This window comes from Aegilops tauschii, chromosome 3, assembly GCF_002575655.3.
Source record: "Aegilops tauschii subsp. strangulata cultivar AL8/78 chromosome 3, Aet v6.0, whole genome shotgun sequence".
Classification (NCBI taxonomy): domain Eukaryota; kingdom Viridiplantae; phylum Streptophyta; class Magnoliopsida; order Poales; family Poaceae; genus Aegilops; species Aegilops tauschii.
The window spans coordinates 375,557,659-375,701,837 of record NC_053037.3 but is presented as its reverse complement, the minus strand read 5'-3'; the positions used below and the strand labels follow the sequence as shown (position 1 = coordinate 375,701,837).

The 144,179-nt window shown below is 46.5% G+C and overlaps 4 protein-coding genes and 1 long non-coding RNA gene across 8 annotated transcripts; 1 reads left to right on the top strand and 4 right to left on the bottom strand.

Annotated features, from left to right (window-relative positions):
* Positions 1 to 50,516: 50,516 nt before the first annotated feature.
* On the bottom strand, positions 50,517 to 69,022 carry LOC141042419 (uncharacterized). 3 transcript variants are annotated; one of them, XR_012205116.1, is made up of 7 exons: positions 68,654 to 69,001; positions 67,150 to 67,220; positions 53,238 to 57,205; positions 52,757 to 53,156; positions 52,160 to 52,675; positions 51,900 to 52,014; positions 50,517 to 51,827 (listed from the first exon to the last, which is right to left on the bottom strand). XR_012205116.1 is itself a non-coding variant. In XM_073510629.1 (6 exons), exons 4-6 carry the CDS (start codon positions 52,238 to 52,240, stop codon positions 51,355 to 51,357), a joined length of 669 nt encoding a protein of 222 aa, XP_073366730.1. In that variant the 5' UTR covers positions 52,241 to 52,675; positions 52,757 to 57,205; positions 67,150 to 67,220; positions 68,654 to 69,005; the 3' UTR covers positions 50,517 to 51,354. The 3 variants fall into 3 exon arrangements, 1 of the variants encoding a protein (XP_073366730.1); XM_073510629.1 differs by having other exon boundaries at positions 52,757 to 57,205; positions 68,654 to 69,005; XR_012205117.1 differs by lacking the exon at positions 67,150 to 67,220 and having other exon boundaries at positions 52,757 to 57,205; positions 68,654 to 69,022.
* Positions 69,023 to 73,876: 4,854 nt separating this feature from the next.
* Positions 73,877 to 77,289, bottom strand: LOC141042420 (uncharacterized). The gene is made up of 3 exons (XR_012205118.1): positions 76,986 to 77,289; positions 75,497 to 75,566; positions 73,877 to 74,167 (listed from the first exon to the last, which is right to left on the bottom strand). It is a non-coding gene; the product is annotated as an uncharacterized lncRNA (long non-coding RNA).
* A 988-nt stretch (positions 77,290 to 78,277) lies between these two features.
* LOC109743456 (uncharacterized) lies at positions 78,278 to 82,096 on the top strand. Of its 2 annotated transcripts, none has more exons than XM_020302548.3 (10): positions 78,278 to 78,482; positions 78,551 to 78,748; positions 78,834 to 78,936; positions 79,632 to 79,702; positions 79,779 to 79,883; positions 80,380 to 80,413; positions 80,636 to 80,736; positions 81,264 to 81,323; positions 81,382 to 81,579; positions 81,667 to 82,096. In XM_020302548.3, exons 1-10 carry the CDS (start codon positions 78,291 to 78,293, stop codon positions 81,757 to 81,759), a joined length of 1,155 nt encoding a protein of 384 aa, XP_020158137.2. In that variant the 5' UTR covers positions 78,278 to 78,290; the 3' UTR covers positions 81,760 to 82,096. The 2 variants fall into 2 exon arrangements, with proteins under 2 accessions (XP_020158137.2, XP_020158136.2); XM_020302547.3 differs by having other exon boundaries at positions 79,629 to 79,702.
* Positions 82,097 to 82,225: 129 nt separating this feature from the next.
* LOC109743452 (uncharacterized) lies at positions 82,226 to 89,164 on the bottom strand. The gene is made up of 6 exons (XM_020302544.4): positions 87,589 to 89,164; positions 87,434 to 87,485; positions 87,029 to 87,127; positions 82,882 to 82,946; positions 82,605 to 82,775; positions 82,226 to 82,525 (listed from the first exon to the last, which is right to left on the bottom strand). Exons 1-6 carry the CDS (start codon positions 88,933 to 88,935, stop codon positions 82,457 to 82,459), a joined length of 1,803 nt encoding a protein of 600 aa, XP_020158133.2. The 5' UTR covers positions 88,936 to 89,164; the 3' UTR covers positions 82,226 to 82,456.
* Positions 89,165 to 92,927: 3,763 nt separating this feature from the next.
* Positions 92,928 to 96,284, bottom strand: LOC109743455 (uncharacterized). The gene is made up of 6 exons (XM_020302546.4): positions 96,125 to 96,284; positions 95,258 to 95,390; positions 95,068 to 95,171; positions 94,775 to 94,946; positions 94,531 to 94,671; positions 92,928 to 93,572 (listed from the first exon to the last, which is right to left on the bottom strand). The coding sequence occupies exons 1-6, from the start codon at positions 96,175 to 96,177 to the stop codon at positions 93,216 to 93,218; spliced, it is 960 nt and encodes a 319-aa protein (XP_020158135.1). The 5' UTR covers positions 96,178 to 96,284; the 3' UTR covers positions 92,928 to 93,215.
* Between the last annotated feature and the right edge of the window lie 47,895 nt (positions 96,285 to 144,179).

Below are 144,179 nucleotides of genomic sequence, written 5' to 3'. Positions count from 1 at the left end.
AAATTATAGTTGGCACATACAAATTTGCTTAGAACGACACGGAAATACCGCATATAGGTAGGTATGGTGGACTCATATGGCAAAACTGGGTTTAAGGAGTTTGGATGCACAATTAGTATTTCTACTTAGTACAAGTGGAGGCTAGCAAAAAGATTGAGAAGCAATGAACCAAGAAACAAAAATTCTCATAAACGGGCATTAAGCATAACTAACACCGAATAATGCACCACAAGTAGGATGTAATTTCATTGCATAACTATTTACTTTCGTGCTTGCATAGCGAATCACAAACCTTAACACCAATATTCTCACTAAAGCATGAGTACTCACCAACGTGACTCACATATTACTATCATCATGTCTCAAAACTATTACAAAGAATCAAATTTATTTTGTCCAATGATCTTCATGAAAGTTTGTATTATATCCCTCTTGAATATCTATCACTTTGGGACTAATTTCATGTATGGCCATTGCTTATAACAAGCTCTCAAACAAATTTAAGTGAAGAAAATGAGCATAAAGATTTTCATCTCTCAAAATAATATAGGTGAAGCATGAGAGAATTTCTTCAAAAATTTACTAACTCTCAAATAAATCTAAGTGAAGCATGAGAGTATTTCTTCAAAAATAATAAAGCCCACCGTGCTCAGAAAGATATAAGTGAAGTACTAGAGCAATTCCGTAGCTCAAAAAATTTAAGTGAAGCATATAGAGCAATTCTAACAAATCATAGCATAATTTTGGCTCTCTCAAATAGGTGTGTCCAGCAAGGATACTTGTGACAAACTAAAAGGCAGAACAAGCAAAGAGTCATATAATACAAGACGCTCCAAGCAAAACTCATGATATTGACGAATAAAAATATAGCTCCAAGTAAAATTACCGGGTGTCGTTAGAAGAAAGAGGGGATGCCTTCTGGGGCATCCCCAAGCTTAGTTGCTTGGTTCTCTTTGGATATTAACTTGGGGTGCCATGGGTCATCCCCAAGCTTAGGCTCTTGATACTCCTTATTCCTTCATCCATCGCGATCTCACCCAAAACTTGAAAATTTCAATCACACAAAACTTAACAAAACTTTTGTGAGATCCGTTAGTATAAGAAAACCAATCTTTACTTTAAGTACTGTTGTAAACCCATTCATATTTTGTTATTGAATTATAACTATTTTGTTCTAACTTTACCATGGCTTATACCCTCCAATGCAAACCATAGATTCATCAAAATAAGCACACAATGCAAAGAAAACAGAATCCCTCAAAAACAGAACAGTCTGTAAAGATGCGAATTGATCTTATACTTATGTAACTCAAAAATTCTGAAAAATGGTTAGGGGTGAAATGCCACTCGAACCCAGAGCTAGCTGGTTCTCCCTAAAATGAACGTAGGCAATTTGTATATCAATCTTGTGAAGAAAATTCAGAAGTTTTCGTGGCTTCAGTGAATTTTCAAAATTCTGCTACAGGACGCGAAAGTTTCTGTTTTTTAACAAGATCAAATCAACTATCACCAAACATGATCCCAAAGGCCTGGCTTGGCACACAAACTAGTTAAAACATAAAAACACAATTAAAACAGCAGCATAATTGTGAAAACACTCAAGAATAGAAAGAAAAAGGCAAAAAAAATTATTCATTGGGTTGCCTCCCAACAAGCGCTATCGTTTTATGCCCCTAGCTAGGCATAATGCATAGATTCAAGTACTGTCATCTTTGGATTTTGATCCATGGGTTGCCTTCATGATTGATTCATATGGTGGCTTACTTCTTGTTCTAGGGAAATGTTCCATACCCTTTCTTAGTGGAAATTGAAATTTAATATTGCCTTCTTTCATATCAATCACGGCACCTATAGTGCGTAAAAACGGTCTACCAAGTATGATGCGACAAGACGGATTGCAATCAGTGTCAAGAGCAATAAAATCTATGGGCACATAATTCCTATTTGCAAGAATAAGAACATCATTAATTTTTCCCAAAGGCTTTTTAATAGTAGAATATTCCAAGTGCAAATTAAGAGAACATTCTTCAATATTGGTAAGACCAAGCACATCAGAAAGAGATGTCGGAATTGTGGAAACACTAGCACCCAAATCACATAAAGCAAAGCAATCATAATTTTTAGTCTTGACTTTAATGGTAGGTTCCCATTCATCATGTAATTTTCTAGGAATTGAAATCTCTAATTTCAATTTTTCTTCAAAATCTTTCATCATGGCATCAACAATATGTTTAGTAAAAGCTTTATTTTGTTCATAAGCATGGGGTGAATTTATCATGGATTGCAACAAAGAAATATACTCAATCAAAGAGCAACTATCATAATTAAAGTCTTTGCAATCCAAAAGAGTGGGCACATCACCAGTTAAATTTTTTACCTCTCCAAACCCATTTTTATCAAAATTTTCATTAAGATTTTCACCCTCCGAATCATTGGGACGCCCTCTAGCTAAAGTTGACTCTTCTTCAGTTCCTTTATCATCAATTTTAATTTTACTAAACAAGGAATCAATAGAAGAAACACCAACCACTTTAAGATCTTCATCATTTTCATGAAATCAATCGGTAGAAAATGCTCTTTCTAAAAATTCTCTTTTAGCTCTAAGCATAGCGGTTCTTTTCTTACTTTCATCCATCTAAACATATAAGGCTTAATTGCTTCATCAACCTTGGGTGAAAAAGTTTTCGTCTTGAGATTTTCTACATCATGAGAAATTCCATCAATGCTTCTAGACATATCATCAATCGTATTCAACGTTTCTTCTATTGTAGCATTAAAAAGATTTTGAGCATGGTTCGAGAGGTTGAGCGAGCCAACCAATTCGATGTTTTGAATGGTAACTTCTTTAATATTATTCTCAAGATCAGAGGGGTTCCTATTATTGTTGTAAGAAGAATTACCATAGGAATTACCATAATTATTAGAGGAATTTCCAGGGAAAGGCCTAGGATTAAAGTTACCTGTGTAAGCATTGTTGTTAAAATTATTTCGTGAGATAAAATTCACATCTATGGGGTCACTATTTTGCTCAATCAAAGTAGACTAAGGCACATCAATAATATCAATAGGAGCATTTTTACTAGCAACCAATTTCATAAGAGCATCAACTTTTTCACTCAAAGTACTAATTTCTTCAACTGAATTAACCTTTTTACTAGTAGGTGCTCTTTCGGTATGCCATTGTGAATATATTATCTAGCAATTTAGTAGCTTCCCCTAAAGTAATTTCCATAAAAGTACCACCCGCGACGGAATCTAAAAGATTTCTAGAGACAAAATTCAATCCCGCATAACTTTTTTTATGATCATCCAAAGATTTAAACCATGAGTAGGACAATTTCTTAGCATCAATTTCATTCTTTCCCAAGATTGTGCAACATGTTCATGCTCAGGTTGCTTAAAATTCATGATTTGAGTTCTAAGGGAAATAATTTTCGTGGGCGGAAAATACTTAGTAATAAAAGCGTCCTTGCGCTTATCCCAAGAATCGATACTATTACGAGGCAAAGATGAAAACCAAATTTTTACACGATCCCTCAAAGAGAAAGGAAATAATTTCAACTTCACAATATCATTGTCCACATATTTTTTCTTTTGCATATCACACAATTCTACGAATGTGTTTAGATCGGACGCGACATCCTCGTTAGGAGTACCAGAAAATTGCTCTTTCATAACAAGATTCAATAAAGTGGCATTGATATCACAAGACTCCGCACTAGTGGCGGGAGGAGCAATCGGAGTACTAATAAAATCATTGTTATTAGTATTGGAAAAATCACACAACTTAGTGTTTTCTTGAGTCATTGTGACTACGCAAACAAGATCGCAAACAAAGAAGATCTGACGAAAAAAAGGCGAACGGAAAAGAAGGCAAATTTTTGTGAAGTGGGGGAGATGAAAATGAGAGGCAAATGGCAAATAATGTAAATTGCAAGGAGATGAGATTTGTGATTAGGAACCTTGTAGATGTTGATGATCTTTCCCCGGCAACGGCGCCAGAAATTCCTTTTGATTGCTTGTATCCGCGTCGTTATTTCCCAAAGGAGGAAGAGATGCTGCAATATAGCTACATGTAACACCCCGGATGTAACTTTCCATATTTGTAACTCCAACTCTTGCCATTTTCGGCTATGTGTTATGATATTCCCTCCGTGGTTGGGTTTTGTCTCTTGTTTTGCATTTTGTTCATGTCATGCATCTCATATCATGTCATCATGCGCATCTCATTTGCATACGTGTTCGTCTCATGCATCCGAGCATTTTCCACGTTGTTCGTTTTGCAATCCGACACTCCCACATGCACCGGCGCACCCCTCTTGTTTCTTTTCCTGAGCGGGTGTTAAACATTCTCGGAATGGACCGAGGTTTGCCAAGTGGCCTTGGTATACCACCGGTAGACCACCTGTCAAGTTTCGTTCCATTTGGAGGTCGTTTGATGCTCCAACGGTTAACCGGGTAACTGCAAAGGCCTTTTGTGTGTTGCAACAAAACACCCTTCCAAACAGCCCAATAACCCACCTAAGTCACTTCCATGCTCTCGGTCGTTCGATCACGATCGTGTGGGCGAAAACCGCACTCCATTTGGAGTCTCCTAGCTCCCTCTACCTATATATATGTCTTCCCCTTCCAAATTCGCAGTGCAACCCTAGCCTTCTTCCCCTTCGCGCCGCCGGACGAAAAATCCCGCCGACGGACGTGTCCGCCGCCCTCTCCGCCACCACGTGTCGCCTCCGGATTCGCCCGCCGCCCGCGCCCACTTCCCCCGCGCCGCCGCGCGCCGGCCCGCCGGGGCCCAGGCGGGGCCCTCCCGGCCCGCCCGCGCCCGAGCTCCTCTTCTTGTGCCCGTGCGCGCACCGCCCTGCGCCCCGGGTCGCCTCCGCCGTCCGCCGCCTCGCCGTCCTCCCCCGCCGCCCGAGCGCGCGCCCCGCCGCGCGCCGGTCGCCGCCGTTCGCCGCGCCCGCCGCCGACCGCCGGCACTCCTCCGCCGAAGCCCTCCGCCGGATCCAGCGTTCCCCTCCTCCGGCCTCGTCCCCTCCGTCCTCTCCGGCAAGTTCTCCGGTGAGCTCGCGCCGCACCTCGACATCCGTGCCTGCCACCGATCCAGATCTGGAGAGGTTGACCCCATATTTTCCTCCAAGTCCCGAAGATATTGCAATATGTTGCTCTGTTCATCATGGTATATCTCATCACATACTGCTCCATTTTACGTGCATGATATATCAAAATGTTCATCACGAGATGCTCTGCATTTTGTTCCATTGTGCCGTGCTCGTTTGAGTCCATATTGATGCCCAAATCTCTGGTGCAAGAGTGCTATATGATGTTTATTGTTGTTACTTATCAGAACTTGGTGTTTTGTTATTTTTGCTTCATTTGATGTGTGCATCTTATGGGCATGAGCTCTACAGGTGTTTTGACCTATGACATGCCATCTTTACAGAGGTATATGCCATGTATTTTTGTGATCTATGTGGTGACTAGCACAAGCATGCAAACTAGGCTTCGTGATGTTTCTGTTTTCAGGGACAGAATTTTGCTAAGTCTTTACCTGCTGTTATTTTGTTGCCATGTATCCATGTGTCTACAGTGAGACCCATGCTTCTTTTGAGTATGTTCAGTAAGGATGTTTTGTAGATATAGTTGTGCTCTATCCATCCATGCCCCTGTTTGCATTTATGGAGTGCCCGAACATGATATTCAATTTTGCCGAGGTTGTTGTAGTTGATCCATACATGCTATGTATTTGCTCTTGCCATGGATAGCTTCATAAACATGCCATATTGCTGTAGGTATGCTTGTTTTGTCATGCATTGCTTTGTGATGAGTGAATCAAGCTCACCAAGATGCCTTCATAATTCTGTTTACTGCCGTGCTCTGTTTTCTGCTAAGTCTGAAACCTGTTAACGAAACTTGCTATGTTTACATGAGTGCCATCATATCTTCTGATCCTTTTTGGCTCATGGTCAGTAAGGGACTTTTGTTCTATGCATTTATTAGATTCATGCCATGCCTTGTTTTGCTATTTTAGGTTCCTTTAGCATGTGTTTTGCTTGCTCTGAACATTGCTACCTGATGTTGTTTCAGCCATGTCCAGTATTTTCTCCAAGTCTGTTAAACTGATATCTTTTGCCCTTTTGCCATGCTTGTTTGAACCTGTTATTTTGTGATCTAGCCGTAGCTCAGTGTTCATATTTTGTCAAGCATCTCCTGTAGATTACTTCCATATGCTTTGTTGCGATGTTGGGGTGCCGTAGTATAGTTTCTTGATGTATTCTAAGTGCTATCATGCTGATAATCGCAGAATCGTGTCATTCTTGTTTTGCTCGCCATTTGCAAACCGTGCATCCGTTTCCAGTGATCTTTATATCGATTTCGACCGAAATCATCTCATCTTTCCAGTGGCATACTTGGTTTGCCAAGTTACTGCCTTGTTCATTCTTTTTCTTCCGGAGCACGCATATGCATCGCATATCATATCTCGCATATCATGCATGTTTTGCATCATGTTGCTTGTGCATTTCCCGTGATTGATTGTGGTTCCATTGCTTGTGTTCTTGCTGTGGGTAGAGCTGGGAGACGAGTTCGTGAACGAGGAACCTGTTGAGTACGCTTACGAGGATCAAGCTTTCGACAACTCTGAGAACCTTGCAGGCAAGATGACCATACCCTCGAAATCACTTCTATCTTTGCTTTGCTAGTTGTTCGTTCTATTGCTATGTTGCGCTACCTACCACTTGCTATATCATGCCTCCCATATTGCCTTCTCAAGCCTCTAACCACCCTTCCTAGCAACCATTGTTTGGCTAAGTTACCGCTTTTGCTCAACCCTTCTTATAGCGTTGCTAGTTGCAGGTGAAGTTGAAGTTGGTTCCAAGTTGGAACATGGATATTTTGGAATATCACAATATCTCTTATTTAATTAATGCATCTATATATTTGGTAAAGGGTGGAAGGCTCGGCCTTATGTCTGGTGTTTTGTTCCACTCTTGCCGCCCTAGTTTCCGTCATACCGGTATTATGTTCCTTGAGTTTGCGTTCCTTACGCGGTTGGGTGATTTATGGGACCCCCTTGACAGTTCGCCTTGAATAAAACTCCTCCAGCAAGGCCCAACCTTGGTTTTACCATTTGCCACCTAAGCCTTTTTCCCTTGGGTTTTCGCGAGCCCGAGGGTCATCTTTATTTAACCCCCCCCCCCCCCCCGGGCCAGTGCTCCTTCGAGTGTTGGTCTGAACCGAGCAGCCTGCGGGGCCACCTTGGGGAAACTCGAGGCCTGGTTTTACTCGTAGCTTGACTTATCCGGTGTGCCCTGAGAACAAGATATGTGCAGCTCCTATCGGGATTTGTCGGAGCATCGGGCGGCTTTGCTGGTCTTGTTTTACCATTGTCGAAATGTCTTGTAAACCGGGATTCCGAGACTGATCGGGTCTTCCCGGGAGAAGGTTTATCCTTCGTTGACCGTGAGAGCTTATAATGGGCTAAGTTGGGACACCCCTACAGGGTATTATCTTTCGAAAGCCGTGCCCGCGGTTATGAGGCAGATGGGAATTTGTTAATGTCAGGTTGTAGAGAACTTGTCACTTGACTTAATTAAAATACATCAACCGTGTTGAGGACATAAACCTTAGAGTCACCCGCCCGGTGGGGCCGGGTTACTCATAAGGGTCATCACCTGAAGCCTGGCGCCAAGCTTGAAGACGGTGGGCCAAAGATGGGCTTAAGACCCGGAGATGGCTTAAGGCCCATAGTTACAACCATCATTATGGTAGAACTTGTAGTGTAAGGCAAGAATAGTTGAGAGTCCGAGCCGGACACTCTTATGAGCCGGCCGGGACTCTCAGAGTTGCTGGGCGTCAACCTCTCTATATAAAGGGACGACCCGGCAGCGGTTTAGGGGTAAGAAAGATCTCGTCGAGAGCCAGGCATAGCAGTTAAGCTCCCTGGTCATCGAAACCCTAATCAATACCACCTCAACTGGACGTAGGCTTTTACCTTCACCGTAAGGGGCCGAACCAGTATAAACCCTCGTGTTCCTTGTCCCGTTTAACCCCTTCAAGCTTCCTAGCGGCGATGGCTCCACGACTAAGTCCTAGCTTGAGGACATCTGCCGTGACAATTCCACGACAGTTGGTGCCCACCGTGGGGCCAGCGCACGGTGGATTTGAGTTCTTGAAGGGCAGCTTCGAAGGGCTCAAGGGATACGCGGTGGGCCGGATGACCAAGAGTCGTCGCGGCAAGCTCTACATTGATGATGCAAACTGGGGCCCCGACGCCGGCTCAATTGAGTACGGATACCGGGTCCCCTTTGGCGGAATTCATGTTTTCATTGGCAAGATTGGTGAGCCGGGCCCGGAGCCGGATCTCTACGCCGATCTCATCGAGACGGCTCAGCGCGCACGACCCGCCCGGGCCCTGCCTGCTTTGAAGCATGCTTTTGTGGGATGTATCCATGGAGGGCTCTCTGATGGATCTGGATCTGGTGATGAGACGGCCGCCGGCTCTGACGGCGATTCGTCCACAGATGAGTCAAACTCGTTGTATCAACTTCAAGATGGCAGGCTCATGGGTTGTTCCGATGGTGACAGTATTCCGGACCCGTTTGAGCCGCCGAGCCGGGTTGGAATCTTCATGGCCGGTGCGCAGCCTGTTCAGAACCCTGCTGCTGGGGCGGGAAACCCGGTGCCCTCGCCGGCTCAGGTGCTGATGGATCTCACGGACAGGATGACGGCCCTGTTGACCGCCGCGGTTGACCTGGCGGATCAAGCTCAGCATGACGCGGAGGTGGCGCAGTTAAAGTTAGATCTAGTGAAAGCCAAGGAGGATCTGGCAGCGGAAGGGATCGGGATGGCTGTGGAGAGGGCGGCTCTCGATGCCCAAACTCAGTTGATTCAGGCGCAGTCCTTCCGGCTCACGATGGATCAGAACGCGTCCAATGAGGTCATGAGAAGGAGGCATCAAAAGGCCCAATCTCGACTCCCTCCGGTCTACAATCCTCGAAACCTCTTCAACACGCCAGGTGCAGGGTCTAGTAACCCGCCAGGGATCATAGTGCCCGGGTCTGGGACCCCTGTTCAGCCACAAGTGATGGGGCCTCCCCGGGTGCACCCTGCCCCGCCTCAGTATGTGCCAATACCACCGGGTTATTATGCTAACCCGCTGGAGAACATGGTCGTCGCAGCAGCACGGCTGGCGGCCCTCCCAATTGACGGCGACTCTCCAACGGCTATTGAAACCCGCCGGGTCAGAGAACTCCTTCAGACAGCGCTGGCGCAGCAAGAGGCGTACTCTTACAGCCGGGACAGGATCCACTCGACCCCTCGTCCAGGCCGGAGCCCGAGTTATAGCAGACACATGGTCTCAGCGACCGCCTCATGTAATGTCCGACGCCATGACCCGCCCCTGGCCATGGCCCGGCTCATAACGGAGCCTTTCACGCAGCAGACCAAGACAGAGCGCGGCAAGAGGCGGAGCAGGTGCCTCAGTTGACGGCTTACCAGACTCCCCCGGCTTATCCGACGACTTCCGTCGACATGAGTATCCCTACGAGGACTGGAGGTGTCCCTTGTCTAGTGCCAGCTCTCCGCAATGAACGTCTACCCAAGGACTTCAAAGGCCCTAGGAAGGTGCCTAATTACACGGCTGACTTACAACCCGGAGCCTGGATCAAAAGTTACGAGATGGCCATGGAACTGCTGGAGGTCAGTGAAGCGGCGATGGCCAAGTACTTCACCATGATGCTAGATGGGACTGCTTGCACTTGGTTGAAAGGGCTACCGCTGAATTCCATCAGATCTTGGGCTGAGCTGAAGGCCCGGTTCATACAAAACTTCAAAGACACCTGTAGGCAGTCTATGTCAATAGTGGATTTGACTAACTGTAAACAACAGGAGGGTGAGTCTATGACACATTGGGTTCGCCGGGTCAAAGAGATCATACATTCATCGGATAAGATGGATGCCGGCTCTGCAGTCTTAATGTTGGAGCAAAATTGTCGTTTTCTGCCCCTGAAGATGAAACTCGGGCGGCTTAAGCGCGACTGCAATGATATGGGTACGCTGATGGCGGCTCTCGTCAAGTACGCCGATTCTGATAGTACCAAGGACCCCGCTTCAGATGATGAAAGGACAGGGAAGGGAAAGAAGAACGGCAATGGCAAGGGTCCTCAGCATAACCCGGGGAACCAAGGAGGTGGCAAGCGTAAAGCCGACGGCAGCATAGAGTTCGTGGCCAACGCCAGTTCACAGGGTAATAGCCAGAGACGCAAGGGGAGGCCCCCTCCCCGAGCCGGCGGGTCAGGCCCGACGCTGGAGCAGCTGTTGAATGAGCCATGTCCAAGGCATGGCTCTAGAGAGAAGCCAGCTACTCATCTATGGAAGGATTGTGCAATCATGAAGGCCTTTAAGAATTCCAACGCCCTTAACGGCAACAATGGCCCGGGCGGTGGCTCAGGCGCCGGCGGCTTTCATGGCCTGGGCGGCGGTTCAAATTCTAATCCTCAGAACGGTCAAGGGGGCTTTAATCAGCAGTCTGGCCAGGGTCATCAACAGCAGCAGGGGGGTTATCAGACCAATCCAAAGCAGCTTAGCGGTGGACAGTATCATGTGTTTACCACCAGTCTGTGTAAGCGAGATCAGAAGCTTCATAAGAGGGCTGTGAATGCTGTTGAGCCGGCGGTTCCACGCTATTTATGATGGTCTAAGCAGCCTATAGTGTGGAGTAGGGAGGATCACCCTCCCCGGGTGGATAATCCGGGTCACTTGGCCTTGGTGGTGGCTCCTCGGGTGGGAGGATATAAGTTCACTAAGGTGCTCATGGATGGAGGCAGCAGCATCAACATCCTCTATTATGAGACTTTCCGTCGTATGGGGTTGATTGATAAGAACCTCAGCCAGTCAAACACTATTTTCCATGGTGTGGTACCTGGTAAGTCGGCTTATCCAGTCGGCAAGATCGAATTAGAAGTGGCCTTTGGAGACGAGCACAACTACAGGGTGGAAAAATTGACCTTTGAGGTGGTCAAGATAAGAAGCCCGTATCATGCCATATTCGGGCAGCCGGCTTACGCCAAGTTCATGGCACGGCCGTGTTACGTGTATCTACAGCTCAAGATGCCGGGTCTCAATGGGACCATTACGGTTCATGGCAGCCGGAAGGTGGCCTTGGAGTGTGAGGAAGGCGATGCAGCTTATGCAGAATCTGTTTGTGCAACAGAGGAGTTAAAATTTTACAAGGACAATGTTGACCCAACAGATATGACCTCCCTGAAAAAGCCGACTACGGAGCATGAGCCGGCAATGAACTTTAAGTCGGCTGATGAGACTAAACTTGTTGATTTCATTCCAGGTGATTCATCTCAGCAGTTTAGCATCAGTGCCAATCTGGATCCAAAATAGGAAAGCGCGCTCATCGAGTTCATCCGTGAGAATAGGGACATTTTTGCATGGAAACCTTCTGACATGCCAGGTGTACCTAGAGAACTCGCTAAGCACACTCTCAATGTTGATCCGAAATTTAAGCCGGTCAGGCAATTCCTTCGGCGGTTTAATGAAGAGAGGCGGAAAGCTATTGGTGAAGAGGTGGCCCGGCTCTTGGCGGCCGGGTTTATTGTTGAAGTCTTTCACCCAAAGTGGTTAGCTAACCCGGTGCTCGTGCTCAAGAAGAACGGCACCTGGCGGATGTGTGTGGACTACACGGACCTAAACAAGGCGTGTCCAGCTGATCCTTTTGCCCTTCCCCGTATTGATCAAATCATTGATGTTACGGCGGGTTGTGAGCGCTTAAGTTTCTTGGATGCTTATTCTGGATATCATCAGATTAAAATGGCAGTTAAGGACCAGGAGAAGACGGCGTTCATCACTCCCTTTGGAGCCTGCTGCTATGTGTCTATGCCCTTTGGACTCAAGAGTGCACAGGTGACTTATCAGCGTTGCGTGCAGAACTGTCTTTATAACCAGATTGGGCGCAATGTTCATGCTTATGTGGATGATATTGTGGTTAAATCCAGGAAGGAGGAAACCTTGATAGATGATCTGAGGGAAACCTTTGATAATCTCCGGGTCTACAAGATGATGCTTAACCCGGCCAAGTGTGTTTTTGGTGTTCCTGCAGGCAAGCTCTTGGGTTTTTTGGTTTCTAACAGAGGCATTGAAGCTAACCCGGAGAAGATCAAGGCCATCACCTCCCTGGCTAAGCCGGCGTGTATAAACGACGTCCAGCGCTTGGCGGGTCGTATCGCTGCTTTAAGCCGTTTTATAAGCCATTTGGGTGAGAAGGCCATGCCGTTATATCAGTTGATGAAGAAAACTGATGACTTTGTCTGGAATGATGCAGCTAATACTGCTTTTGAGGATTTGAAGAGGCAGCTGGCAGAGCCCCCAGTCCTTGCTGCTCCGGTTGACAAGGAGCCTTTATTGCTGTATGTGGCTGCTAATACACGAGCCGTCAGTGTGGCTGTGGTGGTGGAGCGCAAGGAAGAGGGTAAGGAGCATCCGGTTCAGCGGCCGGTTTATTATGTCAGTGAAGTGCTCATCGAGTCCAAACAGCGGTATCCACATTGGCAGAAGCTTGTTTATGGTGTGTTCATGGCAAGCCGGAAGCTTAAGCATTATTTCCAGGGTCACCCCATCACTGTGGTCAGTTCTGCCCCCCTTGGAGATATCATTCAAAACAGAGAGGCCACAGGGAGAGTGGCTAAGTGGGCTATAGAGCTCGGACCTCATGGTCTGAAATACGAACCACGCACTGTTGTTAAATCTCAAGCCTTGGTGGATTTCATCAACGATTGGACAGAGTTACAAGTGCCCGAACAAAAGCCGGATAACACATATTGGACTATTCACTTCGATGGGTCCAGGCAATTGGAGGGCTCGGGGGCTGGAGTCGTGTTGGCTTCCCCTAAGGGTGACAAGTTCCATTATGTGCTACAGTTGATGTTTCCTTGCACTAACAATGCGGCTGAGTACGAGGCCTTGCTCCATGGTCTTCGGATGGCTAAGGAGATGAGCTTGAGCCGGGTAAGGTGCTTCGGCGACTCAGACTTGGTGGCTCAACAAGTATCAGGAAAGTGGGACTCCAAGGACCCTCTCATGGCGGCTTATCGCCGTGAAGTTGATGCCATTGCTGGGCACTTTCAGGGTTATCAGGTAGAGCACATCGATCACAGGAAGAACGAGGCGGCTGATGCTTTAAGCCGGCTGGGCTCTCAGCGAAAACCGGTGCCGCCTAATATTTTCCTGGACGTCCTGCATAACCCTTCTGTTAAGTTGCCTACAGAGGAAGACTTGGCTGTCCCTGACCCGGAGGCACGACTGGTGGCGGCTCTCCACATCATCCCAGACTGGACAGTGCCCTATCTGGCTTACATGACCCGGGGAGATTTGCCTGAGGATGAAACTTTGGCCAGACAAATAACCCGGCGGTCTAAGTCAATGGTTGTTATCAATGGTGAGCTGCATCGCCGCAGTGTTACGGGAGCGTTCCAGCGTTGTGTCTCCCCTGAGGAAGGTCAGGAGATCTTGCGTGAGATTCATGAAGGGGACTGTGGCCATCATGCCGGCTCAAAATCCCTTGTGGCCAAGGCTTTTCGTCATGGTTTTTACTGGCTAACGGCTCATGCTGATGCGGAGGACTTGGTCAGTAAATGTGATGGTTGCCAAAGGTTCTCGCGACGGGCTCATGTGCCGGCTCAGGAGCTGAGGATGATCCCAATTACTTGGCCCTTTGCGGTCTGGGGGCTTGATATGGTTGGGCCTTTTAAAAGGTCCAAGGATAAGAAGACCCACCTCTTGGTGGCAGTTGAAAAATTCACAAAGTGGGTTGAAGCAGAGCCAGTTAGCAAGTGTGACGCAGCCACGGCGGTTCAATTCATGAAAAGGGTGATCTTTCGCTTTGGTTTTCCACACAGCATTATAACTGACAATGGTACCAATCTATCCAAAGGCGCCATGGAGGAGTTTTGTCAACGAGAGCATAATCGACTTGATGTTTGATCAGTGGCTCACCCTCAATCCAATGGTCAAGCTGAGAGGCCTAATCAGGAGATTCTGAAAGGCATCAAGCCCCGGCTTTTGGTCCCTTTACAACGGACGCCGGGTTGTTGGGTGGAGGAGTTACCCTCCGTGTTGTGGAGCATCAACACTACTCCTAACAGGTCTACAGGTTTCACGCCTTTCTTCATGGTTTATGGAGCGGAAGCAGTCCTCCCCAGTGACATCCATCATGACTCGCCTCGAGTGGCGGCTTATGTTGAGGCGGATAATGAACAGGCGCGCCAAGATGCTCTTGACTTGTTGGACGAACAGCGTGATGTGGCAGCAGCTCGCTCAGCGATTTACCAACAAGACCTGCGCCGTTATCACAGTCGCCGGGTTAAATCCCGGGTCTTCCAGGAAGGCGATCTGGTGCTCCGGCTCATCCAAGATCAAGCAGATGCGCACAAGCTATCCCCGCCTTGGGAAGGGCCCTTTGTGGTCAGCAAGAATTTGCACAACGGGTCATATTACCTCATTGACATTCCGGAGCACAAAGATTCACGTAAGTCGGAGGAAGAGACCTGTCGGCCGTGGAACATAGCTCAGCTTCGGCCTTATTACACTTAAGCCACCGGCTCTCATAATGTACATATTTCTCTAAAGCCATGTATATATTATGATAAGCAATAAAGCAGGACCTCTGTCCTTTTTTCTCCTCCAAAGGTGAACGTGTTGTTTTCATTGCAAGATCACATGATAACTTGAAGGAGGATGCGGCTTATGATCGTATTCGAATCTAGCCATACGCAATATAATCACTTGGGGGCTTCCTGTTCAAACATAGGTCATATTCGAACCAAAGAGAACATAGCTGTCAATACCCATTTGATTGGCAAAGTGCCGAGCTCATTGGGGAGTTTTCTTTGATCATATTTGAATCATAGTTTAACCCCTTTGGGAACCGACGTGGATCGTATTCGAATCAGCGTCATTAAACAACTCCTAAGGTCATTTGGGGGCTTCCTGTTCAAACATGGGTCGCATTCGAACCAAAGAGAACATAGCTGTCGGTACCCTCTTGATTGGCATCGCCACACCCACTGGGGGCTATATGATCGCATTCGACTCTTAGCATAACCCCTTTGGGACGGGTCTCTGGTCGTATTCGAACCGGAAGCCCCTCAGCTTTTCTGATTTACAACGAGTTCTTCTGATTGTTTCCATAGTGTGCACGGCGGGTCTCACTTTGCCGGCTTAACTTTGATTCACAGTGCTAGTCGAACACAATCGGCGTTATTAAGACTGGTAAACCAGAATTGAGGTACCAACCTTATTACCCGGGTTATATAAACCGGAAGTGTGCTTGAAGGCCGGTAAGTGTGTTATTATGGTTATATCAAGGACATAATTGAGGATCGGTCTTTTGTGACTTAGATTCATATTCCGGGTTATATGTATGAAACTATGATTCTTAGTGCGGTAAGCCGCCTAGAGACTTGTGATTTGTTTTTCTATGTAGGATAGTTAAAAACAACTATTTGAGCTTAAGGAAAATGAATGATCAATTATGACCCGGAGGAATATAAGGAAGTAACTTCAATGGAATTCAGCATTCAACACGTGCGCGATGGCACGACAAAGTTAAAATGTTGGTCCTATTCTATTACAAGACTCCCCGGGTCCAAAAGGGTGAAGCATTGTTTAATAAGCCGCCTGAAGAGTCAAGATGCTGGCCGGGTCGAAGCTTCCGGCTCATCCCTCTCCGCTCCTCCGGCTGTTCCTATGACCTGGAAGGTTGACGATTTCCAGTCAATGCCGCTCAGAGCTTCAAATTGCGCCTCCTCGTCAATTAACCCGGCCGGGTCAATGTCTGGGGCAAAGGTGTGCTTACGAGTCGGCAGGACTAAGCTGATGGCTTCATAACGCGGAGTGGGGATCCTCTGATTCTCTACGTCATAGCCCGGCTGGTACTTGGTCAGATCGGTGTCGTTCCCAATCAGGGTGGCCACTGGGCGAACGATCTTCACACAGGCAGCAAAGTCCTTTTGGTCGAAGGGGGTGCCGTCTTCCTTCAAGCTGGGATAACCAAGTGCAATGTCCGCCGGGTCTAGCTCTGGAAGGAAAGCCTTGGCCCGGCTCAGAGCAGCTATGGCTCCGGCTCTTGCAGAGGCCCGTCGCAGCTCTTGGACACGCTGAGGAAGAACGGCAAGCCGGCGAAGAACTTCCGCCAGGTGAGTCGGCACCTCATTGGATAGGGCCACCACGGCCAAGGCGCGCTGTGACCCGGTGTAGAGTTGCTCCACCAGAGTGTACACGGCCTTCAACTTGGTCAGCACACTTTGGTTGAGGTTGGCGCTTCTTGGACCTGTTTAACAGAGTAAGATAAGCCGCTAGCAATGATGGGAGTTACGAGACATAAAGATTATAAACTTGATGAAAGCCGGTGGAATAACTTACCGAAGATTGCGGCGACCATCTGTGACACGTGGCGCTTTAAGCCGGAGAGTTCGACGGTTCTCTCCGTCAGAGCCTTTTCCGCCTGTTCGGCCCGGCTCACCAGAGTAGCCTTCTCTTCGGCCCTAGTTTTCCATTCAGCTTCAAAGTCCTTTTTCAGCTTCTCTTGAGCAGCAATACTGGACACAAATTTGGCGTTGGCCTTCCGGGTCTCAGTTTCTTGCGTCCTCAGGCGGGTCTTCAGATCGGAGATGTCAGCCTCAAACTTCTTGCAAGCATCCTGCACAATTTCCGGGTTATAGTATGAACAGTTATTATGCAATTTTAAAGTCCCAAGCACTTTCCAAGCAAAGACACTTGGCACTTGGGGGCTAATGCATGTCGAACATTTCTATTTACAAATTACCGGTTCATGGAAGTAAGCCGGAACTTAAGTCTACAACATATTCAATCATAAGTCGTCGACTTGGGGGCTAGTATGGTAAAGATAAATATGCAGTAAGCAGTAGAGTGGTACCTCAGACTTCTGCTGTATCTGATTCACCATGTTGATCTCCAAATCCCGGCTCTTGTGCACCTGACTCACATAGCCGAAGATGATCTCTCCGACGCTCAAGTTCGTGTAGTTGGTGAGGTCCAGATTGACCCGGCTGCGCTCTAGCAACTCTTCCTTGGCGGAGTGCTTGGCCAGCACAGTGGGTCTCCCAGGCTCAACAAACTCCGTCCGGGTGATTACCACGTCCGGGTCATCGGCTGGCTGAGCCGGGCTGGAGATATCCGGGTTGGTGGAAGTCTCCATGGCTGGCTCGTCGGTGGGAGCGGTGGCTTCAGGAGCAGAGGCGGCTGGCGGCTCTTGAGCGGAAACTTCCGGTTCCGTCACGACCGACTCCTCCGCCGACTTATTCTTCTTTGCTCTTTTACTGAGCTTGGCTTGAGCACTGAAAGGACAAGAGGTTAGTACAAAAGTATGAGTAAAGATAAAGCACAACAAGAGATGATCATCATTACCCGGGTACGGTCTTGAAAGCCGGCAGATTCGACTGCATCGAGTCACCAGAGGAAGGAGACGTTTTCTGATAATTTGAATCAGAAGAATTGAGAGGTTGACGTATAACACCCGCCAGAGGATGAAGAGGATATAAGTTGGAAATAACCTCGGTCCGGCGCTTCCTTGAGGCCTCAGGTAAGCCGGAGGAGAGGTCGGCATCCTTGTTGGTCCGGGTGTGCCGCCGGCTCTCATGAATCTGTTGCTTCAAAAGAAATTGAGGATCTTGATAAGCTAAAGGATGTGAAAATCTTACTTTCCGGGTTACCCTTCGGATTTTCAGCCTTGGCAAGGGCTCCGAGTCGGAGGAAAGTGTCATTACCTCTTCAACCACCGGGTTACTTGCTCCGGTGTCATCCTGTTGATGAACAGTATTGATAAGGTGGACAGAAATAAACAAGAAATACAACAAGAGCTTACAGGTTTAGGGGTTACCTCTGACTCGGAGCTGTCACTCAGTTGAAGCAGCTCTGAGGCAGTGGGCATGCTTCCCTTCTTGCGGGGAGCGGCTCTCTTGGCGGCTTTCTTAGCCTTCCTGGCCTTCTTGGCCGCCTCATGGTCATATTTGACCTTCCAGAATTTGTCATCAGCCTGAAAAATACAATGACGATTTCTTAAGGTTCAGATGAAAGCTATCTACACAAGAAAATAAGATGTTCAGATCAGCGGCTTACCGCTGGGGCCGGGGTGGTCTTGCCGAAAGGGCTTAAGCCGGTCCTCCCGCAGTCTGCCAAGATCTCGTTCAAGAGAGCCTTGGTCATGTCTTCAGCAACATCTTCAGGAAGATCGTTGCGGCTGTGTCTCAGGGGGTCATCTTTCCGGCCCGTGTACTCACACATTAAGCCGGGGCGGCGGCTTAAGGGGATCACCCGCCATGAGATCCAGACTCGGACCAGATCAATGCCATTAAGGCCATTTCCCAGGAGAGCCTTGATTTTGTTGATGGTGGGGATCAGAGGTTGGCGCTCCGCCTGAGATAACTTGTTTGACAGAGGGTGAGTTGGTTCCAGACGCGAAGGACGAAAGCCGGGCAGCGGGCTCTCGTCAGCCGGCGAAGTGTCTTGGCAGTAGAACCACGTCTGGTTCCAGTCCTTTGGGTGGCTTGGCGGCTCGGCGTAAGGAAAAAGGCAGTCTCTCCGTCGCTGAATGGAGATTCCGCCAAGTTCTAAGCTCGGCCCGTTGGCGCACTCGTTCTAGCAGTTCAAATAGAACAGCTCTCTAAAGAGCAGAAGGCTGGGCTCCTCTCCAAGGTAGACCTCGCAGAATACTTGGAAGTTGCATATGTTCGACACCGAATTGGGTCCTATGTCTTGTGGCCGTAGGTCAAAGAAATTCAGTACATCTCTAAAGAACTTTGAGCCGGGCGGTGCGAAGCCCCAACTCATGTGATCCGCAAATATTACCACCTCCCCGTCCTTTGGCTGTGGTCTCTCCTCTGACGGGTCAGGGGCGCGGTAAGACATGACGTCCTTCTTGGGCAGGTAACCCGTCTTCACAAAATCGGCTAAGGTTTCGTCGGTGACGTTGGACCTCATCCAGTTGCAAGTGATGGGTGCTTTGGGAGCTTTGGGAGGCATGGTGAAAGTCGGAAGCCTATGATAAAAGGAAATGTCCGGTTTAATTATAAGCCGGAGGGAATTTACAGTTCAATGTTTAAAGTGGCGGCTTATGAAGGGGCCTAATGACATATGGCTAAATGCATCGGGTTATCTAAGCCGCTGAAGGTAGCGAGAGTAGTTCAAATTGTCTACAGCTTTATCATAAGTGAGCCGGCAAAATTTTTACGGCGCGTGGCTTCTTTTGAGCCGGAAAGTTTTACGGCGCATGGCTTCTTTGAGCCAGAAATATAAGCCGCCATAGCTCAGCAGATGCAATTTTTTACTAAGTGTGGTGAAAACAAGTTTCACAGATCGCGGTGAAAATTTTGGATCAAAATGGTTGAGTAAAAGGAAAGGTTTCTAGACCTAAAACAGACGCAGAGGAAGTTCATAAGCTTGAACGGAGCCTGTACGCAGTAAGAAGGGATCTATGAACATTGGAATGGGCGTGAAACAACTACCGCAGCAGTCCTATGCAGTTAGAGATCAAGAAAGGTGGTAAAAATAAAAACTACCGAGAACTCGCGAGGAACGGCGAAGAACACGGGAAGAACAGCAGGAGCCTAATGTGGATCTACTCTACTGACTGGCGAAAACTTACGGGTGCTGGTGAGTCGCGGGGGTCGCCGCCGTTTTCTCTGGACGCAACAGGTTGATGCAGCGGCCGGAGTTGGTGAGGACGAGAAGACCCGCGGTGGCGACAGCAACGGAGCTCGAGTGGAAGAACAGCGGCGCGAGGAGGAAGACGGGTGGCTGGAGGCTCATCGGGCCGGACTACTTATAAGGGCAAGCTCATAAGTGGGCGCGAGAAACGAGGAGGCCACGGCGCGGTTATCTCACCATAAAAACGCCTCGATTTTCGGGATGGCAGTAAAGATAAGATCCGTTGCGGATATGGTGGAGTAAAAAATGGACTTAATGGAAGATGACGTCACGGCGGATTACCCGGAATCCAGAGGATGACGTCACGCCGGGTTATGGCCTTCACACAATTGTAAGCCGGAGATTTTCAGTCGAAAGGATTGAAGATTGACATGAGCCGGCTCAAATCAATCTGGGGCCTAATGTTGAGGATATAAACCTTAGAGTCACCCGCCCGGTGGGGCCGGGTTACTCATAAGGGTCATCACCTGAAGCCCGGCGCCAAGCTTGAAGACGGTGGGCCAAAGATGGGCTTAAGACCCGGAGATGGCTTAAGGCTCGTAGTTACAACCGTCATTATGGTAGAACTTGTAGTGTAAGGCAAGAATAGTTGAGAGTCCGAGTCGGACACTCTTATGAGCCGGTCGGGACTCTCAGAGCTGTTGGGCGTCAACCTCTCTATATAAAGGGACGACCCGGCAGCGGTTTAGGGGTAAGAAAGATCTCGTCGAGAGCCAGGCATAGCAGTTAAGCTCCCTGGTCATCGAAACCCTAATCAATACCACCTCAGCTGGACGTAGGCTTTTACCTTCACCGTAAGGGGCCGAACCAGTATAAACCCTCGTGTTCCTTGTCCCGTTTAACCCCTTCAAGCTTCCTAGCGGCGATGGCTCCACGACTAAGTCCTAGCTTGAGGACATCTGCCGTGACAATTCCATGACAAACCGTGTGTGTAGCCGTGATGGTCTCTTCTCGGCGGAGTCCGGGAAGTGAACACGGTTGGAGTTATGCATGAACGTAAGTAGTTTCAGGATCACTTCTTGATCATTTCTAGCTTCGCAACCATTGCGTTGCTTCTCTTCTCGCTCTCTTTTGCGTATGTTAGCTACCATATATGCTTAGTGCCTGCTGCAGCTCCACCTCATTAAACGATCATTTCCTATAAGCTTAAATAGTCTTGATCTCACGGGTGTGAGATTGCTGAGTCCTCGTGACTCACAGATTCTACCAAAACAGTTGCAGGTGCCGACGATGCCAGTGCAGGTGACACAACCAAGCTCAAGTGGGAGTTCGACGAGGAACGTGGTCGTTACTATGTTTCGTTTCCTGATGATCAGTAGTGGAGCCCAGTTGGGACGATCGGGGACCTAGCATTTGGGGTTATCTTATTTTCATTTGGATTTGACCGTAGTCGGTCTATGTGTGGATTTTGGATGATGTATGAATTAATTTATGTATTGTGTGAAGTGGCGATTGTAAGCCAACTCTCGTTATCCCATTCTTGTTCATTACATGGGATTGTGTGAAGATGACCCTTCTTGCGACAATACCTACAATGCGGCTATGCCTCTAAGTCGTGCCTCGACACGTGGGAGATATAGCCGCATCGTGGGCGTTACAAGTTGGTATCAGAGCCATCCCCGACTTAGGAGCCCCCTGCTTGATCGAATCGCTGGCGTTGTTGAGTCTAGAACAAAAAAATGTTTTGAGTTTTAGGATTATATATATCGGAGAGTACGATTCTTTTTACTCCTCAGTCCCTTCGTCGCTCTGGTGAGGCCTCCTGACGTAGAAGTTTTGACTCTTCTCTCCCCAAATTTCACTAAAAAAATTTAGGATCACGCGGGTATCTTGGAATCGTTCCGATGGTTTTGTGACGAGAACATTGTTCTTGGTGCCTCCTGACATTTAGGGGTTGTGGCAGTGTCCCGGGGAGTTGAGCTCCGAGGTGTTGTCGTCACAATTTTATCGTTGCAGTTCTGGAATATCTGAGTTTCGCCGACATAGAAAATTTCTTTTATGCAGTTGTTGGTGAGATCACCTCGACGCCACCCAATACTGGGGCGGGAGTTCGGGAGTATTGCCATAACTCGTATAACGGATGCTTTTCGAAGGTTGAGGTACACGATTTCCGAAGGTTTCTTGGTTATGTGTTGACGGATGGATACAGCTGGATCTAGGGATTGCTAGTTTGGGTGATATATTTTGTGTCCCCTGTATCCCCAACACCAGATTGCATAACCAGAAAGTTTCGGGATTTTATAGGTGGGATTCATGTAGCTCTTAGCATTTCTTCCCGCTGATATTTGGTTTGTGATTGGGTAATCCTTACCGTTTATTTGTTCCAGTTGCACCTTGTTATTTTATTCATCAATCTCTTATCAAGTGGCTTCTCACCTTAATGGAAGTGTGATGATTTACTATGGAATTCATTCGTTCATCCTCGTTCGAATGTTTATTGTGAAGACTATATGTTGCAATTTCTATCCGTTGATTCAATTTGACTATCTGTCTATCAAGATGCTAACGGATGTCACCCTCTTCAGGATGGCTCCGCCAACGCGTCAGAATCCGGAACGCAATGAGGGGAGTCAGGCGAACCCTCCGCCACCACCTCCGCCTCCGGAGGCATGGCAAGCTATCATGGCAGCCACCAACGCCAATGCTCAGATGATTTTGCAACTTTTGCAAGAGCGCACCCAAGGGCAAGGCAATCAAGGAAATCAAAGCCAAGGCAACAATCAGCCTCACTTCACTACCCTCAACCAGTTCCTCGCTAATCAGCCGAAGTCTTTCAGCTACTGTGCCGAGGCGACAGACGCCGATGATTGGCTCGTGGACATCAACAAGCATTTTGAATGTAGCAATGTCAGGCCTGAGGACTTTGTCAAGTTCGCTTCTTTTCAACTCAAGGATCAAGCTGCCGAGTGGTATCAACAATACAAAGATTCCAGAGGAGGTCGTGTGATTACCTGGGATGATTTCCGCCGAGACTTCAAAGCTCACCACATTCCACAAAGTGCTGTCGAGAGCAAGCGTGAGGAGTTCCGCAATCTCAAGCAAGGCAGCATGTCCGTGTATCAATACAATACCCAGTTTCAGAAACTCGCTCGCTTTGCTAAGCAAGACGTTCCTGATGAAAAGAGCATGATCTATCAATTCAGAGGTGGCCTCAGAGAAGATCTACAATTACCTCTCGTGCTTTTTGAGCCGACCAAGTATGATGATTTCTACAATATGGCACTGAAGCAAGAGGCTGCTCAGCTCAAGTGTGAGGCTTCTAAGAAAAGAGTCAGGGACGTAGTTTAGTCTTCTTCTTCCTCACTAGTGGCTGCTAAGCAACAGAAGTTCTGGTTGCCTCCTCCTCCTCCGTTTCGTCAGCCTTTCCAGCAGAAGAGCAAAGGTGGCCATGGACCTTCCCACCCACCCAACCCTGGCTATCAGAACAAGTCTCAGAATCAAGCTCCAAAGTCGAATGCTCCTTACCATCGTCCACTCTCAGAGGTGACTTGCAACAAGTGTCAGCAGAAAGGTCACTATGCTAACAAGTGCTTCAACCAAAGGCGTCTTCCGCCTCCTCCTCCTCCTGTGAGATCTTCTAGCAATGCAGTAGTCAAGCATAATCCCAAGTCTGCAAAGGTGAACATGATGAATGCAGCTCAAGCGGAGGAATCTACTGATGTGATAATGGGTAATCTCTCAGTTAATGATATTCCTGCAAAAGTTTTATTTGATACTGGTGCTTCGCTTTGTTTCATGTCAAGACCGTTTTTTTGCCAAGCATGAATTCACTTGTTCACATTTGGGTAAACCCATGGATGTCGTTTCTCCGGGTAAACGTTTGAGCTCTAGTTTGGTGGTTCCGGATGTTTCCATCAAGATGGGAAACTATAAATTTCTGGCCAAACCAATTGTTCTTGGTGACTCGGATATTGATCTAATTCTCGGCATGGACTGGCTTTCTAAGCACAAAGCTCAACTTGATTGTGCGGCCAGGGAAATTCAATTGACACACTCTTCTGAGGATGTTATCATCTATGCCGCTCGTGATGAAACCATTCGGTTGTTTTCTCTCAATGAGAAGGGCGAGTTGGATGCTATTTCTCAAATTCCAGTCGTTTGTGAGTACCAAGATGTCTTTCCAGAAGAGCTTCCGGGTATGCCTCCTCACCGGCCAGTTGAGTTCGTTATCGATCTTGAGCCCGGCACGGAACCCGTTTGCAAGCGTCCATACAAGCTTGGACCCAAGGAGCTGAAGGAATTGAAGAAACAGCTCGATGAACAAGAGCGTTTGGGTCTGATCAGACTGAGTTCATCTGCATGGGGTTGTGGTGTTCTTTTTGTCCAGAAGAAGGATGGCATGGACCGACTTTGTGTCGACTACCGTCCATTGAACAAGAAGACAATCAAGAACAAGTATCCACTTCCCAACATCAATGAGCTATTCGAGCAACTCAAAGGTGCTAAAGTATTCTCCAAGCTTGACCTTCGTGTGGGTTATCATCAGATTCGCATTCGTGAAGAAGATATTCCCAAGACAGCATTCAGAACAAGCTTTGGTTCTTATGAATATACTGTCATGTCTTTCGGCCTTGTCAATGCTCCTCCAACATTCTCTCGGATGATGAATTTCATCTTCAACCCCTATACCAATGAATTCGTCCTGGTGTATCTCGATGATATCTTGGTGTTCTCCAAGAATAAGAAGGATCATGCCAAACATTTGCGATTGGTGCTCGACAAGCTCAGAGAGTATCAATTCTATGCAAAGTTTTCCAATGTGAGTTTTGGCTCGATGAAGTTCTTTACCTTGGGCATATCATCTCTGCCAAGGGCATCGCTGTTAATCCCGAGAAGGTGTCTGCAATTGTGAATTGGGAACCTCCTCAGAATGTCAAGCAGCTCCGCAGTTTCCTTGGTCTTGCAAGCTATTGCCGAAGATTCGTTGAGAATTTCTCTAAGATTGCAAAGCCTCTTTCCAACCTCCTCCAGAAGCATGTGAAGTATGTCTGGACGCCTGAGTGTGACATTGCTTTCAACACTCTCAAAGAGAAACTCGTCACAGCTCCTGTCTTAACTCCTCCTGACGAATCCAAGCCATTCGAAGTTTTCTGTGATGCTTCTCTTCAAGGTCTCGGTGCTGTGTTAATGCAAGAGAAGAAAGTTGTGGCCTATACCTCTCGTCAGTTGAAGCCCAACGAAAAGAACTACCCCACTCACGATCTTGAGTTGGCGGCAGTTGTCCATGCATTAATAACATGGAGACATCTCTTGTTGGGAAGAAAAGTGGACATATTCACCGATCACAAGAGTCTCAAGTACATCTTCACTCAGCCCAACGTCAACCTCAGGCAGACTCGATGGGTCGAGATGATTCAAGAGTACAATCCGAGTATTGAATATACTCCAGGCAAGGCCAATGTCATTGCAGATGCTTTGAGCAGGAAGGCTTATTGCAACAGTTTAATTATCAAGCCATTCCAACCGGATCTTTGTGAAGCTTTCCGCAAGCTGAATCTCCAAGTTGGTCCTCAAGGCTTTCTTGCCAACCTCATAGTCTCTCCTACTTTGGAAGATCAAATTCGTGAGGCACAACTCCTGGATACCATGGTGAAGAAGGTGAAACGTGGTATCAACAAGGGTCTTTCCAAATACAAGTGCTATCGCATTGATGACAGAGACACTTTATTCTTCGAGGACCGGATTGTGGTTCCTAAAGGTGATCTAAGGAAAGTCATAATGAACGAGGCACACAATTCTCTTCTTTCCATCCATCTTGGAAGTACGAAGATGTACCATGACCTCAAGCAGTCGTATTGGTGGACTCGAATGAAGTGGGAAATCGCTCAATTCGTGAATGAATGTGATGTCTGTCGAAGGGTGAAAGCAGAACACCAACGACCAGCTGGTCTCCTCCAACCTCTTGCTATCCCAGAATGGAAGTTTGATCATATCGAAATGGACTTCGTGACTGGATTTCCAAAGTCCAAGCGCGGAAATGATGCTATCTTCGTTGTCATCGACAAGCTTACTAAAGTGGCTCATTTCCTTCCAATCAAAGAATCTATCACAGCAACTCAGTTGGCAGAGCTATACACCTCCAGGATTTTCTCCTTGCACGGCATTCCACAATTGATTTCTTCAGATCGTGGAAGCATCTTCACTTCTAAGTTCTGGGACTCCTTCCAGAAGGCCATGGGCACCAACATTCGTTTCAGCACAGCTTTCCATCCTCAAACTAGTGGCCAAGTCAAGCGAGTCAATCAAATCCTTGAAGATATGCCAGGGCTTGTGTCATTTCCTTTGGCATGAAGTGGGAAGATTGTCTTCCATATGCCGATTTCTCCTACAACAACAGCTTCCAAGCGAGTTCGGGCAAGGCCCCATTCGAAATTCTCTATGGCAGAAAGTGTCGTACTCCTCTCAATTGGTTAGAGACTGGTGAATGCCAACTTCTTGGCAATGACTTAATCACAGAGGCTGAAGAAATGTGTAAAGTCATCCATGAAAATCTCAAAGCTGCGCAATCGCGTCAGAAGAGTTACTATGATAGCAAGCACCGTGACTTGGCTTTCGAGATCGGAGACCATGTCTACCTCCGCGTCTCTCCAATGAAAGGCACTCGTCGCTTCGGTATCAAAGGGAAGCTTGCCCCTAGATACGTGGGTCCTTTCAAGCTCAATGGCAAAAGAGGCGACCTCGCCTATCAACTTGAGCTTCCCTCCAATTTCGCGAACGTGCATGATGTGTTCCACGTGTCACAGCTTCGCAAGTGCTTCAAGACTCCTGATCGCACCATCAACTTCGAAGAGATTGACCTCCAAGAAGATCTGTCTTCTCATGAGCACCCCATTGCTATTCTTGAAGAAACTGAGCGCAAGACTCGCAACAAGTCAATCAAATTCTTGAAAGTGAACTGGTCGCACCATTCCAACCGAGAAGCCACCTGGGAACGCGAGGACCACCTCCGTTCCGAATATCCGGAGTTCTTTCAGTCCTAGATCTCGGGACGAGATCCTCTCGTAGTGGTGGAGTGTTGTAACACCCCGGATGTAACTTTCCATATTTGTAACTCCAACTCTTGCCATTTTTGGCTATGTGTTATGATATTCCCTCCGTGGTTGGGTTTTGTCTCTTGTTTTGCATTTTGTTCATGTCATGCATCTCATATCATGTCTTCATGCGCATCTCATTTGCATACGTGTTTGTCTCATGCATCCGAGCATTTTCCACGTTGTCCGTTTTGCAATCCGACACTCCCACATGCACCGGCGCACCCCTCTTGTTTCTTTTCGTGAGCGGGTGTTAAACGTTCTCGGAATGGACAGAGGTTTGCCAAGTGGCCTTGGTATACCACCGGTAGACCACCTGTCAAGTTTCGTTCCATTTGGAGGTCGTTTGATGCTCCAACGGTTAACCGGGTAACTGCAAAGGCCTTTTGTGTGTTGCAGCAAAACACCCCTCCAAACAGCCCAATAACCCACCTAAGTCACTTCCATGCTCTCGGTCGTTCGATCACGATCGTGGGCGAAAACCGCACTCCATTTGGAGTCTCCTAGCTCCCTCTACCTATATATATGCCTTCCCCTTCCAAATTCGCGGTGCAACCCTAGCCTTCTTCCCCTTCGCGCCGCCGGACGAAAAATCCCGCCGACGGACGTGTCCGCCGCCCTCTCCGCCGCCATGTGTCGCCTCCGGATTCGCCCGCCGCCCGCGCCCACTTCCCCCGCGCCGCCGCACGCCGGCCCGCCGGGGCCCTCCCGGCCCGCCCGCGCCCGAGCTCCTCCTCCCGTGCCCGTGCGCGCACCGCCCTGCGCCCCGGGTCGCCTCCGCCGTCCGCCGCCTCGCCGTCCTCCCCCGCCGCCCGAGCGCGCGCCCCGCCGCCCGCCGGTCGCCGCCGTTCGCCGCGCCCGCCGCCGACCGCCGGCACTCCTCCGCCGAAGCCCTCCGCCGGATCCAGCGTTCCCCTCTTCCGGCCTCGTCCCCTCCGTCCTCTCCGGCAAGTTCTCCGGCGAGCTCGCGCCGCACCTCGACATCCGTGCCTGCCCCCGATCCAGATCTGGAGAGGTTGACCCCATATTTTCCTCCCAAGTCCCGAAGATATTGCAATATGTTTCTCTGTTCATTATGGCATATCTCATCACATACTGCTCCGTTTTGCGTGCATGATATATCAAAATGTTCATCACGAGATGCTCTGCATTTTGTTCCATTGTGCCGTGCTCGTTTGAGTCCATATTGATGCCCAAATCTCTGGTGCAAGAGTGCTATATGATGTTTATTGCTGTTACTTATCAGAACTTGGTGTTTTGTTATTTTTGCTTCATTTGATGTGTGCATCTTATGGGCATGAGCTCTACAGATGTTTTGACCTATGACATGCCATCTTTACAGAGGTATATGCCATGTATTTTTGTGATCTATGTGGTGACTAGCACAAGCATGCAAACTAGGCTTCGTGATGTTTCTGTTTTCAGGGACTTAGAATTTTGCAAAGTCTTTACCTGCTGTTATTTTGTTGCCATGTATCCATGTGTCTACAGTGAGATCCATGCTTCTTTTGAGTATGTTCAGTAAGGATGTTTTGTAGATATAGTTGTGATCTATCCATACATGGCCCTCTTTGCATTTATGGAGTGCCCTAGCATGTCTCAATCTTGCTCTACGTTTGCTATAAAATATTTCTGGCAGAATATTAACATGATATTCAATTTTGCCAAAGTTGTTGTTGTTGATCCATACATGCTATGTATTTCCTCTTGCCCCTGGATAGCTTCATAAACATGCCATGTTGCTGTAGGTATGCTTGTTTTGTCATGCATTGCTTTGTGATGAGTGAATCAAGCTCACCAAGATGCCTTCATAATTATGTTTACTGCCATGCTTTGTTTTCTGCTGTCTGAAACCTGTTAACGAAACTTGCTATGTTTACATGAGTGCCATCATATCTTTTGATCCTTTTTGGCTCATGGTCAGTAAGGGACTTTTGTTCTATGCATTTATTAGATTCATGCCATGCCTTGTTTTGCTATGTTAGGTTCCTTTAGCATGTGTTTTGCTTGCTCTGAACATTGCTACCTGATGTTGTTTCAGCCATGTCCAGTATTTTCTCCAAGTCTGTTAAACTGATATCTTTTGCCCTTTTGCCATGCTTGTTTGAACCTGTTATTCTGTGATCTAGCCGTAGCTCAGTGTTCATCTTTTGTCAAGCATCTCCTATAGATTACTACCATATGCTTTGTTGCGATGTTGGGGTGCCGTAGTATAGTTTCTTGATGTATTCTAAGTGGTATCATGCTGATAATCGCAGAATCGTGTCATTCTTGTTTTGCTCGCCATTTGCAAACCGTGCATCCGTTTCCGGTGATCTTTATATCGATTTCGACCGAAATCATATCATATTTCCAGTGGCATACTTGGTTTGCCAAGTTACTGCCTTGTTCATTCTTTTTCTTCCGGAGCACGCATATGCATCGCATATCATATCTCGCATATCATGCATGTTTTGCATCATGTTGCTTGTGCATTTCCCGTGATTGATTGTGGTTCCATTGCTTGTGTTCTTGCTGTGGGTAGAGCCGGGAGACGAGTTCGTGAACGAGGAACCTGTTGAGTACGCTTACGAGGATCAAGCTTTCGACAACTCTGAGAACCTTGCAGGCAAGATGACCATACCCTCGAAATCACTTCTATCTTTGCTTTGCTAGTTGTTCGTTCTATTTCTATGCTGCGCTACCTACCACTTGCTATATCATGCCTCCCATATTGCCTTGTCAAGCCTCTAACCACCCTTCCTAGCAACCGTTGTTTGGCTAAGTTACCGCTTTTGCTCAGCCCTTCTTATAGCGTTGCTAGTTGCAGGTGAAGTTGAAGTTGGTTCCAAGTTGGAACATGGATATTTTGGAATATCACGATATCTCTTATTTAATTAATGCATCTATATATTTGGTAAAGGGTGGAAGGCTCGGCCTTATGCCTGGTATTTTGTTCCACTCTTCCCGCCCTAGTTTCCGTCATACCGGTATTATGTTCCTTGAGTTTGCGTTCCTTACGCGGTTGGGTGATTTATGGGACCCCCTTGACAGTTCGCCTTGAATAAAACTCCTCCAGCAAGGCCCAACCTTGGTTTTACCATTTGCCACCTAAGCCTTTTTCCCTTGAGTTTTCGTGAGCCCGAGGGTCATCTTTATTTACCCCCCCCCCCGGGCCAGTGCTCCTTCGAGTGTTGGTCCAAACCGAGCAGCCTGCGGGGCCACCTCGGGGAAACTCGAGGCCTAGTTTTACTCGTAGCTTGACTTATCCGGTGTGCCCTGAGAACAAGATATGTGCAGCTCCTATCGGGATTTGTCGGCGCATCGGGCGGCTTTGCTGGTCTTGTTTTACCATTGTTGAAATGTCTTGCAAACCGGGATTCCGAGACTGATCGGGTCTTCCCGGGAGAAGGTTTATCCTTCGTTGACCGTGAGAGCTTATAATGGGCTAAGTTGGGACACCCCTGCAGGGTATTATCTTTCGAAAGCCGTGCCCGCGGTTATGAGGCAGATGGGAATTTGTTAATGTCCGGTTGTAGAGAACTTGTCACTTGACGTAATTAAAATACATCAACCGTGTGTGTAGCCGTGATGGTCTCTTCTCGGCGGAGTCCGGGAAGTGAACACGGTTGGAGTTATGCATGAACGTAAGTAGTTTCAGGATCACTTCTTGATCATTTCTAGCTTCGCGACCGTTTCGTTGCTTCTCTTCTCACTCTCTTTTGCGTATGTTAGCTACCATATATGCTTAGTGCCTGCTGCAGCTCCACCTCATTAAACCATCCTTTCCTATAAGCTTAAATAGTCTTGATCTCACGGGTGTGAGATTGCTGAGTCCTCGTGACTCACAGATTCTACCAAAATAGTTGCAGGTGCCGACGATGCCAGTGCATGTGACACAACCGAGCTCAAGTGGGAGTTCGACGAGGAACATGGTCGTTACTATGTTTCGTTTCCTGATGATCAGTAGTGGAGCCCAGTTGGGACGATCGGGGACCTAGCATTTGGGGTTATCTTATTTTCATTTGGATTTGACCGTAGTCGGTCTATGTGTGGATTTTGGATGATGTATGAATTAATTTATGTATTGTGTGAAGTGGCGATTGTAAGCCAACTCTCGTTATCCCATTCTTGTTCATTACATGGGATTGTGTGAAGATGACCCTTCTTGCGACAATACCGACAATGCGGTTATGCCTCTAAGTCGTGCCTCGACACATGGGAGATATAGCCGCATCGTGGGTGTTACACTACAGTAGGTCTTTCCCTCAGTTATGAAACCAAGGTTATCGAACCAGTAGGATAACCAAGCAACACTATGTAAACGGTACCTGCACACAAAGAACAAAACCTCGCAACCCAACGCGTAAGAGGGGTTGTCAATCCCTCCCCGGTAAAAGATAGATTAAATAGTATGAGTTTGGATAAATAGATCTGAATAAAAAACAAAATAAAAGATGCAAATAAAAAGTGTAGAAAGGTATTTTTGGGTTTTTGGAATAATAGATCTGAAAACAAAAGCGAATAAAAAGTAGATCGGGAAGCAATATGATAAAAGATAGACCCGGGGGTCGTAGATTTCACTAGTGGCTTCTCTCGAAAAAATAGCATAGGGTGGGTAAACAAATTACTGTTGGGAAATTGATAGAAGATCAAATAATCATGACGATATCCAAGGCAATGATCATTATATAGGCATCACTTCCAAGATTAGTAGACCGAAACGATTCTGCACCTACTACTGTTACTCCACACATCGACCGCTATGCAGCATGCATCTAGTGTATTAAGTTCATGGAGAAACGGAGTAATGCAATAAGAACGGTGACATGACATGATGTAGACAAGATTTATTCATGTAGGAATAGACCCCATCTTGTTAACCTTAATAGCAACGATACATACATGCCTCGCTACCCCTTCTGTCACTTGGTGAGGACACCGTAAGATCGAACCCATCACAAAGCACCTCATCCCATGGCAAGAAAAATCGATCTAGTTGGCCTAACTAAACCAAAGTTTCGAAGAATAAATACGAGGCTATAAGTAATCGTGCATATAAAGGTCAAAAGAAGACTCAAATAATATTCATGGATAGAAACTGATCATAAACTCGATCTTCATCGGATCCCAACAAACACACCAGAAAAAGTCATTACATCAAATAGATCTCCAAGAGACCATTGTATTGATAATCAAAAAGAGAGAGAAAGCCATCTAGCTACTGCCTACGGACTCGTAGGTCTATGGTGGATTACTTGTTGGGGAACGTAGCAGAAATTCAAAATTTTCCTACGTGTCACCAAGATCAATCTAGGAGATGCTAGCAACGAGAGGGGAGGAGTGCATCTACATACCCTTGTAGATCGCAAGCGGGAGCGTTCAAGAGAACGGGGTTGATGGAGTCGTACTCGTCGTGATCCAAATCACCGATGATCCTAGCGCCGAACGGACGGCACCTCCGCGTTCAACACACGTACGGAGCGGGGACGTCTCCTCCTTCTTGATCCAGCAAGGGGGGAGGAGAAGTTGATGGAGATCCAGCAGCACGACGGCATGGTGGTGGAAGTAGCGGGATCCCGGCAGGGCTTCGCCAAGCGCAAGCGGGGAGGAAGAGGTGTCACGGGAGGGAGGGAGGCGCCAGGGCTTGGGGTGCTGCTCCCATGCGCCTCCCCACTATATATAGGGGTGGAGGGGGCTGGTTTCTTGCCCTCCAAGTCCATTGGGGCGTTGGCAAAGGTGGGGGAAAGAAATCCCATCATTTCCCTTCCCCACCGATTGTTATCCCCCTTTTTTAGGGATCTTGATCTTATCCCTTCGGGATATGATCTTATTCCTTCTAAGGTGGGATCTTGGTGCGCCTTGACCAGGGGTGTGGGGCCTTGCCCCCACTACCCACGTTGAAAGATCGAGGATGTCGCCTAGAGGGGGGTGAATAGGCGCTTTAAAATAATTACGGTTTAGGCTTGAACAAATGCGGAATAAACCTAGCGGTTAATTTGACAAGCACAAAACCTACAACAACTAGGCTCACCTATGTGCACCAACAACTTATGCTAAGCAAGATAAACAACTAAGTGATAGCAAGATATACGAGAAGAAACAATATGGCTATCACAAAGTAAAGTGCATAAGTAAAGGGTTCGGGTAAGAGATAACCGAGACACGCGGAGACGACGATGTATCCCGAAGTTCACACCCTTGCGGATGCTAATCTCCGTTTGGAGCAGTGTGGAGGCACAATGCTCCCCAAGAAGCCACTAGGGCCACCGTAATCTCCTCACGCCCTCGCACAATGCAAGATGCTGTGATTCCACTAAGGGACCCTTGAGGGCGGTCACCGAACCCGTACAAATGGCAACCCTTCGGGGCGGTCACCGAACCCGTACACTTTGGCAACCCTTGGGGGCGGTCACCGGAACCCGTCAAATTGCTCGGGGCGATCTCCACAACCTAATTGGAGACCCCGACGCTTGCCCGGAGCTTTACACCACAATGATTGAGCTCCGAACACCACCAACCGTCTAGGGCGCCCAAGCACCCAAGAGGAACAAGCTCAAGGGCACCAAGCACCCAAGAGTAATAAGCTTCTCAACTTGTAACTTCCACGTATCACCGTGGAGAACTCAAACCGATGCACCAAATGCAATGGCAAGGGCACACGGAGTGCCCAAGTCCTTCTCTCTCAAATCCCACCGAAGCAACTAATGCTAGGGAGGAAAATGAGAGGAAGAACAAGAAGGAGAACACCAAGAACTCCAAGATCTAGATCCAATGGGTTCCCCTCACATAGAGGAGAAAGTGATTGGTGGAAATGTGGATCTAGATCTCCTCTCTCTTTTCCCTCAAAAACTAGCAAGAATCCATGGAGGGATTGAGAGTTAGCAAGCTCGAAGAAGGTCAACAATGGGGGAAGAACACGAGCTCAAAAGATAAGGTTCATTGGGGAAGAAGACCCCCTTTTATAGAAGGGGAAAAATCCAACCGTTATGTGCTCAGCCCGCACACGAGCGGTACTACCGCTCCATGAGCGGTACTACCGCTCTGGCGGAAGAAGCAGGGAAAAGGAGCAACCAAACATGAACCTTGGGGCGGTAGTACCGCTTATAAGCGGTACTACCGCGCACCCCAGCGGTACTACCGCTGGAGGAGCAGAACACGGGACCAAAAATGCAGTAGCGGTACTACCGCCCGACCGGAGCGGTACTACCGCCCATCGGGGCGGTACTACCGCTTATAGGCGGAACTGCCGTGCCTTACTGCCGTGCAACTACTGCAAAACTCGACACGAAAAATGCAAGACCCAAAATCGAGGCGGTACCAGCGCGGAACCGTAGCCGTACTACCGCTTATGGCCATAGGCGGTACTACCGCTTGGGGCGATAAGCGGTACTGCCGCTCTGGCCGCGGTACTACCGCAGGGAGAAAACCAGAACTGCCATAACTTCTTCATATGAGCTCCGAATTGAGCAAACTCAAGCTTGTTGGATACAAGACGATGAGTAGCATCAAAACAGCATAACCTCCAACAAATAGAGGAGTGAAACCTCCAACCGAGAAGAACCGGCATAACCTCCAACATCGAAAACATCATAGAAGATGCGAGTGAACTCCGTTTTCGATGAACTCGAGCTTGTCATCAAGATGACCATAAGCTCCAAAACTCACAAAGAGAAGAACCAAACAAGAACCAACAAAGATGATGCAAGGATGCAATGGTTTGAGCTCTCTGTGAACGATACAATCAAGCTACTCATCGAGAGCCCCCCTTGATAGTACGGCAATCGATCCTATAACCCGGTCTCCCAACTACCATCATGAGACCGGTAAAATAGAAAACCTATCAAGAGCAAACCTTTGCCTTGCACATGGTCCACTTGAGCTAGATGATGACGATCTTGACTCCCTCAAGTTGGACCACCTTTCTTGGTTGCGTTGGCTCGATGAAGACTAGTTGATTGCTCCCCCATGCTCCACTATGGGTGAGCCACTCTTCTGCACATCTTCACAAGTCCATTGTCACCACAATGGACGGCAAGCTTCAAGCATTTGATCTCTTCATGATGCTTCACTTGAACTTGCACACCGCAACCTAACCCCACAAAGAACTCTCACGAAGACCATGGGTTAGTACACAAAGCGTAATTGACAATGCTTACCATACCATGGGATCGCTTGATCCCTCGGTACATCTTGTGCGCTTTGTGAGTTGATCAACTTGATTCACTCTTGACTTAGTCTTGATCAACCTTGACTCTTTCCAACTCTCTTCATTTGGATGATGTCTTGAAGGTAAACATGAATGATCACACAATCTTCTTCTTCAAGACATGCTTGCAATAAGCTCTACTCTCACATGACCAATCTTTGGATAATTCCTTAATAACACCTTGGTCACCACATAAGCTCCTTGAAACCAACACATGGACTTCAAGAAATGCCTATGGACAAATCCTTCAAATATAACTCAAGGTAACCATTAGTCCATAGAGATTGTCATCAATTACCAAAACCAAACATGGGGGCACCGCATGTTCTTTCACACGTTCATGTGGGTCCCCCCATGCAGGTGGGCCTCACTTCGGAACCTTCTAGAACCTTCCCGGTACAATACCGAAAAATCCCGAACATTTTCCGGTGGCCAAAATAGGACTTCCCATATATAAATCTTTACCTCCGGACCATTCCGGAACTCCTCGTGACGTCCGGGATCTCATCCGGGACTCCGAACGACTTTCGGATTTCCGCATACTAATATCTCTACAACCCTAGCGTCACCGAACCTTAAGTGTGTAGACCCTACGGGTTCGGGAGACATGCAGACATGACCGAGACGACTCTCCGGTCAATAACCAACAGCGGGATCTGGATACCCATGTTGGCTCCCACATGTTCCACGATGATCTCATCGGATGAACCACGATGTCGAGGATTCAATCAATCCCGTATACAATTTCCTTTGTCAATCGGTATGTTACTTGCCCGAGATTCGATCGTCGGTATCCCAATACCTTGTTCAATCTCGTTACCGGCAAGTCACTTTACTCGTACCGTAACGCATGATCCCGTGGCTAACTCCTTAGTCACATTGAGCTCATTATGATGATGCATTACCGAGTGGGCCCAGAGATACCTCTCCGTCATACGGAGTGACAAATCCCAGTCTCGATTCGTGCCAACCCAACAGACACTTTCGGAGATACCTGTAGTGCACCTTTATAGCCACCCAGTTACGTTGTGACGTTTGGTACACCCAAAGCATTCCTACGGTATCCGGGAGTTGCACAATCTCATGGTCTAAGGAAATGATACTTGACATTAGAAAAGCTCTAGCAAACGAACTACACGATCTTGTGCTATGCTTAGGATTGGGTCTTGTCCATCACATCATTCTCCTAATGATGTGATCCCGTTATCAATGACATCCAATGTCCATGGTCAGGAAACCATAACCATCTATTGATCAACGAGCTAGTCAACTAGAGGCTTACTAGGGACATGTTGTGGTCTATGTATTCACACATGTATTACGGTTTCCAGTTAATACAATTATAGCATGAACAACAGACAATTATCATGAACAAGGAAATACAATAATAACCATTTTATTATTGCCTCTAGGGAATATTTCCAACAGTCTCCCACTTGCACTAGAGTCAATAATCTAGTTCACATCACCATGTGATTAACACTCAAAGTTCACATCGCCATGTGACTAATACCCAAGAGTTTACTAGAGTCAATAATCTAGTTCACATCACCATGTGATTAACACTCAATGAGTTCTAGGGTTTGATCATGTTATGCTTACGAGAGAGGTTTTAGTCAACGGGTCTGCAACATTCAGATCCGTGTGTGCTTTACAAATCTCTATGTCATCTTGTAGATGCAGCTACCACGCGCTACTTGGAGCTATTCCAAATAACTACTCTACTATACGAATCCGGTTCACTACTCAGAGTCATCCGGATTAGTGTCAAAGTTTGCATCGACGTAACCCTTTACGACGAACCCCCTTTCCACCTCCATAATCGAGAAAATTCCTTAGTCCACTAGATACTAAGGATAAGTTCGACCGCTGTCATGTGATCCCTTCCTGGATCACTATTGTACCCCTTGACTAACTCATGGCAAGGCACACTTCAGGTGCGATACACAGCATAGCATATTGTAGATCCTACGTCTAAAGCATAGGGGATGACCTTCGTCCTTTCTCTTTCTTCTGCCGTGGTCAGGTCTTGAGTCTTACTCAATACTCACACCTTGTAACACAGCCAAGAACTCCTTCTTTGCCGATCTATTTTGAACTCCTTCAAAATCTTGTCACGGTATGTATTCATTTGAAAGTACTATTAAGCGTTTTTTATCTATCCTTATAGATCTTGATGCTCAATGTTCAAGTAGCTTAATCCAGGTTTTCCATTAAAAACACTTTTCAAATAACCCTGGATGCTTTCCAGAAATTCTACATCATTTCTGATCAACAATATGTTAACAACATATACTCATCAAAAATTCTATAGTGCTCCCACTCACTTCTTTGGAAATACAAGTTTCTCATGAACTTTGTATAAACCCAAAATCTTTGATCATCTCATCAAAGCGTTCATTCCAACTCCGAGATGCTTGCTCCAATCCTTAGAAGGATTGCTGGAGCTTTGCATACTTGTTAGCATCTTTCAGGATTGACAAAACCTTCTGGTTGTATCACATACAACCTTTCCTCAAGAAAATCGTCGAGGAAACAATGTTTTGACATCCTATCTGCAAGATTTCATAAATAATGCAGTAACTGCTAATATAATTCTAACAGACTCTTAGCATCGCTACGAGTGAGAAAGTCTCATCGCAGTCAACTCCTTGAACTTGCCAGAAAACATCTTAACGACAAGTCGAGCTTTCTTAATGGTGACACTTACCATCATTGTCTGTCTTCCCTTTAAAATCCATCTGTACCCAACAACCTTACGACCATCAAGTAGTTCTTTCAAAGTCTATACTTTGTTTTCATACATTGATCCTCTCGGATTTTATGGCCTCGAGCCATTCGTCGGAATCCGGGCCCACCATCGCTTCTCCATAGCTCGTAGGTTCATTGTTGTCTAGCAACATGACTTCCAAGACAGGATTATGTACCACTCTGAAGTAGTACGCATCCTTGTCGTCCTATGAGGTTAGGTAGTGACTTGATCTAAAGTTTCATGATCACTATCATAAGCTTCCACTTCAATTGGTGTAGGTGCCACAGGAACAACTTCCTGTGCCCTGCTACACATTAGTTGAAGTGACGGTTCAATGACCTCATCAAGTCTCCACCATCCTCCCACTCAATTCTTTCGAGAGAAACTTTTCCTCGAGAAAGGACCCGTTTCTAGAAACAATCACTTTTACTTCCAGATCTGAAATAGGAGGTATACCCAACTGTTTTGGGTATTCTATGAAGATGCATTTATCCGCTTTGGGTTCGAGCTTATCAGCCTGAAACTTTTTCACATAAGCGTCGCAGCCCCAAACTTTTAAGAAACGACAGCTTAGGTTTCTCTAAACCATAGTTCATACGGTGTCGTCTCAACGGAATTGCGTGGTGCCCTATTTAAAGTGAATGCGGTTGTCTCTAATGCCTAACCCATAAACGATAGTTGTAATTCGATAAGAGACATCATGGTATGCACCATATCCAATAGGGTGCAGTTACGATGTTCGGACACACCATCACAATATGGTGTTCCAGGCGGTATTAGTCGTGAAACAATTTCCACAATTTCTTAATTGTGTGCCAAACTCGTAACTCAGATATTCATCTCTATGATCATATCACAGACATTTTATCCTCTTGTCACGACGATCTTCAACTTCATTCTGAAATTACTTGAACCTTTCAATAATTCAGACTTGTGTTTCATCAAGTAAATATTCTCAGCATCTACTCAAATCATCTGTGAAGTAAGAACATAACGATATCCACTGCGTGCCTCAGCACTCATTGGACTGCACACATCAAATGTATTACTTCCAACAAGTTGCTCTCTTGTTCCATCTTACTGAAAACGAGGCCTTTCAGTCATCTTGCCCATGTGGTATGATTTGCATGTCTCAAGTGATTCAAAATCAAGTGAGTCCAAATGATCCATCTGTATGGACTTTCTTCATGCATATATACTAATAGACATGGTTCGCATGTCTCAGTCTTTTCAAAAACGAGTGAGTCCAAAGATCCATCAACATGGAGCTTCTTCATGCGTTTTATACCAATATGACTCAAGTGGCAGTGCCACAAGTATGTGGTACTATCATTACTATCTTATATCTTTTGGCATGAACATGTGTATCACTACGATCGAGATTCAATAAACCATTCATTTTAGGTGCAAGACCATTGAAGGTATTATTCAAATAGACAGAGTAATCATTATTCTCCTTTAATGAATAACCGTATTGCGATAAACATAATCCAATCATGTCTATGCTCAACGCAAACACCAAATAATTATTATTCAGGTTTAACCCCAATCTCGATGGTAGAGGGAGCATGCGATGCTTGATCACATCAACCTTGGAAACACTTTCAACACATATCGTCATCTCACCTTTAGCTAGTCTCCGTTTATTCCCCAGCTTTTATTTCGAGTTACTAACACTTAGCAACCGAACCGGTATCTAATACCCTGGTGCTACTAGGAGTACTAGTAAAGTACACATTAATATAATGTATATCCAATATACTTCTGTCGACCTTGCCAGCCTTCTCATCTACGAAGTATCTAGGGTAGTTCTGCTTCAGTGACCGTTCCCCTCATTTCAGAAGCACTTAGTCTTGGGTTTGGGTTCAACCTTGGGTTTCTTCACTAGAGCAGCAACTGATTTGCCGTTTCATGAAGTATCCCTTCTTGCCCTTGCCCTTCTAGAAACTAGTGGTTTTACTAACCATCAACAATTGATGCTCCTTCTTGATTTCTACTTTCGCAGTGTCAAACATCGCGAGTTGCTCAAGGATCATCATGTCTATCCCTGATATGTTATAGTTCATCACGAAGCTCTAATAGCTTGGTGGCAGTGACTATGGAGAACCATCACTATCTCATCTGGAAGATTAACTCCCACTCGATTCAAGTGATTGTAGTACTCAGACAATCTGAGCACATGCTCAACGATTGAGCTTTTCTCCCTTAGTTTGCAGGCTTAAGAAACTTGTCAGAGGTATCATACCTCTTGACGTGGGCATTAGTCTGAAATCCCAATTTCAGTCTTTGGAACATCTCATATGTTCTGCGACGTTTCAAAACCGTCTTTGGTGCCACAATTTTAAACCGTTAGCATCACACACTGAACTATCACGTAGTCATCAAAACATGTATGTCAGATGTTTCGTAACATCTACAGACGACGCTCGAGGTTCAGCACACCGAGCGGTGCATTAAGGACATAAGCCTTCTGTGCAGCAATGAGGACAATCCTCAGTTTACGGACCCAGTCCGCATAATTGCTACTATCAACTTTCAACTAAATTTTCTCTAGGAACATATCTTAGTAGAACTAAAGCGTAAGCTATGACATTATTTGCAAAGACCTTTTGACTATGTTCATGATAATTAAGTTCATCTGATTATTTAATGAACTCCCACTTAGATAGACATCCCTCTAGTCATCTAAGTGATACATGATCCGAATCGACTAGGCCGTGTCCGATCATCACGTGAGACGGACTAGTCATCATCGGTGAACATCTCCATGTTGATCGTATCTACTATACGACTCATGTTCGACCTTTCGGTCTCTTGTGTTCGGAGGCCATGTCTGTACATGCTAGGCTCGTCAAGTCAACCTAAGTGTTTTGCTTGTGTTCCGAGGCCATGTCTGTACATGCTAGGCTCGTCAACACCCGTTGTATGCGAACGTTAGAATCTATCACACCCGATCATCACGTGGTGCTTCGAAACAACGAACCTTCGCAATGGTGCACAGTTAGGGGGAACACATCTCTTGAAATTTTAGTGAGGGATCATCTTATTTATGCTACCGTCGTTCTAAGCAAATAAGATGTAAACATGACAAACATCACATGCAAATCATAAAGTGACATGATATGGCCAATATCATCTTGCGCCTTTTGATCTCCATCTTCGAGGCGCGGCATGATCACCTTCGTCACCGGCATGACACCATGATCTCCATCATCATGATCTCCATAATCGTGTCTTCATGAATTTGTCTCACCAACTATTACTTCTACTACTATGGCTAACGGTTAGCAATAAAGTAAAGTAATTACATGGCGTTTTTCATTGACACGCAGGTCATACAATAAATTAAGACAACTCCTATGGCTCCTGCCGGTTGTCATACTCATCGACATGCAAGTCATGATTCCTATTACAAGAACATGATCAATCTCATACATCACATATATCATTCATCACATCCTTTTGGCCATATCACATCACATAGCATACCCTGCAAAAACAAGTTAGACGTCCTCTAATTGTTGTTGCATGTTTTACGTGGCTGCTATGGGTTTCTAGCAAGAACGTTTCTTACCTACGCAAAAGCCACAACGGTGATATGCCAATTGCTATTTACCCTTCATAAGGACCCTTTTCATCAAATCCGATCCGACTAAAGTGGGAGAGACAGACACCCGCTAGCCACCTTATGCATCAAGTGCATGTCAGTCGGTGGAACCTGTCTCACGTAAGAGTACGTGTAAGGTCAGTCCGGGCCGCTTCATCCCACAATGCCGCCGAATCAAGATAAGACTAGTAACGGTAAGCAAATTGAACAAATCGTCGCCCACAAGTACTTTGTGTTCTACTCGTGCATAGAATCTACGCATAAACCTGGCTCTGATACCACTGTTGGGGAGCGTAGCAGAAATTCAAAATTTCCCTACGTGTCACCAAGATCAATCTAGGAGATGCTAGCAACAAGAGGGGAGGAGTGCATCTACATACCCTTGTAGATCGCAAGCAGAAGCGTTCAAGAGAACGGGGTTAATGGAGTCGTACTCGTCGTGATCCAAATCACCGATGATCCTAGCGCCGAACGGACGGCACCTCCGCGTTCAACACACGTACGGAGCGGGGACGTCTCCTCCTTCTTGATCCAGCAAGGGGGAGGAGAAGTTGATGGAGATCCAGCAGCACGACGGCGTGGTGGTGGAAGTAGCGGGATCCCGGCAGGGCTTCGCCAAGCGCAAGCGGGGAGGAAGAGGTGTCACGGGAGGGAGGGAGGCGCCAGGGCTTGGGGTGCTGCTCCCATGCGCCTCCCCACTATATATAGGGGTGGAGGGGGCTGGTTTCTTGCCCTCCAAGTCCATTGGGGCATTGGCAAAGGTGGGGGAAAGAAATCCCATCATTTCCCTTCCCCACCGATTGTTATCCCCCTTTTTTAGGGATCTTGATCTTATCCCTTCGGGATATGATCTTATTCCTTCTAAGGTGGGATCTTGGTGCGCCTTGACCAGGGGTGTGGGGCCTTGCCCCCACTACCCACGTTCATGTGGGTCCCCCCATGCAGGTGGGCCTCACTTCGGAACCTTCTAGAACCTTCCCGATACAATACCGAAAAATCCCGAACATTTTCCGGTGGCCAAAATAGGACTTCCCATATATAAATCTTTACCTCCGGACCATTCCGGAACTCTCCGGGATCTCATCCGGGACTCCGAACGACTTTCGGATTTCCGCATACTAATATCTCTACAACCCTAGCGTCACCGAACCTTAAGTGTGTAGACCCTACGGGTTCGGGAGACATGCAGACATGACCGAGACGACTCTCCGGTCAATAACCAACAGCGGGATCTGGATACCCATGTTGGCTCCCACATGTTCCACGATGATCTCATTGGATGAACCACGATGTCGAGGATTCAATCAATCCCGTATACAATTCCCTTTGTCAATCGGTACGTTACTTGCCCGAGATTCGATCGTTGGTATCCCAATACCTTGTTCAATCTCGTTACCGACAAGTCACTTTACTCGTACCGTAACGCATGATCCCGTGGCTAAATCCTTAGTCACATTGAGCTCATTATGATGATGCATTACCGAGTGGGCCCAGAGATACCTCTCCGTCATACGGAGTGACAAATCCCAGTCTCGATTCGTTCCAACCCAACAGACACTTTCGGAGATACCTGTAGTGCACCTTTATAGCCACCCAGTTACGTTGTGACGTTTGGTACACCCAAAGCATTCCTACGGTATCCGGGAGTTGCACAATCTCATGGTCTAAGGAAATGATACTTGACATTAGAAAAGCTCTAGCAAACGAACTACACGATCTTGTGCTATGCTTAGGATTGGGTCTTGTCCATCACATCATTCTCCTAATGATGTGATCCCGTTATCAATGACATCCAATGTCCATGGTCAGGAAACCATAACCATCTATTGATCAACGAGCTAGTCAACTAGAGGCTTACTAGGGACATGTTGTGGTCTATGTATTCACACATGTATTACGGTTTCCAGTTAATACAATTATAGCATGAACAACAGACAATTATCATGAACAAGGAAATACAATAATAACCATTTTATTATTGCCTCTAGGGCATATTTCCAACATTACTCACGCATCATCGGAGAGGCACCAATGAGGATGATGAACCCCTCCGTGATGGTGTAGATTGGATCTCGTGGTTCTGGAACTTGCGGCAGCTGGAATTGTGTTTCGTCTGCTTACCTAGGGTTTCTAGAATTTCTGAGGATTTATAGAGATGAGAGGTGGTGGAGGAGACCCCTGTGGGCCCCACAACCCATCAGGGCGCGCCCTAGTGTCTTGTGGGCCCCACAGGCCTCCCCCCAGGTGCTACCTTGGCTCCCAACTTGTCTTCTGGTCCCAAAAAATCTCCAAAAAGTTTCGTGGCATTTGGACTTCGTTTGGTACTGATATTCTGCAAAGTAAAAAATAAGCAAAAACAGCAATTGGCACTGGGCACTATGTCAATAGGTTTGTCCCAAAAAATGATATAAGGTTGCTATAAAATGATTGTGAAACATCCAAGAATGATAATATAACAGCATGGAACAATCAAAAATTATAGATACGTTGGAGATGTATCATTAACCACGGTTGAGACCTTAGCATGTTCCTTTATCCTAACAAGGAAAGGTAGTTTTTCTATGTAAGAAGTGGGCACAACTGAATCAACATTGTAAATGATAGTTTCATCTTTAACTATAACAGGCTCCTCAATCTTTTCTTCAACAGGGGGATAATATTTAAACCATTTCTCCTTAGGGAGATCAACATGAGTAGCAAATGATTCACAAAAAGAGGCTACTATCTCAGAGTCAAGTCCATATTTAGTGCTAAACTTGTGAAAAGCATCGGTATCCATAAAAGATTTAACACAATCGAACTTAAGTGTATACCTGACTCGTTACCTTTGTCGAGTTCCCAGTCTTTAGAGTTGTGTTAATTCTTTCAGAAGATTCCATCTGAATTCAATAGTTTTCTTCATAAAACAGCCAGTCGAAGAAGAATCAAGCATGTTTTAATTATCGTGAGAAAGCCAAGAATAAATATTTTGTAAGATAAATTCCTTTGAGAGCTCATGATTGGGGCATGTATACATCATGTAATTAAGCCTCCCCCAAACTTGAGCACTTTCTCCTTCACGAGGCCAAAAATTATATATATAATTCCGATCATGATGAACTTTTGATGAAGTTCAATTTCAATCGATTCCAATCCCAAGCTCCAATATCATCACATAGCCTATACCATGTTAATGCCTTTCCCCCCAGAGATAAAGGGAAGACCTTCTTCTTAACTTCATCCCCGGGTAAACCTGCAAGCTTAAATAATTCACAAACTTCATCCACATAAATTAGATGCATATCAGGATGTAGTGTTCCGTCTCCTGCATAAGGATTAGCTAGCAGTTTCTCTATCATACCCGAAGGAATCTCATAAAAAATATTTTCAATAGGAGAAGTAGGTTGAGGAGCAACTCTTTGTGCTTTCGGTCAAGGTGAAGATACCCCGAACAAACCCCTCAAAGGATTGTTTTCCATAGTAATAAGTAACAGTAAATTTCAGCACACAATATAAATTTTTCCTTACCAAATTCCACTCACCAAAAGCACTTCTCCCTGGCAACGACGCCAGAAAAGAGCCTTGATGACCCACAAGCATAGGGGATCAATCGTAGTCCTTTCGATAAATAAGAGTGTCGAACCCAACGCGGAGCAGTAGAAAATGACGAGCAGTTTTCAGAAAGGTATTTTCTGCAAGCACTGAAATTATCGGTAACAGATAGTTTGGTAGCAAGATAATTTGTAACAAGTGACAAGTAGCAAAAGTAACAATATGTGCAGCAAGGTAGCCCAATCCTTTTTTTTCAAAGGACAGGCCGGAACGGTCTCTTATAATAAGTAAAACGTTCTCGGGGACACATGGGAATTTCATCTAGTCACTTTCATCATGTTTGTTTGATCCGAGTTCGCTACTTCGATAATTTGATATGTGGGTGGACCGGTGCTTGGGTGTTGTTCTTACTTGAACAAGCCTCCCACTTATGATTAACCCCTCTCGCAAGCATCCACAACTACGAAAGAAGAATTAAGATAAAATCTAACCATAGCATTAAACATATGAATCCAAATCAGCCCCTTATGGAATAGCGCATAAACCAGAGTTTAAGCTTCTGTCACTCTAGCAACCCATCATCTAATTACTATACCACAATGCATTCCCTTAGGCCCAAATATGGTGAAGTGTCGTGTAGTCGATGTTCACATGACACCACTAAGGGAATCACAACATACATATCATCAAAATATCGAACGAATACCAAATTCACATGATTACTTATGACAAGACATCTCCCATGTCCTCAAGAACAAAAGCAACTACTCACAAATCATGTTCATGCTCAAGATCAGAGGGATATAAATAGCATAATGGATCTGAACATATAATTTCCACCAAATAAACCAACTAGCATCAACTACAAGATGTAATCAACACTACTAGTCACCCATAGGTACCAATCTGAGATTGATACAAAGATTGAACACAAGAGATGTACTAAGGTTTGAGATAGATGGTGTTGGTGAAGATGTTAATGAAGATTGATCCTCCCACGATGAGAGGGTTGTTGGTGATGACGATGACTTCGATTTCCCCCTCCCGGAGGGAAGTGTCCCCGGCGGAATCGCTTCGCCGGAGAGCAAAAGTGCTCCTACCCAAGTTCCGCCTCGAGACGGCGGCGCTCCATCTTGAAAGTCCTCTCCTTATTTTTTTTCTAGGGAAAATGGTCTTATATACCAGAAGATGGGCACCGGAGGCTGGCCAGGGGCCCCTGAGGGAGTCCTGGATTAAGGGGTCCTCGGGCGTTCGGGCTATGTGACGTGGGTCGGACTGATGGGCCATGAAGATACAAGACAGAAGACTTCCTCCCGTGTCCGGATGGGACTCTCCTTTGCGTGGAAGGCAAGCTTGGCGTTCGGATATGAAGATCCCTTCCTCTGTAAACCGACTCTGTACAACCCTAGGCCCCTCCGGTGTCTATATAAACCGGAGGATTTAGTCCGTAGAGGCAATCACAATCATACAGGCTAGACATCTAGGGTTTGGCCATTACGATCTCGTGGTAGATCAACTCTTGTAATCCTCATATTCATCAACATCAATCAAGCAGGAAGTAGGGTATTACCTCCATCAAGAGGGCCTGAACCTGGGTAAACATCGTGTCCCCCGTCTCATGTTACCATCGACCTTAGATGCACAGTTCGGGCCCCCCTACCCGAGATCCGCTGGTTTTGACACCAATATTGGTGCTTTCATTGAGAGTTCCACTGCATCATCATCAGAAGGTTCGATGGCTCCATTAGTCATCTACAACAATGCCGCCCTGGGGGAGGTTTTTCTCCCCGGCCAGATCTTCGTATTTGGCGGCTTCGCACTACGGGCCAACTCGCTTGGCCATCTAGAGCAGATCGACAGCTACGCCCCAGGTCACCAGATTAGTTTTGAAAATCTGGACTATGTCGCTCATATCCGAGGAGACTTGATCTTCCAAGGGTTCACGACCCCAACCTCCACTCTGGCCTTAGATCCGGAGCGCATCGCCAGGTCCGAAGACGGGATTCCTGAGCCCAGTACGGGAGAGCCGGAGGAAGTAGTGTCGCTGGCAACCAACATGAAGCCGGACTCTTCTCCGGACACTGGCTCTGAACCCTCGGAGTCAGCATCGTGTGAGCTCGGCCAAGAAGTCTCCTTCTCGCCGTACTTCACAGACTCTTTTCTCCCTGGCCAAACCTCACATTTAAGCGAGGCTCTAGACTTGATGCGATCCCTCGTCATTACAGAGGAGCAACGTCCGAACTACGCCCAGCCCAGACTAGGGGCTGAGAGCAGGGAAGTTCACATCCCACCCACCACCCACTTCATAGCCACTGTCGAGGACTTAACTGACATGCTCGATTACGGCTCCGAAGACATCGACGGTATGGACGACGATGCCGGAGAAGAGCATGCCCAAAACCCGCCGTTTACCGGACGCTGGGCGGCCACCTCTTCGTATGACATGTACATGGTGGATACACCCAAAGAGGGTAACGGCGATAACGAGAAAAATACAGTCGAGGATAAACCTCCTGAGATACAACCAAAGCGCCGACGTCAGCGGCGCCGCTCTAAATCACGCCGTGGAAAAGACAGCAATACCGGCACAAGAGACAACAATACTCTAGACGACGCCAAAGACCAAAAGAACCCGTCGAGCCAACCTTCGAACAGGACGATCGGGAAGATGGGCAAGTTAGCCCTGATGAACAGGCCGTAAACGAAGACTCGGAGGACAGCAATTATCTTCAACTCTCCGAGGATGAGGTGAGCCTCGGCGATGAAGACTTTATCGTACCTGAGGAACCTCTCGAGCAGGAGCGCTTTAAGCGCCAGCTAATAGCCACTGCAAGGAGCTTGAAAAAGAAGCAGCAGCAGCTTCAAGCTGATCAAGATCTACTCAACGACAGGTGGACTAATGTCCTGGCAGCCGAGGAATACGGCCTCGAGCGCCCAACCAAAAGTTACCCGAAGCATAAACTGCTACCTCAATTCGATGATGAGGCACTTGAGCCCGTACCATCAGCGTGTAAGGCGGCTGACCGACCACCACGTGGCCGGACAAAATGGCAACTCAAGCCGAACACCAACCCATATCACCTCCCCGTAAAGGTAGAGACACAACAGCTCGGGGATATACATATGACCTGCGGCAGGACCTGGAAAATAGGGCAGGTCAAAACAGATCGATCTACGGATCATGGGGGTGTGCCCCGACGCGCGGCGACGGATATCTAGCCGGACGTGACAAGCATAACCACGTCCGGGCCGAAAACCGTAGACGGACTCCATCCGAGCTACGTCGCGACTTGGCCCGATATAGAGGCGCCACACACCCCCTCTGCTTCACTGATGAAGTAATGGAGCACGAATTCCCAGAAGGTTTTAAACTCGTGAATATCGAATCATATGATGGAACAACATATCCCGCGGTATGGATTGAGGACTTTCTTATCCATATTCATATGGCCCGTGGTGATGATCTTCATGCCATCAAATACCTCCCGCTAAAACTCAAGGGACCAGCTCGGCACTGGTTAAACAGCCTGCTAGAAAACTCTATTGGCAGCTGGGAGGACTTGGAAGACGCCTTCTGCGACAACTTCCAAGGTACATACATCCGACCTCCGGATGTCGATGACTTAAGTCACATAGTTCAACAGCCCAGAGAGTCAGCCAGGAAATTCTGGACTAGGTTGCTAACTAAAAAGAACCAGATCGTCGACTGTCCGGACGCCGAAGCCCTAGCGGCCTTTAAGCATAGCATCCGCGACGAATGGCTCGCCCGACACCTCGGCCAAGAAAAGCCGAAGTCCATGGCAGCCCTCACAGCACTTATGACCGCTTTTGCGCGGGCGAAGATAGCTGGCTAGCCCGCAGCAATAATAATGCAAGCGAACCTGGCACCTCTGAAGCCAGAAATAGCAACGGCAAGCCCCGACGCAACAGGCACAAGCGTCGAAGCAACGGTGACAATACCGATGACACGGCGGTCAACGCCGGATTCAGTGGATCCAAGTCCGGCCAGCGGAAGAAGCCATTTAAAAGAAACAATCCGGGCTCATCCAGCTTGTACCGCATACTCGATCGCCCATGTCAGATCCATAGCACCCCCGATTAACCCGCCAATCATACCAACAGAAGTTGTTGGGTCTTTAAACAGGCCGGCAAGTTAAATACCGAGAACAAGGAGAAGGGGTCGCAAAGTGAGGATGACGACGAGGAGCCCCATCCGCCGAACACAGGGGAACAGAAGAAGTCCCCCCCCCCCCCAAGTTAAAATGGTGAGCATGATATACGTTACCCATATCCCCAAGAGGGAGCGCAAACCCGCACTCAGGGATGTGTCTGCGATAGAGCCAGTCGCCCCAAAATTCAACCCATGGTCGTCCTGCCCAATCACCTTCGATCGCAGGGACCATCCGACCAGTATCCTTCATGGCGGTTCAGCCGCACTGGTCCTCGACCCAATCATTGATGGATTCCACCTCATGCGAGTCCTCATGGATAGTGGTAGCAGCCTCAACCTGCTCTATCAGGATACAGTCCGCAAGATGGGCATCGACCCATCAAGGATCAAACCCACAAAAACTACCTTTAAAGGAGTAATACCAGGTGTAGAAGCCCGCTGCACGGGCTCAATCACATTGGAAGTCGTCTTCGGATCCCCGGACAACTTCCGAAGCGAAGACTTGATCTTTGATACCGTCCCCTTCCGCAGTGGCTATCACACACTACTCGGACGAACTGCATTTGCCCGATTCAATGCGGTGCCACACTATGCTTATCTCAAACTCAAGATGCCCGGACAACGCGGTGTCATAACAGTAAATGGAAACATGGAACGCTCCCTCCGTATCGAGGAGCACACCGCGGCCCTGGCAGCGGAAGTACAGAGCGGCCTTATCAAGCAGAATTTTAATTCAACGGCCAAGCTCTCGGACACTGTCAAACGAGTCCGGACTACTCCGCAGCTTGATAGTCCAGCTCGTCAGGAGTTCGGCTAGGAATTCGGCCTCCGTCTCAGTCCCGACCAAATGGCGGCATACGTACCGCGTACATAACTACGCACTCAAAATACCATGGGCAAAGACGGAGGCATAACTCGATTGTGGTTCATAATATGGCTCGACCTTCCTCGGGCACACTTACTTTCCGTTTTCTTTTTATCCTTTTTAGGTTTCTTTTCCACAGGCCCTGCATGACGGCCTGATCATCGACCCTTTCGAAGGATGGATATACCAAGGCGGCAAGCAGCATAGACGTGTGGGGGAATCTCTAGGTGGTCTTCTTGACGATCACTCTACCTGTTTTCAGGACCCGCACGCAGCTCCCCCTTGGTCTTGGCATGTTAAATAGCCCGGTTGCCTATCGCACTATTTGTACATATACACTTTGACGTATTAATCAAATTATAATGGAAATAGTTTGCGGCCCAACTTATGTGGCACTGGCTTACTACACTTTGGTACGCTTTAATTCGCTAGGGGCTTCATTGTGCTCCATACTGCGGCAACAAGTATGAACACTTTTTACAGTATAGTTCGGCACCCCGAATTTAGCATTATATGCATCGGCTCCAAATCATGTCTTTGGTCAATAGTTGGGTTGCCAGGCTCCTGTGCTTACTACCTTACGTTCCGTCCTATCGGCTAGGGTAGTAAAGGGAGAACTATTGCGATTGTGTTTCTGGTTTATCCGGATAAACACCTCAGTAGAGAAAGCCGAAAACTGACTGTCATGATGAGCGAGAGCTGGTCAGCTATTCGGAGGTTAAAATCTCTTGCGATTTTTTCCCCCATTATGCAACGGATCGGCCTCCACCCGATCAGGTGTCTACAGCACCCTAGTCCGGATTAACAAATACTAACTAGGGGCTCCGCCTACATTCCTAATGTCAAACTCCTATGGCTAAGTGCGGGTGATAAAGCCACATAGTCCGATTGCCTGGTTCGTCGCGCTAAACACCTCCTTCAAGGACCAAACTTTTGGATCAAGAGTGTTTAGGTTCCAACCCGAACACCCCCATACTACCTACATGGGGGCTGAAGCCAACGACTGGCCAACTCTCATAATAAAACGGCCGCACAGGAGGCAAAATTTTAAATAAACAACAAGCATTATATTACATATCGGCTTTGTTTCATAATACAGGACAAGATAACATGAATGTATTCATTCAAAGATAATGTCTTTTGCACACTGACCCTCTACAATGCGGGATCCCTTCAGGACATCATCAAAATACCGCTCGAGCATGCGGTGCTCCTTGCCCACGGGCGGTCCCTCGGTTGCGAGCTTGACGGCGTCCATCTTCGCCCATTGCACCTTGACACGGGCGAAGGCCATCCGCGCACCTTCGATGCAGACTGACCGCTTGATGGCATCAAGCCGAGGGCAGGCATCGACCAGCCGCTTCATGAGCCCGAAGTAGCTGCTGGGTATGGCTTCGGCAGGCCATAGACGGATTATCAAATCCTTCATGGCCAATTCGGCTACCCTATGCAGTTCGGTCAGCTGTTTCAGCTGATCGCTAAAGGGCACCGGATGCTCTGGCGCAAGGTATTGCGACCAGAACAGCTTCTCCATTGAGCCCCTCTTCGGCTCGGAAGAACTCCGCAGCATCAGCAACACTGCATGGCAGATCCGCAAACGCTCCTGGAGTACTCCAAATCCGGGTCAGTAAGAGGTACCTTTTCTTCACAAATTTGCTCTGCATAATAAAGGCCTTACCCGCCGCGATTTTCCTGGCCTCCTGGATTTTCTGGAGGGCGCCCTGGGCTTCAACCTGTGCCTCTTGTGCGCTCTGGTGGGCCTTAGCAAGTTCGGACTCTTGGTCCGAAATCTTGCGCTCCAAGGACTCGCATTTCTTTACGGTGTCCTGGAGCTCCTGTTGGACCTCCCCGACCCTTGCCTCGTGTTTTTCGCGGGCGGCTTGTTCCTTTGCCGCTCTCTTCTGGGCCTCGGCAAGCGAGTTCTTGAGGGTCTCCACCTCGGTCGCAGCTCCTACGAAATATCATGATAACATGATCAAGATAAACAATTCATATCTTTCTAGATCTGAATAGGATTGCATACCTTGCTTGTCCTCTAGCTGTTTTTTCACACGGTCGAGCTCTTCCTCGGCCCGCTCCAGACTCTGCTTCAGTTTGGAGACTTTGGCAGAATGGGAGGTCGCAGCCAGCATCGACGCCTGCTTATTCACATAGACATGTATAGTTAGTCTCCTGCGAAAATTATTTGATCCTCTGTCTGGCTTCTCTTTTCGAGCATCGGACAGAGTCTCAAGGGCTACTGTCTATACTATGACATTCGTTTTGCATAATTACGTCGCATACCTCAAAGCATGTTAGAAGGCTGGTGCAGGCTTTGGTCAGTCCACTCTTAGCGGACTGAACCCTCTCAACCACCGTACCCATGAGGATACGGTGTTCCTCAACAATGGAAGCACTTTGCAGCGCTTCCAGTAGAGTATCCGGTGCCTCTGGATGGACAGAGGTCACCGGCGGAATAGGTGCACCTCCTTCTTTCGAAGGAGGTTGCTTGCCTGATTTCGGAGCCGTATGGGCCTCCGGAACAGTATTCGGCTGGGGCCGAATTGGATATGGCCCCCATCGCCAGTCTCCAGGGGGATTTGCTCCCCCATGTGTCCGGCGGCCGAGGTATCACCCTCTGGCGCCACCCTGACGGCCTCCTGTACCTCTCCCTGGCCTGGGAAGGTCCTTCGGGACAACACCTCGGCGTCGTCCGTGGCCTTGGGAGAGGAGGCCGCCGGAAGTGACCCGCTGTCCATCACATTTGGATCCAGCGAATTTCCCGAAGATGAGGATCGCTGGGGGTGGGCGTGGGCTGGACTGCAGCGCATAATTCGACATATTTAAACCACGAAGTAAAGAATTGGATATATGTGTGTATAAGTGCCTTTGAGTACTTACGATTCAGCCAGGGGCTTCTCCCTGGGGCGCCACTCAGAGCTGCTATCAGTGTCCAACGCGGAGTTGTCCGCGAGGGAGACCCTCCCTTTCTTGGACGCCTCTGCCTCCAAATCCGTGGAGGCCGCCCTTTTCTTCCTTCCCCCCTCGGGGGGAGAGTTGCTTTCCTCCTCCTCCTTGTCGTCCTCAGTGGCGGGGGAGGAGTGGGTTTCGGCGTCTTCGGACGTCACGTCCGAAGTGCCTTTATGGCGGAGGCCACTTCTGGTCTCCTTGGCCTTCTTCTTGGACTTCTTCTCCTGCGCCTGGTAGGGCGCCGGAACCAGCATCTCGTCAGAAGTGGGATTGCTGGGTTTTCAGGCAGCGGAGCCGGACACTGGATTCGCTCCGCCTTCGTTGTTCAGCCCTGAAAAGATAGATAGGGAAGCTTAAACATCTTCCTTGAATGTAAAGGTGAAGGATACATCTTGAAATACGAAAAACTTACCGGACTGGCGGGATGGGTCAGGTTGTACCCACGGTCCTCAGTCCTCTTCGGCCACGCCTCATTGGCCTTAAAAAGCACCTTCCAGATGCCTTCGTGTGTAGCGCCGAAGAATTGTTGCAAGGTCTGGTGCTTGGCCGGATCGAACTCCCACAAATGGCCAGTCTGGCTTTGGCAAGGAAGGATCCGGCGAAAAAGCATCACCTGGATCACATTGACAAGCTTGATGTTCTTGTCTACCATGCTCTTGATGCGCGTCTGCAACGCTGACACCTCGTCCGACGACGCCCAGTCCAGGCCCTTTTCTAGCCAGGAGGTAAGCCGCATTGGGGCCCCGGACTTGAATTCGGGAGCCGCGGCCTAGGTGGTGTCACGAGGCTCTGTGACATAGAACCACTACTGCTGCCACCCTTTGACAGTCTCCACAAAGGTACCTTTGGGCCATGGGACATTGGACAGCTTGCTCACCATAGCGCCTCGGCACTCTTCGTGTTGACCACCCACCACCTTCGGCTTCACATTAAAGATCTTTAGCCACAATCCAAAGTGGGGTGGGATGCGGAGGAAGGCCTCGCACACGACAATGAATGTCGAAATGTTGAGGAAAGAATTTGGGGCTAGATCATGGAAATCTAGCCCATAGTAGAACATGAGTCCACGGGCGAAGGGGTGGAGAGGAAACCCTAACCCGCGGACGAAGTGGGGAATAAACACCACCCTCTCATGGGGCTTCGGGGTGGGGACGACCTACCCCTTGGCCGGAAGCCGGTGGGCGATTTCCTGGGCCAAGTACCCCACCTCCCGGAGCTTCGTAATGTCCTTCTCCGTGACGGAGGAGGCCATCCAGTTGCCCTGCGCTCCAGATCCGGACATGGCCGGAGTGCTTTTTTGAGGCGGAAAGGATGGAAGCTTGGGCGCTGGAGCTCGAGAATGGGTGGGCAGAGAGAAAGAAGGCATGGGTGAAAGGGTGAATCCTTATCTCCTTATAAAGGCAGCGAATATCAAGCGCCTCCCCATTTGCCTTAAAACTCGCCTATTCCCCAAGGGCCATGCAGACGGCGCGGTTGGGTTACCCACACCCGTATGGATGAGAATCCCGTAATAAGGGGACACGATCTCTGCTTCGACAAGACGTGCCAATGAAAACTGCGTCTCGAAACATGGAGCGGGAGGCTAAAAGACGGTTCGAAATAATGACCGGGCGGAGACGTGGCGTCTCACTACAAAAGATGTCAGTAGATGGGACTTGTTAAATGTTATACTCTTTGCGGAGCTTGGTTTGCAGAGCCGGACACGTTCTATGTGTTCGAGGACTACTTTGAAATATTCGGAAGAGGAACCCGCCTTGCAATGCCGAAGACAATCTGCGCGCCGGACACATCGTCATTGAAGCCTGGTTCAGGGGCTACTGAGGGGGTCCTAGATTAAGGGGTCCTCGGGCGTCCGGGCTATGTGACGTGGGCCGGACTGATGGGCCATGAAGATACAAGATAGAAGACTTCCTCCCATGTCCGGATGGGACTCTCCTTTGCGTGGAAGGCAAGCTTGGCGTTCGGATATGAAGATTCCTTCCTCTATAAACCGACTCTGTACAACCCTAGGCCCCTCCGGTGCCTATATAAACCGGAGGTTTAGTCCGTAGAGGCAATCACAATCATACAGGCTAGACATCTAGGGTTTAGCCATTACGATCTCGTGGTAGATCAACTCTTGTAATCCTCATATTCATCAAGATCAATCAAGCAGGAAGTAGGGTATTACCTCCATCAAGAGGGCCCGAACCTGGGTAAACATCGTGTCCCCCGTCTCCTGTTACCATCGACCTTAGACGCACAGTTCGGGACCCCCTACCCGAGATCCGCTGGTTTTGACACCGACGGCCCCACTACCCACCAAGGCGCGTCAGGGGGTAGGCGTGCCCTGGTGCCTAGTGGGCACCTGGGTGGCCCCCTCTGGTACTTCTTTTCTTCAATAATTTTTATTTATTCTAAAATAAATCTCTGTGAAATTTCAGCTTATTTGGAAATGTGCAGAATAGGTATCTCTGACGTAGTTTTTTTAGGTCCAGAATTCCAGCTGCCGGCAATCTCCCTCTTCATGGAAACCTTGCATATTAAGAAAGAAAATACATTAGAACTGCTCCACAATGTGTTATAATGATTAAAAACACTATAAATAACAGTATAAAAACATGATGCAAAATGGATGTATCACGCACACACACTATTTAAAATTAGAACAGAGAGGAAGACTCTAAAAATGGAAGAGATGATTTCGCAAGGGGTCTATGTTTCTTTAGTTGTCGAGGGTCTATGTTGTGGTGGTGGAAGTGACAAGCTATCTAGACTGAGATGTACATTTCCAAGGACTTAAAACCTAGGTTTCTTTGATTAACTTAACACGTGGAGAACAAAAAATTAGGACCTCCAATGACTTAAGATAAAGCTGACATCGTCTCATTATATGTGCCTTTATTTTATCTGCATGAGACCTAGGTTTCTTTGATTAAAAGAATTTTCATGAATGTTGACGCATTAGAATAAGAACGTTGGCGTACACCCGATGTTGTTAATCAAACCATTGGTGAGAGAAAGCAAACTGCAGGACATCGTCCGACTTTGCATCATGCATAAATCAGCCACACGCCCATTGTGCGCAAAGTAGTTTCCATAGAATAATCGTTATGAATGTTTTCTGTGTGAATTGTTTGATTGCATGATTGAGTCATATAAGTTTTTCTTTTGGAAATTAATACTTGGCGAACCTCAGATTTTTTAGGGATCCAGTGAGCCCTCAAATCCATCGGATCACGATCAAACGAATGGCATTTTCTCTATGCAACGTGGCAAGTTTTTTGCCTTTTTATGCTACATGGCAATTTTCGTCTCTGCAAACCCTACAAAGTTATCATGGCAACTTAGTTGGTTTGGCATGACAAGCTTGACGAACGCTGAGGAAAACGCTCTCAGATATGTGGTCCTTTTTTCATAGTTTTCTTTATACCCTAAATTCTCTATCTATTCATATATTTGGGGAAGAGTCATTTGTTATAACTATATCCCCTATTTGATTCACAGGACCCTGAAAACACGTAAATAAGAAAAATATAGGATGCTAGTGTCATGCCCACTCTAAGTGCACATGGTTAATTATGGTGTGAAAATTATTTTGACTGCGCCCATAAAAGCAAGAACTTTTTACCAAGAGATCTAAGAACATATACAACTGAACCCCACAAACTCTCCTCAAGTGTCTGGGCGGACAACCCAGTCACTGCCCGGTCCAGAAAAAGTCATTCAATCAGACCCCGCATAGCCAACCCAAATGTCCGTGCTAACTGATACCCCCTCAAATGTTGCCTATCCATGTATGAATTGTTGAATTTTATTTTAGCATGTGTTGATTTGTTGAATTTTATTTTGGCATGTATTGAATTATGATTTATTTTGCTTTGTCAAATTATTGAATTGACGATGAATTTGTGTTATATGATGGACGTGCATGATTTTGCAAGAAGAATGAGAGTTTGGATACGAGGGGTGTGTTTGTCCAGGAGGAGAAATGAGGGTCCATGTGACGCCCCCGATTTGACCGTACACTAATCATGCACGCAAACGTGTACGATCAAGATCAGGGACTCACGGGAAGATATCACAACACAACTCTAAAACATAAATAAGTCATACAAGCATCATAATACAAGCCAGGGGCCTCGAGGGCTCGAATACAAGTGCTCGATCATAGACGAGTCAGCGGAAGCAGCAATATCTGAGAACAGACATAAGTTAAACAAGTTCGCCTTAAGAAGGCTAGCACAAACTGGGATACAGATCGAAAGAGGCGCAGGCCTCCTGCCTGGGATCCTCCTAACTACTCTTGGTCGTCGTCAGCGGGCTGCACGTAGTAGTAGGCACCTCCAGTGTAGTAGGAGTCGTCGTCAACGGTGGCGTCTGGCTCCTGGGCTCCGGCATCTGGTTGCGACAACCAGGTAGAAGGGAAAGGGGGAAAAGAGGGAGAAAAGCAACCGTGAGTACTCATCCAAAGTACTCGCAAGCAAGGAGCTACACTACATATGCATGGGTATATGTGTAAAGGGCCATATCGGTGGACTGAACTGCAGAATGCCAGAATAAGAGGGGGATAGCTAATCCTGTCGTAGACTACGCTTCTGACCACCTCCATCTTGCAGCATGTAGGAGAGAGTAGATGGTAAGTTCACCAAGTAGCATCGTATAGCATAATCCTACCCGGCGATCCCCTCCTCGTCGCCCTGTTAGAGAGCGATCACCGGGTTATATCTGGCACTTGGAAGGGTGTGTTTTATTAAGTATCCAGTTCTAGTTGTCATAAGGTCAAGGTACAACTCCAAGTCGTCCTGTTACCGAAGATCACAGCTATTCGAATAGATAAACTTCCCTGCAGGGGTGCACCACATAACCCAACACGCTCGATCCCATTTGGCCGAACACACTTTCCTGGGTCATGCCCGGCCTCGGAAGATCAACACGTCGCAGCCCCACCTAGGCACAACAGAGAGGTCAGCACGCCGGTCTGAATCCTATGGCGCACGGGTCTGGGCCCATCGCCCATTGCACACCTGCATGTTGCGAGGGCGGCCGGAAGCAGACCTAGCCTAGCAGGCGTTCCAGTCCAATCCGGCGCGCGCCGCTCAGTCGCTGACGTCACGAAGGCTTCGGCTGATACCACGACGTCGAGTGCCCATAACTGTTCCCGCGTAGTTGGTTAGTGCGTATAGGCCAAATGGCCAGACTCAGATTAAATACCAAGAACTCGTTAAGCATGTTATTTTTAAGTATCCGCGGACGCCGACCAGGGCCAGGCCCACCTCTCTCCTAGGTGGTCTCAACCTGCCCTGTCGCTCCGCCACAAAGTAACAGTCGGGGGCCGACAGGAACCCAGGCCCACCTCTACCGGGATGGAGACACCTGTCCTTTTAGCCCCCTCATCAGAATCACTTGCGGGTACTCAACGAGCTGACCCGACTTTAGTCGCCACATGTGTCATGTATATAAAGTATATAGTATATACCCGTGATCACCTCCCTAGTGATCACGGCCCAGTAGTATAGCATGGCAGACTGACAAGAGAGTAGGGCCACTGATGGAACACTAGCATCCTATTCTAAGCAGTAGGATAGCAGGTAAGGGTAACAACTGTAGCAACAATGACAGGCTATCCAGCAGAATGGGATTAACCGAAAGCAGTAACATGCTACACTACTCTAATGCAAGCAATATAGAGAAGAATAGGCGATATCTAGTGATCAAGGGGGGGCTTGCTGTTGGGGAACGTAGTAATTTCAAAAAAAATCCTACGCACACGCAAGATCATGGTGATGCATAGCAACGAGAGGGGATAGTGTTGTCCACGTACCCTCGTAGACCGACAGCGGAAGCGTTATCAAACGCGGTTGATGTAGTCTTACGTCTTCACGATCCGACCGATCAAGTACCGAACGCACGGCACCTCCGAAGTTCCACACACGTTCAGCTCGATGACGTCCCTCGAACTCCGATCCAGCCGAGTGTTGAGGGAGAGTTTCGTCAGCACGACGGCGTGGTGACGATGATGATGTTCCATCGACGCAGGGCTTCGCCTAAGCTCCGCGACGGTATTATCGAGGTGTAATCTGGTGGAGGGGGGCACCGCACACGGCTAAAATATCGTATATCAAGTGTGTTCTTAGGTGCCCCCCTGCCCCCGTATATAAAGGAGCAAGGGGGAGGCCGGCTGCCCTAGGCGCGCCAAGGAGAGAGGGGGAGTCCTCCTCCTAGTAGGAGTAGGACTCCCCTTTCCTAGTCCTACTAGGAAAGAAGGGGGGGAAGGAAAGAGAGGGAGAGGGAGAGGGAAAGGGGGTTGCGCCCCCCTCTCCTAGTCCAACTAGGATTCCCCTTGGGAGGGGGCACGCCACCTCATGGCTGCTTCCCTCTCTCTCCCCTCAAGGCCCACCAAGGCCCAATACTTCCCCGGGGGGTTCCGGTAACCCTCCGGCACTCCGGTTTAATCCGAAACTTCTCCCGAACACTTCCAGTGTCCGAATATAGTCGTCCAATATATCAATCTTTACGTCTCGACCATTTCGAGACTCCTCGTCATGTCCGTGATCACATCCGGGACTCCGAACAACCTTCGGTACATCAAATCACATAAACTCATAATATAACTGTCATCGTAACTTTAAGCGTGCGGACCCTTTGGGTTCGAGAACTATGTAGACATGACCGAGACACCTCTCCGGTTAATAACCAATAGCGGGACCTGGATGCCCATATTGGCTCCCACATATTCTACGAAGATCTTTATCGGTCAGACCGCATAACAACATACGTTGTTCCCTTTGTCATCGGTATGTTACTTGCCCGAGATTCGATCGTCGGTATCTCGATACCTAGTTCAATCTCGTTACCGGCAAGTCTCTTTACTCGTTTCGTAATACATCATCTTGCAACTAACTCATTAGTCACAATGCTTGCAAGGCTTATAGTGATGTGCATTACCGAGTGGGCCCAGAGATACCTCTCCGACAATCGGAGTGACAAATCCTAATCTCGAAATACGCCAACCCAACAAGTACCTTTGGAGACACCTGTAGAGCACCTTTATAATCACCCAGTTACGTTGTGACGTTTGGTAGCACACAAAGTGTTCCTCCGGTAAACGGGAGTTGCATAATCTCATAGTCATAGGAACATGTATAAGTCATGAAGAAAGCAATAGCAACATACTAAACGATCGGGTGCTAAGCTAACGTAATGGGTCATGTCAATCACGTCATTCTCCTAATGAGGTGATCCCGTTTAATCAAATGACAACTCATGTCTATGGCTAGGAAACATAACCATCTTTGATTAACGAGCTAGTCAAGTAGAGGCATACTAGTGACACTCTGTTTGTCTATGTATTCACACATGTATTATGTTTCCGGTTAATACAATTCTAGCATGAATAATAAACATTTATCATGATATAAGGAAATATATAATACTTTATTATTGCCTCTAGGGCATATTTCCTTCAGTCTCCCACTTGCACTAGAGTCAATAATCTAGTTCACATCGCCATGTGATTTAACATCAATAATTCACATCACCATGTGATTAACACCCATAGTTCACATCTCTATGTGACCAACACTCAAAGGGTTTACTAGAGTCAATAATCTAGTTCACATCGCTATGTGATTAACACCCAAAGAGTACTAAGGTGTGATCATGTTTTGATTGTGAGATAATTTTAGTCAACGGGTCTGTCACATTCAGATCCGTAAGTATTTTGCAAATTTCTATGTCTACAATGCTCTGCACGGAGCTACTCTATCTAATTGCTCCCACTTTCAATATGTATCTAGACCGAGACTTAGAGTCATCTAGATTTAGTGTCAAAACTTGCATCGACGTAACCCTTTACGACGAACCTTTTGTCACTTCCATAATCGAGAAACATTTCCTTATTCCACTAAGGATAATTTTGACCGTTGTCCAGTGATCTACTCCTAGATCACTATTGTACTCCCTTGCCAAAATCAGTGTAGGGTATACAATACATCTGGTACAGCATGGCATACTTTATAGAACCTATGGCCAAGGCATAGGGAATGACTTTCATTCTCTTTCTATCTTCTGTCTTGGTCGGGCTTTGAGTCTTACTCAATTTCACACCATGTAACACAGGCAAGAAACTCTTTTCTTTGACTGTTCTATTTTGAACTACTTCAAAATCTTGTTAAGGTATGTACTTATTGAAAAACTTATCAAGCGTCTTCATCTATCTCTATAGATCTTGATGCTCAATATGTAAGCAGCTTCACCGAGGTCTTTCTTTGAAAAACTCCTTTCAAACACTCCTTTATGCTTTGCAGAATAATTCTACATTATTTCCGATCAACAATATGTCATTCACATATACTTATCAGAAATGTTGTAGTGCTCCCACTCACTTTCTTGTAAATACAGGCTTCACCGCAAGTCTGTATAAAACTATATCCTTTGATCAACTTATCAAAGTGTATATTCCAACTCCGAGATGCTTGCACCAGTCCATAGATGGATCGCTGGGGCTTGCATATTTTGTTAGCACCTTTAGGATTGACAAAACCTTCTGGTTGCATCATATACAACTCTTCTTTAATAAATCCATTAAGGAATGCAGTTTTGTTTATCCATTTGCCATATTTCATAAAATGCGGCAATTGCTAACATGATTCAGACAGACTTAAGCATAGATACGAGTGAGAAAACCTCATCGTAGTCAACACCTTGAACTTGTCGAAAACCTTTTGTGACAATTCTAGCTTTGTAGATGGTGACACTACTATCAGCGTCCGTCTTCCTCTTGAAGAACCATTTAATCTCAATGGCTCGCCGATCATCGGGCAAGTCAACCAAAGTCCATACTTTGTTCTTCATACATGGATCTCATCTCAGATTTCATGTCCTCAAGCCATTTTGCGGAATTTGGGCTCACCATCGCTTCTTCATAGTTCATAGGTTTGTCATGGTCTAGTAACATAACCTCCAGAACAGGATTACCGTACCACTCTGGTGCGGATCTTACTCTGGTTGACCTACAAGGTTTAGTAGCAACTTGATCTGAAGTTTCATGATCATCATCATTAACTTCCTCACTCATTGGTATAGACGTCACAGGAACCGTTTCTTGTGATGAACTACTTTCCAATAAGGGAGCAGGTACAGTTACCTTATCAAGTTCTACTTTCCTCCCACTCACTTCTTTCGAGAGAAACTCCTTCTCTAGAAAGGATCCATACTAAGCAACGAATGTCTTGCCTTCGGATCTGTGATAGAAGGTGTACCCAACTGTCTCCTTTGGGTATCCTATGAAGACACATTTCTCTGATTTGGGTTTGAGCTTATCAGGATGAAACTTTTTCACATAAGCATCGCAACCCCAAACTTTAAGAAACGACAACTTTGGTTTCTTGCCAAACCACAGTTCATACGGCGTCGTCTCAACGGATTTTGATGGTGCCCTATTTAACGTGAATGTAGCTGTCTCTAATGCATAACCCCAAAACGATAGTGGTAGATCGGTAAGAGACATCATATATTGCACCATATCTAATAAAGTACGGTTACGATGTTCGGACACACCATTACACTGTGGTGTTCCAGGTGGCGTGAGTAGTGAAACAATTTCACATTGTTTTAACTGAAGGCCAAACTCGTAACTCAAATACTCTTCTCCACGATCAGATCGTAGAAACTTTATTTTCTTGTTACGATGATTTTCCGCTTCACTCTGAAATTATATGAACTTTTCAAATGTTTCAGACTTCTGTTTCATTAACTAGATATACCCATATCTGCTCAAATCATCTGTGAATGTGAGAAAATAACGATATCCGCCATGAGCCTCAATATTCATTGGACCACATACATCTGTATGTATGACTTCCAACAAATTTGTTGCTCTCTCCATAGTTCCGGAGAACGGCGTTTTAGTCATCTTGCCCATGAGGCACGGTTCGCAAGCATCAAGTGATTCATAATCAAGTGATTCCAAAATCCCATCAGTATGGAGTTTCTTCATGCGCTTTACACCAATATGACCTAAACGGCAGTGCCACAAATAAGTTGCACTATCATTATTAACTTTTCATCTTTTGGCTTCAATATTATGAATATGTGTATCACTACGATCGAGATCCAACAAACCATTTTCGTTGGTGTGTATGACCATAGAAGGTTTTATTCATGTAAACAGAACAACAATTGTTCTCTAACTTAAATGAATAACCATATTGCAATAAACATGATCAAATCATATTCATGCTCAACGCAAACACCAAATAACACTTATTTAGTTTCAACACTAACCCCGGAAGTACAGGGAGTGTGCGATGATGATCATATCAATCTTGGAACTACTTCCAACAAACATCGTCACCTCGCCTTTTACTAGTCTCTGTTTATTCTGCAACTCCCGTTTCGAGTTACTACTCTTTAGCAACTGAACCAGTATCAATTACCGAGGGGTTGCTATAAACACTAGTAAAGTACACGTCAATAATCTGTATATCAAATATACCTTTGTTCAATTTGCCATCCTTCTTATCCACCAAATAGTTGGGGTAGTTCCGCTTCCAGTGACCAGTCCCTTTGCAGTAGAAGCACTTAGTCTCAGGCTTAGGACCAGACTTAGGCTTCTTCACTTGAGCAGCAACTTGCTTGCCGTTCTTCTTGAAGTTCCCCTTCTTCCCTTTGCCCTTTTCTTGAAACTAGTGGTCTCGTTAACCATCAACACTTGATGTTTTTCTTGATTTCTACCTTCGTTGATTTCAGCATCACGAAGAGCTCGGGAATTACTTTCGTCATCCCTTGCATACTATAGTTCATCACGAAGTTCTACTAACTTGGTGATGGTGACTAGAGAATTCTGTCAATCACTATTTTATCTGGAAGATTAACTCCCACTTGATTCAAGCGATTGTAGTACCCAGACAATCTGAGCACATGCTCACTAGTTTAGCGATTCTCCTCCATCTTTTAGCTATAGAACTTGTTGGAGACTTCATATCCTCAACTCGGGTATTTGCTTGAAATATTAACTTCAACTCCTGGAACATCTCATATGGTCCATGACGTTCAAAACGTCTTTGAAGTCCCGATTCTAAGCCGTTAAGCATGGTGCACTAAACTATCAAGTAGTCATCATATTGAGCTAGCCAAATGTTCATAACGTCTGCATCTGCTCCTGCAATAGGTCTGTCACCTAGTGGTGCATCAAGGACATAATTTTTCTGTGCGGCAATGAGGATAATCCTCAGATCACGGATCCAATCCGCATCTTTGCTACTGACATCTTTCAACATAATTTTCTCTAGGAACATATCAAAATGAAACAGGGAAGCAACAATGCGAGCTATTGATCTACAACATAATTTGCAAAATACTATCAGGACTAAGTTCATGATAAATTTAAGTTCAATTAATCATATTACTTAAGAACTCCCACTTAGATAGACATCCCTCTAATCCTCTAAGTGATCACGTGATCCATATCAACTAAACCATGTCTGATCATCACGTGAGATGAAGTAGTTTCAATGGTGAACATCACTATGTTGATCATATCTACTATATGATTCACGCTCGACCTTTCGGTCTCTGTGTTCCGAGGCCATATATGTACATATGCTAGGCTCGTCAAGTTTAACCTGAGTATTCCGCGTGTGCAACTGTTTTGCACCCGTTGTATTTGAACGTAGAGCTTATCACACCCGATCATCACGTGGTGTCTCAGCACGAAGAACTTTTGCAACGGTGCATACTCAGGGAGAACACTTTTATCTTGAAATTTTAGTGAGAGATCATCTTATAATGCTACCGTCAATCAAAGCAAGATAAGATGCATAAAGGATTAACATCACATGCAATCAATATAAGTGATATGATATGGCCATCATCATCTTGTGCTTGTGATCTCAATCTCCGAAGCACCGTGCTCGTGATCTCCATCTCCGAAGCACCGTCATGATCACCATCGTCACCGGCACGACACCTTGATCTCCATCGTAGTATCATTGTCGTCTCGCCAACTTATTGCTTTTACGACTATCGCTACCGCTTAGTGATAAAGTAAAACTATTACATGGCGATTGCATCTCATACAATAAAGCGACAACTATATGGCTCCTGCCAGTTGCCGATAACTCGGTTACAAAACATGATCATCTCATACAACACATTATATCACATCATGTCTTGACCATATCACATCACAACATGCCCTGCAAAAACAAGTTAGACGTCCTCTACTTTGTTGTTGCATGTTTTATGTGGCTGCTACGGGCTTAGCAAGAACCGTTCTTACCTACGCATCAAAACCACAACGATAGTTTGTCAAGTTGGTGCTGTTTTAACCTTCGCAAGGACCGGGCGTAGCCACACTCGGTTCAACTAAAGTGAGAGAGACAGACACCCGCCAGTCACCTTTAAGCAACGAGTGCTCCGAACGGTGAAACCAGTCTCGCGTAAGCGTACGCGTAATGTCGGTCCGGGCCACTTCATCTCACAATACCGCTGAACCAAAGTATGACATGCTGGTAAGCAGTATGACTTATATCGCCCACAACTCACTTGTGTTCTACTCGTGCATAGCATCAACGCATAAAACCAGGCTCGGATGCCACTGTTGGGGAACGTAGTAATTTCAAAAAAATTCCTACGCACACGCAAGATCATGGTGATGCATAGCAACGAGAGGGGATAGTGTTGTCCACGTACCCTCGTAGACCGACAGCGGAAGCGTTATCACAACGCGGTTGATGTAGTCGTACGTCTTCACGATCCGACCGATCAAGTACCGAACGCACGGCACCTCCGAAGTTCTACACACGTTCAGCTCGATGACGTCCCTCGAACTCCGATCCAGCCAAGTCTTGAGGGAAAGTTTCGTCAGCACGACGGCGTGGTGACGATGATGATGTTCCACCGACGCAGGGCTTCGCCTAAGCTCCGCGACGGTATTATCAAGGTGTAATCTGGTGGAGGGGGGCACCGCACACGGCTAAAATATCGTATATCAAGTGTGTTCTTAGGTGCCCCCCTGCCCCCGTATATAAAGGAGCAAGGGGGAGGCCGGCTGCCCTAGGCGCGCCAAGGAGAGAGGGGGAGTCCTCCTCCTAGTAGGAGTAGGACTCCCCTTTCCTAGTCCTACTAGGAAAGAAGGGGGGAAGGAAAGAGAGGGAGAGGGAGAGGGAAAGGGGGTTGCGCTCCCCTCTCCTAGTCCAACTAGGATTCCCCTTGGGAGGGGGCACGCCACCTCATGGCTGCTTCCCTCTCTCTCCCCTCAAGGCCCACCAAGGCCCAATACTTCCCCGGGGGGTTCCGGTAACCCTCCGGCACTCCGGTTTAATCCGAAACTTCTCCGGAACACTTCCGGTGTCCGAATATAGTCGTCCAATATATCAATCTTTACGTCTCGACCATTTCGAGACTCCTCGTCATGTCCGTGATCACATCCGGGACTCCGAACAACCTTCGGTACATCAAATCACATAAACTCATAATATAACTGTCATCGTAACTTTAAGCGTGCGGACCCTTTGGGTTCGAGAACTATGTAGACATGACCGAGACACCTCTCCGGTCAATAACCAATAGCGGGACCTGGATGCCCATATTGGCTCCCACATATTCTACGAAGATCTTTATCGGTCAGACCGCATAACAACATACGTTGTTCCCTTTGTCATCGGTATGTTACTTGCCCGAGATTCGATCGTCGGTATCTCGATACCTAGTTCAATCTCGTTACCGGCAAGTCTCTTTACTCGTTTCGTAATACATCATCTGGCAACTAACTCATTAGTCACAATGCTTGCAAGGCTTATAGTGATGTGCATTACCGAGTGGGCCCAGAGATACCTCTCCGACAATCGGAGTGACAAATCCTAATCTCGAAATACGCCAACCCAACAAGTACCTTTGGAGACACCTGTAGAGCACCTTTATAATCACCCAGTTACGTTGTGACGTTTGGTAGCACACAAAGTGTTCCTCCGGTAAACGGGAGTTGCATAATCTCATAGTCATAGGAACATGTATAAGTCATGAAGAAAGCAATAGCAACATACTAAACGATCGGGTGCTAAGCTAACGTAATGGGTCATGTCAATCACGTCATTCTCCTAATGAGGTGATCCCGTTTAATCAAATGACAACTCATGTCTATGGCTAGGAAACATAACCATCTTTGATTAACGAGCTAGTCAAGTAGAGGCATACTAGTGACACTCTGTTTGTCTATGTATTCACACATGTATTATGTTTCCGGTTAATACAATTCTAGCATGAATAATAAACATTTATCATGATATAAGGAAATATATAATACTTTATTATTGCCTCTAGGGCATATTTCCTTCACTTGCCTGGTTGCTCTGGCAAGAAGGAGGGTCGTCAACACCGTAGTCGAACTGGGGGTCGCCGGCAGTCTCGGGGCCTACCGGAAAGAAGTAACGGAAGGGGAACACAATAAATAACAGAGCAATCAAAGCATCACAAAGCGTAACGTGGCAATACGCGGTGCTAGAGGTGACCTAACGCGGTAGGAGGTGATACCGGCGAAGGGGGAAAACATCCGGGAAAGTATCCTCGGAGTTTCGCGTTTAGGACAGATGAACCGGAGGGGGAAAGTTGCGAGTTCGATAGGTAGGGATGTGTGGCGGACGAACGGGCTGCGTATCCGGATTCGTCTCGTCGTTTTGAGCAACTTTCATGTAGAAAGTTTTTCAATCCGGGCTTCGGTTGAATTCCTATGAATTTCCGAAGTTTTCTGAGAATCTCCGAAATTCTGCCAAGTCTGAGAAGACCTCGGTTTTAAACACCACTTAGCCGTTTTCCGGAGGCTATTGCTATTGATCTGTACCTCCTATGATTTTGTGCCTTATATCAATTATGAGCAATTTTCTGCGATCTACATGTTAGTATCACTTTTAGCTATATTGGAGTTCATTTGCTTGATCATCAACAGCTCTAAAGTAGCCATGAAAATAAAGCTGTTTTCAGTCTTTCACTTAACAGAACTTGGACTTTTGCCATTTTCATAGCATTTAAACCTCACACCTTTTGAATTTGGTCCAATGAAATGTTTTGAACCTTGACAAGTATACTACATATCCATATAATTTTTTACCCACGTTCAAAAAGGTTTTTTTGTTGTTTTGCTGCTGTACAAATTGGCATCCAGTGTAGATTTGCAAAAGCTAGCACGCGCTACAGTGCACACACCAAACACACAGCACGCACACACTCGCACGGGAGCTCAGCCATGGCTGGTGTGCACGCACGGGCACACGGCCACGGAGGCCATGGCCAGCAGGCAGCGGCAGCGCAGCAGTGGCAGCAGCAAGCGGCGGCGCTAGCCAACGGTGGTGCTAGGCGGCAGTAGCTAGAGCAGCAGGCAGCGCAAGCGACAGGAGCAACAGCAAGCAGGCAATAGCATCGCACAGCAACAGCAGTACAGAGCAGCAGACGAGTGCGGGGCGTAGCGGGCGCGCGACAGCAAATGCGGTCAGGGCGTGAACGCGGGCAGGGGCCGGCGAGTGGGCAGCGCGGCTCGGGGCACGGCCGGCCAGCAGGGGGCAGTGAGGGGCGTGCGCGGATGCGTGAGGCGAGGTGCAGGGGATGAGCGAGGCGGCGGCTGAAGTGACGGCAAGGGTGAATCCGGGGCTATGGGCGCGGCAAGGCGAGCGGATGGGCTCGTCGGCCTCCTGGCAGTGCCAGGAGCACACCGGGAACACTGGTTCGGGCAGAGGACCACGGGGTGCTCGACTCCCCGTCGGCTATGGCAAACGGCGGAGTTCGGTGCCCGCGAACGCGGTGATACGACATGAATCCGAGAGGGAAGCAAAGGGGAAAGGAAGAGGGGCTCACAGTGAGCCTGTAGATGAGCAAGGTGGGCTCGGGGAGGGCTCGACGTTGCCGGAATCGATGACGAAGTTCGTTGGGGCCGAGGAAGAGGACGACGTCACAGGGCTTGATGCAAGGGCTCCCGGCTCCAACAGATTGAAGTGGATGACGAAGCAGTCAACGGCGGAGCCGGCGGTCGCGATGGCTTGGTGCGGGATGCTCTGTGGCTACGCGTGCGGCATGGCGGCGGCGACGGCAGCAGCGTCCGTGGAGGGAGAAGATGGAACAGCTAGTGGGGAGGGGAAAAAGATCTCGACAGTATCCAATGCATCAACGCTGGCGTTCTTATCCACCCCGCCGTGTCTGTAGCGACGCGGGCGACGAGCTGGTTCGGCTGGGACGGCGTCCAACGCTCGGTCGTGTTCGACAGGTGGAGGAGGGCGTCGGTAGGTGGGTTGGGCTGGCTCCTATGGACTAGAGTCCAATTGGGCAGTAGGTTTTGTTCCTTTTCATATTACTTTTTTTGTGTTTTTCTTTTAGATTTAGTTTTACAAAAACTCTTACCACTAGTACCTAAATTTGTATATTTAAATATACTACCGCCACAATAATCATGGCACGTTAATTAAAGTATTTTGTATTTGCCTATTAATTCAAGAGCATGTAAATAATAGTTTTACCACTGTTTTATTTATTATAGTGCATTTAACTACTTTATAAAGTGTGATTTCGCCACCATAATTTCCTATGCATTATTCGGCACAACCCCAACATTTTAGTTTTTAATATTTGATAACTTTTACCGATTGACTTTATTTTTAATTTGAAATTTGAACTCGGTTTCGAACTGACGCGAGTTTATCAACAGTAATCGTGGTGATGTGGCACCATCAACAGGGAATTACTGTAGCTTAATTATCCAGGCGTCACAATTCTCCTCCACTACAAGAAATCTCGTCCCGAGATTTACGAGGTAGTGAAAGGGGGGAAGGTTTGGTAACGAATCTAGCGGGTCTTCTCGGTCTTGGCTGCTCTTCTCGAAGAAGTTGATCCCTTTTGTTGATGTCTTCAATTCTCTATTCCAGCCCATCATGATGAAGTTGTCATCCTTTCTTCGGGAATCCCATCGTACTTACGAAAGAATAAAGGGGGGTATTTCGGAAGAAGACCTCTGCAAGGTTGACTACCTGGTAGCTAACATCGGGGAAGGTGACGGAAAGTAACTCTTGAACTGAAATTTAAAAAAAATCGAGAGCAAAGTAAGAAGGTGCAAAATAGAAGTTTCAAGCGCATAGGCAATCGTTCGTTGCCTGAAGCGAAGTGTGAAAGGGGTTCAGAGCAATGGGAATATGTATTGCGTCTGACCAGATTGATGATCTCATCGGAAGGTGGCTCGCGAATTAGATACGAGGCCATGCGCGAGGAACAAACTTGGGAACATGGGGTGTACAGGAGAGTCAGGTTTCGATCCTGTGGAACTGTGGGTTATGGGCCCACCATGTGGGTTAAAAGTAGGAAGGGCGGTGACGTCTTGCACAATCATGTAAACAAGGCATGTCAAAGGATAGCCTGTCAGTTATGTCGGCAACAACATCGGTACCAAGGGCGAGGGACGAAGAGAACCATTTCCTGCTCGTTGAACGAGGCGGACCAATAGGCAAAGTTCTCGTCCATCGGTGGCTACCGGAATGTCATCAACAATAGTAACAGGGTTAAACCAGACAAGATGGTACACCGAGTTGTTTACATAAGCAGGGAAATATTACTGCTTATATCATATAGGTCACAAGAAAGGTTAACCAAACAATGGGAAGGAAAATGTGATTATTACATTAACCAGACCAATGGAAAGGCAAAGGTGTTTATACTCAAGTATTAGAGTATATCTTTCCCAAAGAAAGGCAGAGCAAGATATTAAGGGTAGGGCTCCAAGTATGTAACCAATTAGGTAAGGGGAGAGGAATTTCATGACATTACCCAAACAACAGTGTTTGAATAATGATAAAGAAAATTTAGCATTGTGCTTCAAATGCTCTTATTAAAATTCGGAGTACCACAGACATGCTACGAGATAGCATTGACATGGTCCTCAAGCAAAGGTCAGACTTCGGATACACGAAGGGTCCATCAGGAACAACTTGTAGAATAAGTTTTACAATTTCCTCATGAAAGAATGGGTAACATTGCGAAAAAGGATACTATAACAATAGGTCCTCCGGTCAAGTGTGCTAGGCATGACATCACCTTACCGGGTCATATAAAGACCAATGTTATAACTCTTGAAAATATGCTCCAACCATCATATCTGACCGAGGTTCAGATCTGATCGGTGTTAGGATACCTCAGACTCAGGATGCCCGAGAAGAAAAGGTGCAAAACAAATTGACGAGACAACATGGTAAGATTCTCGGGAAATGTACAATGGAAGCGAGTTCCGAAACAAGAGTTCTTCATTAAACCAAGGGGAGGGTGAGGAGTCGGCTGATGGACTCAGCGACAATTCACCGAGAATTCCAACAAGTTGGATTTTCCACAATTAGGTGAACAAGGAGATAACATTTGTTGGATCAAATGATATAATGAGGTATGCATACACAATTAAACATTGGTTGAAAAGTGCACCCAAAATATGGGCTTAGGTAGCATGATCAATGTTAGAATGGTGATTCGGTAACCAATGGTCTAAGAATGAATTATCGTCCATTAACTTCAAAGCAATAGGGTTGCTAGAAGTTTTGAAGTCGCACATCATAGTTCAATTGTCGGTATTCCGGTTCGAAACAACACAGGTACCAAGGAAGAATGGTGATGGTGAGAAGTATCACTATACCAAGAATTCTTAAGAGGTGGTGAAATTCTCACGACATTCTTGACATAGAGATGGTAATACTCCAAGGTAAAGGAGAACAATTGCTGGATAGCAAGGATCTCAAGGTATAACACAAAACACGAACAAGTTTATGTTGAACGGAAGGCAATAAAGTGGTCGGTGATAATACAAATCATCGAGGGCAAGGATGGTATTTCTCATCATGAATTCAATTGATATCCTAGAAGGAGTCAAAACGTTGATGATGATCACGACAAATTTTGTCGAGAGGCTCCACGAAGAAGCAATCGAACAGCGACTGTAATCAAGCAAAAGGTCTGATACCACGGGAGATTATTGGAACCATGGATACGCCATTAACTCGGGATCAAGCTTGCTGTTTGAGGTGAACGATAAGATGAGGAAGACCGACGTAAGTTTAGCTCATCGTCGAAAGTTGTGCTCTAGGAATAAGGACCAGGTAGCACAGTTAAAATTTAGCATGATAATGATATAGCCAACCGGGCTAGGAATGACTTGAAGGATTATTAAACTCGTAAGCAATGAAAATTACTTAGAGTTATTGAATTGGAGTACAGACTCGATTCACTATCGGTGTCCTTGAGTGTCTAACAACTCAGAATCCGGGGAAAATTGGAATCGGTGATAAATAATACTTGAAGAAGAACTCATAAGAAGTAATATGGTTCTGTGATATTATCAAGATACCACGGGGTAATACTCGAAGGTAGATCATAATAGAGGTTGCAGAGGTGTATTGATCTGCAAAGGCAAGTATTTTACTCGTCCGAGAAATAGAATCAAAGGAGAACAATCATGGTCAGAACCATGGTTGCAAAAGACCAGATCCAAGATATAAGATGAACTTATACCAAGGGAATAATTACTTTAAAAGAAGCTTCCATGATAAGATCTACATCGTGTCCAAGGGCATGAACACAAAGTTCAAGGTCGACTCCCACTTCTTCAATGCATAACCTTTCATTCACTTCTCGTCCTCGAAGAAATTGTATGGTAGAAAATTATCTGTTAAAACACCAGAAGGGTACAACTTGTGAAAACCTTCAGGTTCATACGGTTTTTAGGGAAGGTATAGGTTCAACCCATCGGGGCATCTTAGAAAAATTTACCTCAAGCTTCAAGAGTAAATACCACCAGCTCGAAAGCAGAGCATGGTTGGCCAAATTAAGAATAGGATTCACCAATGGCATTATGTATCAAGGAAAGAACTTCTCGATGTTTTTTTTATACGAAGGACACTGTCGGATGATAATTCAACAAAGAATCAGACGGTCCATAATGGAGCTGATGTGAGCATCGGCACACAACCAGAGGAAGAAACAATGCAAAGGCATTGGATCATCGAATCAACTGCCTAATTCAAAGCCCAACTGCAAAGGAACTATGATTTCCAATTCAAGGGATCAAAAGCAAACACGCTGATTAAGGGTGGATAAGTTGAGTAGGTTTTTGGGGGGGGTACAATTGATGGCAATTCGATTGGTCGAGATCCAGCTCATCTTTAAAATGATGTCTGAGCCGGAAGGATGAATTCTAGGATTTGATTGAGGATTGCGAGCATTCGCGACATTTTGAATCAACGGACTCAAAATGATAATGACAAGGGATGCCAATAAGATTACGAGACTTATGGGATTAACCATAATGCAGGCAAGCAAGAATTTCAAGAGCAATAGGATGCTGAGGATTTTTGAAAGATAGAATGGTATTTCGAAGACTTTGTGAAACATACGGACAACTAGGGATGGACGGATACTCAGGAAGTGCGAGGAATTATCCATAGGGGTATTCATGTGGCAAAGAACTGCAAAGCAGTAGGCACAAGATATTCTCGGGTCAATAGAGAGAATTTCGGGGTATCTTGTAATAACAAGATCAGCTGGGAATAAAAGCAAGAATGACAGGTGTAAGCATTTATCCATAAGGATATTTCGGTGGTAGGGAATTGCAAAAGCAACGGGCACAAGGTCTCGAGAGAATATCGGAGAGTATCTTCGAAATCTTCTGGTGCAGCCGGCGATCATCTGGACTGAAGGGGCTCTCCGGGAGAAAGTATTTTCGAGAACCTAAAGTTAGATTTTAGTAAATCCATTAAACCCGAATAGAAGAGAGATCAGAGTCCCAGAGCAAAGATCGAGGAGTAAAAGATCCTAATACCACCCAAATGGCGACGTGGGCCCATGGGCCGCACAGCCATATTAGTAAAACAGTTTTCATCGGCTAGACTCAACTTCGGCCAAGGAGTTGGAAAGGGGGATTCCTACAGGCAGTCGGCTCTGATACCAACTTATGACGCCCCCGATTTGACCGTACACTAATCATGCACGCAAACGTGTACGATCAAGATCAGGGACTCACGGGAAGATATCACAACACAACTCTAAAACATAAATAAGTCATACAAGCATCATAATACAAGCCAGGGGCCTCGAGGGCTCGAATACAAGTGCTCGATCATAGACGAGTCAGCGGAAGCAGCAATATCTGAGAACAGACATAAGTTAAACAAGTTCGCCTTAAGAAGGCTAGCACAAACTGGGATACAGATCGAAAGAGGCGCAGGCCTCCTGCCTGGGATCCTCCTAACTACTCTTGGTCGTCGTCAGCGGGCTGCACGTAGTAGTAGGCACCTCCGGTGTAGTAGGAGTCGTCGTCAACGGTGGCGTCTGGCTCCTGGGCTCCGGCATCTGGTTGCGACAACCAGGTAGAAGGGAAAGGGGGAAAAGAGGGAGAAAAGCAACCGTGAGTACTCATCCAAAGTACTCGCAAGCAAGGAGCTACACTACATATGCATGGGTATATGTGTAAAGGGCCATATCGGTGGACTGAACTGCAGAATGCCAGAATAAGAGGGAGATAGCTAATCCTGTCGTAGACTACGCTTCTGGCCACCTCCATCTTGCAGCATGTAGGAGAGAGTAAATGGTAAGTTCACCAAGTAGCATCGTATAGCATAATCCTACCCGGCGATCCCCTCCTCGTCGCCCTGTTAGAGAGCGATCACCGGGTTATATCTGGCACTTGGAAGAGTGTGTTTTATTAAGTATCCAGTTCTAGTTGTCATAACGTCAAGGTACAACTCCAAGTCGTCCTGTTACCGAAGATCACGGCTATTCGAATAGATAAACTTCCCTGCAGGGGTGCACCACATAACCCAACACGCTCGATCCCATTTGGCCGGACACACTTTCCTGGGTCATGCCCGGCCTCGGAAGATCAACACGTCGCAGCCCCACCTAGGCACAACAGAGAGGTCAGCACGCCGGTCTAAATCCTATGGCGTAGGGGTCTGGGCCCATCGCCCATTGCACACCTGCACGTTGCGAGGGCGGCCGGAAGCAGACCTAGCCTAGCAGGCGTTCCAGTCCAATCCGGCGCGCGCCGCTCAATCGCTAACGTCACGAAGGCTTCGGCTGATACCACGACGTCGAGTGCCCATAACTGTTCCTGCGTAGTTGGTTAGTGCGTATAGGCCAAATGGCCAGACTCAGATCAAATACCAAGAACTCGTTAAGCATGTTATTTTTAAGTATCCGCGGACGCCGACCAGGGCCAGGCCCACCTCTCTCCTAGGTGGTCTCAACCTGCCCTGTCGCTCCGCCACAAAGTAACAGTCAGGGGCCATCAGGAACCCAGGCCCACCTCTACCGGGATGGAGCCACCTGTCCTTTCAGCCCCCTCATCAGAATCACTTGCGGGTACTCAACGAGCTGACCCGACTTTAGTCACCACATGTGTCATGTATATAAAGTATATAGTATATACCCGTGATCACCTCCCTAGTGATCACGGCCCAGTAGTATAGCATGGCAGACGGACAAGAGAGTAGGGCCACTGATGGAACACTAGCATCCTATTCTAAGCAGTAGGATAGCAGGTAAGGGTAACAACTGTAGCAACAATGACAGGCTATGCGGCAGAATAGGATTAACCGAAAGCAGTAACATGCTACACTACTCTAATGCAAGCAGTATAGAGAAGAATAGGCGATATCTGGTGATCAAGGGGGGGCTTGCCTGGTTTCTCTGGCAAGAAGGAGGGTCGTCAACACCGTAGTCGAACTGGGGGTCGCCGCAGTCTCGGGGCCTACCGGAAAGAAGTAACGGAAGGGGAACACAATAAATAACAGAGCAATCAAAGCATGGCAATACGCGGTGCTAGAGGTGACCTAACGCAGTAGGAGGTGATACCGGCGAAGGGGGGAAACATCCGGGAAAGTATCCCCGGAGTTTCGCGTTTCGGACAGATGAACCGGAGGGGGAAAGTTGCGAGTTTGATAGGTTAGGGATGTGTGGCGGACGAACGGGCTGCGTATCCGGATTCATCTCGTCGTTCTGAGCAACTTTCATGTAGAAAGTTTTTCGATCCGAGCTACGGTTGAATTCCTATGAATTTCCGAAGTTTTCTGAAAATCTCCGAAATTCTGCTAAGTCTGAGAAGACCTCAGTTTTAAACACCACTTAGCCGTTTTCCGGAGGCTATTGCTCTTGATCTGTACCTCCTATGATTTTGTGCCTTATATCAATTGTGAGCAATTTTCTGCGATCTACATGTTAGTATCACTTTTAGCTATATTGGAGTTCATTTGCTTGATCATCAACAGCTCTAAAGTAGCCATGAAAATAAAGCTGTTTTCAGTCTTTCACTTAACAGAACTTGGACTTTTGCCATTTTCATAGCATTTAAACCTCACACCTTTTGAATTTGGTCCAATGAAATGTTTTGAACCTTGACAAGTATACTACATATCCATATAATTTTTTACCCACGTTCAAAAAGGTTTTTTTGTTGTTTTGCTGCTGTACAAATTGGCATCCAGTGTAGATTTGCAAAAGCTAGCACGCGCTACAGTGCACACACCAAACACACAGCACGCACACACTCGCACGGGAGCTCAGCCATGGCTGGTGTGCACGCACGGGCACACGGCCACGGAGGCCATGGCCAGCAGGCAGCGGCAGCGCAGCAGTGGCAGCAGCAAGCGGCGGCGCTAGCCAACGGTGGTGCTAGGCGGCAGTAGCTAGAGCAGCAGGCAGCGCAAGCGACAGGAGCAACAGCAAGCAGGCAATAGCATCGCACAGCAACAGCAGTACAGAGCAGCAGACGAGTGCGGGGCGTAGCGGGCGCGCGACAGCAAATGCGGTCAGGGCGTGAACGCGGGCAGGGGCCGGCGAGTGGGCAGCGCGGCTCGGGGCACGGCCGGCCAGCAGGGGGCAGTGAGGGGCGTGCGCGGATGCGTGAGGCGAGGTGCAGGGGATGAGCGAGGCGGCGGCTGAAGTGACGGCAAGGGTGAATCCGGGGCTATGGGCGCGGCAAGGCGAGCGGATGGGCTCGTCGGCCTCCTGGCAGTGCCAGGAGCACACCGGGAACACTGGTTCGGGCAGAGGACCACGGGGTGCTCGACTCCCCGTCGGCTATGGCAAACGGCGGAGTTCGGTGCCCGCGAACGCGGTGATACGACATGAATCCGAGAGGGAAGCAAAGGGGAAAGGAAGAGGGGCTCACAGTGAGCCTGTAGATGAGCAAGGTGGGCTCGGGGAGGGCTCGACGTTGCCGGAATCGATGACGAAGTTCGTTGGGGCCGAGGAAGAGGACGACGTCACAGGGCTTGATGCAAGGGCTCCCGGCTCCAACAGATTGAAGTGGATGACGAAGCAGTCAACGGCGGAGCCGGCGGACGCGATGGCTTGGTGCGGGATGCTCTGTGGCTACGCGTGCGGCATGGCGGCAACGACGGCAGCAGCGTCCGTGGAGGGAGAAGATGGAACAGCTAGTGAGGAGGGGAAAAAGATCTCGACAGTATCCAATGCATCGACGCTGGCGTTCTTATCCACCCCGCCGTGTCTGTAGCGACGCGGGCGACGAGCTGGTTCGGCTGGGACGGCGTCCAACGCTCGGTCGTGTTCGACATGTGGAGGAGGGCGTCGGTAGGTGGGTTGGGCTGGCTCCTATGGACTAGAGTCCAATTGGGCAGTAGGTTTTGTTCCTTTTCATATTACTTTTCTTGTGTTTTTCTTTTAGATTTAGTTTTACAAAAACTCTTACCACTAGTACCTAAATTTGTATATTTAAATATACTACTGCCACAATAATCATGGCACGTTAATTAAAGTAGTTTGTATTTGCCTATTAATTCAAGAGCATGTAAATAATAGTTTTACCACTGTTTTATTTATTATAGTGCATTTAACTACTTTATAAAGTGTGATTTTACCACCATAATTTCCTATGCATTATTCGGCACAACCCCAACATTTTAGTTTTTAATATTTGATAACTTTTACCGATTGACTTTATTTTTAATCTGAAATTTGAACTCGGTTTCGAACCGACGCGAGTTTATCAACAGTAATCGCGGTGACGTGGCACCATCAACAGGGAATTACTGTAGCTTAATTATCCAGGCGTCACAGTCCATCCGGCATTGTCAACAGACGTGTCTGAACGCTCCCGCGTACTTTTAGGGGATGGATTTGCATGGTTGTAGATGGCTAAGTAGTTTTTTTTTTGAAACACTGTGCAAAAGAAATCATTAAAAAAAGAATTTAATCCTAGGAAGCAAATAGTCCAGTAGAAAAATCATAACAGTCTACGGATCTGGATGTAATTTTTATTATTTCTATTGTTCGTTGTACTATCATGATTGAAGATGAATAGATTGAAAATTTTACCCAAAAAAAAATCCTTTGAATCAAGGGAATCAATCAAATAGACTAACATCTTCTTTTTTCGAACATAGACTAACATGTTTTATGAAATAAAGTTAAATAAACTGAACTCAATCTTGGCCCTCCAATCTCCAACTAGAGCATGAGGATTTGGCGTCACCGTTTTCTGTTCCTTCAGCCCCAAATCCCTATCCCAAATTTCCAAGGAATCATGGCGCGCTGCTCCCCGCCGCTGCTGCGCCGCTTCTTCTGCTGCGCCGCCAAATCTGCCTCGGCCACATCCGCCGCCGCCGGCACCAAGAAGAAGAACATCGTCTTCTTGGGATCTCCCCAGGTACCACCTCCCGCAAACTCCCAGCGTCCAGTCCGGTGTCTCATTCGAGGATTCGGATCGCACCTTAGGTGGCGGCCTCGGTCCTGGACACGTTGTTGGCCGCGTCCAGCTCCCCCGACTCCGCATTCCAGGTCGCTGCCGTCGTGACGCAGCCGCCGGCCGCCAAGAACAGGGGGAGGAAGCTGTTGCCGTCGGCCGTCGCGCAGCTCGCGCTCGAGCGTGGGTTCCCTGGCGACCTCATCTTCACCCCCGAGCGCGCTGGGGAGGTGCTTTCTTCAGAACCGTTCTCCTAGTCTTCTCCACATCGAGGCTATTGTGGTGCAGCTCACAGTGGTTTGTCTTGCAATGCAGGAGTCCTTTCTGTCTGACTTGAAGGGGGTGAAACCAGAACTTTGCATCACTGCTGCTTACGGGAACATTTTGCCACAGAGGTTTCTTGACATCCCACCATGTGGTAAGTCCAGAAATCTGTCTGTCAAATTGCGAGCATTGCCTTTGTTTTAGTTCAATTGTTGTGCTGCATGATGAACAATAATTACCTCACGTTCAAACAGTAATGCTAGTTCACTAGGAATCCAGCAACATTGGCTAGCGACTATTGTCTACTGGGATTTTGTTCTTGTACTTTACTACTTAGTTCACTATACATGTCTGCTTGACTTTGGTAGTTTTGTTGCAGTGGCTCAAAACCAAATCAGTTCTTTTTGTGCCTATTTCATATTGTATTGATACCGCACATTAACCATTTTTTAATGGTTGCAATATTTATGGAATCCACCCATTCCCCAAATATCCACTCCTCATATCAGCTTATTGCATGCTAGCATCATCATTCATAGGACTAGGAGAATTAATGGTTACCAGAGAGTTGTCACCGATCACTCGATGTCCATACATCACCATTATTAGGCAATACATTTACAAATAATTTCAAATCAAGCTTCGTCGGATGATGATTCATGCTAGATCTGATTCTGCTCTGGTTCCCCACAAACCGAACTTCCAGCCAGTACCTGTCAAGCTTAGGGGAACCAGTGTTACTAACCATACCCTGCCAGGAAACAATATGTGGCACAATGAATTTTGCTACAAAAATGTTGTTTGGAAACTTTGAACCCTGATCATTTGTCATGTCTCCTTGTATAGCAGGTACAGTTAATATACACCCAAGTTTGTTGCCTCTATATCGTGGTGCAGCTCCTGTGCAGAGGGCATTGCAGGTCTGTATGATGCACCTGTTACAATTCTGAGCCAGTCAAATTACGACATATACCAAGTTATCAACTATGTCTGTAGGATGGTGTTGCAGAAACAGGTGTTTCCCTTGCATATACTATCCGTGCCTTGGATGCAGGTCCAGTGATTGCTTGTGAAAGGTTTTCTGTCGATGAATGCATCAAGGTAGATAATATTTGTTCTTGTGCCAGTTTGAGGGATCATCTTGACTGCTATGCAAAAGCAGTTATGCAAGTCTTTGACACTGTCATATGTTTACTGAAATCATTTTGTGCTGATGCTAATAGTTAGAAAAACTGAGGCTTCTCGCTTGCTATTCTTTATAAATTATAACCATCATTTCGGGATTCCTTTCTTGGTAATGAAAATAGATGCTCGTTGAATGAAGATAGTTCGAATGCACTATCATATTTTTAGTGTGGTGTCTGTCTGTGTTCGTGAGGACTGATTAACATTGGAAACTTTTCATGGGAGCACCTTATTTAAACTGGCATGATATGTTATTTGTTTGCTAATTTACTTGATGATGCTTCTGTGCAAGGGTTGGGTTAGTTCATGTTAGAAGCTGAAGATAATTTAAATTTCAGATGATGCTGTGCTGTTTGATTATCAGCTTTACATAATGTCCCGTTTGATAAATCTTTTATCATTTTGTTTGTAGGCACCAGAGCTGCTTGCTATACTATTCAATATAGGTATAAACTCAAACTGATCATATTCCATCACCAAAGATATGTATATAGCTCTTCCATGGCCATTACATGGAGCTGGTCTTCCTACTGTTATACCTCTCCTAGATAGACTTGATTAGTTGATTACGCTTTACAATTCACAGAGAAACAGGTTGAATATTTTAAGAACATTTTAGGATAATTTTGAGCTATTCAGACTTGGTAATTTTGAAGTTGTATTAATAGGGTCCAAGCTACTGCTGGATGAACTACCATCCGTTCTTGATGGTTCAGCTAAGCAAAAGGCGAAGCCACAAGATGACTCCAAAGCTACACTGGCGCCCAAGGTAGTAATGGACAGGAGTGGCTACAAAGATATTTTTCTTATTTAATTGATGCAACTCAATTAAGTATTTTGATATGCAGATGGGTATAGAATTCCTCGGTACTAGTCTTTGTCAAAATTCACTAGGAAAAAAAATCTAACATCAAGCCTGATGCTATAAAGTTAATCATCATTGACCGAAATAAATAATAAACAAGTTGCATGAGCTTTGTGAAACGTCCTGCTACAGTTTAGTTCATATGCGACGACTTGCTAAAATCCTTATCAAATTCACTGTTTGCTTCCAAGTGCAGCTATAAGCTTATGTGGGGGGAATTGCAAGCCCATTTGTTGCATTCACCTGATCATTACTCTCTGTACGATGTGTACTGAAGTTCTCTTAGGGCATATTTCTTCCTATATTAGTATTTATATGGCTGTAACTAGCATTCGTTTTAATTTGTTCCAATAACGCATTCGCTGAGACTGAAACCCTAATCTACTGGCACTTCAAGTCAACTAATTTATCATGAAAATATCTGTTTCCAGATGAATTCGGACGAGTCCTGGCTGACATTTGACGAAGAAGCTAAAGTTCTCCATAACAAGGTGAGTTTTCTGATTCTTTAATGTACTCATGGAAGCTATTGCCAACCAACTCTGGTAGGTGCGAGCATTTGCAGGATGGCCTGGAACCCGTGCAAAATTGCAACTTATGAACCAAAATGGCGAACCTGATGTTCTAGACATCAAGGTTATCAGTACGAACGTTTCCACGTCATGTGACAAAGTCGGAGACGAAAACGAAATACTATTCTCAGGGAACTCACTGCTCGTTCCTTGCAGTGGGTCAACTTGGCTTGAGGTATGAACTCCGTTTGCCATAACAATGACATTCTGCTTGTTTTGCTCATGGCCTTCTCAAATTTGTCTGGTGTCATGTGCATATCAGGTCTTGGAGCTTCAGCTACCTGGAAAGAAGGTAACCACAGCTCGGGACTTCTGGAATGGTTTGCGTGGTCAGAAGCTGTTAAAATCAACATAGAGGGAAATCTGCATTCATTTTGCAGCACATGTGCAAAGGATGCAAATGCCACGACGGCCATATGCCGTGCTCGGTTTAGATGCATCTTGCAGGATTAAAGGGCTGTTGACATTTATCCTTAGAGAAATTTGCAGGGGAGCAAAAAGATGGTCTTAATTTTTGTAAAGAAAATTATTTAGATTTTTTGCCCTAACTTTTTTTTTACAAATCAATAATTTTCCAGATTGTCATGCTTCTCTGTACTGTTTCCAGCTCTAGTTACAATGTTACCTTGAATGATGGTGACAGAATAACGTTGGTTTCATCATTCGAGAATTCAATCATGATTTGGCTGTGATTGCTAAGCTTCACAGACTGACAGTTGAAGCAACCAGGGGTGACAATGGCAAAGCATACGTTCAAGAAGCCGATAACAAAACAGTTGACAGCTCCAAACGGCACTGTTGTATTCAGTTCAATTAGTATGTTTTCTGGTAAAACTGCAATAACCATTCACCTATTTAGAATCACTTAGAATCACAACAGGGACAACTTTCAACGGTCAGTTTGCTCAACAAATCTTACATTGAATTACTACGCAAAACATCGACCTGAACACAATGCTGCCAAATGTTACAACTGATACATACAATGTGTGTATGAGGAGAACAGCAGATGTATAAGTATACAGTATTCAACATTTTAGCAAGGACTAACTTCATGTATTTGAATTCTGCCGCAACTTCTCCATCCTCTCTCTCCATGACATCTTTTGCCTTGCCAGAACCTAACAGAACTTTGTTTCATTAGTATCTTTTGGCACACCCAAAATAAACAAAATGCATGGAAGAGCTAGGGGGAATTACTTCATCGCTAATGAGGGAACTGCTAGGTTGAGCTTCAACATCTTCAGCTTTCTTGCCTTCGCCATTGGTTTTAAGCTCATCCTCAGATGTTTCCGTATCAACATTCGAAGACATAGGTACACCAAACATAGCCTCATCATGTGCATCTCTGACTATGTTCTCATTCTTTGACTATGACATGCAAACAACAAGGCATATACAAAATACGGCTGGTTAGGAACAAGTTGGAAAATATTTAATATAGAATTGTAAATTCACTGTTTTATAGCACAAGTACCTCCACCATAGAAAGTCGGAAGCTCTTCCCTATGTGCTTAACCAGTGTAGCGTCATCATTAGCAACTAAAAAAAGGAGAGCAGGGACAGACAAATTATGGGTTATCAGACAACAAATTTTGACATGCCAAAACAAAGGGTTCAAACTTCTGTGTAGAATGATACACCAAAGCTTCTTACAAGCTCAAGGTACTAAATATCTTGCATAGTGTAGAACAAGAAATAGGCATTGCAATCCTTCAAAAGATGCATCCCAGTTCCAGTGGCCAAGGAAGAGCTTAATAAAGGTGTTGGTCGAATAGTTGACGTATTGCACTAACTGTTGTAAATTATCGTTAATACAAACTACAGAGTAAAGACACCACAGTAAACTATATTCTCATATTCTGGGTGCTCCAAACCTGTATATTAACCAAGTGTAGCGCATTAACTCTATAGCAACAATACAACAACAACAACAACAACAACAACAAAGCCTTTAGTCCCAAACAAGTTGGGGTAGGCTAGAGGTGAAACCCATAAGATCTCGCAACCAACTCATGGCTCTGGCACATGGATAGCAAGCTTCCACGCACCCCTGTCCATAGCTAGCTCTTTGGTGATACTCCAATCCTTCAGGTCTCTCTTAACGGACTCCTCCCATGTCAAATTCGGTCTACCCCGCCCTCTCTTGACATTCTCCGCACGCTTTAGACGTCCGCTATGCACTGGAGCTTCTGGAGGCCTGCGCTGAATATGCCCAAACCATCTCAGACGATGTTGGACAAGCTTCTCTTCAATTGGTGCTACCCCAACTCTATCTCGTATATCATCATTCCGGACTCGATCCTTCCTCATGTGGCCACACATCCATCTCAACATACGCATCTCCGCCACACCTAACTGTTGAACATGTCGCCTTTTAGTCGGCCAACACTCAGCGCCATACAACATTGCGGGTCGAACCGCCGTCCTGTAGAACTTGCCTTTTAGCTTTTGTGGCACTCTCTTGTCACGGAGAATGCCAGGAGCTTGGCGCCACTTCATCCATCCAGCTTTGATTTGATGGTTCACATCTTCATCAATACCCCCATCCCCCTGCAGCATTGACCCCAAATACCGAAAGGTGTCCTTCTGGGGAACCACCTGGCCATCAAGGCTAACCTCCTCCTTCTCACACCTAGTAGTACTGAAACCGCACATCATGTACTCGATTTTAGTTCTACTAAGCCTAAACCCTTTCGATTCCAAGGTTTGTCTCCATAACTCTAACTTCCTATTTACCCCTGTCCGACTATCGTCAACTAGCACCACATCATCCGCAAAGAGCATACACCATGGGATATCTCCTTGTATATCCCTTGTGACCTCATCCATCACCAATGCAAAAAGACAAGGGTTCAAAGCTGACCCCTGATGCAGTCCTATCTTAATCGGGAAGTCGTCAGTGTCGACATCACTTGTTCGAACACTTGTCACAACATTATCATACATGTCCTTGATGAAGGTAATGTACTTTGCTGGGACTTTGTGTTTCTCCAAGGCCCACCACATGACATTCCGTGGTATCTTATCATAGGCCTTCTCCAAGCCAATGAACATATGCAAGTCCTTCTTTTGCTCCCTATATCTCTCCATAAGTTGTCGTACCAAGAAAATGGCTTCCATGGTCGACCTCCCAAGCATGAAACCAAACTGATTTTTGGTCACGCTTGTCATTCTTCTTAAGCGGTGCTCAATGACTCTCTCCCATAGCTTCATTGTATGGCTCATCAGCTTAATTCCACGGTAATTAGTACAACTCTGAACATCCCCCTTGTTCTTGAAGATTGGTACTAATATACTCCGTCTCCATTGCGGGTCGAACCGCCGTCCTATAGAACTTGCCTTTTAGCTTTTGTGGCACTCCCTTGTCACAAAGAATGCCAGAAGCTTGGCGCCACTTCATCCATCTGGCTTTGATTCGATGATTCACATCTTCATCGATATCCCCATCCTTCTGCAGCATAGACCCCAAATATCTAAATGTGTCCTTCTGAGGCACCACCTGCCCATCAAGGCTAACCTCCTCCTCCTCGTGCCTAGTAGTACTGAAACCACACCTCATGTACTCGGTTTTAGTTCTACTAAGTCTAAGAGCATCTCCACCCGCCCCCCAAGACACCTTTTTAGGCTCGGTTTTAGGCTCGGACGACGCTGTTTGCCGAAAAACAGCCCAGCCACGCCCCAGCGCCCCCCAGGACGTCAAAATAGCGCCGGCAAACCCAGGCGAAACCCAGAGCGTTGGGGGGCTCTTGAGGGCGCCGGCGGAAGCTTCGGCGAATCATGTCTCCCCACATGTTGTTTTTCTTGGTCCACTTAATCATTTCCCTCACAAACTTTTGGTTGGGGTGGGGTGTGGCTGGGAAGATGCCCTTCCCATGCACTTCTATTTCGGCCGAATGAAGCATTTGACCCCCCAAGACACCAATTTTTTTGGTTCGGTAGTGTTCTTGGGGGCTCCAACGGCTGGAGATGCTCTAAAACCTTTGGATTCCAAGGTTTGTCTCCAAAGCAGACATACTATATTCTAGGTGTGATCCAAACCCATTCTCAACTTTACATCAATAAAACCCTGATAGAACAATAGAACAATAGAACAAGAACAACTACGTACACCATTTGGTCTCTTCACTATGTGTACAAATATTAAGCGAAGATGGCAAACTATACACTTTCTCAGATGGAATTATACACATTGTGACAATTAGCCATATTGCCTTCCTAGAGCAGAGTGCATCTTGCAACACAGGTAATAAAAGGTAAATCGATAAACAAAAGAATGTGCTGATGAGAAATTTGGCTAGGGTGTGTAAACATAATTAACTTTTCATGAGGGAAATTTGCTATATCCTAGGGACTTGCAATGTGGGCTACACCTCTGAAGCACCGATGCGTAGGAAACTGGTGTGTCCCTGTCCGGAACGGCGCCGATACGGCCACGATACGCGTATCGCCGGAGTATCATATTTTTTGATTTAAATTTTGTTTGAAAAAAAATGAAGATACGGGCTGTTCACTATCCATGATACTGGGAAAACGTCCAGCCCAGTAGAATCCCAGTACCAAACCTAGCATCTGTCCCCCTCTCTCTTTCACTCTCTTCGCACGACAGGGGAGACGCGCATGAGCGAGCCGCCACAACCAACTGCCTGGACTCGCCTCGCCGCCGCCACATACTGGCGCTCGCCGCCTGAAGTGGTCACCGCCGCCGCCTGGAATTGGCTCGCTGCCCTGTTGACTCGCCAAGCCGCCGCCTCCACTGAATCGGTTTTCTCCGTCGGCGCAGTCAGTCGCTACCATTCATCTCCAGCGAATTCTGCTCCTCTCTAGTTGATCTATCCATTCATCTGTTTGTCTTCAAGCATTAGTGGCTACTACTTGCTACTCCTTGTGTTGTTACTCCAAGCTGGAGTACGAATTGGGCTATGTGTGGCTGGCTCGTGGCTGCTTGTAGAATATGTAGATTGACGTTGCTCACTGATGTTGCTGCGTTGCTGCTACTACCTACAGCTTGCCGCTGTTGCTGCTTGGTGCTTGCTACTGCTTGCTACAGCTTGGTTGCTTGGTGCTTGCTATTGCTTTGCTGCTAGCCTGCTACTGCCTAGTGCCTGCAGCTTGTTTATGTTACTGCTTGCAATTGCTTTGCTAATGTTTATGTTTCCACTTTTCACGCTTGTCTATGTCAAATTATCAAGTCTAATATCATGTGAAGTATTTTCTATTTTGCATACACCATGAGGAGTTGAGGACCTGGATGAAAAGAAAAGAGGCATGAAGGCAATCAGGCAACCAATGGGGCGACATTTTGACCTCATCTCACACATTTTATTATGTTTGTTTTTATTACATGTCATTTTATTAATTATTTTATTTATATATACTCGTCGTATTGCTGTTTCTAGAAATTGCCGTATCCCGTATCGCCATATCGGTGTTCCATAGGGCTACACCCTAAACTAGGATATTAGGATTACAAAATCCTAGCAGAGCTTCATATTCAACTACCCAGCCGAACTTTCAGAAACTAATATTGGATCAATATGTGGGTGTCTAAAATGGTACAAGAACTCGCTACATATAGAGGGGATAATCAGTTCACTAAAAAAGGCAGCCATAAGAAGCCTGACCTTCAACATCATTGTCATCTTCATCAAGTGGAGCATCTTTGTTGAATTCAAACCTCCCCCAACCCACAGTGGCAGTTCCGAGGATGGAATCCTTCGAAGCTGTCAAACATTGAAAATAAACAATATAATCTTCACTTCAGAACAATGAAAAAAAGCAGCCATAAGGCACGAAGATCATACACAACCTACACAATAACTGTGTGTGCGCTGAACTACGAATTAGATGAATATAACAAAGGGTTTTCCCTAATGTATTTGAATAGCATTTTACTCATGCGTGCAATAGTTGATTTATTTCACAATCAGACATATGAAGCACTACTGCAGGATCACACACTGTACTCGCTCTATTGGGCATAACCCATGGAATGCTCATAAACAGAAAAAAAGAAGATGTGGCAATACCTGTCTCTGAAAGCTGAAGCTTCATTTTTGCTTTCACTCTCTCAGCAGGAGTCTGCAACAACATCAACAGCTCATCACTCCGAAAATACCACAGGTAAACAACACTGCTGCACAATCGCACAGTTACAAGGCAGTAATTGAAAGATGGAACCAACCATCCTATCGTATCCTTCAATGAGCCTTGAGTAGTCCACTTTACCGCCATCCGTACCGCCGCGCGCCTTCGAGCTATGACGGCTCTGGCCGCCGTCGTCGCGCCGCCGATCCCCAAGCCTGTCACGCCGGCCTTCGGCATGTGAGCTCCTGCCACTCCGGCGAGACGGCGAGCGCGACCTCGACCTAGACCTGTGGTGCGACGACCTGCGGTCCCCCCTCTCCCTTGACCTGGACCGGCGCCTCCGCTCCCTCGACCGGGACCTAGACCTTGACCGGCGCCGGCGCGAGCGAGACGGAGACCTCGACCGCGGCCGAGGACGGGATGGGGACGGCGAGCGAGAACGACGACGCTGGCGGGACGGGGCCTCGGGAGGCAGAGACGGCCTGGTGGGGGTGGGGGTAGCGCCGGCACGGACGAAGCCGGAGAGGAACGAGGAGGAGGAGGTGGTGCTGGGCTTGGATGGGAAGGAGGCAGGTTGGGGATCGTCGGAGGAGAAGCCGAGACCCTGCTTGAAGCGGCGGGCGCCCTCGCCCTTGCGGTTGAGCTCGTCGTAGTACGCCGCCGCCTTCTCTTCCTCCATCCCCGCTGGTCGGGACGCCGGCGAGTGGGCTGGGTTTACTCTTTGTTCTTTTCTTCCTAGGGAGATGCTTGGGCTGGGCTCAAAACCAAACGCGATACGGCTTGGGCCCATACAGAAGGCAGCAACAAAAACCACCCTTTTGCTTTTGGAAAGACTCAAAGCCCAGCTCGCGCTTCGCGGCCGCGGCCCGCTCCCGTCTCCGAGTCGAACAAGGCCAGGGAGAAGCAGAGGAGTTGGAGGATCGGGACACCGGCCGTGACCGGACCAGGGATAAATCAGGTAGCCACCTCCCTTCGTAGTTCGTACACAGGACGTAAAATAACTTTTGTTATCTTGCTGGTGGCATCTCCGGTGCAAGAGCGGATCGACACGAGAACACGCCCGTCGATCAGCCATGTCGTCGTGCTGGTCGTCGGTGCTGGCCGTCCTCGGCGGCGCGGTGTCGGAAGAGGAGGCGCAGATGCGGGGCAGGTTGCTGGCCGTCAAGGAGGCCGTGGCGTCGGAGGCGGAGACGGTCGAGAACCTAGAGGAGGAGGTGAAGGCCCTGGAGCGTGCCCTGGCCGCGGCGGAGACGGAGAGGGAGGCGGCCGAGGCGAGGAGGCGGGAAGCCGAGGAGCGCACGGGGAAGGCCGTGGCCGAGCTGCGGGCTGCGGAGGAGGAGCACGAGGGCCGCGTGGAGGAGCTGCTGCTGACGGCGGAGCAGTCGGACGCCGCGGACGCGCGCATCCGCGAGCGGGAGGAGATGATCAAGATTATCACCGGCATCACCGAGACACCGAGCGATGAAAGGAAGCGGCCCTTGTTCTTTTAGCTTAATCAAGCTTGCTAAAGCAAGAGGAAGAGTTTAGGTACATGCTACGTACGGCTTCAGACATGGTATACTTTGAGGTGTTACTACATCAAAATACTCCTGTAATTCAAGCAAAGTATTACCTCTGTTTCTAAGTATAAAACGTTTTAGCAGTTTAAATTGAACTGCCAAAACATCTTATATTTACGAACAAAGGGTGGACTTGTGGCTCAATGTGATTATGTGAATCATCACCTAGAAACTCTTGCTTTTGGAATGGATTACTATTAAGGAGATAGCATTGCCACCGCAAAATGTTAAATTTATGTATCAAATATTATGTGTGTGAATTGTGCTATGGTTAGATTTGTAATTAGCGGAAGGTTAGGTGTTTGAGTCGAACATGTGTAACCCGAGGCTAATATAAGAGCACTGCGGGTAACCAAAAGTGACTAGGCATAAGTTGTAGACCAAGACAAATCACCAGAGGACGGTCCAAGCGCCCATGGCAAGGGTGGCCAGACTGGCCATGGCGGGTTGTCGGAGCGCAGTCTGACGGCATCGGCAGGTTTATCCTCGGCTGTACTATGTTGATTTAGTAGTACATGAGGAACATCCATAGTCATGCCCGGGATGGATCCACGTTAACAAATTTCACTCTCGTGCTTGTACTTGTGTTATTGCTTGTCCTCGATGGATCGACGTGCACCCTCGGATTATTCTAGCAAAAAAGGATATAGTATTGTATAGTTATTGTAAGAGAACAGTTCATTATGGTAAAAAAAAATAGGTTTCGGAGAATATATGGTTTTTTTGGAATTTCTGGAGGATATATGGTTAACCGATAAACCTCCTGTGTCAATTATTTCCAAAAATGTAAAGTTTCACTTGCAGACATCATGTTATTGTACCTAGAAATTTTAGGCAAAACTTTGGTCGTGTTCATTTCCAGAGTATCAATTTTTCTTTGCCACGCCTTCCAGGAATGTGTTTCCATGATGAAAGTTTGCAAGATCTTAGAACATTTGTCACAAAACAAATTCAGATTTGTTTTCAATTTTTTTGATTTTACTGTTCTTCCGAGCTCATCTGAGCTCGGGCTGAGAAACTCCAGTTCCTGTTGACCCACACTGTAAGTCCAATACATGTACTGCAGGCAAAGAAACAGAGGGATCACTTCATCAAACCATGAAAAAGGTGTCTCAATGAAAAAGTGGCCTGAACGACGAAAGCAGCTATTCTGAGGCCAAGCTCATCTATTCCTGCGTATGAACAGTAAATTCATAAGAAAAACCGATTCCTTTTCCGCATCCATGATGCTTAAGTGAGTAAAAGGTACGTGCAGATTTTTGTGGTGCTAGGACATTCGAGGAGGTCGTGACAAAAATACAAAATTTGGTTCTCAAAGAAACTTTGAAAAACACGCATTTTTGGCATGAGCTCCTCAAATGTCATTTGAGCACAAACTTTTGCACACTTCTAGAAAAGTCGAGCAACTTGGATGTAAAAAAATAATCAATTTTTTATTGCTATTTTTTTTAATTTACTGCTCATCGGGAGCACATGGGCTTGGGCAGCGTTGCGGATTTCCCCCCTGAGTGACCCCTTTCACAAAAGGAAAACCGTTTGTAATACCGACGGAGCCAAACCCGTGCATGTTTCTCGAAACTACACTGGGATAGTTGTTTCAGTTAGATTAGTATAAGATACGATTACTATGTTGACAACAGAAAAGAATGGAATGTTGCTGTTAGAAGGGAGAGAGGGATTGGTGTAATGTTCGTTGTATTGTTTGAGCCTCGTGGGCATATATATAGGAGTACATGATGATCTTGGAGTACAAGGCAAGGTAGAATAATATCCTACGCTATCCTAGCTTTCCTAATAATCACGATACTCAACATCCCCCGCAGTCACAACGATAGCGACGCAGACGGTGAGACTGGAGAAGAATCCGAAGGTAAACCGACGGACACCCCCCACAGTCGTAACGGTCGACGCATCGCGGAAATCGTGGCTGGAGTGGAAACCGACGAGGTTGCTCAAGCAAGGCGGTAGCCCTTTGTGCCGTTTGTCGAGGTAGCCGAGAGCGTAGGTGGTGTAGCCGTAGTCGAGGTAGCCATGCAAAGAACGTCGTGGTCGGTGTCGAGTCGGGGGTCGCCGGTGTCGAGGTAGTCGCCGCGGAGCCGCGGAAGAAGAGCAGCGGCGGCGGCGGCCTAAGGAGGCGGCGGCGGCTAGAGAAGGAGCGCGGCGGCAGTGCTCGAAGTAGGCGATAATGAACCCGACAGGGTGACGAAGACCGGCGCGGACGGTGACGTTCCCGCGCCAAGGGAGGCAGCGCAGCGCATATCACGTGGAAGTCAACGCGCGTGGACGGCGGAGGACCGCGGGCCGCAGCATTACGGCCCGAAGGGGCGACGCAACGGCGGCGGGTTGGTCGGGGCAACGGCGGGGATGACCTCAGAGCGGTTGTAGGGATCGCGTGCCACGCTCGCTACGGCCCGACGGGGCGACGCAGCGGCAGCGCGAGGGTCGGTGCAGCCTCGGGAACGCCCTGGAGCGGACGGCCTCGGTGCGGCGGTTGACCGCGGGCCGCGGCACTATGACCCGAAGGGGCGACGCAGCGGCAGCGCGCGATGTGGTGCAACCACGGGAACGGCCTCAGGGCGGCGGCGGGGATCACGTGCCGCGGCACTACGGCCCGAAGGGGCGACGCAGCGGCGGCGCAGATCGGTGCAGCCACGGGGAGAACCACGAGGCGGCGGCGCTGCAGCCCGACGGGGCGACGCAACGGCAGCCTGTTGCTCGATCGGCGGAGGGGCGCGCTGAACATGGGGACAGAGCGGTGATGGCCGGCGTAGATCGACGAGTGGGCCGACGCGCGGACGACGGCCGTGAGGGGCCGACTGTCGCGCGAGGCCGCCGGGTCGGGGCGACGGGCGGGCAGATGCGCGGACGGCGGCCGTTAGGGGCCGCCTGTCACGTGAGGCCGCCGGGTCGGTGAAGAGGTCGGCCGGTCGCGCCGATGTCGGAGTAGAGGCGCACGGGGGTCGACGGCGGCGGCGGGCGACACAAACCGATCAAGTGGAGATCGAAAAACCAAAAAGAAAAACGCCGATCAAAACGACCGACAAGAGAGCGAAAAAAACGGAGCAAGGGCTCGGGAAAAAGACTCTCTAGGGCAGCCGGTCAACACGACTGACAGACGAACCCTAGGTACGGGCGGCGCGGCCCCCGGCGGCGGTCATGGAGGCCGACCGCCCCAGGGGCAGCGCGCGGGTGCGGAAGCGGCGGCGGCTAGGGTTTAGAACCCGGAAACTGATACCATGTTAGAAGGGAGAGAGGGATTGATGTAATGTTTGTTGTATTGCTTGAGCCTCGTGGGCATATATATAGGAGTACATGATGATTTTGGAGTACAAGGCAAGGTAAAATAATATCCTACGCTATCCTAGCTTTTCTAATAATCACGATACTCAACAGTTGCTTCGCTTTGCTGGACGTTTTGGATCCCTTATAAGAAGCTCGCTCTTTACCCGATCATTCAGAAGTTGTTCAGGAAACCTCCGCCAAATTAAAGGATCCAGAGTACCTGTTTCCCTGCTCCATAAATTTGAACTGCGGCTCCGGCTGCTCCGGGAGTGGAGTCACGGAGCAAGAGGGACTTCGAACAACATTTTGTGGGCGGCGCAAGCTCTATTGCTGTGTAGCAATATAAGCCTGCTCATGCTGCTTTGGCGGCGCTTTCTCGCTTGGGGCAGGATAGTAAAGAGCTGATTCTGGGGAAGGCTAGTGTTTCCCTTATAGCTGGTTGACGGCTCTGGCAAGGCCGAACAGCCATGGATTCGAGGTTAGGGTGTTCCAGCCTTCCAGACGGGCGACTAAGAGAGCGGGAGCAGCAGCAGAGCAGGCTGGAATCGAGGTGTTTTGACCATGGTTTGCATCAAGACTCCAAAAAGCACGCGTATTTTCACCGCAGATTGAGGGTGCCAATCAGAATAACATCAATCAGCCAAATGTACAGACTTTGTGGCAGAAGGAGCGATAGATAGTCCTTCGTGCTGCAGACTGCTAAGACATTTGGTTCTCACCACTGCTATGATTTACTACAATTCATGGTCCATGAAAAAAGGTGTACATGCAACCAAGCAACGCACTTACAGAGGAATACACATAATTGTTATGCAATGGAACATACATGTTCATCGGGTCATGACGGCGAGTCGTCAAATCGTGCCTCCACAGCGGGAGTAGATCATTGAGTTGTAACTTTAACCTTGTTAACAAGCTCTGCTGCTGCACGGGCAGCGGCGGAGGCACGGGTGGCCGCAGCAATGGCAGCTCGGGCCTTTTCTAGCACGTCCGACGAGCCTGGGCCAGCGCAGGATGATCTCTCCGCAGCAGGGGGCTGATGCTCTTGACTGGCCACATTACTCTTGGTGGCAGCATATGCTCTTGAACTCACAGCAGGTGACTTTGGGGACTCGGGAGTTTTGTTTTTGCTTGTGTCGTTGACAGGTAGAATAGATGGCTTATCTCTGGAAATGGAAGAGGCTGGAGAGCTCTCAATTGTAGGTGTTTGGCCTTGGCGGACTGATGATCCTGAATCATCCTGCAGACAAGCACATAACAAATGAAGTGAATTTCTAGTTTTTCAGATGAGCTAACTGTAGGCATAAACAGAGGCTTGAAATAAGTTCTCTGATTTCTTTGTTGCTATTTCTGAGGGGTCTGTGATTTATTTTTTATTCTTCTTGTAACTTTCCTTAATCAATTGCACCAAACCGTTCAAAATGTTGTTCCCTAGAGTCTTCCAGGCAAGCAACCGAAGAACTTTGTAGTCACCATATAAGAATCAGAATCAACCTATACACTGTAGACTTCTATATACTCCCTCCGTTCCTAAATATAAGTCTTTTTAGAGATTCCAATACGAACTACATACGGATGTATATAGACATATTTAAAAGTGTAGATTCACTCATTTTGCTCCGTATGTAGTCCATCGTGGAATCTCTTAAAAGACTTATATTTAGGAACGGAGTGAGTACACCTTAACTTTCACCTAGAGTAGCAATAGACCTCTTCTGTGAACAAGGACTACCGAGGCAAGGATGGGACCAAACAATGATACAGGAAGGGAATACTAGTTTACAAGACAGATAAAAATAAGTGCACAACATAATGCACCCGCCATGCAAAACATGATAGTAGACTGTGGAGCGTGCAGTCCAGTCTTAGATACCTAGGTGAAAGTTAAATCGCAAAATAAACATACAAAAAAACAAAAGGCTTCTCAGTATCTGTAATCATATGTCAGGAAGAGCATGTATACAGATTCTTTTTCTTAATTCAACTGAAACACTAGTGAGCGAATCTAAAAGGTCAGTGTACCTAGATGTCAAGTCCATCGAGATGTTAAAATGAGCAGTTCTTCCAGCATGACAGTTTATTTCATTTTAGGAAGTAGTGATAGAACACACAATTTTAAAACTCACTTATGAAACAGCACATCCATTAGCATTTATGTCTAATAATTAGGAAATAAGCAAAAGGTTAGCATGTATTACCAGCAGATCTTCGTATTTCTTATTGAATTCTGCTTCAGTATTAGATGAATCCCAGTCAAGATTGTACTCGTGAGCAATAGCTTTCAAAACCTTCAACTTTGATTCCGCTGATGGAGCCTTAACTGAAAGCTTCTCAATTATCTGCATACACAATGCTCAAATTGTGAAATTGCACAAGACACTTGATTCGCAAGCAACATAACATGGATTTCTGAAGGAAAGATTATATTGGAGATCTTCTTACTGTGCGATTAACACCACAATCAGGGCGCAATTCCATAGCAGCAGCAACAAACTCCTTCCCATACTTGGTGGTAAACAAATTACGGAGATGCATTAGCTCAGGCAAGTCTGAGCATCTTCCTGATGCAAAGATTATACTAGCTATTGCTTCTCTCAATTCTATGGGGCATTCCCTGTTCCATCATAAAACCAGTAGCTTTAATTATATTCTAAAAGTGAGAGAAAGAAAGAATCGTGATATCTACATAGTAACATGTATTTTACTAAGATCAGATTTGATAAATCACGACCTACTTTTGGGCCTCAACAATAGGGACTCGTGCCAGAACAAATTCACAGAAAAGCTCGACAATCTCATAGGCAGCCAATATATTTTGCTCCCGAATAATATGCTCAACCTATTATTAATAATGGCATGTTAGAGAACTGCACAAGGAGAAGATCGGAACCTTGGGAAACAATTATAGCTGTAAATGTAATTTACCCGAATCCTCGCAATAGACTCCTGGCCTGTCTGAAGATACTGAACCATCTCTTTGCGCATATTTATCAGTTGCATCTCCCTCCTATTGCGCAGCAGCTTGATCCTCGAAATGATCAAATTCAAGCATGTTTTGCTACACAAAGTTGGGAACTTCTGTTAATTATGGGCATAAATAAAGCAAGACTGCCTCTCCGGTAACAATGTAAGAGCGGTGTGAAACATGAAATGGTTATGGTAAGAATTGACTAGTACTCCCTCCGTTCACAAATATAATGTTTTGGATATTTCAATATGGACTACATACGGACTGAAATGAGTGAACAAACACACTAAAATGTGTCTACATCCGAATCAGAAAAAAGTTAGAACATCTTATAATAGTGAACGGGCTGATAGTCGATGGCTTCTTTCATTACTCCTATAGTAACTGTAAACTGTTATGCAAAACCACCATGGGACCCAGTGGGGATAACACGCCAATACTTGTATTTGTTCAGTTTTGTTAGCTCAATCCAGTTCTGGTGACTCTTATACTCATATATGACATGTATAAAACGAAACTGTCATATGATTTTTGCAATATTGAGCCTGATATGGATCATGTTACCACTTCAAAATTTTCCTACGAAGCTCTAATATACCCCATCCAGCAACAGTAATTCACCGCCCAAGGATCCAGATGCCCCAGCGCTACTTTTTCCCCATCGCCACACAGGCCATCCGCCGAACATCTTCCTGAGCGGAATTCTAAATCTAGAACTCCTAATAATCACAGCGAAACCCGCCGATCCTAGGGTCGCTGACGAAAACCGATAATAGGAACTGTAGGAAAAGCGGGTAGTGATGGGATCTGAGAGGGAAGCGAACCATTTGGTGCCGAAGGGGGAGGAGCGGTTGAAGAGCGAGTTGAGGGACGACATCGTCAGTGCCGGCCGCTGATCCACCTGACACGGCGAAGACGAAGGCGAAGGGGAAAGAAAGCTGTTCCGTGTATATTTGCAGGTGTGCCCCTTTACTTGATTACTTTTAAAGTTTACACCATACGCCAGATCCTTTTCTTCTTTTCTTTTGGGGAAATTATGAGAGCTTTATTCAACAAAAGTATTCCTGGGGCAGTCTGCAAGAAGACTACTCACCAAGAATAAAGATGTAAAGTCTCAGCAATTGTCGGTTAACAAAAGTGAGCAAGCACGCTTCACACACAAATGGGCTGGCAAATTGGCTGTTCTTTATACATGTTGAACCAGAAAAAAAATCAAAATCTAAGGCTAGCTCTCCAATTTCATCTAGGATCGATGCCACGACAGAACGGTCTATGTGCCGAGAATTCCATAAGTTCACCAATGCCATGCAGTCCGTCTCCAAAAATCACATGTGTGAGACCTCTTAATTTGGCGAATATGACTCCTTCCCGGAGAGCTAGCGTCTCCATGATCAAACGCTCCGTCACCTCGTCATGTGGTTTACACCACGAGCCCAGCAAACAAGTAGCCGAGCAAGCAACACCTCCTGCTCCTCCTTTACCAGACATAACATCGATGGCTCCATCACAGCTGATCTTTGCCATTCCATGCTCAGGAGGGCGCCACCCATAACCTGGTAATATGGAAGCATGTTGCCTAGGCAGCTCAAGTAGTGCAAAATCTTCCCTTATCTTCCTCACAGCATTCCCAGGGTCAAGCTGTTGTTGATCATGGACCCATCTATTTCGAGAGTGCCAGATAGTCCACATCACTATTATGATTTTCGCTCGTTCATTATCCGAAAACCTGCAATCACATACGATGTCCCGAGACCAAGTATCCGGGAGCAAGCGTGGTAGCTGAAAATCGAACAAAGCTTCAGCTTCTGTCCAGAAGCGTTTTGCATGTGAACAATGGATCAGTGCATGCATCAGATCCTCATTCATTGCAAGGCATACGTTCCAGCGATCCAACTCTTTGATGTGCCGCCTTTACAGAGTTTCTTCGGCTGGCAGTATCTTGTTAAGAACACGCCACCAAAAAACTCGTACTTTTGGTATAACCTTGAGCTTCCACAGAGAATTCCATAGTTGTTGTTCGGTCTGTGAGGTGCACGCAACCGTCCCTTACTCTAGAGCCAACCACTCTTTATGAGTCATGAGAGTACGATACGCTGATTTGACAGAATAGTTCCCTATTGATGCAAAGGCCCAAGCCTAAAAATCCTCTCCACCACCACTGCATAACGGAATGTTCAATATTGCTTCAGCATCTGGTGCCAGAAAAGTTCCACGAACCAGATCATGTTGCCATGTCCAACTCTCCTAATCGATCAACTCATTCACAAGCTGGAGTGTCGTGTTCTCTAGTTTGAATATAGGGGTCATCGAGATAGTATCGGGGATCCACTTGTCTTGCCAAATGGAGATCGTGGTTCCATCCCCAACACGCTTAATCAAGCCTAACTTCATAGCCTCTCGGCCGGCCACAATTGCTCTCCACATAGGTGACGTTGTTTTTGGAACTGTTGCAGCCATAAATTCCGAGTTAGGGGAATATCTGCTCTTCATAACCCAGGAGCATAATGTATCGGAATACAACATAAACCTTCACCCGTGCTTCCCCAGCAATGCAATATTGAATGCCTCGAGGTCACGGAATCCCATCCCTCCTATTTCTTTTGTAGACGCCAATTTCTTCCAAGAGAGCCAGTGCATAGATTTCCAGTTGATGTTACTGCTCCAAAAATACATGTCCATGCAAGATGTAATGTTCTTGCACACCTTATTTGTCAGGTGGAAGCATGTCATGCTAAATGTTGGAATAGCTTGGATGACAGATTTCAACAACACTTCACGACCCACACATGCTAGATCTCTTTCTGAATAACCGAACAGTTTACTCCTTGCACGATCACAGATATGCTCAAAGGTGCCACTCATGATTCATCCTACGGTCGTAGGTAGACTGATGACCCACAAGTATAGGGGATCAATTGTAGCTCTTTTCGATAAGTAAGAGCGTCGAACCCAACGAGGAGCAGAAGGAAATGACAAGTGGTTTTCAGCAAGGTAATGTCTGCAAGTGCTGAAATTGTAAGTAACGGAGTAGTTTGATAGCCAGATAATTTGTAACGGGCAGGTAATGATAGTAGTAACAAAAGTGCAGCAAGGTATCCCAATCCTTTTGAGGCAAAGTACGGGCCAAAATGGTCTCTTATAGTAAGCAAAGCGTTCTTGAGGTTACATGGGAATTTCATCTAGTCACTTCCATCATGTTGGTTCGATTTGTGTTCGCTACTTTGATAATTTGATATGTGGGTGAATCGGTGCTTAGGTGTTGTTCTTACTTGAACAAACCTCCTACTTATGATTAACCCCCTCGCAAGCATCCGCAACTACGAGAAAAGTATTAAGAATAAATTCTAACCATAGCATTAAACTTTTGGATCCATTCGGTCCCTTACGGAATAGCGCATAAACTAGGGTTTAAGCTTCTGTCACTCTCGCAACCCATCATCTAATAACTACTCCACAATGCATTCCCTTAGGCCCAAATATGGTGAAGTGTCATGTAGTCGACGTTCACATGACACCACTAAGGGAATCACAACATACATACTATCAAAATATCGAACACATATCAAGTTCACATGATTACTTGCAACATGATTTCTCCCATGACCTCAAGAACAAAAGTAACTACTCACAAATGATAATCATGCTCAAGATCAAAGGGGTATTAAATAGCATATTGGATCTGAACATATAATCTTCCACCAAATAAACCATTTAGTAATCAACTACAAGATGTAATCAACACTACTAGTCACCCACAAGCACCAATCTATAGTTCCGGTACAAAGATTGAACGCAAGTGATGAATTAGGGTTTGAGAGGAGATGGTGTTGTTGAAGATGTTGATGGAGATTTCCCTCCCCAAGATGGGAGAATTGTTGGTGATGATGATGACGATGATTCCCCCCTCCGGGAGGGAAGTTCCCCTGGCAGAATCGCTCTACCGGAGGGCAAAAGTGCTCCTGCCCAAGTTTCGCCTCGAGACGGCGGCGCTCCGTCCCGAAAGTCCTCCCCTTATTTTTTTTCTAGGTCAAAATGACTTATATACTAGAAGATGGGCACCGGAGGTGGGCCTAGGTAAGCACAACCCACTAGGGCGCCCCTGGGCTCCCTAGCGCGCCCAGGTGGGTTGTGCCCGCCTGGTGGGCCCCCTCTGGTACTTATTGGCTCCAGTATTCCTCAAATATTTCATAAAAAATGTCTGTGAAGTTTTAGCTTGTTTGGAGTTGTGCAGAATAGGTGGCCTGACGTAGCTTTTCCAGGTCCAGATTTCCAGCTGCCGGAATTCTCCCTCCTTGTGTAAACCTTGCATATTATGAGAGTAAAGGCATTAGAATTACTCCAAAAGGCATTATTACATATATAAACGTCATAAATAACGGTAGGAAAACATGATGCAAAATGGACGTGTCAACTCCCCCAAGCTTAGACCTCGCTTGTCCTCAGGCGAAAACCGAAATCGGAAAACATGTCCACATGCTTAGAGAGAGAGGTGTCGATAAAAACAAAATACGGACATAGAAGCATCATGTTGATTATTATAACAGCAACAAATTTAAACATAAGACTTTTATCATAGACTTCCCATGAATAAGTGACAATTCATCACACAATTGAAGTATAAAGCATAAACTCTATTAGAAACCAACAAACTATGTTCTCAGTCAACTTTGCAACTACAATTCATCATCTTTTCAGGAAGGGTCACGTATCGTAGCCTTTAGGAAAGTCCACATACTCAACCATCATATAGTCTTCTATGATTGCTAACACTCACCGCATACACAAGAGCAAAATGTTTCAACCAGACACATAGAAAGATAGGGGCTTATAGTTTCGCCTCCCAACGTATTCACCTCAAGGGTGATGTCAACAATAATAACTCATGCCATCCATATTCAACTGGACATATGTGCCTAGATCTTTCCTCACCACATGATGCTTGCCAAAGGATAAAAATAAAAGGGATAGAGAGAAAAACTTTGACTCTTGCATAGAAGTAAAAGATAGGCCCTTCGCAGAGGGAAGCAGAGGTTGCCATGCGCTTATTTGTTTGTATGCTCAACCCCTTAGTGCAAAAGAAAGTCACGTTGTATTGCCCCTTGTGATAGCAACCTTTATTATGCAGCCTGTCGCTTTTATTCTTCACCATCACAAGTTTGTATAACACTCAATTTTCTCTTACACTAAATGATCTCACACTTTTAGAGGCAATTTTTATTGCTTTACTGCACCGATGATAACTTACACTGGTGCGCGTCGGTGCTATACAAACTGTTTTTAACCCCTTTCCGCGACGGCATTTCAAACCGTCGCAAGTGAGTGTGGGCGATGGGGGGTCCTTCCCACACGACCCAAAACCGTCGGGGATAGGGCCCCTATAGTACTCCTACTCGTTTCTGCTCGCATTGCCAGCGCAGTCGGTATTCTGTGGTGCTACGTTTACGATGCGCGGCCCATCACAAACGGTTCACTATTATAGAATGTGTATGATGCGCAACCCATCACAAACGGTTCACTGTTAAGAAGATTAGCTAATTGTCGTACGAGTGTCGGACAGGATTACGAAACGTCGGACGTCGTAACATCGTCGTACACGACAACTATCGCACACGCTATTCCGTGGTGCAACGTTTACGATGCATACTTCATCAGAAACAGTTCATGGTTGCGAATCGTGTACGATAAGGCAACTAACACAAATGTTTAGTTTGCCCACACCATTTGTGATATTGTCTGACATCGCACACGCTTTGCAAATGGCAACTGTGTGCATGCTTGCACACGTTTCCTCTCTGTGAACCATCTCGGATTATGGTGCATATCGCAAATGTTTGTGTTTTACCAACCGTGTGTGCCGTAACAACCTGGAGAGCATAATTTCACCGTAATTTAATTGCTGCTTTTTCAAATTGTACAGGATTTTGATTTGAATTTGAATGTATGCTACAACTTTATTCATATCCATCAGGTTCAAACAACCAATGCATTATTCGGTTCATAGGTACATATGTTCAAGAATTACATAAGAATTAAATAAAGAATGATGAACCACAGTTGTATACTTGTACTATTAAAGACGGTAAAGAAAGAGGCGAAATATATTCTGGTTGCTGAACAAGGTGAAGCGGAATGCCCATATTGTGCCCTCCTCCATGTAGAAGGCACACACGACTCTAGTCCAACCCCTTGTGATGGCCTGAAAGTGCTAGTTATCGACTAGAGGGGGGGTGAATAGGCGATTTTTATGAAAGTCTTCAAAACATGGGAGTTTCGAAGACAAACGATAGAAATGAACCTATTAACATGCAGCGAAAGGTAGACTACATTGCTACCTCTTGAGCACTGCGTTGGTTTCCCTTTAAGAGGAAAGGGTGATGCAGCAAAGTAGCGTAAGTATTTCCCTCAGTTTTTGAGAACCAAGGTATCAATCTAGTAGGAGGCTACGCGCGAGTCCCTCGCACCTACACAAACAAATAAATCCTCGCAACCAACGTGATAAGGGGTTGTCAATCCCTACACAGTCACTTACGAGAGTGAGATCTGATAGATATGATAAGATAATATTTTTGGTATTTTTATGATAAATATGCAAAGTAAAATAAAAGCAACGGAAATAACTAAGTGTTGGAAGATTAATATGATGGAAAATAGACCCGGGGGCCATAGGTTTCACTAGTGGCTTCTCTCAAGAGCATAAGTATTTTACGATGGGTGAACAAATTACTGTTGAGCAATTGACAGAATTGAGCATAGTTATGAGAATATCTAGGTATGATCATGTATATAGGCATCACGTCCGAGACAAGTAGACCGACTCCTGCCTGCATCTACTACTATTACTCCACACATCGACCGCTATCCAGCATGCATCTAGAGTATTAAGTTCATAAGAACAGAGTAACACTTTAAGCAAGATGACATGATGTAGAGGAATAAATTCATGCAATATGATAAAAACCCCATCTTGTTATCCTCGATGGCAACAATACAATACGTGCCTTGCTGCCCCTACTGTCACTGGGAAAGGACACTGCAAGATTGAACCCAAAGCTAAGCACTTCTCCCATTGCATGAAAGATCAATCTAGTAGGCCAAACCAAACTGATAATTCGAAGAGACTTGCGAAGATAACCAATCATACATAAAAGAATTCAGAAGATTCAAATATTGTTCATAGATAAACTTGATCATAAACCCACAATTCATCGGTCTCAACAAACACACCGCAAAAGAAGATTACATCGAATAGATCCCCACAAGAGAGGGGGAGAACATTGTATTGAGATCCAAAAAGAGAGAGGAAGCCATCTAGCTAATAACTATGGACCCGAAGGTCTGAGGTAAACTACTCACACTTCATCGGAGAGGCTATGGTGTTGATGTAGAAGCCCTCCGTGATCGATGCCCCCTCCGGCGGAGCTCCGGAACATGCCCCAAGATGGGATCTCGTGGGTACAGAGGGTTGCGGCGGTGGAATTAGGTTTTTGGCTCCGTATCTGATCGTTTGGGGGTACGTATGTATATATAGGAGGAAGGAGTACGTCGGTGGAGCAACGTGGGGCCCACGAGGGTGGAGGGCGCGCCCAGGGGGGTAGGCGCGCCCCCCTACCTCGTGGCTTCCTGGTAGCTTTCTTGACGTAGGGTCCAAGTCCTCTGGATCATGTTCATTCCAAAAATCACGTTCCCGAAGGTTTCATTCCGTTTGGACTCCGTTTGATATTCTTTTTCCGCGAAACTCTGAAATAGGCAAAAAACAACAATTCTGGGCTGGGCCTCCGGTTAATAGGTTAGTCCCAAAAATAATATAAAAGTGAATAATAAATCCCAATAATGTCCAAAACAGAAGATAATATAGCATGGAGCAATCAAAAATTATAGATACGTTGGAGACGTATCAAGCATCCCCAAGCTTAATTCCTGCTCGTCCTCGAGTAGGTAAATGATAAAAACAGAATTTTTGATGTGGAATGCTACTTGGCATAATTTCAATGTAATTCTTCTTAATTGTGGTATGAATATTCAGATCCGAAAGATTCAAGATAAAAGTTCAAGAAGGCCCTAAAAATAATAATACTTCAAGCATACTAACTAAGCAATTATGTCCTCTCAAAATAACATGGCCAAAGAAAGTTCATCCCTACAAAATCATATAGTTTAGTCATGCTCCATTTTCGTCACACAAGAATGCTCTCATCATGCACAACCCCGATGACAACCAAGCAATTGTTTCATACTTTAGTAATCTCAAACTTTTTCAACCTTCACGCAATACATGAGCGTGAGCCATGGATATAGCACTATGGGTGGAATAGAATATGATGATGGGGGTTATGTGAAGAAGGCAAAAAAGGAGAAAGTCTCACATCAACGAGGCTAATCAATGAGCTATGGAGATGCCCATCGATTAATGTTAATGCAAGGAGTAGGGATTGCCATGCAACAGATGCACTAGAGCTATAAATATATGAAAGCTCAACAAAAGAAACTAAGTGGGTGTGCATCCAACTTGCTTGCTCACGAAGACCTAGGGCACTTGAGGAGGCCCATTGTTGGAATATACAAGCCAAGTTCTATAATGAAAAATTCCCACTAGTATATGAAAGTGTCAAAACAAGAGACTCTCTATCATGAAGATTATGGTGCTACTTTGAAGCACAAGTGTGGTAAAAGGATAGTAACATTGTCCCTTCTCTCTTTTTCTCTCATTTTTTTGGGCCTTCTCTTTTTTTTATGGCCTTTCTCTTTTTTTTATTCCTCACTTGGGACAATGCTCTAGAAAATGATGATCATCACACTTCTATTTGTTTACAACTCAATGATTACAACTCGATACTAGAACAAAGTATGACTTTATATGAATGCCTCCGGCGGTGTACCAGGATATGCAATGAACCAAGAGTGACATGTATGAAAGAATTATGAACGGTGGCTTTGCCACAAATACTATGTCAACTACATGATCATGCAAAGCAATATGACAATGATGAACGTGTCATGATAAACGGAATGGTGGAAAGCATGGCAATATATCTCGGAATGGCTATGGAAATGCCATAATAGGTAGGTATGGTGGCTGTTTTGAGGAAGATATAAGGAGGTTTATGTGTGAAAGAGCGTATCATATCACGGGGTTTGGATGCACCGGCGAAGTTTGCACCAACTCTCAATGTGAGAAAGGGCAATGCACGGTACCGAAGAGGCTAGCAATGATGGAAAGGTGAGAGTGCGTATAATCCATGGACTCAACATTAGTCATAAAGAACTGACATACTTATTGCAAAAACTACAGGTCATCAAAAACCAAGCACTACGCGCATGCTCCTAGGGGGATAGATTGGTAGGAAAAGACCATCGCTCGTCCCCAACCGCCACTCATAAGGAGGACAATCAAAGAACACCTCATGTTTCAAATTTGTTACATAACGTTTACCATACGTGCATGCTACGGGACTTGCAAACTTCAACACAAGTATTTCTCAAATTCACAACTACTCAACTAGCACAACTTTGATATCACTACCTCCATATCTCAAAATAATCATCAAGCATCAAACTTCTCTTAGTATTCAACACACTCATAAGAAAGTTTTTACTAATCTTGAATACCTAGCATATTAGGATTATTTAAACAAATTACCATGCTATTTAAGACTCTCAAAATAATCTAAGTGAAGCATGAGAGATCAATAGTTTCTATAAAACAAATCCACCACCGTGCTCTAAAAAGATATAAGTGAAGTACTAGAGCAAAAACTACATAACTCAAAAGATATAAGTGAAGCACATAGAGTATTCTAATAATTCCCGAATCATGTGTGTCTCTCTCAAAAGGTGTGTACAACAAGGATGATTGTGGTAAACTAAAAAGCAAAGACTCAAATCATACAAGACGCTCCAAACAAAACACATATCATGTGGTGAATAAAAATATAGCTCCAAGTAAAGTTACCGATGGAAGTAGACGAAAGAGGGGATGCCTTCCGGGGCATCCCCAAGCTTTGGATTTTTGGTGTCCTTAGATTATCTTGGGGGTGCCATGGGCGTCCCCAAGCTTAGGCTCTTGCCACTCCTTGTTCCATAATCCATCAAATCTTTCACCCAAAACTTGAAAACTTCACAACACAAAACTTAGCAGAAAATCTCGTGAGCTCCGTTAGCGAAAGAAAACAAAAGACCACTTCAAGATACTGTAATGAACTCATTCTTCATTTATACTAGAAGAACGCCCGTGCGTTGCAATGGGGTCACATTAACTTTAAAAGTTCAATATCAATTATGTTAATATTACATTTAATATTCTCATACATATTAAGTGACATTGACGACCTTTTTTACCATCAAATTCTCACACACACACCCTCTCCCTCCCTCTTCCTCACTCTCTCTCCCCCTCTCCCTCACTCGGGAGGTGGACGAAAATAAACCCGGAACGGAGACTACCAACTGAGACATTAGGAGTAGAGATCATTTAGTTGATAAGAATAAATAGAAAATGGTGTTAAAAAGGAGAAACAAATTAGAGTACATTGAAAAACCAAAAGGACGATGTAAAAGGGGATTCGCCCTGCCCCCCGGGCCTTGCCACCAAACCGGCTCAGCGGTCCAGTCCCCGCGCGGTCGTCTTCTCCTGTTCCCCAAGCCGCGTCGCTACAGAGCCTGGCTCCCGCCCGACCACCTCGCTGGCATCGAAGGGGAATGGATAAGGGTGACGCCCTTCCTTCCCTGCCCCCATGGCCTCACTCCTCCTCGACGCCCCCTCCCAAATCCACTTCTCCTCCTCGCTCGCTCGATCCCGTCGATCTGGACGAAGTCAGATGCCACGGCCACCATGTCGACCCCGTCCACATGGCCACTGCCCTCCCTGCGAGCTAGGAGCTTGTCGAGGAGCTCCGAACGCCTTCGCTACTTCGTCTGCGCCAACGAGATCAAGTCCAGCACCCCCGCATCAACATCGCTGCCGTCTTCCTCAACCTTGGGCCACTGCGACATTGTCGTCCGATCCGCGCCGCCCCGAGCTCCCATGTCTTCCCCTAGGGCGCCATTGACACCGCCATGATCTCCTCTTGCCTTTCCCCTGTTTCCCCTCTCGTTAGGTATTTCGCCGTGGCCGAGAACCGCCATCCGCCATGCCCATTGCATGGGTAGCCACCGCGCTCCTCGGATTGACCCCGTGGCACATGCCCGCTCCTATGCACGCCCATGCCCGAGCCTACCGCTCTTCTTCCGCGCCCGCGGGGCCACTCCCTCTCCATGCCCACGCCCGTGCTACACCGTGTCAGTCGCGCCTGCCGCTGCCGTCGCGCTCGCCGCAGCCACCGCACCACTTTGCCCCGTGCGACACACACCCTAGCCACGCGCCACACTTTCGCTGGTTGCGCTCGCCCCGTCTGCTTCCGCCTATCCCTTCGCTCGCCCCGCTATCGCGCCCCTGCCTCGTGCCGCCTCCAGTCGTGGCCATCTTCTGCCGGCCGCCCCCTCAGCCACGCCGGCCGCATCTCTGCCCTCCACCATCGGCCGCTCGCCTCGCCTGCTGCGTGTTGCTTCCTACTGCTATGCGCTGCCCTACCGCTGGTACGCTGCTGCGCCATGCCCTCGACACCGTCGTGGACAAATGTGGCGGAGGGATTGTTAATGGAGTACGAGAAGGAGGTGGCAGAGAAGGTGTGGAGAGGTAGGAGGTCTGGGGCGGTGTCACCTGGCTGTGGTGGAGGTGTTTATGCGAGAAGGAGCCGGAGTGGAAGGAGAGGTCACAATTGGAAAGAATCGCAAAAAAAATCATAACCCGAAGATCTCAGTTCAAAAAAATGCTAATATCGATGGAGGGGTGATTTCCTTCAATAGGTGGAAAACATAGGAAATATTGGTTGTTATCAAGGAAAGGTAAAAATTTAGGAAAGTTAGGATTTTTGAACTGATTTCTATGCAAATGGGGTTTTATTGTTTGGTAACGTGATATCAGTACCTGCCCGTTTGTGATGTGTATGATTAGGAAAGTTTGCAAATGTTAAGAAACTATTTATTGGGAGGAAAGTTGTGACGTGTCTGTTATTTGTTTCCTAAAACAAATTTCACTAATAAGAGAAATCGATTGATTTAGATAAGTTAGGAAAGTTAGATTAAAATGTATTATTTTTTTCCTGAAAATCTGTTATTTGTTTCCTAAGACAAATTGAACTAATAAAAGGAATCGATTGATTTGCATAATTTAAGGAAGTTAGATTAAAATGTATTATTTGTTTTCTAAAAATCTGTTATTTGTTTCCTAAGACAAATTGAACCAATAAAAGGAATCGATTGATTTGCATAATTTAAGAAAGTTAGATTAAAATGTACTATTTGTTTCCTGAAAATCTGTTATTTGTTTCCTAAGACAAATTGAACCAATAAAAGGAATCGATTGATTTGCATAATTTAAGGAAGTTAGATCCGTGATTTGTTATACGTTAGGAAAGTTCTGGTTGTAATAAAGAGTGGAGAGAAAAATAAACCGATGGACTAGGGTGGGAGGGGGTGGTGGGAGGAGAGACGAAAAAAACCAGCAAAAATAAACCGCGAACCAGGGTGGGAGGGGGTGGTGGGAGGAGAGACGAAAAAAACCCAGCGAAAATAAACCGCGGAGACGATTCACCAACTCATCCATTAGGAGTAGAGATTGGTGTTAAACCTACTGTATTCCAACTTCTCTATGGTTTATAAACTCTTTTACTAGCCATAGATTCATCAAAATAAGCAAACAACACACGAAAAACAGAATCTGTCAAAAACAGAACAGTCTGTAGTAATCTGTAACTAACGCAAACTTCTGGAACTCCAAAAACTCAGCCAACATAGGACGACCTAGGCAATTTGTTTATTGATTTTATCACGTTCTGGTGATTTTTAACAATTATTTTCGTGAACAGAAAGTTTCTGGAATTTTCTGCAAGATCAAATAACTATCATCCAAGAAGATCCTATAGGTTTAAATTGGCACAAACACCAATTAAAACATAAAAACACATCTAACCAGAGGCTAGATCAAAAATTTATTCCTAAACAGAAGCAAAAAGAAAAAAAAAGAAAAAAATTGGGTTGCCTCCCAACAAGCGCTATCGTTTAACGCCGCTAGCTAGGCATAAAAGCAAGGATAGATCTAGGTATTGCCATCTTTGGTGGGCAATCCATAAGTGGCTCTCATAATAGATTCATATGGTAATTTTATTTTCTTCCTAGGGAAGTGTTCCATGCCTTTCTTTAATGGAAATTGGAATCTAATATTCCCTTCCTTCATATCAATAATTGCACCAATCGTTCTAAGGAAAGGTCTACCAATAATAATAGGACATGAAGGATTGCAATCTATATCAAGAACAATAAAATCTACGGGCACATAGTTCCTATTTGCAACAATAAGAACATAATTAATTCTTCCCATAGGTTTCTTAATGGTGGAATCCGCAAGGTGCAAGTTTAAAGAGCAATCATCAAAATCACGGAAACCTAACAAATCGCACAAAGTTTTGGGAATAGTGGAAACACTAGCACCCAAATCACACAAAACATAGCATTCATGATCTTTAATCTTAATTTTAATAGTAGGTTCCCACTCATCATAAAGTTTTCTAGGGATAGAGACTTCCAACTCAAGCTTTTCTTCATAAGATTGCATCAAAGCATCAACGATATGTTTGGTAAAAGCTTTATTTTGACTATAAGCATGAGGAGAATTTAGCACGGATTGCAACAAGGAAATACGATCTATCAAAGAGCAATTATCATAATTAAATTCCTTGAAATCCAAAATAGTGGGTTCATTAACATCTAATGTTTTGATTTCTTCAATCCACTTTTATTAATTTTAGCATCAAGATCTAAAAACTCTGAATTTTTGGAACGCCTTCTAGGTAAAGGTGGATCATATTCAGTCCCATCATTATCAAGATTCATATTGCAAAACAAAGATTTAATAGGGGACACATCAATAACTTTTAGATCTTCATCTTTATTTTCATAGGAACTAGAAGAACACGCTTTCATAAAGCAATCTTTCTTAGCACGCATCCTAGCAGTTCTTTCTTTGCACTCATCAATGGAAATTCTCATGGCTTTGAGAGACTCATTGATATCATGCTTAGGAGGAATAGATCTAAGTTTTAAAGAATCAACATCAAGAGAAATTCTATCAACGTTCCTAGCCAATTCATCAACTTTAAGCAATTTCTCTTCAAGCAAAGCATTGAAATTATTTTGCGATTTCATAAACTCTTTAACACTAGTCTCAAATTCAGAGGGCATCTTATTAAAATTTCCATAAGAATTGTTGTAGGAATTACCATAATTATTAGAGGAATTGCTAGGATAAGGCCTAGGATTAAAGTTTCCTCTATACGCGTTGTTACCAAAATTATTCCTACCAACAAAATTCACATCCATAGATTCATTATTATTCTCAATCAAAGTAGACAAAGGCATATCATTAGGATCAGAAGAAACACTCTTACTAGCAAATAATTTCATAAGTTCATCCATCTTTCCACTCAAAACATTAATTTCTTCTATCGCATGCACTTTTTTATTAGTAGATCTTTCAGTGTGCCATTGAGAATAATTAACCATAATATTATCTAGGAGTTTAGTAGCTTCTCCTAAAGTGATTTCCATAAAAGTTCCTCCCGCGGCCGAATCTAAAAGGTTTCTAGAAGCAAAATTCAATCCAGCATAAAAAAATTGTATAATCATCCACAAATTCAAACCATGCGTGGGGCAATTACGTATCATTAATTTCATCCTCTCCCAAGCTTGTGCAACATGTTCATGATCAAGTTGCTTAAAATTCATAATATCGTTTCTAAGAGAGATAATCTTAGCGGGAGGAAAATACTTAGAGATAAAAGCATCTTTGCACTTATTCCAAGAATCAATACTATTTTTAGGCAAAGACGAAAACCAAGCTTTAGCACGATCTCTAAGCGAAAAAGGAAATAGCTTCAATTAACAATATCATTGTCAACATCTTTCTTCTCTTTCATATCACACAAATCAACGAAGCTATTTAGATGAGTAGCGGCATCTTCACTAGGAAGGCCGGCGAATTGATCTTTCATGACAAGATTCAACAAAGCAGCATTGCTTTCACAAGATTCAGTATCGGTAAGAGGAGCAATCGGAGTGCTAAGGAAATCATTATTGTTGGTATTGGTAAAGTCACATAATTTGGTATTATCTTGAGCCATCATGACAAACAAGCAATCCAACACACGAGCAAACAAAAAGCAAGCGAAAAAGAGGCGAACGAAAAAGAGAGGGCGAATAAAACGGCAAGGGTGCAGTGGGGGAGAGGAAAACGAGAGGCAAATGGAAAATAATGTAATGCGGGAGATAAGGGTTTGTGATGGGTACTTGGTATGTTGACTTTTGCATAGACCTCCCCGGCAACGGCGCCAGAAATCCTTCTTGCTACCTCTTGAGCACTGCGTTGGTTTTCCCTTGAAGAGGAAAGGGTGATGCAGCAAAGTAGCGTAAGTATTTCCCTCAGTTTTTGAGAACCAAGGTATCAATCCAGTAGGAGGCTACGCGCGAGTCCCTCGCACCTACATAAACAAATAAATCCTCGCAACCAACGTGATAAGGGGTTGTCAATCCCTACACAGTCACTTACGAGAGTGAGATCTGATAGATATGATAAGATAATATTTTTGGTATTTTTATGATAAAGATGCAAAGTAAAATAAAAGCAACGGAAATAACTAAGTGTTGGAAGATTAATATGATGGAAAATAGACCCGGGAGCCATAGGTTTCACTAGTGGCTTCTCTCAAGAGCATAAGTATTTTACGATGGGTGAACAAATTACTGTTGAGCAATTGACAGAATTGAGCATAGTTATGAGAATATCTAGGTATGATCATGTATATAGGCATCACGTCCGAGACAAGTAGACCGACTCCTGCCTGCATCTACTACTATTACTCCACACATCGACCGCTATCCAACATGCATCTAGAGTATTAAGTTCATAAGAACAGAGTAACACTTTAAGCAAGATGACATGATGTAGAGGAATAAATTCATGCAATATGATAAAAAACCCATCTTGTTATCCTCGATGGCAACAATACAATACGTGCCTTGCTGCCCCTACTGTCACTGGGAAAGGACATTGCAAGATTGAACCCAAAGCTAAGCACTTCTCCCATTGCATGAAAGATCAATCTAGTAGGCCAAACCAAACTGATAATTCGAAGAGACTTGCGAAGATAACCAATCATACATAAAAGAATTCAGAAGATTCAAATATTGTTCATAGATAAACTTGATCATAAACCCACAATTCATCGGTCTCAACAAACACACCGCAAAAGAAGATTACATCGAATAGATCCCCACAAGAGAGGGGGAGAACATTGTATTGAGATCCAAAAAGAGAGAGGAAGCCATTTAGCTAATAACTATGGACCCGAAGGTCTGAGGTAAACTACTCACACTTCATCGGAGAGGCTATGGTGTTGATGTAGAAGCCCTCCGTGATCGATACCCCTCCGGCGGAGCTCCGGAACAGGTCCCAAGATGGGATCTCGTGGGTACAGAGGGTTGCGGCGGTGGAATTAGGTTTTTGGCTCCGTATCTGATCGTTTGGGGGTACGTAGGTATATATAGGAGAAAGGAGTACGTCGGTGGAGCAACGTGGGGCCCACGAGGGTGGAGGGCGCGCCCAGGGGGGTAGGCGCGCCCCCTACCTCGTGGCTTCCTGGTAGCTTTCTTGATGTAGGGTCCAAGTCCTCTGGATCGTGTTCGTTCCCGAAGGTTTCATTCCGTTTGGACTCCGTTTGATATTCTTTTTCTGCGAAACTCTGAAATAGGCAAAAAACAGCAATTCTGGGCTGGGCCTCCGGTTAATAGGTTAGTCCCAAAAATAATATAAAAGTGAATAATAAAGCCCAATAATGTCCAAAACAGAAGATAATATAGCATGGAGCAATCAAAAATTATAGATACGTTGGAGACGTATCATACACTAGGCAGGCCATAGTCAAGTATTAAATGAAGTGAAAGCACGAAGACTAATAGCAGCTAGGTAGTAATGATCAGGATGGAAGATAGTGTGAAGCCAAACAACAATAGAAGTCACACAGTGAAGTCAAACAGGTAACACAAGCAGGCAATGACTTCACGAAGACTAACTGTAAATAAAGAGAGGGAGAAGATAGAACCAGTCGCTTGATGAGGACAAGGATTTGTTGGACCAGTTCCAGTTGCTGTGACAATTGTACGTCTGGTTAGGAAGGCTGAGATTTAACTCAGAAGACCGTGTCTTCACCTTATTCCCCTTGAGCTAAGGACTCCCAGTCCTCGCCCAATCACTCTGGTAAGTCTTCAAGGTAGACTTCCAAACCTTCACAGACTTCGTTCACCGGCGATCCACAATGACTCTTGGATGCTCAGAACGCGACGCCTAACCGGCTGGAGGATTCACAGTCCTCAAGTGTAACAAATCTTCAGGTCACGCAGACAGAAAGACTTCAGTGATGCCTAACACTCTTTGGCTCTAGGTGTTTGGGGGCTTTGTCCTCGCAAGAATTTCTCTCTCTCAAAAGCTTCGGAGGTGGGTTGCTCTCAAACGACAAAAGCCGTGCACTAACTCTGAGCAGCCACCAATTTATGGTGTAGGGGGTGGGCTATTTATAGCCACTAGGCAACCCGACCTGATTTGTCCAAAATGACCCTGGGTCACTAAGGAACTGACACGTGTCCCAACGGTCAGATTTCAAACACACGCGGCAGCTTGACTTGGGCTACAAGTAAAGCTGACTCATCCAGCTCTGGATAAGATTTGCTCTCATTGTCTTCGCTCGAAGACATAGGATTTGGTTGAGCATCACTTCAGTCACTCTAACTTTTTTCACTTGGACCCCACTTAACAGTACGGTGGTTCCTATGACTCAACAAAGAAGAAAATGAAACTACGAAACAACTATGTCTTCGCGCTCCAAAGTCTTCATGCAATGTCTTCTCATGTCATAGTCTTCAATGTGAATATCTTCACATACCACCATTGTCTTCAATGTCTTCACACATTTTTAGGGGTCATCTCCGGTAGGTAAACCAAATCAATGAGGGACTACTACCTGTGTTATCCTGCAATTCTCACAAACACATTAGTCCCTCAACCAGGTTTGTCGTCAATACTCCAAAACCAACTAGGGGTGGCACTAGATGCACTTACAATCTCCCCCTTTTTGGTGATTGATGACAAACTGGTTGAAGTTTTCGACGGGAATAAAATTATGTGAAATTGTAAAGGATTAAGATATTGTCTTCATAAGTAGCAAAAGGCTCCCCCTGAAGATGTGCATATAAGTATTTTGCTTTTGGAATGCAAATGCACATGGCAGGTTGTACTTGTGGAGATCCTCTTCAACTTATGAAGGCAATTCATCATGCATGGAAAGATATAACGAAGATTATGACATGCATAATGAAAAATGGACATCTGCAATATGACTTCATGCGGGATTGATTATCACACATGCGGAATTTATCATCGCATCACAGAATAGTAGAAAAAGTAGCAGACGACCATCAAGTTTAAGTGTTACAACTCAAAGAACCAAAAGTATCAAGAGCGAGAGTTGTAAGCACTTGGCAAAATATAAAGCAACCACCCATATGGACCCGCTTGAAGACCATCAACTCATATGCTTCTCCCCCTTTTGTCAGTAAGGACCAAAAAGGTTTGAAGACATAGAGCCTCTACTCGTTCCCATGAGGAGTAGGTGAAGCAGCAGGGTCGTCATTGAGGTTTGGTGGTGCAGAAGAACTTGGTGCAGTGTCGATACGCGCCGAAGTTGGAGGTGGTGAAGTAGCATCATCTTGGTCATCAATGACTCTGGCATTAACAGTTGCAGCTGAGGAGGAATAGTCAGAGTCTTCAAGTGAGGGAGTCCGATGCAAGACAGCATTCCTGGGAGGAGTGGAATCAAACTTGAATCTTTCAGTGAAGCCATCGTCTTGAAGATCTGCTTCAGCACTGAGCAAGGTCGGACTCTTCCATGACCTCCGACAGGTTTCATGAGTGACAAATGCATTCTTGGTGGCAAGATTGCGAATGCGGTTGACGTCCACCAAGAGGCTCTGCATCTGTCGCTTCAGCTAGTAGTGATGCTTATCCTGTTTTTGATGCAGGGCGACGAGAAGCTCTCGGTCATTTAGAACACGAGATTGCTTCCGAGGCCTTTGAGCAATAGTGCTTTCAGTGTCTTCAGTATGGGCATGGTGAGGTGCACGTGTATTGCCAGCCAAAGGATAAACACGAGTGACGGCCTGAACTCCTTCAATGGGCTATGTGAAGCTTTGGTGATCAGCATTGTGAAGATAAACATGCTCTGGGTAGATGGCTTCAATAGACATATCAACCTCTGGCAAGAATATCAGATGGTTGCATGCAGAGGGCTGATAGTTGATAGCTGAATGAAGCTTCATAAGGCGCATAACCCATGGAGCGTAGAACTTCAGACCAAAGAGGTCAGAGCCAGATGCAGCCAATTGCCTGATGAAGAAGTCTTGAGCATTGAAGCTGATGCCATTGAAGATATAAAAGACCAATGTCTTCATTGCTCCTTCAAGCTTCGCTGCAGAAGAATGTCCTTTGACAGGCCATAGAGTTCGCCTGATGATATGATAAATAGTGTGAGACAGATACTCTAGGTCTTCAACAAAGAATTCTCTTGGGTATTCAGCGTCGCGTGGCAGTGGCTTCATCATGCTCAGCATTTGGCTCATGATGGGCTCTGGCTTCTGAAAGATGCTCTCCAAAGCATTGCGGTGAAGCTGACAACCAGGCTCGAAGAGTTCACCTGGAGTGGGCAGGCCAGTTAGCTCAATGACATCAAGAGCTTTGGCTTCGTGATGGACATTGCCTATCATCCACTCAAGGATCCATGTCTTCGGATCCCTGTTGAAGCCGCGAATGTGGAGGGTAGCATAGAATTGCAGCAGAAGCTCTTCATTCCAATGCTCTTTATCAGTCGCAAAGTTCAGAAGACCAGCATCACGGAAGCAGTCAAGGGCTTCTTCTAAGCAGGGCAGTCCAGCAATAGCTTCACAGTCTAGATGCATATGTGGAAAGAAATTGCCCTTGATCATAGAGAACACAGGAATAGTAGCTGCGCTGCTGATAGCTCCAAAACCGATCAGATGAAATTCTTGGCTTGGAGTAGGGGTTCTTGGCACTATCAAAGAAGGTATTGTGTGCAATGAAGCCATTTGCATTGAAAGATCCTGGTGAAGTTGCAGTACCTGGAAACCTTGGCAACCTTGGATTAGGCTTCTAGACCTGAGGCCTGTGCTCTACATGATAGTCAAATTGCGGACCAGCAGCAGGTGGAGGAACCAGAATGGGCCATCTGACAGTAACCAGCTGACCTCGATCGAATGCTTGCTCAATGGTGTGTGGCCTTGGAGGCGGTACAGGAGCAGTGGCATTGGCATTAACGTCAGGCTCCAGATTTGCTTCAGGTGCAGCATTGGCTTCAGGTGCAACTACTTTTGGCACCACATTAACTTCTGGCGCCACATCAGCTTCAGCCATGACAACGTCATCGGCTTCAGTAGTGTTGTTTGTGGCCGCCTCAGTATTGTTAACCTCCACTCGAGTAGCTGGAGGGTCGGACACGTTCTCCTCGAGAACAACTTCAGGGTTACTTGGGGGTGTAGTAACACGTTCTTCTTCTTGTCTTGGTTCTTCTTGTTCATCGTCTGATGCAGCTGGAATGTCTTCAGCAGCATTGGCTTCAGACTCGGAGATGTTCACAGTTGGAGAGGCTTCGGGAAATACTTGGCGAGATACTGATTGGTGCTCTTCTCCTTCTGGAACACTTGAAAGAGTGACTTGTGGCCTTGGTCCTTTGCGAAGCCTGCGAAATGCTGGCGACGCTTGTGGAGATGGAGTTGTCTGGGCCACAAAGTCTTCATCTTCAAGTACCGGAGTGGTGACTTGAGTTGGGGGGGTAGTTGGTGTTTCTTCTTCACGGGGGGAGTCTTGAGGGTGATCAGCCCATGAATCATCCTGAGCAATTGGCATCAAAGGACGACCAATGCTGATGAGTTCGCTGTTCATGAGAACAGGCGATGATACCACGTTGTGCTTGATCTGAGGAAGGACTTCATCATCTTCTACATTGTCTTGGTGACCAATGTCTTCAGTTGCGGTGGGGTCAACAACTAGAATCTCTTCAGTTTCAGGAGCCTCTGTGGTAGCAGGCTCATGAACTATCAACCGACGCTCTTGGTGTGCAGACGCAGGACGAGCAACTGATATTGGCTCGACGATGAGGGGCTATGTGGGAGCAGCCCGATCTTTCTTCTTGGTTGGTGGAGCTTCATCAGTGGTGTTCTTGGACTTGCGCTTTCTGGCTTCAGCTTGGGCTGTCCTTGTTTTCTTGAGATCTGAAGCCACTGTGGGGACCTTTGGCTTCACGCCTGTCATACCGGCGGGAAGACAATGCGTGGTTCCTCTCGCCTGGATGCTTCAGCTTGGTCCACAGCAGGCTTCTTCTTCTTCTTCTTGGCAGCCATCTTGGGGTCGATGCCAGGACGCCCAAGTGCCTTGCGCTTCTCAGCTTCATTGTAAGCTTGAACACATTTGGCAGCAAGGAGTTTCATGCGCTCGCATGAACCTTTAGCTTCATCACGTTTCTTGTGAAATGCCTCCTTGAGCTCATGCATCATTTGCTTGAAGTTTTGGACATCAGTCACACTGAGCTTGGCCATATGCTTCTTGAACTGAGCCTTTTCATAGTCAATTTTGTTCTTTAGCTCAACAATCCTTTGAGCTAGAGCCAGCTCAGGAGCAATGGCTACATGGAATGAAACGCTGAGGCCAACAGGAAGCTGAAGATCATCAAAGCTGAGGTTTGGGCTATCAAACCATTCATCAATGAACTTGTTCAGGATGTCCACATCGAAAAGGGGAAGATCATTGAAGATTTCCGCCTCTTGCTTGCTCTTTATCAGCAGCTCAAGAGCATCATCGCCAAGATCATTGTCACTAGACAGATCAATGGCTTCGTTCTCATTCCTCAGAACGGCAGCTGGGGTCAGTGCTTGACCAGTAGTTTGCATGGGCCTCTCCTTCTTCTCTGTCTTGGAGATGCGAGAGAGATCTTCAGAATGCACACTAGGTGCAGGAGGAGCAGTGGCCAGAGGCTTCGCACGTGAAGCTCTTGGTGCAGAGGAGGGCTTTGAAGCCTTGGGTTTCTTCTGCTTCAGTGGTTTTGGCGGAGCAGGCGCTTCATCAGAGTCAGCGTCATCAGCAGAGTGCTCCACTTATGCCCCTTGAACCATAATGTGAGTTATGAGACCTTCAAGGTTGTAAAAGGGCCCGACGATATTGGGTTCATCATCGCGTGTGCCATCGGCACGAGGAGCAGAGGGACCGGGGTTGAAGTCTAATCCCAACGACTTCTTGTTCTTCGCAGCAGAGTCCTTGGCAAACTTGTAGTTGCACTTGAACAGATTGTCGTCACCACACCATAGCAGGGAAGATGGGTCAGCGTTTTCTGGCTATGGTCCGCGTACCATGCAAGGATAGAAGCCTTGATCAATGGCTTCAGTTCTGGACCTGGGTGGAAGATTTTTGTACAAGATATCCCCCAAGGTCGCTTGATGGCATTCTTCTCAGCATACTCCTGGGTCACGAACCTGTATTTGAACCATTGCTCGGCCCAATATCTTCGAATCCATTGGATTCGTGTTTTGCGCTGATTGTAATCCTCTTCTGGATCTGTCTTGTACAGCTCATAGAGGTATGGTGGCAAATCCTTAGATGTATTCCCACGGCGCTGTCTGCCTCCCTTCCTTGCTGACTTTTCTGTGGCCATATAGTTCAGACTGAATGGCTTCAACGCTGTCAGAGTCTTCCGTCTGCTGGTCAGACAAGAACTAGCTTCGGGAGAGTTAATGTGATGCTGTAAGAATTCTGCAAATGAATGCAGACTATGAGAACCAAGGGATTCTCCCACGGACATGTACCTGTGATAGCATTAGTGATGCGAGGGAAGGGGAAGAGGTCATATGTATTCTCAGAAGATTTTGAAGATAAATCAGTTTAGAAGACATTGACCTCATAGCGCGAAGACATTCACTTATATGTTGAGAGTTAGTTCCAGATTTGCACGAATCCAAGAATAGGTTCAAGTGAGGAATCTAACTACGTGTGAAGCATAAGTGAATATACTAGGCATAATATGAGATGCAGAACATGATAGATCCAGATATGTGGAGGCAGAAACCACTTTTGGTGACACTACAAAAAAAGACACATCCGTGACATTTTGGGCCGAACGAAAAAAATTTCTTTCATACATATGACACTTCTATGACGATAATTGTGACAAAACCCGGTATCATCATAGATGTGGTGGGCTCCTACTTCTATGACAAAAAATCATGACAGAAAATGGGCTTTTCGTCCTGGGCGGGCCGGAGACGTAGCTGCATGACATTCTCTGGGCCGTCCATGACAGAAAAAACCGTGGTAGAAGCGAGGGCGAGGAAAATTTTGGGGAGTTCCCGGTTACGGTGGGAGGTCGGGGGCCGAGCGATGCGCGTTCCTCTCGTACACGTACGCGTGTGTGTGCGAGGCGTTGGCTCTAACTGAACCCGAGCGAGGCGTTGGGCTCTAACTGAACCCGAGCGATTGCACTGCAGGCTACGCGTTACTGAACCCGAGCGATCGATCGATGGCTGTTAACTGAACCCGATCGAGCGATTCCTTCGCTACTGCTGCTAACTGAAGCCGATCGATGCTGCCTCTGGGATGAACAGTGAGCGTTGCGGGGGGGGGGGGGTTGGATGAACAGTGAGCGGTGGCGTTGCCTCTGGATGAACAGGACCCCGTGGTGTGGTGGAGAGCTGGATGAACAGTAGACGATGGAGGGGTGCCCGTGGAGGGGTGGTTGAACAGGACCCCGTGGTGTGGAGGGCTGGATGAACAGTAGACGGTGGAGGGGTGCCCGTGGAGGGGTGGTTGAACAGTAGCCGGTGGAGTAGCGCGCGGTGGAGGCTGGATGAACAGGAGCCCGTGGAGGCTGGAGGAGGTCGACGGTGGAGATGAACAGTATCCCGTGGAGTCCCGTTTTGCGGTACGCCACACCCCTCCCGATGAACAGGACCCCTGTTTCGACCGTAGGAGGTCCGTATCGTCCGTTTTGCGGTACGCCACACCCCTGCCGATGAACAGGACCCCCGTTTCGACCGTAGGAGGTCCGTTTCATCCGTTTTGCGGTACGCCACACCCCTCCCGATCAACAGGACCCCCGTTTCGACCGTAGGAGGTCCGTTTCCTCCGTTTTGCGGTACGCCACACCCCTCCCGATCAACAGGACCCCCGTTTCGACCGTAGGAGGTCCGTTTCCTCCATTTTGCGGTACGCCAGACCCCTCCCGATGAACAGGATCCCGTTTCGAACGTGGCCGGTCGAACACAAGGCCGTTTCCTCCGTTCTGCGGTATGCCAGGCCTCGTTTCCATCGCCTATTCCGTCCAAGCCCTCCCGATGAACACGACCACGCATTCCGTTCCGACCCAGCCGGTTGGCTCCCACGCGTTCCGTTGCCTCCCGATGAACACGACGCATTCCGTTTCCTCCCCATGAACATGACGCATTCCGTTGCCTCCCCATGAACACGACGACAACGTTGTTTCTCCGTTCCGACCCAGCCATGTCAATGAGCCCTCGCCGTATGTATGCGCGAGTAGGCGTTCGAGACCCCGCCCGTATGTACACATACGTGGCCGTATTTTCTTTCTTGCACCCTGGCCGCTGTACGTACGTGTACATGCTACGTGCGCGCCTCTACTACGACACGTGCGCGCCTCTACATCCACCAGTATATATGTACGTACACGTTCGCGACCAGAATGACAACGCTACGTACGCTTCGACCAGGTGGGTCCCGACTGTCACGCACTTCCTTGCGTGCGAAGATGTAGCTGGTGGGTCCCAGCAGTCAGGGGGGCGAATTGTTTTGTTTTTTTGCCCGGACGCACTTCCTTGTGTGCAAAGGTGTAGCTGGTGGGTCCCAGCAGTCAGGGGGGAAACGTTTTTTGCGAAATACGGTGGCCCTTCCGGTGGGTCCCCGCTGTCAGGTGGAGGAATAATTATTTTGCGCGTAATAAGGAGGCACTTCCTTGCTGCGGCCGTGGACCCAGCTGTCAGCGTCTCCACGCACAGTAGTCTTCCGATGGAAGTCGGTCGTTGACCACATTGACCACGCCGCGCCGAGAGCACCACGGCGGTGGACGACGGCGAGGCCCAGGAAGGGGACGACACGGAGGCAGGGAAGACTCGACAGTTCTTTCCCACGCGGAGGGGAGTACGACTGTACGAGGGTTTACTGGTTCGGCTGCCGTCGCCGGAGAATAACAGCAGGTGTGGGTGAGTAGAGGGATGGCTAGGCCAGCGATGGGAGTACGGTGGGGCGGTGAGGCCTGCGCGGCAGCACAGCCGGCCGCGGGGAGGAGGGAGCAGGCAGTCCCGCCGGCGCTTGTTTGAGCGGCTGGAGTAGGAAGAGCAGAGATTGAAGAAGCACGACGGCCGTTGGATGGACATCCAACAGTCAGTGCTTGTGCGTCAACCTTTTTTTATTAGGAAAGCCTCAAATCTGTGGAAAACAGCATACAACCCATCTGCCATTATTTCTAATAATTTACAGCCCATTTGCTAATTCTTAAGGTTTTTTTGGAGCCCATATTCTTTTTGTTAGCATTACAGCCCATATTGTGGCCACGGTTAAAAAATTATACGAAATTTTGCATATTTCGGTGCGGTCCGAACTGTTTTTAATCCCGAAATTTCGACTCACATTCAAACTGATTTTAAAAATAAATGTATATCAATATAAAATCCAACAAATTCTCCACGCATAAAAATTAATGTAATTTAAAATCTTGAAATGAAAAAAAAGATATTTGAAACTAATTGCCGGTTTGATGTGTTTTAAAAATGTACATCCCCTTTCTCATTACTGATGGGCCATTTTCTCGGCCAGCCGAATGAAAGCTCTCCTCGTCTTGAAAGATTTGCAGCCCAACAGGCCTGACAAAGCGACTTACTTGGCAAATCACAAAAAAACTGGGCTGTGGCCGTGGACCCAGCTGTCAGCCTCTCCACGTACAGTACTCTTTCGATGGAAGTCGTTCCTTGACCACGTTGACCACGCCGCGCGGAGAGCACCACGGCGGTGGACGACGGCGAGGCCTAGGAAGGGGACGACGCGGAGCCGGGGAAGATGCGGCAATGGAAGCCTGCGCGGAGAGGAGTACGAGGGTTCACTGGTTCGGCTGCGGTGTGAGGCTGCCGTCGCCGCAGGGCCTGGCCAGCGGTGGGAATAGTAGGGGGCGGTGAGGCCTCTGCGACAGCACAGCCGGCCATGGGAGGCAGGAGCATGCGGCACGACCGGCGCTGCTTTGGGCGGTTGGAGCAAGAAGACCAGAGGTTGAAGAAGCACTACGGCCGTTGGATGGACATCGTACGGTCACTGGAGCTAGAATCGTTCATATTGACTAAGTTGACAAAGCCCTTCGTCCCCGTCAACTTAGTAGGCCCACAAGTCAGCCTCCCACCAAGGTGGGTCCAAGCTAGCCAGGGGAGTATTCATTTTTTTGTGCGTAATAAGGAGGCACTTCCGGTGGGTCTGAGCTGACAGCGGGGGGAACGTTTTTTTTGCGAAATACGGTGGCCCGTCCGGTGGGTCCCAACAGTCAGGGGAAATGATTTTTTTCGCAAAATACTGGTGGCCCGTCCGGTGGGTCCCCGCTGTTAGGTGGAGGAATAATTATTTTCCGCGTAATAAGGAGGCACTTCCTTGCGGCTGCCGTGGACCCAGTTGTCAGCCTCTCCACGTACAGTACTCTTCCGATGGAAGTTGGTCGTTGACCACATTGACCACGCCGCGCCGAGAGCACCACGGCGGTGGACGACGGTGAGGCCTAGGAAGGGGATGACGCGGAGCCGGGCAAGTCGCGGCAGTGGATGCCCACGCGGAGAGGAGTACGAGCGTTCACTGGTTCGGCTGCGGTGTGAGGCTGCCATCGCCGCAGAATAACAGGGGGTGTGGGTGAGTGGAGGGATGGCCTGGCCAGTGGTGGGAGTAGTATGAGGGCGGTGAGGCCTCCACGGTAGCACAGCCGGCCACGGGAGGCAGGAGCAGGCGGCACGACCGGCGCTGCTTTGGGCGGCTGGAGCAAGAAGACCAGAGGTTGAAGAAGCACTATGGCCGTTGGATGGACATCATACGGTCACTGGAGTATTGACTAAGTTGACAAAGCCCTCCGTCCCCGTCAACTTAGTAGGCCCACAAGTCAGCCTCCCACCAAGGTGGGTCCCAGCTAGCAGGGGGAGTATTCATTTTGTGTGTGCGTAATACGGAGGCACTTCCGGTGGGTCCGAGCTGATAGCGGGGGGAACGTTTTTTTCACGAAATATGGTGGCCCGTCTGGTGGGTCCCAGCTGTCAGGGGGAAACGTTTTTTCGTGAAATAAGGTGGCCCGTCCGGTGGGTCCCCGCTGTCAGGTGGAGGAATAATTATTTTGCGCGTAATAAGGAGGCACTTCCTTGCGGCCGCCGTGGACCCAGCTGTCCGCCTCTCCACGTACAGTACTCTTCCGATGGAAGTCGGTCGTTGACCACGTTGACCACGCCGCGCCGAGAGCACCAGGGCGGTGGACGACGGCGAGGCCTAGGAAGGGGACGACGCGGAGCCGGGGAAGATGCAGCAGTGGAAGCCCGCGCGGAGAGGAGTACGAGGGTTCACTGGTTCGGCTGCGGTGTGAGGCTGCCGTCGCTGCAGAATAACAGGGGGTGTGGGTGAGTGGAAGGATGGCCTGGCCAGCGGTGGGAGTAGTATGGGGCGGTGAGGCCTCCGCGGCAGCACAGCCGGCCACGGGAGGCAGGAGCAGGCGGCACGATCGGCGCTGCTTTGGGCGGCTGGACCAAGAAGACCAGAGGTTGAAGAAGCACTACGACTGTTGGATGGACATCGTACGATCACTGAAGCTAGAATCGTTTATATTGACTAAGTTGACAAAGCCCTTGGTACGCTCCAACTTAGTAGGCCCACAGGTCAGCCTCCGAAACGGTGCGCCCCAGATGTCAGGGGGAGGAATCATTTTTTGGGCGGCCGAAGCTAAGAATATCCAAGATTGAAGAAGAAGCACGACATCCGTTGGATAGACATCCAACGGCCACTGCTGCTAGAACCGTGTGTTGACTATAATAAGTTGACAAAGCCTTGCATACGCGTCAACTTATTTTTTTAGGGGACGCGTCACTTAGTAGGCCCACAAGTGTGTGACAGAGAACTTATAGCCCATTTGCGTTTTGTAAGAATGTACAGCCCATTTTTGAATTCTAATGGAATTTACAACAGCCCATTTACAGTTTGTTAAAAGTACAACCCATTTTCTAGCTAGGACAACGATTAATAATTTCAACCAACCGTTGAAGACAGAATTCAATAAAATTTCCCACATTTTGATGGGCAGTCCATTTACAGTTTGTTAAAAGTACAACCCATTTTCTAGCTAGGACAACGATTAATAATTTCAACCAACCGTTGAAGACATAATTCAATAAAATTTCCCACATTTTGATGGGATCCGAAATATTTTTATCCCGAAATTTCTAGTCAGATTAAATATAAATTTGTATTACGTAAAAATCCAACGAAACATTGCGCGCGCAAGAATGAAAATTTAAGATTTTCAAAATCCATAAATAATATTTTATAAACTAATTTCGTGTTTGGTGCATTTTTTTATAGTTACTGCCCAGTTTTTATAATTACATCCCATTTATTATTTTGTAAAGCCCATTTTCCTGTTAAGCCTAATGCATCCCTCCTAGGAAAGATTTGCAGCCCAGCGGGGCGGAGAATAACAAGTTGACCTTGCCTGGGTATTCCTCAAAAAGACGTATAGCTGGGCTAGCCATTTTCATCTTGAAAAAATTAGTATCTGGGCTGGATATCTGGCCTGGGCTAGACGGGCCACAGCCCGCCCAGTTAATACCCTGCTCTCCTCTGAACAACAACGAAATCATCGCCAAGAAAAACTCTGCAGTGCTCACGCCTCAAAAACACAAATACTGCTCGAGCTGCTTGGTCCCATCTGTCGGCCGCACCTTGTGCAATTCTCTCGTTTATATTGACTACATAGGTTGACAATGGTGTGGGACCGTGATGTCAGGAAACCAGGAGAAAGCAAAAAAAATAGTTGTACATAATAAGGAGGCACTTGCGTACGTACGGCTATGGCCCTACTGGGTCCCTAGTGTCATCCAGTCAAAATAAAGTCATCTCCTGAATCCTCATGTTCGTTGACGATGTTAACAATGCTCGGCGCCACGGCGAGCGCAACAACTCGAAGGACAACGGAGAGGGCCTCGCGGGCCCTACAGATGGTCTGATACAGCGCCCGCTGCTCATTCAGGAAGCCAAGATCATCGGACACCTATGAGCACCTTCGAGAAACTAAGACGACATGAAACGGTAAGGCCACGCTTGGGAGCTCTAGTTTATTTCAAACCTGTATTAACATACAAGTGTAATTTACTCGTCATCGGAAACAACGCGTAAAATACAGGCGTAATGAAACCGAGGGCCCGAGGTCTGTAAGTAAAACCGGCGGGTTACGCGTGTAATTTGAGAGACCAGTGTATATTTTACGAGCACTGCTATATGGACGACATTACCAGACGATACATGCACGACGTGCGTATCATGCCATCCATGGGCAAGGCTGAAACAACAGCTAACGACTGGATTAGCAATCATCCGAGTGTCATTCAGCGTTTTTATCGTGTGTGGAGTACTTCCGATATTTTACTAGTCGAAATCGACCAACCAAGCGCCTTCGCCCGAGACCATCTGCTTTAATTTACAAGCGTCAGTTTTACAAGCGGTTTTGGTTGGAAAACGATGATCCAATCACGGCCTAATATCATGAGTTGGTCGGAAGATCATATAGTTTCATGTCTAACCTACCCGACTTGTCATATAGGCTATGAATGAAACATCAGACGATGAACTTCTTAAGCACGGAAACAACAGAAGAGGATGATCTTCTTAACAAGCAAATCACTGGCATTAGATCGGCATGCAAAACAATACGAAGCATTATTCTCAGGAGGCACGGTGAACAGCTCGTGATGCCGCATGCCACAACATTCCAAGCTCAACTTTGCAATCAAACACAAGGCCTGGCATTACATAGACAATATTCAGAACAAACTCTTAACACAGGAATATCTCAGTAGAGTAACTATTTACTTCTAAACTGAACACAGGAATAGGAAAAAACACTCGACGCTGCTCACAACAAGGGCGTCCCACTCAAAAATATTAAATGCATGTCTTCTGGCTAACATCAATGAGCAAATTTTGACAAGGTTTTCCAATTCCAATATATTAAACTAACGTCTTCTTGCTAACATTAATGATTAAACTTTGACAAGCTTTTCCCATTCAAAATATGTAATGCCTATGATCGTGGAGTCCTGTCGTAGCTTCTTGTACTTGTTTGGGCACTTTTTGCCCAGGGCACTCCACGTGTTGTTAAATTGCCATTGGTCTCTGCAGACTAGTCATGTCACCGGTGTCTAATAATACTCTGTAAAGCTTCTCGGTCATTCCTTCTGTAATGTAGCGCAAACAGTGACTGCTTCTTTCTGTAAAGTGGAACGACCAACTGGACCCAGTAATGCAGTAGTTTGCCTTGGACACATTGGCTCCTTTTGTGCAGTTCAACTAAAATCAAAGTCGGAATAAAACCGAGCTTTAATTTTGATATCCCTGTAAGCAACAATAGGTATAAGGGAAACAATTACTGAGAAATAACGGTTGATGACTTGTACTCCCAGAAGAAAAGCATCTACTGATCTACTTTATCTTAATGGGAAACAAAGCAGGAGTGTAGAAATTCTCCATCAGTGTGATTCATTCATATTGACTGAGAAATTATCTTAACAATGCCTTGTTTCAACATGTATAAAGAACGACACAGCAGAAAAGTACCATTCCTAAAACAATGCAACTGATTCATTTTAACAGAGACATTATCTTAACAATACCTTGGTTAAACATGTAGAAAGAACTACAAAGCAGGATAGTACCATTCCTAACAAGTGTTGCAGTTTTGAACTAAGATTCAGTAGTTAATTAATTCTAAGAGTGGCATTGCTTAATTTTACCAGCGGCATTAGATTAACGAAAAGCATAAACAGTTCCAGGGGAGAGTGGGCGCAACAACAGTATGTGCTTCCATCTACTTATAAAGGGGGTGATGCAGAGTTTGTTGTAACAAAGCAACAAGCATCATGTCTGGGTTGGTCCCATTTTTGTTCACTACTTAATGGGAAAAGACAGCAATACAATAGCTTCAATTCAACATTTATTTAAAACAGTACCAATACAAGTAGCACAACATCTCAAAGCACACTGCACAATCATGTGGATGAAGGCCTGTACTGACCTTTCATGAGACGGACAAAGATAAAATACGAATCTCGATCTCCTTTTGTGCAGTTCCACCAAAATTAAGCAAAGTCACCGGTGTGACATTCAAGTTGAACTGCACAAAACACTCTTAAAACATAAGTGTTTCGAGTAGCGAAGCAAAATGTCGCAATAGCAACAAGTTGAATCGATAGCCCTATTTTAACAGAGGCAAAAAAGGAAACAATTACTTGCCGATAAAGGAGGATGAAACAAACGGTGACAGAAAGAAGCATCTAACTTATCTTGGATGGAAAACAAAGTAGGACAGTAGCATTTCTAAAACGGTTGCATTGATTCATATTAACAGAGACATTCTCTTGAAACAACATTCGTTAAAAAATGTAATTTACTTTTAACAGTGGCATTGCTTCAATTTTCCGGTGGCATTCTTAGATTAACAACAGCAAAATAGCTGTATGGGAAATGCTAGCACCATGTGCGTCCACACGTATAAATGGGTGATGCAGAGTATGTAGCCAAGCAGCATATATGCGCTGGTCCTATATTTGTTCTCTTTGAACCTTCTTCCTATGTGAGGGCAGCAAATCTAGTCCTGCACAAACTACCCGACCCCCCAGTTTCTTTCCCTTTTCAACAAAGAGATCAGTTCCTTAATTACAGATGTGTGTACTGGGTTACCCCCTTTTTCCCTTTTCGACCTACAAAGCGGCTGGATAGCCAGTCTATACTACTTTCCGCCCCTCCTTTCCTCATTGAACCACGTCCTAGATTCTTGCTCCAGCCCACCGCACCCTTCTTTCCTCTTTGAACTAAGACCTAGATTCGACTACAGATCGAAAAAGATCCACATGCAGCTAGAGCAACGACGATTTCAAAGAAACTTATACCTTAGGGTCGTCGGGATGTGGCAAGGCGTGCAGCGGGAGGCCGGATCTGCCCACACTATGTACGACAACGAGGAAGAAGGGGTCGGTGGCCCTCCCGCACAGGCGCTGGGTGAAAGAGAACAGCGCAGCCGGCAGTGGATTGCCTCCCTCGCCGAAGGGGATAGAGTGAACGCTGCACCTCCTCCCCTTCCCGGTGCGACGGGATACGGACGCCTCCTTCACCAGCTGTGAGGGGGGAGAGAGACAAGAGGCCAATGCAGTCTTGTTTAGATCTGGTGAAGAGAGGGTGAGAGACTGTGAATATAGCAAACCCTAGCAAATGAACGCTGAGCCTCCAGCGTGTAACATATATGGAGAGGGTGAGAGAGCGAGACGCAAGAAACTCTATCAAACAAGAGGCTATAATGGAGTAAAAAAATCTCTCCATAGTAGTGGTTTTAAATAGAATACGCGCGTTCCCGGAAAAAAGAAACGAAAACTGGCGGACAATTTTTTAAGGGTCTGTCTAGGACACATCTAGATGTGACATAGTTATGTCACATCTAAGTTGATGTCCACTCTGTTTGTGGTCTATTTTTTTCCTAGTTTTTTATGTTTCTTGTTGCTACATTATATACTTGTGGGAGCTTAGATGTGATATCCTTAAATAACATCTAGATGTGAATTAGACAAACTGATTTTCTAACGTACCAAGAAAGAAAACTCGATCAAAAACACGCCCCCGCTTCTAGGTTGCGAGAGTCGTCGCGCACACACACATAGACATAGACATGCATATCCGTGTTTACGTAAAATTCCATTTCCATCTCCATCTCCAATCATATTTGTCCAACTGGCACATTATTTACGTTGTTAATTATATATGCAACAATATTAACGTACAACATCTCTTGTTTGCGCACGTCCGGACCGCTGCCACGGCCGGTCCTGACCAACCCGAACCCTCTTCATCACCCGCGCGTGCTTCCCGCCTGAAACGGTCAGTGCCGCATTCATGCCCGGCCAGAGCGGACACGACCTCTCACTGGCGCCGGCATTGAAGCGGCGCGCTAGCCGAGAGAGCGTCGCCCGCGCCGCTTCCGGGTGCACGCGGCCGCTCCACGTTCAAAGGTCGCAATAGCCGGCTACAACATGCATGTAAAAAGTTCTTGGGAGTCCATGCTACAGCTAGCTGTCCTCCCCCAACTCGTCAATCTCTTCCAGTAGTGCTAGTACTCCATGGCGCGATCCATCGACAAGCAGGCGGGAAAGTTATCGTATACTCGGTTTGCGGTGAGTGGCATGCCGAGCGACCGTGTGGGGTCGAGCCGTGGAGGAGGGTGAGACACGAACACGACAGACGTGATTTAAATGTTGGTTTTGCTCGATGGCGCGATCCAACGAAACGAAACGTTGGTTTCTCTCTGTTTCCATTTTTTCTCCGGAAAAACGGAAACTTTCCACTCCATTTTCATTCCTATTCCAAGGTTGCCCCGTTACAACATTCCATCAAATACAAAGGAAAACTAACACACATGCTGATGCATCTCAATGATTCACAGATCATAGCCAATATTTACTTCACAACTAAAGAAAAAAGTTGTGAGAGCGTTTACGAAAGAAAAACTACTGATGGGGTCACTACTGATAGCGCAATGAGCGTATTATGAAGTCCACTGACCGTATTTTTACAAATATACAGTGACAGACAGTGTATTTATCTCATTTGAAATTAAGCCATATTAACTGGAGAGGAGGCAGTATGGACTAGCATTACTTTGCTGTGTCCCGTCAACTTGCCGAACGAGGAGAAGGTTGCAGGACGGGAGAAGCTTGCGCGCGGTGGCTCGCAGGACAAGGAGAAACTTTTGACTAATGCAAGCTCTCCCTCGCTCAGGCGGTGGACGTGCAACAGTTAATTCGGTGTCAGATTGCTAGAAGCATACACTATACTACTAGTGCTATTATTGTTCGACTTCCCGAATAGGCGAACAGCCAAGCGCAAAGTTTACTAGTACTACTACTATAGTCTATAAAGGTACGTACTATACTAGTACTAGGAACCGGATGGAGGAGCGTCTGCACTCTTATTATAATTTTAAAATGTGATAAAGCAATCTTCAACACATTTGGTTCTCTTCGAGGGTTCTCGCCTGTGATAATGGAAGTTGATTGCATGGAACACTCACCACAATTCTCGCTTAATTCTGGCTCATATCTTGTTACAAATAGTAGCGCTCGGTAATATTTCCTCTTTTTTTGTTATTCAGCATGTAAACAGGTCAGCAAACCTTGCGGCGCATCTTCGTGCGAACCGTGCTTGCTGCACTTTGAATGTGGCCGAGAGCTGGCTTGATGAAACACCTCGCTTCCTACTTCTTTTTTTGCGGGGTACCTCGCTTCCTAGTGACCAGTGTCTTGGCTGATCGTCCTAAGAATGCTTATATATGAATAAAGCTCTCTCATTTACCCGCAAAAAAGATTAAGCCATATTAACCGGAAAGGAGGGAGTATGGACTAGCACTACTTTTTGGTGTGTCCCGTCAACTCTCAGAACGAGGAGAAGCTTGCAGGACAAGGTGAAGCTCGCTTACGCCTTTTGACTAATGCAACCTACCCTCGGTGGACATGCATCAGTCTATTCGGTGTCAGATTGTCAGAGGCATACACTGTAGTACCCAACATGCGGAGTACCATCATTGTTCGACTTCACGAAGAGGCGAAGAGCCAAGCGCAGTAGTACGAGTAGTACTACTACTAGAACCACATGGTGGAGCGTCTGTACTCTTATTTTTTTATCTCTGATAAAGTACATGTTTATTCCGGAGAAGGGCGGAAAACGGCAGCCCAACATGTAATGAATGATATCGATCAACCAACCATGCTCGAATATATCTTGGCCTCTGTGCGAGCCCGTCTGTGTGTTCTCGCTCCTCGTCTCTCTCAAGGAATGGCGGGTTGGCTCTTTGCCGTCAATTGAGATCGGTTTGCTCACACTCCTGTCCCACATGTCAATGATATGCCAAGAGGAGGTGCGTTGACCGACTGGCCATACGCGTACTTGGTTTTGCACCTTCATACTACTCCTCCCTCCGTCACAGTTTACAGGGCGCGCTTCATTATGATGCATTTCTCTCAATGCATTTCCACCACCAGAGAGACTTTAGACGCGTTTGGTTTAATGCTCAATTAATTAGGGCGTGGTAACAGCAATCAAGTCCACAATTTTCTCTCCATGTACTGTACTACTACGGAGTGGAGTAAGTGCATGCATGTGTGTACCCGGGGTGGAAGCACTGCATGCATGTGTGTACGCATTATTCTCTCTAGTAATAGACGCCGTGCTATAACTACCAATGCTATTTTTCAGGCCGATCGCTAGTCGCCTTGGTCCCACAGATTTTTTTTCTTTTTTCTGAAGCGCGCTGTATAAACAGTGACGGATGGAGTAGTATGAGCGGATTCAAAGAAGAGCGTATTGATGGTTGCTTCTTCAGAGCAACTTACAGTGGGAAAGTTGGGGCTTATGATTTGACTGCTCATTACTCACTATTAATGCGGCGCAACGACCGGGCTGAGTCTCCCGTGCGGTTGTGCACTACCCCCTCGGTTCTTAAATATACTCTGGAGTATTTGTCTTTCTAGAGATTTCAACGAGGGACTACTCAAATATTTGTCTTTTTAGAGATTTCAAATGGACTGGCACATACGGATGTATATAGACATATTTTAGAGTGTAGATTCACTCATTTTGCTCCATATGTAGTCACTTGTTGAAATCTCTAGAAAGACGAATAGAATATTTAGGAACGGAGGGAGTACACATACGAAGCAAAATGAGTGAATCTACACTCTAAAATATGCCCGTTTGAAATTTTTAAAAAGACAAATATTTAGGAACGAAGGAGTATAATTTTGTGCATGGCACATGGACCCGGATGATGAAGAGGCTTCTGGCAATGCTATCAAGCTTCCATCATTTGTTTACATAATTGACGTACTATACAAATAATTTTCCAGCAACATGAAATTGTACAATGGTGTGAGCTTTCAGCTTTTGTTTCGCGTGTCTTGCCATCGATGCTCTTCGGAAACAATAAAAAACTAACTTCCTTGCTAATGCATGTCAATTATTGGCAGATCAGAGCTAATAATTACATCACAACTGAAGACAGAGTTGTGAGAAGGTGTTAAATTAAAATTGATCCATGCTTTCATTGGCAGCAACGTCCCCCCAGCTCTCTCTAAATCAACAAGGCATGTTGGGAAAAAGTAGCTGTCTAGAGGATGCAACATTCCGATCATTTTGTGCAGTTCCACTAAAATAGAGCTGAGCATCCCTGTTCCAAAGATATTAAGTGTGATTACAATAATAGAGGGCTGCTGATGAAAGAATAAACACACAAATAGAAGCCGGTCACCTTTGCAGTCTCTCTTAAGACTAACTAGTTGGAGAAGATTAGGCTCGGAGTTTGATGAGGAGGATAGAGCAAAACCAATCTCCCTTTGTGCAGTCGCACTGAAATGTAGAGACGTTGCCCGTGTGACATTTTAGTACAACTGCACAAAACACTCTTAAGAAAAAAGTGATTTGTGCAGTTCACCAAAAGGTCGCAATAGCAACGAGTAGAAAGGAAACAATTACTGGCCAATAACAGTTGATGACACATGCGACGACAAAAAAGAAGCATATTCCTTGTCCTAAGGGAAGATAACAACACGGTTGTGTTTGTCTAACACGGTGTGAGGACGAGAATGCAATATGGAAAGTACGCCGGACGAGCTACGTTTTGGGCAAAGAACTATGGAAGATCCACATGCAGCGACGTGGGAAGACGGGCAGTGGAGCAAGGCCGGAGGGGATACCTGGAGGTCGTCGGGATGTAACTAGGTGAGCGGCGGCGGGCGGAATCTGCGAGCAGGTGGCGTAGGCCCTGCCGCGCCGGAGCTTGGTCAGAGAGAACGACGTGTACCGCAGATCGGGACGTGCTGCCTCGGCGCCGTCAAACGGAGAAACGATGCACTTCCTCCCTTTCCCCCGGCGGACGGGATGCGGCCGGATCAGTGACCAACGGTGAGAGAGAGAGAGAGAGGCCACCGCACTCCCTTTCCCCCGGTGGACGGGATGCGGCCGGATCAGTGACCAACGGTGAGAGAGAGAGAGGCCACTGCAGCCTTGTGTGAGATACTCTGAAGAGCGACAAACCAGGCAGGCAGGCTCCATTGTATATAGTGAGCGGACTACCTTTTTCTCCATAAAAATCGTTTTATATTCTGTGTACGTGCCATTGAGCGCTATAACTTTATTTAAAAATAACGCGGCAACGCATCAAGTCGAACTTTGTTTCATGCACGCATGGTACATGACCTCCCTAGGTAAACAACCGCTACAGGCGTTCAAATTAGCACGTGGGCTGCCATTTCGTAAAGAAATGAGCTCCACCGTGTACCCGCGCGGGTGTGGCTGGGCACGAAGCATGAGTACGTGCACGGTGCACCTATTCTCTTCTTGTATACGTACACCACCTACATGGGGTTGTGTGAGAGAGATACAAACCTAGAGAGATATAGTGTGTGGGTTCTTGAGAGTTTTTTGGGGGGGGGGGGTCAATCAAAAAATGTAACATATGCAATGTGTGTGAAATAGAGTCCTGGATATAACATATATATAGAGGGGGCGATCCACGAGAAGAGAGTGGAGGTATCATCGGCTTGAGGTGTCCATAGAATCGAAGAGAGGGATGATGTGTGTGTGTGTGTGCGCGCACGATCGATAAAGAGTGCCATCGAATTTGTGTGTGCCCACGTCAAAGATATAGAGCGGCTGGCCTACTGGAACGTGAGATGGGACATGTGCAGTTTGTCTCTGTGGCATGGATACCTACCTGCAGCGCTCGACTATCGGTGTGTGGTGGGGGAAGAGGGAGGCCCAATTAACTATAGAGGTACAATGGCTGGTATATGTGTGGATGAGGAGAGAGGCCTACCTCATGTATTAAGGAGATCGATCTGCCTCATGTATTAAGGCAGATCGATCGACATCCATGCATATGTGCAGGAGAGGAATAAGGTTGGGAGAGAGACAGAGCTAGAGTGTTGGAGGGGGTGGTAGTGGAGTTGCTTCTAACAAATGGTGGGATAGGCTTGCTAGACAAACGGAGGGCACGCCCGCAATATCAATAAGAGAGGAGATGGCTGCTTGTTGTCTGTGCACGTGCGTGTGAGAGACGGGTCAGGAGGCATGCACGAATGATGAGGGGGGACGATGTGGCTGTGGTAAGCAGACGTAACTACATAGGAAGATCAATCGCCCTTTGTTAGAGAAAGGAGAGACATAACTTGTGAGGTACGTCGATCGATGGGGGGGGGTAGTTAAAGTCGATCTAGGTATATGTTGGGAGATCGATCGGTATACATGCATGTGTGTGTTAGAAGCAAATGAGGCACGAGGAGAAGGATAGAGAGAGGGGGATGCATGTAGGAGGTGGTACGAGAGGCATACTATATCGAGGGGGGAGGAGTGTGCGAGTACGAGAATGATGAAAAGAGTGGTGGGAGTGAGGCATGGACGGTGACAAGAGAAGAGGGGAAGCTTGTGTTTGTGCTAGGCACACCTGGCTAGAGAGGCATATCGATCGATGTGTGCTGTAAAGAAGGAGTTGGGGGGCCTACACACACCGTGGGTGAACGACCTAAAGTGAAAAGACGAATTTGCGCGATGGAGCTAGAGAATGCTGAGGGAGGGTGAGAGGGATGCGGGCGTGTGCATGCACAAGAGAAAGTTAGCGCTAGCTACAAAGATAAGAGGGTTGTGTGGGTGTGAAAGACGAATAGAGATCATATATACTTCATTATAAAAAGCGAATTCGGATATTTGAAGAATTTATCATAGTGTTTCAAACTGACGCATGTGTGAATATATATAACGGTGATACACATGGTGTGGTTATGAACATGTTATACTACATTTAATATATTTTATCTCTACTCTTATAAAAAACGGAGTTGTTGATGATGGTGTGCCTGCCATCCTGCATTATAGGCCGTCCGATTTATATCTGGCGGATAGCAAGGAAACTATGATGGTTGAAGTTGGCAACAATCATGATTGTAGATTCTTATTGAAATAGAGAAACGAATTCAAATTTAGTTCGAATTGCAGCGGTAGTATAGACATTTGGAATGCACTAAAATGTTGGTATGAGTAGGTTACATGCATTATACAGCAAGCGAAAAAAAATTAATCGGACATAACATGGATTCATACTCCCTCCTTTCATCTATATAGGGCGTAATGAGATTTTTAAGACCGCCTTTGACTATTGACAAGATTAATAGTACATGACATGCACAATGTGAAAATTATATCATTGAAAGAACCTTTCACAGACGAATTTAACGGTGTGCTTTGTGTAAGTTGCATGTCATATATCATTGCTCTAATATTTGGTCAAAGTTAGCATCGAAAAACGCATTAGGCCCTATATAGATGGAAGGAGGGAGTAGCTTTGAATAGCATTTGTATAGTAAAACGGGGCAAGACTCTCTCTTTGTGTGGTGTGAATAGTTTTATTTTTTCGTTTTCTTTTTGGTTGAGGGAAGTGCGAATTGATTTGGTACGTACAAGTACAATATTACTACACGTTAGGCTTGTCCCTAAAATTCAACCCGCGTCTTGTTATATCCCGAAAATTCAGATATCGTGCTCCCAAAACTGGCGCCTTCACAACCCGCGCCTTGCTATCCCAAAATTACAACGCGCGCGAAAACTCCCTCCAGCTGCCAAATCCCGACACGCGAAATCCCCCTTCTAACCCTGAGCCGAAAGGGCCACTAGTTCCAATCGGTGGGGGGTACTTTTGTAACGCACCCTATATTTTGGACAAGCGCGTCCCTAAGTCATGCTTCACCCCTCCCATCGCCCCCTTTTCGCCATTCGAAATCCCAGGCCGCCATAACCTCTCCGCTCCAGCCGCGAAACCCCACCCTCCTCCGTCCGCCACGTCACCGCTGCCCAGCCGAAGCCTCTTCCCCGACGACGTCGTCCACCGCAACAGCTCGACGTCCCTCGTCCACCTCCCCGGATGAGGATCCGTCGTCCATCTCGCCGTCCCGCCGGTTCAGCCGCCCCATCCTCCACCTCCAAGGAGCTACTCTGACGATCGCCTCGTCTATCGCGGCTGCTCCATCCCCACAGCGCCGCCTTAACCTGCTCCACCGAAACCGCAGCATCCTCACCGACTCCTCGGACGAAGCCGAGGCCTACTCGGCGCCACCAAAGAGGTTGTACACTGATCGCATCGCACCTTCTCCTTAACTCGACCTCCCGGCGCCGACGGTGCTCCATCCCGCACCCCCATGGAGCGGCTACCTTGAAGCCGATGCCACGGGCGACATCTCCACGACGGCTCTCCCCCAGTGCGAGGCCCCTTCGGCGGCGGCGTCCATACCAGCCGGATCTGCTGCTGCTGCTCCGGATCTCACTCGCTCGCGCTGCTGCTGCTGCTCCGGCTCTCGTTCGATTGCTCGCTCGCCCAGCTGCTGCTGCTCTCCCCCTCGCTCGTGCTACTGCTCTGCTCCGATTAAGCCACACTTCAGTCGACTGAATCGACTTTTGGGTCAGTCGATTTTCAGGGGTTGGGGGGGGGCTCGCCGGAGTTAAGGAAGAACCACCCGCAGCGGGGACGGGGGCTCGCCGGAGAGGTACCCCACTATCTATCTTAGGTTCAGGGTGGGGGGCGGGGGGCCTAGAGGGCTGACCGGGGCGGCGGTGGCGAGTTGTTTCGGGGCGGCGAGGCGGCGCTGGGGCCGGTGGTGGCCGGCGGCTCAAGGGGGTGCAGGTTGAAGATGAACTGCAGGCCCTCCCTAAACTACATGTCAAGTGCCTCTCTGCTACCATTGCGTTCAGTTTCGACAGTAGCATTCAGATTCCACAGTAAATTTCAGTTTTGACAGTTAAATTCAGAGTCAACAGTTTTTACCTCATCTGTTGTAGTCAGGTGGTTTTTGGTGATGTTAATTTTACATCCATTTTACATCATCTATTGGAGATGCTATTAGAATCCCACTTGAGATTGACGATGTCTGTCTTGTGCTGCTTCAGCCTTGACGTCTTACGGCTCACCGGAGCTGCTCCAACGACAGAACGATCCATCACAACAGAGCAGTGCCCTAGACGCCGTCTACAGATTCCTCAGATCTTCCTCCACACCTCCGACAGCCACCTCTACCTCAACTACTTCAGCGACCAACCCAATGATGCTGAGGTCGACACAGCTACGGCAAAGAGGTTGTACACTTGTTGCATCACTTATTACTATACATTCACGTCGATCCATTAGGGCTATTTTGGTTCAACGGAAAAACGTCGATCCACTGGTTATTACCATCACTCTAAATTTCTGCATGCTCTCCTTACATAATCTCACCATATTTTTTTCGTATGCATGTCAGATATTGTACACAGTCATGCTGAACATGTAGAGAAAAAGAGAAGAGTTTTGCGCGGCAATACAATGTCATGCAGACATCGCTCCATGGTGGGTTCAATGGTAAACCCTCCCCACCCCTCTCCAGATTGTAATCCAGAGGAAGATATCTGTTCTGAGGCGGATTCAGACGCCGCTGACCACTGCTATTTACCCCCAAGGTGTTTGCTCTACCTTGGCATGATGATGTTAGTCATATCATGCATATGTTGCCTTGCAGTGCCTACTTTTGACATCATATATGTCATCTGCTTAGTTTAGACATGTTCTGTAATGCCACCTGTTTAGTTTCTATATCATATATGGGAATTATGCAGTCTCATGTCTTTTAGCCAGCCATAATATATGTGAAATGTGCAATGCCATCCTATTTAACCAGGCATCATATATTTGAATGATATCTTGCCCATCCTTTTCTTCATTACATTTCCATTTGTCGACAATGTTTGTACATTAAACTACTCTTCTTGTGAATCAGCCATTTGGGTGGGAGATGGGAAAATCTGGAGTGAAAACAAGGCCTTCAGAGCAGACAGTGCTACCTGTCGAAGCAGATCTCTTGTTGGGTCCCGATAGCTCCTCAGAGATGGAGTCAGAGACAGATGACCAGTCCTATTCCCCTACTGAGGTGTATGCTCTAACTTGGCATGGTTATACTGCTCATATCATGCATACGGTGTCTTGCATTGCATAGTTTAGACATCATATACACAATATTCAACACCATGTTCTTAGTTCAGACATCATATCGAATGCCCTCTGTTTAGCATATAAATCACATATGTGAATTAAATGATGCGATCCTGATTACTTAGATAACATGTAGGTGAATTATGTCATGCGATCCTGTTTAGTTATTCATCATATCTTTGAATTATGTTATGCTATGCTATCCAGTTTAGATAGACATCATATATGTGAAATTATGTCATGCTATCCGTTTTAGTTAAACAATATACATGTCAACTATTTCATGCCCTCTTTTTTCCACACTATCTATTGCATCTGTCTCTCATACAATGTCTGTACATTCAACTATGTTTCCTGTTTATCAGCCATTTGAATTGGAGCGGGTGATGCCAGTATCTAGCGGACTAAAAACATGGTCTTCAAATAAAACAGTGCTACCTCTTGGTGGAGATAGCACCCCGGTTGTACATGCACAAGAACCAGCCCTACCACACATAACCCAAACTCTCACAGATTGTACCCCTACTGTGATGGACAGAGAACCAGCTTCACCCAATCTAACCCCAACCCCAGCCGATAGTAACCCAGTTCCTGTTGACACAGCACCATCTCCACCACAGAGCTCCCAAACAAGAGCAGTTAGTAAGGCAGCTCCAGTGCCCAAAGGGCCAGTACTATCACGGCGAACCCCAACTCCACCAGTTAGTACGCCTATTCCCGTGGAGGAAGCACAACCAGCTAGTCGTAGTTTAGCATCTATCACATTTGATGTTGTTAAATCGTATGTGCGTATCTTCCCATCTTGGAAATATTATACTGAAGATGAAGGAAAATGCCAGTTGCAGGTGTTTGTCCAGGAGTTATGTGTAAGTAATGTTATTCATGGCAATTACTTTGCTTCTTTCCATACATCCTACCTCCATGATGGTTATAATGCAGCAAATTTTCCCATTTTTCTCTATAGAGAAGGACCGATTTGGAAACTCAGGATGTTGTAACCTGTGCTAATACCTCTGCTATCTTCAAGAATGCTTGGTGGCAGTATCGGAATTACCTGAAGAAAACGTACTTCACCGGCAAAGAAACTCATCAAATTCCCTTACGTTCTCCTGAGACACATTTATTGGACGATGACTGGGAACGCCTTGTTCTGTACTGGTCCCGAACCAAGAATGTGGTAAGGTCTATGAGCTCATTTTCTATTTTAAGTATTATATTCTTCCGTCTTACTGTACTCTGTTCTTAGAAGAAGTGCCTAAACCTGAAGAACAACTGTTCTAATTTAAGATTCCATTGCTATCATAGTTCAAAAAAGCGCTAGGCGTTAATTGTGCGTTTTGCCACCGCCTTGCGCTTTACTGACCAAAGTGCATGCTTATGCGCAGTTATGCACAGATTATGCATAGTTATCCACAATGCGTTTTGCCAACGCCTAGAGCCTAGGCGCGCTTAAGCGCTCGCTTAGGCGCGCCTTTTTTAACTATGATTGCTTTGCTCTTGTATCATTGTATTTACTCATACAAACTTATTTTTAAATTGAAGGATCCAATCGAAACTCCAATGGCACAGCAGGTATGTTCACGCATGTTTCTTTAACAGGTTTGCTCTTATCAATAGCTCTGTTGATTTCAATTTCAATTGTGTATACAGTTGACTTTCATATCATGCACATTACTAGCATCACAACAGAGCCAATAGTGTTGTTGTACATGTAGACCCGTGGTACCCATCTGAAATCTTGTTGTGCCGTGTAGTTTCCCACGCTTTGTATTCTTTCACTGCTGCTTTGTCTTGAACTGATATGATTTGAACCGTGTCTCTATTTTGATTTGGCAAGACAATGCAGTGACCATAGGACATAGATATATGTTTGTTTGATGCTTTTATTATGTACTAGTACTTGGCAATAGAAGACTTGGTAGTTTAATCCTGTCCACCTTACTAATGAACTGGTTCACCGAAATGAGTTTCATATACTAGTACATGCTAAACTTGTTATGTGTCTACTTGTTTCTTCTTTTAGAATGCTGACAGAATATTGGGGAAGAGTGCCTTATTAAGAAATGGTAAAGGAAGTAATGCAGATAAGGTTCAGGATAGTGACACATCCTTGTTGGTCTCCAACAAAGCTTATAAAACAGCTAAGGAAGACTATCTTGAAGACAGCGAGACAACCCCAAAGTCCTGTCTTGGTTTAGTGTTCGAGTTACTGGCCACTACCGCTTGCACAAGCTATTCAAACTCACTGTCTGAATCAGTTCAGTTTCTTGAGTCTCAACTACAAGCTGAAAGACATCGATCAACTGTGCTGCGACAAGAAGCGGAAGGACTGCGGAAGTCCCTGGAGCATTCAGATGCATACTTTCTGGTGCAACAGCAAGCGTTGGAGGATTTTAGCGCCAAACAGGACAAAGCTAATCAGCTTGCTAAGCTTATTGCCAGCATGGTGGATACCCAGGATAACGTTTCTTGAGCTCTTCTGAAGTTGTTTCAGTTATGCTCTTGTTTTGCTGCCGCGTTTATTTGCACTGGTGGCCAATTTTGACGGCCAGTGTATGTAATGTGCTGCTTTGTTCCCTATATTTGCACTAGTGGCGAACTTTGATGCCCAGTCGATGTAATATGTGTAATAGCGGTAATAGGCTAGCGTTAATTGCTTGCTTATTTATTTCCTTATTGTCTTGTTTAGTTGTTTGCTTGTAGTCACTTCAGTTCTTTTTCTGTTTTTTCTAGTGGCCACAATAGCCTATTTTTGGTAACTAGGCCAAAATAATCGTGGCAACACACGGACTGTTGTAACCATGGGCCTCCTGCAGGCCGTATGATCCATGGGCCTTCGTCCGGTCGTAGGATCCATCGGCCTTCTATACGGGCCTTAGGGTCCATGGGCCTTCTACGGGCCGTACGATCCATGGGCCTTCTACGGGCCGTACTATCCATGGGCCTCATACGGGCCGTAGGATCCATGGGCCTTCTACGGGGCGTGTCATCATTTTGCCAATCATGGGCCATACTATTCGTGGACCATAACGGGCCGTTAATAGGCCGTATTTGATAACTCTATGAAAACAGCCCAACGGGTTTTTTTGACATGAAAACGGCCCAACGTATTAACGGTCCGCAAACGGGCCGACTGTAACGACGGGCTGAATTTGGCCCACAAGCATAAAATGACAGTAACGGGCCCTATGTAACCGAATGCTGCAAATGAGCCCAAGAATCAACGGGCCCTGAGAAGGCCAAAAGATAACTTGGGCTGGAAATGGCCCAATGGAATAACGGGCCATTAATGGGTATAAAGTGATACACTGTTCATTACGGGCCAGTTTCACCACGTGCCGTTAATGGGCCAAGAGTTACAAAGGTCCTCATATGGGCCGAAAGAAGTCATGGGCCACACATGGGCCGGAAGTTAAAACGGGCTGAATCATATTGGACGGCCCAGATGACGCTACTGGGCCTGATTCGGATAGGGCGTAACGGGCCCTGGGTTAGCGGGCTGTAAATGGGCTATATGCGAACAGGCCGTTAACAGGCTTTCCGTGGGCCGGCCCGCCACCTTTTGACCAAGTCAAACGGGGCGGCCTTTTCATAGGAATGGGCCTCTGTTGGGCCATGCCACGTGTCGCCGTATCATAGGCGCCTTCGGTCCAATGAGCGGATGACATCTGTCCCAACGGTGAGCCGACACGTGTTTCCTCCAGCCAATGATGATTTTACACGTGGAAAATCCCCATTGGTCGGGGCTGTTAACGGGTTATCGGATCCAAAACCCGACCCGATAGCTTAACGGCGTTCCGTTAGGGTGGATGCCACGTGTCGGTCACCCTTGACGAAAGCACTTCTGTGACGCGCGATTTATCGTCATGGAAGTGGACACTTCCGTGATGATAATTTTGGTAATGTCATGGAACACTTCTACGACATCACAAGTATGACTATCTTGATTCTGTCATAAATTTGTCATGGATGTACATGCATGACAAAAAACATGACCTACTGTGACAAACACGTATCATCACGGAAGTGTATTTTTTTGTAGTGTGAAGAAAGATGAATCTATCGGATCAAAAAGACAGTAAAAAGAGAGTTATAAATACCACACGATGAACTGCTAGACGGAGTAGAAGAGGAGGCCGAGCAGTTCGATCTTCCGTGCCCTAACTTGGTGACGGAGGACACCTATGGAGGCGGCGGAGAAGACGAGGTCCGCGGCCGGCGTGAGGACGGCGTCGGTGAGGTCGCGGAAGCTAAGCGCTTCATCGCCGGCGTCGTCGAGAGCTAGCGGTGGCGCTAGGGTTTGTCGAGGTGGAGAGGTGGAAGAGAGATTTTGATCGCGATGTGATGTGCATTTATAGGGAGAGGGACAACACAGCGCAATTACGCAGGTGCCCCTGGCGGTTCACATCAGAGGGACACGTGGCGAACATGCAACACATTGGAAGTTGTTCCATGTTCCCACGCACGCCTGGACTGTCGGGTGGTCGTTCCGGGTTCTCCGAGTTTCAGGCAATTAGGACTGAGCATTTAAAATAGATTTAATGTTTGTCTCTGTATCTTCTGCTGACAAGGACGCGGAGAAGACATTTGACAGCTTCAACAGAATGCATATGATTTGGATAGATAGAGTTTGAGGTAGAAGCATAGAGAGGTTAGGGTCTGATCACATTCACTTAGTCCAAAAGGTTCAAACGAGAAGACATGGCTATAAGTGAATGCTGTAGAGGATAGAACACAAGTATATGAATATATATGCGTAGAATTAAATCAACAAGGTGAAAAACATCGGAAGACAAATCAATGTTGAAGATAAAACAAATGCGAAGACTTAGCAAATGTAACGCCAGGAGAAACACTTCAAACAAGATTTTGGTGGTGGCGTTACCCACCGTATAGGAAGTATTAGACCCAGACACGGCGCACAATTATCATGGCGCTCCGAAGTCAAATTCCGCATTAATGTATTCACACTCAGAGATCTAAGTCATCAACATGCATAAGTGTTAGGATGTGTGCCTGATTACAGGACATTCGAGGATTCCAAGATATTTAGCTCACACCGCAACTTGCAAAACCTTTTCTCATCCAAGGGATTTGTGAAGATATCTGCCAATTGCTCTTCTGTGTTGACGTGAATGATATCAATATCTTCCTTCATAACATGATCTCTGAGAAAGTGATGGAGAATTTCAATGTGCTTTGTCTTCGAGTGCTGAACTGGGTTGTTGGCAATCTTGATGGCGCTCTCATTGTCACAGAAGAGTGGTACTTGCTTCAGATGGATGCCATAGTCCTTGAGTGTTTGCTTCATCCATAGAAGCTGAGCGTAGCAAAATCCAGCAACAATGTATTCAGTTTCAGCAGTGGAGAGAGATACACAGTTCTGCTTCTTTGAAGACCAACAGACAAGTGATCGTCCCAGAAAGTGACATGTGCCTGAAGTAGACTTGCGATCCACCTTGTCACCAGCATAATCCGCATCCGAGAATCGAACCAGATCAAACTCTGAGCCCTTGGGATACCATAATCCTAGTGTTGGGGTGTAAGCCAAATATCAAAGAATTCACTTCACAGCTAAGTGATGCGATTCCTTTGGTGCCGCTTGGAATCGGGCACACATGCAGACACTAAGCATTATATCTGGCCTAGATGCACATAGATAAAGTAAAGAACCAATCATGGAGCGGTATACCTTTTGATCGAACTCTTTACCATTATCGCCAGGACCCAGATGACTTTTAGTTGGCATTGGCGTCGTGTAACCTTTGCAGTCTTGCATTCCAAACTTCTTCAGGCAGTCTTTGAGGTATTTTTCTTGAGATATGAAGATGTCGTTGCTTTGTTGACAAATTTGAAGACCAAGGAAGAATTTCAGCTCACCCATCATGGACATTTGATATTGCTCTTGCATCATGTGTCCAAACTCATCACTATTTCTGGTTAGTGCAGCCGAAGATAATGTCATCCACATATATTTGGCACACAAACAGTTCACCATCATATGTCTTCATGTAGAGTGTGGGATCCAGGGAACCAGGTTTGAAGCCTTTGCTCTTCAGGAAGTCTTTGAGTGTGTCATACCAAGCGCAAGGGGCTTGTTTGAGGCCATACAATGCCTTGTTGAGCTTGTATACCATATTAGGATGTTTTGGATCTTCAAAGCCAGGTGGGTGTGCAACATACACTTCTTCTTCAATCTTGCCATTGAATAACACACTCTTCACATCCATTTGATACGGAAGGATGTTGTGATGATTTGCATAGGCTAGCAGTATGCGAATGGCTTCAAGCCTAGCCACAGGAGCAAATGTTTCATCGAAGTCAATCCCTTCAACTTGAGTGT

Coding starts and splice junctions, on each gene's coding strand:
- LOC141042419 (XM_073510629.1), bottom strand. CDS start 52,240: ATGGGTACGGTGGTTGAGAGGGTTCAGTCCGCTAAGAGTGGACTGACC. Junction 52,015..52,159: donor GCCTTCTAACATGCTTTGAG/GTATGCGACGTA, acceptor GTGAATAAGCAG/GCGTCGATGCTGGCTGCGAC. Junction 51,828..51,899: donor ACAGCTAGAGGACAAGCAAG/GTATGCAATCCT, acceptor GATATTTCGTAG/GAGCTGCGACCGAGGTGGAG.
- LOC109743452 (XM_020302544.4), bottom strand. CDS start 88,935: ATGCCGGTGATAATCTTGATCATCTCCTCCCGCTCGCGGATGCGCGCG. Junction 87,486..87,588: donor TTGAAGGATACGATAGGATG/GTTGGTTCCATC, acceptor ATGTTGTTGCAG/ACTCCTGCTGAGAGAGTGAA. Junction 82,526..82,604: donor GTTCCCTCATTAGCGATGAA/GTAATTCCCCCT, acceptor AAGTTCTGTTAG/GTTCTGGCAAGGCAAAAGAT.
- LOC109743455 (XM_020302546.4), bottom strand. CDS start 96,177: ATGTCGTCCCTCAACTCGCTCTTCAACCGCTCCTCCCCCTTCGGCACC. Junction 95,172..95,257: donor AGTCTATTGCGAGGATTCGG/GTAAATTACATT, acceptor TATTAATAATAG/GTTGAGCATATTATTCGGGA. Junction 93,573..94,530: donor AGAAATACGAAGATCTGCTG/GTAATACATGCT, acceptor GCTTGTCTGCAG/GATGATTCAGGATCATCAGT.
- LOC109743456 (XM_020302547.3), top strand. CDS start 78,291: ATGAGGATTTGGCGTCACCGTTTTCTGTTCCTTCAGCCCCAAATCCCT. Junction 80,414..80,635: donor TGCTATACTATTCAATATAG/GTATAAACTCAA, acceptor TTGTATTAATAG/GGTCCAAGCTACTGCTGGAT. Junction 81,580..81,666: donor GTGGGTCAACTTGGCTTGAG/GTATGAACTCCG, acceptor TGTGCATATCAG/GTCTTGGAGCTTCAGCTACC.